At 42.2% G+C, this 136,314-nt stretch overlaps 8 protein-coding genes across 13 annotated transcripts; 5 read left to right on the forward strand and 3 right to left on the reverse strand.

Moving 5' to 3' along the window:
* Nucleotides 1-63,081: 63,081 nt before the first annotated feature.
* gdf6a (growth differentiation factor 6a) lies at nucleotides 63,082-68,831 on the reverse strand. Its single transcript, XM_076737694.1, has 2 exons — nucleotides 68,421-68,831; nucleotides 63,082-64,061 (listed from the first exon to the last, which is right to left on the reverse strand). Exons 1-2 carry the CDS (start codon nucleotides 68,779-68,781, stop codon nucleotides 63,082-63,084), a joined length of 1,341 nt encoding a protein of 446 aa, XP_076593809.1. The 5' UTR covers nucleotides 68,782-68,831.
* A 2,312-nt stretch (nucleotides 68,832-71,143) lies between these two features.
* On the forward strand, nucleotides 71,144-84,679 carry sybu (syntabulin (syntaxin-interacting)). 4 transcript variants are annotated; one of them, XM_076736510.1, is made up of 9 exons: nucleotides 71,848-71,991; nucleotides 73,480-73,647; nucleotides 76,528-76,574; nucleotides 76,853-77,039; nucleotides 78,037-78,183; nucleotides 79,948-80,047; nucleotides 80,185-80,337; nucleotides 81,726-81,881; nucleotides 82,811-84,679. In XM_076736510.1, exons 3-9 carry the CDS (start codon nucleotides 76,551-76,553, stop codon nucleotides 84,006-84,008), a joined length of 1,965 nt encoding a protein of 654 aa, XP_076592625.1. In that variant the 5' UTR covers nucleotides 71,848-71,991; nucleotides 73,480-73,647; nucleotides 76,528-76,550; the 3' UTR covers nucleotides 84,009-84,679. The 4 variants fall into 4 exon arrangements, with proteins under 4 accessions (XP_076592622.1, XP_076592625.1, XP_076592624.1 ...); XM_076736508.1 differs by having other exon boundaries at nucleotides 71,860-71,991; nucleotides 77,983-78,183; XM_076736507.1 differs by lacking the exon at nucleotides 73,480-73,647 and having other exon boundaries at nucleotides 71,144-71,991; nucleotides 77,983-78,183.
* A 1,486-nt stretch (nucleotides 84,680-86,165) lies between these two features.
* On the reverse strand, nucleotides 86,166-93,610 carry ebag9 (estrogen receptor binding site associated antigen 9). 2 transcript variants are annotated; one of them, XR_013077493.1, is made up of 8 exons: nucleotides 93,295-93,610; nucleotides 92,654-92,748; nucleotides 92,206-92,287; nucleotides 91,843-91,998; nucleotides 91,450-91,560; nucleotides 90,673-90,764; nucleotides 87,875-89,389; nucleotides 86,166-87,822 (listed from the first exon to the last, which is right to left on the reverse strand). XR_013077493.1 is itself a non-coding variant. In XM_076737717.1 (7 exons), exons 2-7 carry the CDS (start codon nucleotides 92,734-92,736, stop codon nucleotides 89,272-89,274), a joined length of 642 nt encoding a protein of 213 aa, XP_076593832.1. In that variant the 5' UTR covers nucleotides 92,737-92,748; nucleotides 93,295-93,610; the 3' UTR covers nucleotides 86,166-89,271. The 2 variants fall into 2 exon arrangements, 1 of the variants encoding a protein (XP_076593832.1); XM_076737717.1 differs by having other exon boundaries at nucleotides 86,166-89,389.
* Nucleotides 93,611-94,205: 595 nt separating this feature from the next.
* Nucleotides 94,206-102,437, forward strand: ttk (ttk protein kinase). Its single transcript, XM_076737632.1, has 25 exons — nucleotides 94,206-94,279; nucleotides 94,908-94,995; nucleotides 95,099-95,321; nucleotides 95,415-95,521; nucleotides 95,617-95,760; nucleotides 95,958-96,033; nucleotides 96,117-96,198; nucleotides 96,325-96,437; nucleotides 97,306-97,384; nucleotides 97,537-97,636; nucleotides 97,796-98,018; nucleotides 98,300-98,406; nucleotides 98,745-98,888; nucleotides 98,982-99,154; nucleotides 99,390-99,535; nucleotides 99,630-99,756; nucleotides 100,182-100,277; nucleotides 100,361-100,518; nucleotides 100,675-100,826; nucleotides 100,944-101,068; nucleotides 101,352-101,426; nucleotides 101,521-101,697; nucleotides 101,953-102,049; nucleotides 102,156-102,241; nucleotides 102,317-102,437. The coding sequence occupies exons 2-25, from the start codon at nucleotides 94,908-94,910 to the stop codon at nucleotides 102,401-102,403; spliced, it is 2,985 nt and encodes a 994-aa protein (XP_076593747.1). The 5' UTR covers nucleotides 94,206-94,279; the 3' UTR covers nucleotides 102,404-102,437.
* Nucleotides 102,438-103,759: 1,322 nt separating this feature from the next.
* Nucleotides 103,760-105,689, forward strand: mrpl32 (mitochondrial ribosomal protein L32). Its single transcript, XM_076737415.1, has 3 exons — nucleotides 103,760-103,997; nucleotides 104,116-104,312; nucleotides 105,090-105,689. The coding sequence occupies exons 1-3, from the start codon at nucleotides 103,886-103,888 to the stop codon at nucleotides 105,339-105,341; spliced, it is 561 nt and encodes a 186-aa protein (XP_076593530.1). The 5' UTR covers nucleotides 103,760-103,885; the 3' UTR covers nucleotides 105,342-105,689.
* A 1,524-nt stretch (nucleotides 105,690-107,213) lies between these two features.
* Nucleotides 107,214-108,313, forward strand: LOC143325254 (telethonin). Its single transcript, XM_076738209.1, has 2 exons — nucleotides 107,214-107,466; nucleotides 107,952-108,313. The coding sequence occupies exons 1-2, from the start codon at nucleotides 107,333-107,335 to the stop codon at nucleotides 108,310-108,312; spliced, it is 495 nt and encodes a 164-aa protein (XP_076594324.1). The 5' UTR covers nucleotides 107,214-107,332; the 3' UTR covers nucleotide 108,313.
* A 731-nt stretch (nucleotides 108,314-109,044) lies between these two features.
* On the reverse strand, nucleotides 109,045-112,592 carry ccdc127a (coiled-coil domain containing 127a). 2 transcript variants are annotated; one of them, XM_076738249.1, is made up of 4 exons: nucleotides 112,507-112,592; nucleotides 111,724-111,861; nucleotides 110,878-111,122; nucleotides 109,045-110,774 (listed from the first exon to the last, which is right to left on the reverse strand). In XM_076738249.1, exons 2-4 carry the CDS (start codon nucleotides 111,851-111,853, stop codon nucleotides 110,328-110,330), a joined length of 822 nt encoding a protein of 273 aa, XP_076594364.1. In that variant the 5' UTR covers nucleotides 111,854-111,861; nucleotides 112,507-112,592; the 3' UTR covers nucleotides 109,045-110,327. The 2 variants fall into 2 exon arrangements, with proteins under 2 accessions (XP_076594364.1, XP_076594365.1); XM_076738250.1 differs by having other exon boundaries at nucleotides 111,724-111,858; nucleotides 112,507-112,579.
* Nucleotides 112,593-112,808: 216 nt separating this feature from the next.
* On the forward strand, nucleotides 112,809-120,848 carry sdha (succinate dehydrogenase complex, subunit A, flavoprotein (Fp)). Its single transcript, XM_076736812.1, has 15 exons — nucleotides 112,809-112,918; nucleotides 113,834-113,917; nucleotides 114,217-114,378; nucleotides 114,563-114,706; nucleotides 115,331-115,495; nucleotides 115,618-115,766; nucleotides 115,910-116,034; nucleotides 117,116-117,284; nucleotides 117,386-117,581; nucleotides 117,702-117,873; nucleotides 118,144-118,262; nucleotides 118,737-118,848; nucleotides 118,952-119,082; nucleotides 119,340-119,453; nucleotides 119,545-120,848. Exons 1-15 carry the CDS (start codon nucleotides 112,856-112,858, stop codon nucleotides 119,629-119,631), a joined length of 1,992 nt encoding a protein of 663 aa, XP_076592927.1. The 5' UTR covers nucleotides 112,809-112,855; the 3' UTR covers nucleotides 119,632-120,848.
* The last annotated feature ends 15,466 nt before the right edge of the window (nucleotides 120,849-136,314 follow it).

Here is a 136,314-nt window from a genome sequence, read left to right on the forward strand (position 1 = left end):
ACCAGTAAGTGGCTCCTCAACTGGAAAAACATTGGCTTATAGTTGTAAAGACCTAATGAAGCATTAGCTCACACTGCTTCTACCCCCATTGCACCCCCCTAGCCTTTCCCTGATGGAGGGACTTTGAGTGGGAAAGAACACAGGAGTTGGACTGATAATCTGGGCGTCTAATCCGTTATCTTTCCTGCAACCTGTTGCTCCTCAGTGATTCAGCCCGGCCCCTGCAGCTTCCTCTGGGCAGAGGTTTTGCATGCGTTCCGCTGACAGCTATCTCCCAGAGCAATTGTTGGTAAACACAACTGAACGGCTTACCCCAACAACAGGTTTCCTCTAACCCATAATACTGGCTGCAGAGGAGACCCCCCTCTTACCCTTTTGACCCTTCCCTTAGCCGAAACCCCCTCCGCTCCTCCTCCTCCTCCGTGGTGGTGGCGGTCGATGAGCTGGTGAGATAAGCCTGGGTGGAATTCCCGTCTGGGTGTTCTTGGGAGTGACCTGGGTGGCAGAGGAGCGTCAATGAAAATCACTCAGCACTCCACTCAATAAGGAACCAGTCTGAGCCATGGCTGCATTTCACATCATTCTTACTTCTGTTGCTATTCTGTCTGGCTCTTTTCCTTTTTGGTTGACGCTTTTACAGTAGAAATGAGAACAGGTGAAAGAGAAAGCAATGCTGACTGAGTTGGGAGCCTGTGTGAACTTTTGTTAACCTCTAACCCAGGGTAAGACAGCCTTAAAAAGTCTTGTTGTGCATGAATCAAGGAATGAGCTTAGTGCTGGAAAAGAGCTTGAAAATGGCACCAAGAATGTGATCTAATGCAAATCGGATTTCTTGGAATTATGAAAAAGAATCATATTCAGGGCAGATTTACTGTATTGCCAAACAAAGTGCTTTTTTGTTACAAAATACGGAAAACAGCAGTGATCAGAGACCCAAATTTTATGAGTGCAGCCATTAATTCTTGTCAGTGTTTTGTAAGCATTACAGAATTCTCCAAGTCAACAAACCTCTCAGAGGAGATGTACAAGGAGTCGGCCATATTTAACCATGTGTCTAGCACTTCCTTAGAGACCATGGGTCCATGGTGGAGGGGCCAGTTGTCTGGGAAAGAATGCTAGGGGTCTAGAGTGGCCCGGGTTAGGCAACGGCCTGGCCATTGTGCCCCAGGAGAAGGTAATTAGGAAGTGAAACCTTGACCAGTTGACAGCAGGCTTTGTTCAGGGGCGAGTGGGCCAAGAGAAATGCTTTTGAAAGCTTTTTCATTTTCTTTGCTGAGGCGACCTCAGCCCTTCCTCCAGAAACACGCTGGGGGAGATCATATAAGACCCTGAAGAAAAATGTATGGGAAGGAGGTTAAGTGGTATTTATTGAAAGAGAAGAAATCTATAGGCAGTGCCTTGTTTGACAAGAGTACCAAACCAAATATACAGTGTACAGTATCTGTTTACTGAAAATGTCATTTCCAATCTACATTGAACTTCAGTTCTAGTACAAGTATTTATATCCTTATACACTGTACCACAAATATACTGTATGTATTAAGTTATACAAGTTCTGGTAATTATGCTAATAATACCCACATCCTGGGCAGAAATCAACAGTCTGTCCACTTCAGAGTCCAGTACAGCCACCACTTCTTATGTGCTGCAGCTGCAGCTGGAGCTGCCAGCCAGCCCATAATCAACTCTACCGTCTACTTTTCCTGTACTGTACGTTTACTCTGCAGTATTAAACTTGTGGATGAGCCAAAGGACCAGCATCACTGCAGTGAGGGCATCCAACACCAGGAGCCCACGCCTGTCCTGTCCCTGTCGACCCCGGCGCTCTGCTCTCAACTCCTAATGTGGCAGGAAAAGTGTGAACATGGCTTTGGCAAACTGCAGTTCAGTTCACCATCATCACCATGGGACAGTAAGGGAAACTTGTGCACTCCTTGGACAGCTGGTCCAAGCAAGCTCCTGCAAAGGATTAATTCCCTGTACTTCTGAATCCAGTCAGAGGTTTTAAAATAATAATCCCTCACATATTTTAACCTTAAAAATGTGCTTTACTGTGTTATGTATTATAGCTTCTTTGTTGACATTCAAACAGAGTATGCACTAAATAATCTAAGCTTAAAGAGTCCACTACCTTTCTTAAGAAAGTGTACTAATGTTAGATGACTCTATGTTGTTATATGCTATTTGTCATATGATCTCTGAGAAACACAATGGCAATGACTTTCATAATAAAATTCAGTTCAATTCAGTTTTATTTATATATCACCAAATCACAACAGAAGTTGTCTTAGGACACTTTCCATATAGAGCTGGTACAGACCATACTCCTAATCTACAGAGAGCCAACAATTCTCTCCTGAGCAAGCACTTGGTGAAATTGCCAAGGAAAAATTTCCTTAATAGGCAGAAACCTCAGGTGGAACCAGGCTCTGAGTGGGCTGCTATCTGCCTTGAAACAGATTACAATTACCAAATTTAACAGTAGCCTTACAAATTAAAGGGCCCCTGTGGAATTTTGTAGTAAACAAACAAAAGTTTGTGTTTACACACTGCTTGTCTTACCAGTGTGTATCCTTGAGATCTAACAAATGTGTTGAATGGATTTCCTTCTTTGTAGTCTATTTTTTGTACATTTACATTATGTTTATATCCATGTTTACTTGCTAATGTAGCAATCTTCTTCACTGCCTGTAGAGCATTGTTACCCTTTTATGCATGTTACAGCGACCAAACAGTGATCTGAGGAGTAGCATGACACTAGCGACAAAACTGTGTATGCTGTCTCATGTGCTTGTGTGAATGTGTGTTCATGAACAGCACAAGCAAAAATTGGGACACCCACAGTTATTGTTCCATAGTGCTACTAGTGATCAAAAAATCCACAGGGTACCTTTAAAGCAGGGGCAGGGAACCTCAGGCCCCCAGGCTGTATCATATGGCCCGCGAGACAATTTGACCTTTTGAATTGAGGCAATTCGTATATACGAAAAAGTAATTACTTTTTTTCAGCGATAAAGAAAATAACATAAAACAGTTGACTTCCACGTTCTTCTGAGCGGTTCCTGAAAGCAACAGGCAAGGAGCAGTTGATATGATACCAATGCATCATAGCACCTGTCAACAAAACGTAAGTAGACGCAGAGTGTCACACTTTCCAAGAGAAATGGACAAATGGTCACATCTAAGTGTGTCCAAGTTAGTTTGTGGAGACGTAGTCGCAGTGATGAAAAAGGCCAATCTCAAGCGTGATTACAGGTCAAAACATGCTAAACTGGATGAGCTGCAAAGACAAATGCATTGGGACAATCAACTTTAACAGACCACTTTATGACGGAGGCGGTGTGTGATGAACAAGCTAATAGCTTAGAAGCTGAAACCTCATTCAGAAGGAGGATTTGTGAAGGAGTGCCTTGTTGCTGCTGTGGTGCACCGGACAAAGTAAAACTGTTCCAGAGTTTCAGTTTGTCTGGAATAATTCACAGAGATTAAAGAAAACCTGACATGGATACTCAGTGATAGCAAGTGTCTGTGTGATCTGGCCCTCTCAGCTCTCTGCTTTCAAATGTAAACTCATCTGAAGCCAAATTAAAGCTGTGGCAAGTGCAACTGTAAAGAGGAAACACTATGCATGTTCCTACTCTGCAGGAACAAAAGCCTGCTTTGACATTTAAATATGCTGCTGAGTGTGTAAACTCCTTCGGGCATGTGGTGAGACGTTTCAGGAAATGAAAAATAAACAAAAAGAACTGAACATATTTGCTCTGCAGCTTAATGTGGAATGTGATGTGTCTGACAACCTAAAACATGAAATTGTGCTGCAAAGCAACGACCAGCTACTGTGAGCAGCTCTTTTCAAAACTGACTCTTGCAAAGACTCAGACCCCACCCCAAAACTCAAACTAATCTAGTGTAACCTTGAACAAGATGTCCTCATACTTAACCGACTTTGACTCCCAAAAACGATTTATATGACCGTGGGAGAGTAGCAGCAATGGCCATACCAGACTTTCGCCATCACATGATTAATGATGTTATACGTTTGCTTAGGTTGAGGCAGCAAAACTACTTGGTTAGGTTCAGGAAATTTTCGTGGTATGGGTTAAAATAAGAACATTAGTGTTAAGTATGTGATGCAACTTCAGGATTCTTATGTAAATTAAAATAAGTCAGCATTGACTTTCAGTTTCATACAAACAGCAGTCTCCTGGGTGAAAATCCTGTGTTTGTATGATCCATCCATGCCACCTTCTTGCTCAGTTTTAGCTTTATACTACATCAGCTGACTTCCTCCTTTCCTCCCCTCATAATTAACGTGGCTACTCGAGGTCACCACCTAACAATAAACAAATATGGGTCATAATAACCTGCTGCTTTAGCTAGTGGACCTTTGATGGAATTATTATTTTGACACCATTATAAGTTTTACATTTGCTCTACCATCTCTCATCAAATTAAATATCACAGTACAGTTCACAGCCCATCTGTAATGTGCCATACTGAAGCACTATGGCAATGACTTTCAAAAAGGATATCAAATGTATAACAGCCTTGCAGATTTTTCAAGAATAACAACACCAAATCTGCAAAATGCACAAAAAATAAAACAGAAGCACAATGAAAAAAAAAAAAAAAAAACATACGCAACAATGGGGAATAATCATGTGTTTAACCTGAAAAGCCCTTGACCACAACAAACAGATTCTTCTATGCTTGAGCTTGAGCATTAGCCTTGCAGCTAGTCTATAAAACACCAGAAAGAAGACGAGAGGAATCTACACGTCCTTTGTTATTCTCTTTGTTCTCTGCCTTATTATGGGAAGCAGTGACCCTTGGTAGACAGTGGTTTCATCTGACTGTCTCAAGGACTTGTTTGGTTCCTTCCACATCGGCTTAAACTGAGCAAATTACATGTGTAGATGCTTTCTGAGTGAGTAAACCAACATTAATTGACATAAAGCGATCAAATAGATCCGTAAGTTGCGTGCTATGCTGCGTTGACCCTTGTGATCCTGACAGCAAGAGTCAAAGGCAGGAATTAATACAAACAAGTAAGGAGTCTTTTGTCTGCTTATTAGCAAATAAATCACAGTCAACACAATTTACACATTAAAAAGAGCCCAAACGTTCAGGTCTGTACTTAAAAATGAATAATAAAACACAGATAAACATGACCTTTCAAATTAAAGGATCAACTGTGCTAACACTGGTGTGGATCTTCAAACACATCTCACCGTCGTGTTTTGGAAAAAAATACATCACCTACTTGAGGTGGTTATTCTTAACATCACTCAGGTTTTATGAACTTGTTAGGGAAAATCTGCGGCTTTATGGGTGGTTTTTTGCACCGCGTTTGTACATTTACAGTGCTTACGTCTCTTAGCGCAGGTGTCACAAACAGGCTTTTCCAAGTAAATGAAGTCAACTGATTGCTCTTGACTTTCTCCTGGAGACTGCGAAGCTGGGACAGGGATCAGTCCTCTGTGACTGCAGTGATTAAAGTTTTTATGTAGTTGACAGAGGAGTTAGAAAATGCCAAGGGACATTTAGATTAATGATGGTATCCTTGAGGCCAGTATTATGTCACTCTGAATGAGAACTGGAGAGACAGAGGGATGACATTTTTACAGACCTGGTACTTATAAACACATTTGTGTGTATTTGCAAGGCAGTACATGCCAAATAGAACCAGACACACACGCTGCACACATGCATACACTTCTCCAGCACTTCACCGTAACACACTCACTCTGTGGCTGCTGTTGTATCCTGTAAGTGTGTGTATATGTGTGTGGTGAGTGCCATAATTGGCTGGTGGGCCAGTGTTTGATGATGAAGTCATCAGTTTAAGTAAACTCCAGATGGCCAGGCAGAAAGTAAAACAAGTGCCATCTGCTTAGATTCAACTGCTGCTCAACTTCTCCCCTCTCCGTCTCCTTGTTTCCCCTCCTCTCTCAGTTGGCACAGCGAAGGACCAGAGTGCTCAGAACATTAATGCCATTAGTGAAATGTTTCAGAAGAGGCAGCCAAGCACAATGCATTACTCTAGCACTACATTACCACCAAGGGCTGCGCTCACTGCTGGCTTATTCAAGTGTTGACTTTGTTGATAGAAAAAGCCCCATGCTGATTGTTTGTAGTTCCAAACAGTAATGCAATAATACTCTAATTCTTATCTATGTGTGTGTGATATAGATATATGTCAAATGAAAATAAATCCTGATCCTTAGAGATCTTTAGATCATTATGCATAAAACTTCAAAGAGACTGACGATAGATCATTTATTTAATCATTTCCAACCATGACTACAGTCAGTTGAAGTCTAAATCCTCAATGGTGCAATAAGAAATAATTCAGTGGAACTACATACTGATGGTATTAAAAGAGTTAAGTCAGTTGGTTTAAAAAGGTAAAGACTGTCATGAGGATGTCAGAGGAGAAAAGGCTGTGGGGCCACACACACAATGAGTTCAGCTTCAGGGCAACATGAGTGTGCTCAGACAATTTCACGACAACCTGTCTGTTGGATTATGAGATATAGTGTCTGCAAACTTGACATTTTTGCCAGAAGGTGACAAAAAAGTGTCTTTAACTTAACAAGTTCATCCCCTAAGGAGCTTTGACTGTGCTCAGTAAATTTTAATTGCTGTCCTTTAAATTTTGATATGTTTCTGATTAAGAGTATGTGGAGCTTTTCTGCTTTTTTGCTGTTTCTTATGGTGGTAATAATGGAGGCATCAAAGGCAGCCAAAAAACACTGGGAATCAACCATTCCAAGATGCATGGCAATTTGGCAAGTGTTGAACGTATTTGAATGACGTTGGCATCCCTGTGCTGAAGACCCACTGAATGTGGCACAACACAAAGACTGGCCCTCTTCATTTTCTATAGGACATGAATGAGTGAATCGCTTCTCAGGGCATGTAGGATAGTAAACTGGCCAGTGACGGAATAAAAGGGCCGAAGGTTTAGTCTTTACCTGCTGTGAATAAATGTCTCTAAAGGAAAGTCATATAATGGGCAAAGAAAGTTGTACAGCAGGTTGCTTATTCACACAATGCTCATGCTAATGAGCAAACATGTTGACATGTTCACTGTGACAAGCTGGAGGTGGAGGATCAGTGTTGCATGATTTGTTCACTTCCAGTGAGTTTCACCATCCATAGCAGGTCACTCAAAATAAAAAAAAAATACACCTTATCTGTCCAAACTTTGCACTCAGTGTTTGGATCTGCTGCTCCTCTTCCTGCATAAATGAGACTAAAGCGGTTGTTGTGGCTGAGATATAATCTGAGATAACTGCTTGTGGGGAAATTGGTGACATTATAGATACTTGAATTACAGCAGGTATTCTTATCATTCAGTGTTCCAGCACTAATCCCATAGACTATGAAAGGAGCGCATTGCTCAACATACTCCTAAAACTACATGCAGAGAGATGCATGGCAGAAATACAGTAGAACCAATAGAGCCAATAAGCAACAAGAAAAGTAAAATGGTTAAAATACAAACATGCATGTTGCTTCCTGCTGTAATTGTTCTGATCATGTAAGAATTTAATAGACAGTTACACAAAACTGACTGGCTGTATGTTATTGCTCCATGTGATGAATAAGCTAAGGCAGGCCCTGTTTCCCTCCTCCCACTGATGCAGAACTTTCAGTGATTCCCTTCATCTGGCTTAAAAACATTGGACTCTACACATCGGTTAAGCTGTGTGTCCCAGAAGAAAAACAGGACCAATCTCCTTCAACACTGAGCGTTGTAATTAAGCCCACAGCTGGCAGTTCCCATTACGCCATCAGGGTGAGCAGGCAGACCAGGTCTGTGGCACTACAGGCCCTCCTCCTCACCTCTCCACCCTGCTGCCTTTTTCCTCTCTTCAGCACCTGTACATTGTAAAGAAGTCCAAACAGCCCTGCAGCTAACAGTCTGATGGCTGTGAGAGTGTTTGTTGTGAAACACTTTGGTGTAACACATCATCTCCTCCGCCTCAGTGTACATTTTCACATTCCGCCTCGCTGACTGTTTTAGCCGGGGCCAGGTGGGGGAAAATGTCCACACGTGGTTTAAGGTTCAGTAAAATTCACACCAGCCTTTTATATCTGACAGGAAACTACATGGAAATGTGGCATAATGGAGAACAGGCAAGTGGTGCGACAATTGCTGTGGGGGCGACAAATCTGAGGGCCACGGCACAACGAGCAAGGGTTTCATCACATCTGCCCCACCTCCCCTCCCCTCCCCTCCTCTCTCTCACCCGTTCCCCTCCCTCTCACTTCACAGGACAAAAACGTTATGTCTGAGCAGGAATTTTAATGTTGTGCCGCTCTGAGTTTGCCCACACCACACCAAAAGCAGGCCTGTCCCTGTAGGCTAGCCCTCTCCTGGCCAAGATCAGCTGTCTGACCGCAGAGCAGCCTGCTGTAAACACTGGCCAGATTACCACACAGACAACACACACACACACACACACACACACAACTCTGCAAGAATGATCACACTGACAAACTTATAAGCAACCACTGTCAACAAAATAATTTGCTTCCAGCTGCATACCATATTGATTTCGATGGAGGCAGTTAGTAAGATTACAACTGGATCAAATAAAAACAGGGCATTAACATCCAAATCCATTTCAGACTGTGGGAAGTCTTATGTAACATTTGGGAGAAAGAAAAAAAATCAAAACGCAGCTCCGGTAATGATGTGCACATGATTGGCAATAGCTGACTATTACATTTCCCTCCCCCCGCCCATTGCAGGTGCTGCAAAAGCACGATTAGAGGTAAAACTGAAAACCATAACCAAGCAAAACACACCGCACCAGGGTCACAGTTGTTATTGTTCCGAGTGGCGCTGTCAAACATAAAAATGACCATGAATTTTGTTGCTCTGTCTCCCTTTGTTGATGTGTGTTTATGTAAGAGTTTCTGTCAAAACAAGGAAAAAAAGATAAATGTGGCTAATTAAAAGAACATTTCTTTGGTAGTTGCTGTAATAGATACCTCATTGTGGGGTCCAGAGGCAAAGCTCCCCTTTAACCAATCACAACCACTGCTCGCATTGAATTTGACTGCGGTGGTTGATTTTTGAAATCCTGCATCTTGCTGCCACACACACACACACACACGCACACGCACACGCACACAAAGACACACGCACACAGCCGGCATTATAACATCTTTGGTGTGTCACATCAGATTTGTGCAAAGGTGAGACTGAGGTTCACACTCTGAACTAAAAAGCTGAACTGATGGAAAGACTGAGTCCCTGTGACTCATGGCTCTGAAATGAATTGGACCGAGACACTGCAGCATGAGCACACCTGCTGCACCTTCACAGTGCCCGCAGAATGTCCTCTGTGTGTGTGTGTGTGTGTGTGTGTGTGTGTGTGTGAGTGTGTGTGACTCCTGCTCTGCCGTGTCAAAATGCAACATGTTCCAGCTGACTGCAATTAAACGGTAAACTGGAAATACTTACCCTTGATTTAGTTGTACATAAATTGGTCGAAATATGTTCCAGGGAGGAGCCGGTTACCTCACCATTCACCACCCAGGGAGGAGACATATTTATCTAATGGGGGGTTTATCAATTAACCCCCCCCCCCACACACACACACACACACACACACACACACACCTGCGTTTTCTGTGTTTCAAGGCAGCACGAAGATCATCTGCAAAAACAGCACACAAAACGTCGCCTTCACAATCAATCAAGAAGCAGAGCTGTGAAGCGCTGCACTAAAACGAACACAGCCAAGCAAAGAGAGATTCAGAAAAAAGCACAATTTCATAAGTTTTTTTTTTTTCTCTCCTCTTTATTATTTGACTCTGTTAAACATCATAAATCCTCTGGATGGGAGATAGACTGGAGAGCCTCAGTGAGAGATTTATATCCCATGCCTTTTTCTAATCCAATATCCCCTCCTCTCCAGCCATTCCCAAAATGGTTTGGCTGTGAGGACTCTGTGGAGGCTCTGCTGAGGGGAAGCACACACACACACACACACACACACACACACACACACACACACACACACACACACACACACATGTTCACACACCCTGAGTGACCAGAGCAACAAGAGGAATGTAGCGAGTTGCGCCACATCCCAGCTGGACTGACAGTGAGTGCTAGCGGTGTCCTCCTTTCCACCGAGGAGGATGAAAGGACATCAGCTCGTCTAAGACACGGAAGGAACGTCTGGAATTAAGAAAAGGGGAAGCTCTCCAACAGGGGCTTGCCTGGGAGACGACCTCGGTTCACTGCTAAAGCAAAGAAGAAGAAGATGGGGAAAAAAAGAAGAGAACTTCAAAAACACTCCCCATGCCACACCTGTGATCAATTATGATCTGCAAAATTAGAGAGTTACTAACAAAACCACGGCCTGTAATAATTCATAATTATCAAAAGAGCAATGAGGAGGGAGCTTGCAGGGTTCACACAGGCTTTGGGACAAGCTTGGAGGAGGAGGAGGAGGAGGAGGTGTGCAAGTACTTACGATGTCCTCAGTGTGGTGTCCCACCTTAGGCTGAGGCCTCCTTCAACCAGAGGGTCAAATGAATCTAATTGTGGTTTAATCACACACTCATGTCTGTTGTCAGTGAAAATATTTGCCTTGTGATGGGAGCTGTGCTATTATAGAGCATCAATGTTAATCTCCCCCTCCAAAACCTCGCTCAGACCTCTAAATTCTAAAACAAAACTACATTGTAAAGCAAATAGCGCAGCAATAAACACCTACTCCACATGTGTTTTCCCAGCTGTTTGTGTAGCTGCTAGCGATTGCTCTCTGATACAACACATTTGTAGGTTAATGACATCCATTATCCATTGATCTGAAACAAATGAACACAAGATATTTTAATCCAAGAATTTTCCTATGCACGTCCCTGTATGAACCAAGGACATTTTTTTTCTCAGGGAACTCAAAGAAATACAAGATGAAAATCTTTTTTACAAGGCCACAAAGGACAAAACAATGATGATGACTCAATAATGTGAGAATCTCCTTATAGGAATCACTATAAAGTCTGATCTTTTATCTTTATCACCAACCTTTATGCTTGTAGAAACAACTCTTATCTTAACAGGGGATTAAGAGTGATAAATGTTCAGAAACCTACAATGATCTTCCTCGCTCTTTTTACCGCAATCATAAAGACAAAACTGTTGCAAAAGCTAAAATATAAGTGTTAACTCAATGCTGTACACAGAGCGCCAAGGCAGAGAGAGATACTATCAGTGTGAACTGGGACGCTCTAATGATAAAACTACCTCTGCTTATCACTGCTGCTGCTTAACCTGAATCACAGCAGTAATAATCAGACATGGTCTCACACCAGTGGACACTGGGAAGAGGAGGAGGAGGAGGAGGAGGAGGAGGAGGAGGGGGCAGCATGCAAAATGAAACTCCTTTCCAAACAATCCTTGTGCCAGAGAATATCCCAGAGAATACACTCTCCCTGAAAGAAAATAAATGGAATCTCCTGTTTGGGTTAGATCGCTGAGAAAAAATAAAGACAATTTGCCGAAACTGCTCAATATGCAATGTGTTAGCACCGGAGTTAATTGGAGGAAAAATGTGAAACGTGAGCCAAAGTGGACAAGGATAATTGTCCTTCACTTTGAGCTGCTCGTTCACAGCACTGCTGTAAAATAAGGTCTTCTGAATTCAACAGAGGATCGCTGTTTATATGTCAGTTCTTATCGGCGTGATCAAGATAAAGGTGTGGTGTCTGAGATCCCCATGCAGATTGTGTTGTGTTACATGACGTAAAGTCAGAAATTCTGCTCTAGAAATTAGGAACGCAAAGTAATAAAATGGCCAATGTCAAGCTTCTGGGAAACAGAGGCAAGATTCTCATATATTTCTACTCAGCAGGTTTTTTCAGCTGCAGGGGTCTGCAGTTGTCTCCCGTGTTACACTTGACATTATACACTGTAATACATCATACTTTAATGCTGAACTTTGATTTTCAGTGTTGCTTAACTCCCTGAAAACCCCTTTGTGGGCTAATAAATGGCTAAACATTTACATTGGAAATGTAAAGCTGTGCTCTTCTGCTCTTGGTCTTCTATGATGACACGATAGCTAACATTCCTCAGTTTTGACTGATGAAGTAGCTTTTACATGAGGTTATAATTACATCTAAACCAGCTTGGATTTTCCCCATTTCTGACTTCTACTGCAGGGAAGCTTTAGGTCCCCAGCGGGTGTTCGATATAATTAAGTTCCAGGACTGTATTTTGTATTGCTTAAATAGTTTGGAAAATTAAGTCTGTGATTAAAACAATCATTCTTATACCTCTGTCTCTGGCTGTCCACCAAAGCCCTCGCCTGAACAGCGATTGACCAATCATACCTTAACTAGTCATGTCAGGCCTGTAAAGCTTTGGATTTCCTCACATGTTGAAACAGTGCACATGGGGCTGACCAATACCTGGAATCTAAAGAGTTTCAAGCTGGTGTCCTTTTTTCAGCCTTATCAAAACCACAAACATGAGAGCAAAAAGTGGAGCAAACCGATTTAACAGTGTGTTTGCTCTAATGTAAGCGGCCAATGTTACCAATGCTACCACCAGCAGCAGTTACTGTTTCCTAGGCCAAGTAGAGGCCTTCAGTCATCACGTTCCTGCTCCTTTATTTCCATGATCTGTACTTCGATCATCAACTGATGAGGATGCTGTGATTTAGGACATGTAGCTAATGTTAGCTTGGTTAGCCGACAAGCTCCGGTTCAGCTGATAAAATCTGCCAGCAAAAGTTGCCATGTCAGCCAACAAACTTGATGGCTGCCAATTAAAAATGAGAAGCCTGCTTTTGTCAGATTTGTGTCAGAAATCAAGGGCCCTTTTTAAAACTTCTTTTCAAAATTTACAACAAATTTTAAGCGCCATAATTATCATTAACTGCATATATGCTGTGTGAGGACAGGAAGGCTGACAGATGTGGTAACCGAGACCTGGGCAGGCAGGGCTTAATGAACAGTCAATGCAGATTATTTTGGAGAATAAAAGTCACAGTGAAATTTCAATGTATGTCTATTCATTATTACTTCGAGCACTTGGCACAACATCAAGGAACCTTAAATATACCCTGCATTACTTTCTAATATTCTGATCAAGCTTAATCATCCTTATTATCACACATTGCTTCATTGAACCCCGTATGATAAGCCTGTGCTTTGCCGTGCACAGGATATGGCTGCTAACTGAAACAGTTGAATTATGCAAAGAGGGTCAGGTTGCTCAAACAGTTCGCCTGCAGGGCTGCCAGGGTGAGGTCCGACCGCGGTGGACTCGGTTAGCAGGAGGCCCAATCTGTCTCCCAAAAACCTTCAGTGCTAGCATGCATCTCATTAGGTTAACAGCTTGCCGTCAGCACGGAGACAGGAAATCAGACTGTTGTGTCATGATGAATGCTCTCGTAAGCACCACATGTCATGGACGGAGGTTAAACTGAGGTATTCAGAGAGGAGGGGTGGGGGAGTTGCTTTGAGTTGTTGGAATATTCAAATTATATTCACTTCCTTTTCAAACACCTTTATAGCCCAACCCAGTTACCTGTAAGTGACTTCAGGGCATTTCACATTTTAATGAACAAACAAAAAAGTTACATTGTCTTTTTCTTTTTTGTAATTTACATCTGTTCATTTTGGATCTCAAACATAATTGTTTTAATATACTTGTGGTTTTGTAATTCACTTGTGGCTTTGTACAGTATCATACCCAAAAATAAAGTTGTAAGATTTATGTGCCATTTCCAAATGATGTGCAAGCTTGTATAGCTTGTATAGCTGAGTGAGAGTATTCTTACTCATCGCTGTGGCACATTTGCACACATGCCGTGAACTGTTGTTCTGATCAGGTACATCAGGACAGTTGTGAACTGTTCTTTTTAAGATCAAGATGCTGAAGAAATCTTTAGGCAAACAGTGTGACTAACCACACAGTTCTAAACAAAGTGGCTTCATAATTTGTTTCGAGCCTATGGGCTGACTTGCCTTTGGCTTATCAAACACTAACCAGCCTGGAAGTCTTTACTCCTATAGCAGCAGTGTTTTATTGGGGGTTGAGGCAGAAACCGCTTGCCTGTCACACTGATACATTTGTTATTGCACTAATTTGCAAACAATACCCCAAGCACTTCATATATAACCATTTTCTGGGATAATTTGATTGCACAGATGCTTGTCTGGGTCCCCTGTGTCAAAGGCTTTTGCCCCAGTGTGCAATGTACACTATTTCAGCAAAGAAAATAAACCTCATAAAAACTGGGATCTGTGCCAACAAGTACCCAGATGGTTCATTTAAGAGCCATGAAAACAACATTATATGTTTCTTATTGTACATGTTTCATAAAACTGCTAAGGTTACCCCCTAATTCTCTCCATGCATGTGCACACAGACACATACACACACGAAGCCCCCACACAAGTGCATTTCACCTTCGTATATGGCTCTGTGCATTTGCACATACATCCGTAATACAGAATTTGTTCACATTAAAATTCATGCAGTTGCCTTCCATATGTTCGGATCATGTAAGAGGAAAAATTCATAGGGACCAGATGTGAATCATACAGTCGAGGACCCTTCACAATCAAAATAATGTGTTTATAGGCTATGGCCTTTGTTACCAGTATAGTCCTCCATACTAATGCTGATACATTTATTAGCACAGAGTAGGAGTAAACACACCAAGTCCAGTTTTTTGTGCATAAATGCATTTTTTTTTTGAATTTGTCATCTGACAGATCATCATGCACAGCGAGCTCATACAGTGACTCACAAGCTGAGACTGGAGCTGCTAGATCTCTCCAAGATCTACTTTCTGTGTGTGAAAAAAAATAAAGGAAAGGAAGAATTTCATTGATTTTATTTCTCACTTTGACTTGTTTATTTTCTGATTTAAAGTTGTATTTTCCTTAAAGGGAAGTTTATTGTTTCCAGGCATGAAACAAACAGCAGCAGTTTAATGTGGCTACATCAGTTTCAGCTGCCAATGCAGTCAACACTATAACACACTGAGTCGTAACACTGTCAGTAAGCTGTGCGATAAAATGAAACAGGGCAAAAACAAAGTAAAGCCAAAAAAGGGAAAACAAAAAGTACGCAAGAGCACCATCAGTCAGTGAGATTGACTTCAGTGAAATCAAATGGCAGAACGGTCACAAAGGAAAATGTGTCTTTTGAAAATGCTAACGTGTGTTTGTCCGATTGTCTCTGACAAACATGAGTTCATCCTTTTAGCAGTGTTGCTATGAAGCCAGTTGCCTGTTGCCTTCATCTCTCAGATCACAGAATACAGGTGTCACTGTCATATTGTCCTTCTGTAAGACAATTACACAGGTACAAACCGATACATCAGCGAGGTCAGCAGGCAACACATCAGTCCAAGAATTATTTTACATTTGAGTTGTGCATCATCTGACGACGCAGACGGAGAGATATGTGGGTAACACCTGTGTCATGTTTGCTGCACTGTACAACAAAGCAACTGATCAATTCAAACGCAAGCAGAGAGTCCGGCCATGTTTGTTAAAATGATCATCTGGTAGTGATAATTTACTATATCACTGTTTGCCAATTGCCATTTAACTTCTATAAGGGCAAGCAGCAACTTTAAACAGCTTGTCTGTTTTGGTAGTTCAGACCGGTCTCATTCCCAGGTCATCAAATACTGATGTTCTGTCACACCCCTCGCAATATCATACAGACACACAAAGTACCCTTTAGCTTCTATATGAGATGAACCAGGCTTTCAACTAACCCCAGTGTAAACCCAGTTGCAGCAATAGCAGATGCTTAGAGGTCAGGTAGTATGAAAAGCGGCAAAGGATGGGTGAAAGACAGGACTCACACCCAGGAAAGTAAAGGTTGGCTTATCATTTTAATCCAAACGTGATCTTTTCCTGAGCCTAACCAAGTGGTTTTGGTGCCTACACCTAACAAAAGTAAACCTAGCCATCATTTCACAATGTTAACAACGTGTTAGGAAGGCTTTCTAGCAGGCGTCAGACACTGAGGGGTGCCTTAAGTGTCTGTATGAGACGGCGAGGTTTGTGACAAAAATGTCATTTTTTGGCCATGAATGAGAACAGGTTGGGTATTTTAGTGTTTACATCAGTCATATTGGTCTTCTAGCCATCACTTTGCCACCAAGCTTTAGTTTAGATGGTTGTGGCGTGATGCCTGCACCTGGGATGTGCTTCCTGTGTGCTGCAGGTAGTTCTGTTGATCATGTTGCCTTTTGCCCACCACTGCCTGCATTTTTATGAGGAACAATATCAAAATAGCAGTTATTATTTATTTCTATAATCACTCTCTAATGGAGAAAAAAATTCCATGATGACAGGGCACTCCCAAAATGATGGCCCCTCCCTCTTTCACCATCCAAAAACAAATCAACCCCCAGCTTTGCTCCTCTGGCATCATTCCCGACCCCTGCCAGTCTATGGGAAACTCCCAGCGTGCTCTCTGCTCCACCAGGAACCGCAGGAAATGAGTCTCAGAGAGCGCTGAAGTTTAATAAAAAATAAATGAATGGGGTGTCCCAGGGACAGAGTGAATGAAGAGTGGGAAAGAGAGGGAGAGAGAAGCTGAAGTTGGTGCCCTGAAGTGGAGGACAGGGAAGAGAGGAGACGGGAAGGAAAAACAAGGTATAAAATTTGAACCCATTACTGTGTGTGTTTCTGTACAGTGATGAATCAGGGAAACCAAAACCAGCTGCAACGAGGGGTTCTCGTCAACAAGAACGGCAACGTGGATCAACTGGCGGATCATTTAAAACCATCTAACCCTCTCTTTACCCTTTCTTACAATGACCAGTGGGCACGGAGCCTACAAACACACACTCAAACACAATTTGCTCATGCGTGTGTGTGTGTGTGTGAGAGAGAGAGAGAGAGAGAGTGTGTGTGTGTGTGTGTGCACAGAGATAGCCACATAGATCCCTTTCTTCTCTCTCCTGACACAATAACTTTCATGCTTTGAATGGAGGGACAAACATTCCAGACATGCCACATGTCGGGGCTGCTGGCAAATCATTAAACTGTGCAAGAGAAACTGCAGGATACCGTCTTTTTCTCCCATGTCTTCTCTAATTACCCTTATACCTTTAATTGATGTTAAACATGAAACAGGTATTAACTTGAAGGGAAGGAGGAAAATGGAAATCTGCAGGGCATTTGGACGTTAGTGGTTGCACTTTATGCTCTTTGGATATGGATGCTTTATGGATATGTGATAACTCTATAAATTAGGGAGGGTATTATCTCCCTTCGGCAGCCGACTGCTCCCAGGATTACAGCTTACCTCTGGGCCTCCTGGCCAAAAAAGAAAAAAAAAATTGCAGGAAAAGACATGACACAGGAGCACGGTATAAAAACAGAGCTAGAATAATAAAGGTTTATCCAACAAATCCACCTCTGAGCTGGTCTCAGGGAGAAAAAGGGGTGATTCTGAAATGCTGGTTGTTGGATATCTACTCACAGCTCACATACCCTCAGGGCCCAGGCCCCCCTTTCAAAGCGTGGCCGTCTAAGTGCCTGAAGTGTAACACCAAGCAGTCTATTGAGAGGCAGGTGATGTGCAGAACAAAGGGAGGATTCAGCACCTCAGTGACACAGTGGGAAAGAGATGAGTGATTATTAGCCCCACTGAGGGCCTTGGCAGACCATTTAAAGGCAGCTTCCTTTGATTGTGACAGTGTAATTGTTTCACAGATACAATCACGTTGAGTATTTACCTGAGGCAGGGGAAACTGGACTTTCATTAAAGTGCGGGATTGTCTCCAGGCTGCTCTGTAATTGTGTCTGTTGTCTTGTTTTGTGATGTTGTCGGGCTCTGTGCCCCTTCTGCTCTGAGGTAATCCGGAGGTGTGTGTGAATGCGTTGGGATTTGACTGCAGGCTATTTAGAATCTGAAACAGCCTCAGATGCCACAAATAGTGTTTAAGTCAAAGTAAAAGTGTTTGGGACGCAATTAAACAATTCTATTTTCACATTGCAAATTCCATAGATAATAACATATTGAGGAAAACTGCAAAAACACTAAAATTCCTAATTTCAGCGGTTCACTTAGCTTCTTTGAAACAGTGACAGGACAGGAGAATAAATCAAATTCAAGGAGTGTAAACAAAGCTACATAAACGGTGCAGGAGGGTGGGAAGTCTTCTCACTTAATCCCGGTCTCCTCAAAAAAGCAAACTAACCCATGTGTTTGTTTTTGATTCAGCAGGCTGAGATGACACAGTCTGTTGGGTACTCTATTGGCCATGTGGTCTGGGTCCATTGAGTGTGGCTGTGTGTCCAAGGGCCGAGCTGATTAGATAATAAACCGCAGGATGAAGAGAGAGGACAGAGCCGACGGGAAGGCCTCTTTGCTGCACGTTGTTTTTAGCTTTGACTGCTGCATCATCCTGTCAGGATGCTAAAGAGCTCGATTCCTGACACAAACCAGCACTGCACAAACATTTTAAAAGATCTGTAAAGTGTTGACATCCAGCACTGTGTTGCCAGCTACTCATCTATAACTGAATTTGTTTTCTCAAGAATGGAATTAACTACTTTAAGGGATTTATCTGTTTCGTAAACACAGGATGTTTACCCATTTGTTTAAGGAATTACACAAGTTGAGAGCCGGCCACAGTTTGCAGATTTTGCAAGTTGATAAGTAAAACATACAAATCATCACTGCTTTGATATTTCTGTGGATGTTTGACTCAAGAAGATTAATTCTGGGGTAATAACAGAACCCCAGCATGCTGCCAGCCGTGATTTGGCAAGAAGAAATACACAAACACACAGCTGAGTGCTCAACACAAGAGCTCTCCCTCGGTTGTTTATTCCCCCATGTCGAAATGCGGTGTGAAGTATTTTTCATTAAAGAAAAATAAATTAGCATTATTATTGTTTGAATCAGTCACGCTTCCCACAGCACATGTAACATAATCCTGTTCCCCTTCCTCTCGTTTTTGTGTTCACTGCTCAATTTAAGTGATGTATTTTTGTTGTCAAATGACAAATGTACGCTAACGAGGAGCTTGTGTGTCTGTGTGTGCGCACTGTGCGACTGCCACTGACCCCTGTCCTCCATGTTCATGCTCAGAATACCCAAAGCTAATTTGAAACCTGTTGATAGGTATGGTGCAGATCAAGTGCAATTTGGGGGCAGCACAAAAAGTCAGCAAGGAGACGTGAGTGGAGGGGGAAAGACCTGGATTCGCTCTGGGTGGCACAAAGTGAAACAAAGACGCATCTGCTCAAGTTGAAAACTTCATTGTGATCAAAAAAAATGTGCAGATTTTGTGACTCACACAAAGACAGAAGCAAAAATGAACAAAGACTGGAAAACAAGACAAACAACTGGAGCTCTAAGTTGGAATCGTCCACACAGACTTACCTTCATGGAATAGGTAAGCTAACTATGAATTTATTGCTATTTCGTCTGTAAAGCTTGTCTGTAGGAAACACTGCCTTTGAGCCAGTGAACGCTTGCAGTTCAGAATATGGCCACTACCCCACAATGCCTCACAGACCCACAAGAGTAGTCATTTTCACGTTAATAAAGTCAGATGGATTCAGTGTATTTTCTACCACGTGTTTGGGTTTTCCTTTTTTTTTCTTCCAATCTGCTGTTGCTACAATAACTTTTCTACACTCTGTCCATTAGCATCTTTGCTAGCCACAACTCACCTGTCGATCCAGATGCACACACAGAGCATTTCATGTGGAAAAAAGTTCCGTATTGAAGCTCTTACGCTGGCATATGTAGAGGTTAAGTGACAGCTGACACCAATATTCATCCCTTAGGGGTTTGGCGTGTGTCCAGGAGTCCCTGTGCTAGGCATTCTGCACAAGAGAGTTGCCAAGCCAAATCTCATCCCAAAAGGCTTGGAAGAGTGGAGTTAACAGGGCCCCCAGGAGCAGAACCGTAATGGGGATCCTGATGGGCCCCGATCTCTGTGGAAAGATCAGTTCCCCTGTTTAATGAGGCTCCGGGCCCCTCCATGCCGTTGACCTACCTCTCCTCGCCATTTCTCACGTCCGCCGGATCAGATTCACTTCCTTCTCACCATAAATCTGGGAAGCAGCGGCCCTGATCGACGTTAATTACCTGTGCTCCTCTTCAAGGAAGTTCACTCACTCGTCAGATGACTGGAGGAGCCGTTAATGCGCGGCAAGCTTCTGCGCATGTGTGCCTGTGTGTGAAAGGGGAAATTGAGTTACGATAACAGGAGATGAGCAAATTGAATTCTCACACCATACATCCACGCAGTGGGACAGCCCAAACTTCCCTCCTTCCCCACCACCTCCCCCGCCTCCCCCCTCCCTCCCTCCTGCCGCTGCAGAGTCCCCTGCTCTCTGTTTATAATTGCCTGAGCCCCCAGAATTTAAAATAATAAGATCAGGTTTCCAGGCAGGTAAGTGCATCCAGACTTGTTATCTGTGATATCACCGGTGCTCTAGCCCTCTTCCTCCTGCTCTCTCGTTCTCTCCCTTATCCCCTCTCTTTCTCCCTCTCTCTCCATCTCTCTCTCTTTCTAGGGTATCTCCTGCTTTTCTAAAACTGTACAGTGAAACACAATACTTTGCATTATATACTTTGTGAAAAGCGGTTTCTGCAGCATCTTGTCATCGTTTGGGTGAACGGCTGCTGTTTGAAGTGCTCTCGGGTTCAGGGCTTGGCGTATAACAGTGACGGCTCGGCTGCACAACAGCGTATTATTTACCCAGATGGGGTTAATTGCTGAATAAAAGAATGGTTCTTTTCAGTTGACCATTGTAAAGCTTCGCCCACCCCTCTACTGAGCCTTCCTACGCACACACACACACACACACACACATGCAAGGCTACAGAGTATGCATACGGACAGCACACACACACACACACACACACACACACACACACACACACACACACACACACGGCCACAGAGCATGCATACGGACAGCACACATAGAGGGACATATACATGGACGCCCGTGGACGCCTATACTCATACTAACTTAGGTGCACAGTCACAGAAATATTACAAGAACGCAAGCAAGATGGCAAAGACATTTGTACATACATGCATTCACACAGACAGGCATGATAATGAAAAATGAAAATCTGACTTCTGTTGCAATGGTAATGCTTTAGGTAGTCTAAAGACACAACAATATATGTTTCTACCGTGTGCATGTGTGTGTGCATGTGATTGAGGTGAATGGAGGTGGTGGTGGTGATGGTGGTTGGGGGGTGGCAGGGAGGGGAGGGGTGATAATCCACTGGCTTTCCCCATCAGATCAGTGCTGAAGGAGGTGGCATCATCCCTCAAAAATGCAAGCCTCTGATCACATAGAGTACAGTTACTTATCTAAATGAAACTCACATTGCCTGCGTAATCAGATGACATATGATGGCATGCAGCAAGTATGAGAGGAAAAATTCGTAATGCGTGAGAGGGAAGACAGGGAGAAAAAAGAGTTAATGCACAGAAGGGGGTGGGAGGAGAAAATGAGAGAATGTGAGAAAGAAAGAGGAGGAGAGGTTAAATAGCTCCCACACTTCAGGGCAGGATGGCAGGTTGGACAGGGCTTGACAAGTCCCAGAACAGTAGCCTCTCCTGATCCCCATTAGCAGCAGCCTGACAGTATTTCTCCTTTGAAGAACAGAAAGTCAACACTCCATTTGTGGAGATAAGGTGCAGGTGAAGGAGTGAGCATGAGGCCTGAAAAACGGTTTGGGTTATACAGGCTAAGAAAAAAGAAAAGGTTAAATCATTTGAACTGCTGCGCTGCTTCATTGAAACAATGTGTATGTTACTGCGGCTCCTTCTTTCTTCTAGAACTCCTTATCAGAGCCTTTAAGTGTTTCACGCTTTATGTTCCACATAGGTTAGTTGCTCCTGACCCATATCTGTAAACATCTCTCGGACGGACACACAGATGCAGTGACGTCACACACCTGAACAAAGCTTGGGACTGAAGGCCATCAGAGTTCTCCCTCCCATCTCAGTCACCTGCATGTCTCCTAAAAAGACCACACTCTCCAACCCCCCATTTGGAGACCCTGGTGTCCCATCTTAGCCCTACTCTTCAAACAGGCCTGCACTGATTAACTCAGGGGGGCTTTCTCTGCCATCCACCTATTAATTATATGGCCTTCATTAACACTGGGCTGATGAATGGCCTCTGCTAGAAAGGCGAGTTAAGAGGAGGTGTTAACACAGCACCTGCCTGCACTCATGTGGCCACTTATTAACCAACAATGACCTTCCACATCATAAACCCACTGGCCGGCTATTTGCTGTCTAATAAACGGAGCCCCTCTACCTCGGCGCCCCCCTTCCCTACTTGGTCCCCTTTACTTGAGCCCCTCAGAGTTTATTGTTCTGGAAGAAAAAAAAAATAGATGCCCGTAAACTTCAGACACCTGGAATCAACTAAAATACAGATCCATGGGACCAAAAAGGAGTTAAGTGGGGTAGGTGGTGAATGGATTGATGAAGAGCCTCTCCACGAGCCCTCTGAAGAGAAGATAGAAGCAGCTATAGGCAAGTGTCAAAGCTGTTCTCTCTTGACATTGTCGCTAATGGTAGCAGCTAGGCAGCACTTCAATGCTAATCTGTCATAATAGCAGGTCAACATATATGTGAGTACGCTGGGTAAGTAGTCGATGTGAGCCCTTTGCAAGCATGGAATACAGTACATCATTCCTCATGTCAGTCAGATTAATAGGTATGTTTGTTAGGGTTTTATTCAGGCATGACAGGACCAAATATAGAAAGAGTTGCAAAACTTACCACTCCTCAGTATTGGTATTAGTGGTGACATCACTGCTAAAGTAAAGCAATGAGCGAAAAGCTCTAATATGAAGGAAAAGAGGATTTGCAGTTCTCTCACAGGCTGCATCAGTGATGGCTTATAAAAGATATTTTCCATTAAAGTCTTAATTAATCACCATTTTGACCACACTCAGCACAGTGTGCTCAGCCCATTTCTCACAGTGAATACCCCAGTATATTTTCTCATCGACTTCCATATTTAGCAGACTTCCGATCTCAATTTTAGAAAGTCAGACAGTAAACACAACAAGAATGTCTGGGGCTCTCTTTTAATTCCTATTTGCTCACATGCTGTAAATCATTTTGTTAGATACTCCTAATTCCAAAAATGCATTAATAATCCCAGTAACGCTGGGACTGATAACGTTATTCAGACACTTTGCAGGCTCGACTTTTCCCTGTCTTACCAGGACTTTGACCAGGAAAGTTAGTGTGGTCTGCCAGCGTTGAGTGAGAGTGTGTGAGGCCCACAGCTTCACTGTGAGGACGAAACTTCTGATGTGCTGAGTGCCACGGTAACATAGGTGCTGATGATAAATAGTTTGTTCTGTAAAAAAAATACAGAATGTGTGATGTGTAATTGTAGAGGAGGTGTTTAAAGGCGCCTTGGAGTGGGGGAAAAAATAGCTTTAATTTACCTGTGCACGGGAGATAATAGTTAACCAATACCATGAAGTGGTCTTAATCAGGCCAAAAACAACTGATGTAATGAAATCAGATTAATGTAGTTCTTGCATTGAATATGATAGTGAGCTGAGAAATGAATGAAGAAATTAGTTTGAATAAAATTGAGACAGTTGAGACAGAGGAGCAAAGAAAAAGAAGAGACAAGCGTGAAAAAAGAAGGAAAAAAATGAAATCACTGATGACTGGGATTGATGCAGGGATATATTTCTGTCAGAGTGAGTAGTTTCGGCCATTTGCCCAGCAGTTAGAGTGCTCCACAGCAGCAGTGTGGATGGAGACCTCTCAACAGAGGGCTATAGTTTGGTAGATCTCAGACAGACATAATGGTCTGGGGCTGAGCCACTGCTCGGTCCCTCCGCAGACCAGGGGCAGAAATGGGAGAGAGAGGCCTGGTAATGGGCCCTAATGTGAGGACGTATTTATTTCATCCACTGGCCCAAGTAATTGGCTGTCTTTCAGTGTGGCCGGGGTTAAAACGCAGAGTGATGGATGGCAGTTTTGACAGAGGTTAGCTGGCTTCCGCTTTCACTGCTATTCTTCTCTCTGAGAGATGGATCCTGTCACTGGCTTTGGTGGAGTGATCCACTTTGAACCGCTTCATCTTGGACCAAAACCTCAAGGCCAATTTTAGTAAAATTACTAAGTGAACATTAAATAAAACATGAATTAAGGAAAACAATAGAGCTATTAGCAATGAACAGAACCCACGTATTTACCCTGGACTGGAACATAATTCTCCCAGTTTGGGTAATAATGTCACATTGAAATTCCTTCATGCAGTACCAAAGTCACTATGGGAGTATGGGATGAATGGGCATGTCAAACTTTTTAGCGACTAATCTTAATGAATGTAACGATGAGAGATGAATTTAGGGGGGAAAGCACAAACTGAACCAATTATGAAAGCCACTGCTATGCTGGCATGAGAATATTTTCCTGTCTATTAGTTGAAATGTATTGTACAATAAACTCAACTAATTCCCTAGTCAATGGATCTGAGGGAAAAATGGTGGTCTCCACAGACGGTTCTGCTCAAGTTTCAGTTGTTTATAGCCACCACTGTTGAGACCTCATCTGTTGATTTAACTCAAAAGAAGAACAGTGTTGACTACAGAATGGAATAATTCTGGATTTGCTTGAGATACCATCTGACGAAATGTTTTTAATTGAACATTTCATCCGTTCTGAGCTTTGCCAAACTCTCAAAGAGCTAAATGTGTGGATTCAATTGTCAAAACTGAGCCAAAGCAGTATCATTTGAGACTGAAGCGAGTTTCCTTTGGCTTGATGTCAAAACTGTACAAGTGATTCTGAAAGCTGTAAAATACTCATTCATGAGGTTCCTGCAAAAGAAGCAAGGAATATGTAATATCAAGTGTATGAATGGGAGACAAGCAGGTATCCTTCCCGACCCCCACCTACACTACTCTCAGTTCTTGGCTCAGTGTCTGACCTGGCAGGTGGATCCAACCATTACTGTGGAAGGGGTAGGGCTGGCATGTTACATTACAACTGGGGAGACGAGCTGTTTCACAGCTGCCAGGCCCACCTAACTCTTCCAGCTAAATAAAAGCTGTTTAATGCATTCCATAAATCTAATCAAACAAGCCCCTCTCTCTCATTACTCCATCTGATTCAGCAGTGCTCCCTCATGCCACGCACGGCACGCCATGCCAGGACAGCTGAAAAATCAGCACTCGAAATCCAAAAACAATGAAGAGGACTTTTTAAAACCAGACGTGGACACGGTGCATGTTTTGCTTTCTTGCTCAGAGGAGACTTGAAGAATTATGTTCTCTGTTATCCTTCAGTTGATCCCTTGATTATAGTCATACAGGTTATGCTGAAATTCTTAAGCAAGCTGGGAAAGGGGCTTTGAGCATGCAAAACATACTGCTTTATGGGAATGAATCAACCATGTGACAGCTTTTAAATTCCTCAGAGTCTCCCAAACAAATGTTACTCCTGATGGTCGGAGAGGAAGTCTTTGCCGCATCCAAAAGTAAATCAAATGCATATTTATGTCTCTATTTTGTGTGTCTCGTACTCCTTTTCTCCCCCCCCCCCCCCGCTTCCTTCTGTGAAGCAGGGCCTACATGGAGAAGTTTCCCTGCTTCAGCGGACTAGGCCGTAGGGATATTAGTCGAGACAGGCAATAGTGTTGATTACTCATTGGCCATTAGATTGCTTTCACTGCAGTGGCTAAGCCTCCTGCATCATGAGATCGCTTGGCTGAGTGCAAGATTAGAGAGCGTGCTTTGCTCAAATCCCCCCACTCACCCCCACCCACTGACCCGCCACCCCTTCACCCCTCCAAGCCACCCTTCCCTTTCCTTTCCCCACCTCGAAAAAAAAGTTCATCTGGCTCCCCTCAGGTCAGTGAGGCAGTGCAGCGGTAAGACAGGTTGACTAGCTGTGCAGTCCTTATTACCTCATTTCCTGTGACCACAGTTTTACCCCTTTTCTTTTTCTAGTGCAGGAACATGTTTTATGATGGTAATACATAGTTAATGGTCCCTATGACTTAATTGTTTTTAGGGTCAATTTGGAGTGACAAATTCAACTGAACCCAATTGTTTTGTTGGCTCCTTGGAACATGTTTGGTCAGCGAGGAGGGAGCGGGTTCTGTTTGTGATTTTAGCGAGTCCTGTCATACACACCATCATACATATACAAAGCACAGGGAAAACTCCCCATATGCATAAAACACATGGATAAACATACTGCCACACGTATTTGTACTTATGACACCCATATGGACAGAATGAAGAATGGTAAGAACTCAGCGTTAAATAAAAGCCCTGTGACCTGTTTCAACCTGAGTTTTATGCCTCTGTTTCTAATGTTGGCTTCTTTTAGCGCTGACGGGATTCAGAAAAAACAACAAAAGATTTCCTTCTTAAAACAGAACAAGATGGGAAAAAAATCACAAGTTCTCTCAGAGTCACTTGGCGAAGTGAACTCAAAACCTACTATGAGGGTTTATACCTTTGAGGCTCCTCTCAAAATAAGCTTGGACTTGAAAGGTGGCAAAGCAAAGGCAGGGAGAGGCATAGCAGTGCAGCTTAAAGCTCATTACTCTCTCTCCCCGGCACCTTGCTGAGTTGAAAAGGCTTGGCTGCCTCTCGTAGACACATCCACCGGCTCCTAATCAGGTCAACAGCGGAATTAACCAATCTTTTAAATTTGGTCACTGATGCTTGCAGGTTGTAAAAATACTTGCTTTTGAGTGTCATTGTGGTTTACTGTGATATAGTTCTTGTCTGTCATTTAGAACAAAGAGGGATACTTTGAGAGAGTTAAAAGACAAGGCTGAACTTCAGGGAGGACAAGGGCACATGAAAGCTCAAGTTAGGAATCTCTGCAATGGTGGAAAGTAACTGAACACATTTACTCAAGTACTGTATATGAGCACATCTTAAAGGAACTGCTATTTTAATCGACTCATTTCACTTGAGGCTACATTAAGCTTCTGCTGCACTACAGCTTAGAGGCAAGCATTGTATATTTTATCCACTATTTTGATTTGATGACCAAAGTAAGTTACTTTGTAAGCTATAATTTCACATGAAGTCTATTACATTTATGGAAATACACATTAGATACAAATAAATGACTCTGTCCAAATGACTAGTTGGGAGTAGTTACCAGTATCTCAACCAGCCACAACATTAAAAGGCTGCTTGAATGGTAATGCATCACTAATAACCCTATAAATGATACATAATAATATAACATACGCAGACGCGAGCAACTCTGAATGATGAACTGTCAGATGTAACTTTTGATACCAATACTTTATTTATGTAAAGCTGTTCTAATCCATATTAACAACAGATCAAATGATTGCATGTGATGTGAAACGGGTACATCAAGCACTCATGATGCAGAATGGCTCATTTCACTGGAATGTGTATTATGTAACAGGGTGATAAATAGTGATGCATTAATGTGTTCATCACTTTAATGTTGCAGCTGGCAAAGGTGGGGCTGATATCAGTTAATTATTGGGTATCTGGCAGTATTCATTATAATACATTAGCACTTGTTTGTTACATCTTGTATTGACAATGCATCTATAAACTTGTTACTTAAGTTAGCAATTAAATGTAGTGGAGTAAGAAGTACAATATTTCCCTCTGACATCTTGTGGAGTGGACATATAAAGTAGCATAAAATGGAAATATTCAAGCGCAAGTAGTTCAAAATTGCAGATCTTCAGTAAATGTAATGTTAAATTCACAAGTGGTCACTTGTAGTTAAAACCGACCCTGAGAATTGTCATCCAGCTGTGCCGTTCTACTCAGGTCTGTGGAGCATTTTAGCATCTTTCAACTCATTGTTTTGCTTTTATTGCCCACATGTTTACTTTTTTTGGTTCATTCTCACTGCTCTCATCAACCTGTTTCCTGTTTTTAGCCCAAAAAAGAAAAAAAATTCTGATAAACCCACTGTAGGCTACCTGCACAGCACCAAATGACAGACATGAAGTAGTGGAGTCTTTAGCCACGAAAGAGTCGGGCTAACATTCATCAGGTGGCCAGAAACATGACACCAAATGAATACTAATTTGCCAGTGTGTTTTCACACAACTGTTTAAAGTGATCATATTAAAATGTTGTGTTTACAGCTTACTTCCCTGAAGTGAGTGAAAAAAATCAGTGAATGTAGCATTAAGTCTAATTTTTGATGCATTTTTGTGTAATTGAGTAAATTTACATTGTGTTATTGCTACTTTTACTCAAAGAAATGGTCTTAGTACTTCTTCCACCACTGTGGCTCTGATATTTGCAACAGCAGGTTACATGATACCGTCATCCAGCACATTGTCCTTGCTGAGAGGTACATCAATCTCTCTCATGCAGCACGGTGCTAAAGTCAGGCCATAAAACTGTTAAAACACAGAGTGGCATGTGTGTGTTTTCCCTGGAGGAATTTTTACTGAGCTTTCCTTCTGAAAAACCACATCCCTGCCTTCAGCCTCTTTTACTTGCCACCTCCTTAACGCACACTTTTTCCCCCAACACACACACCTAGAGACACACGTCACCTGTCAGATGGTAATGTCCTGACTTCCACTGGAGGTTTTATCAAGTCTTTTTGCAGTGTGACAAAATGACACCAAGCAATATTGAGGTTGAAATATGAGGTCACAGAGCTCTGACAGGTTCCACATAAAAGGTTATTGATCTCTCTTAAGGGACAGATGTAAATCTGAATGTGGCCAACCTCCGCAGGCCCCCCCCACCCCCCCACCCCCCTCGCACCCTAACCCTTGGTGCTGTTTCACCCCTGCAGTCATGCAGCCTCAGGGAGTCATAGGGAGAGATCATGGAGGAGGTTGGGAGGATGAGAGGTGAGGTGGGGAGGGTGTTGTAGCAGTGGCAGAGGCCTGGGGTGAGTGCTGCTGAACTGTGGGAATGTGGGATATGCTCTCTGACATCCCTCTGTGGATTACGGCTCATGAGCCATCACTCCCAGTTGACCTGACTCTACATCATCATCGACACAGACCTATGAAGGAGCAGGTCTGGCTTGGCCTGGCCTGGTCTGGGCCTTCAACACTGGAGTAAGGAGGGGAAGAGGTTGAAGCGAGCCAGAAGGAAGCTTCTGGAAAGAGGGAACATGGGCCTACATGTGCAAGCTCTGCCCAGAAAGATGAGGTGATAGAGAGGATGCAGGGGCAGTGAGCGAAGATCCTATAAAGGATTGGTGAGATAAAGGAAAACAGGATGATCTCTTGTAGATTTATGAACCCTTTGCTGAAGCCCAATGAGTCAAAAGTAGAAATAACATACTATACTATATATTAAGTGATTAAAAAAGTTATTAATCAACAGTGGAAATCTATGGAAGAACTTTGACAAGATTGTCTCTGTAAACAAATAAAACAGGCTAATCCTAGCTACAGCTATGGGAAACAGAAAGGTAGAGTCATGTGGAAAACAGGTTGTTGCACTGCTGCTCTTTTGCTCTCTTGTGTTGTGGCACTGAGCAGGGAGCAACAGTATCTCTATAATAAAATTTTAATTTGCATTTCTATCTGTGTCTCATCCTATATACAATAAAACAGCACCACACATTTCTCTGTGGTAATAAATCAGGTGCATCAGCTTTAAGTGTGTTTGCATCCACTGGTTTTAATGAGTTAATTTAATGAATGAGAATTAGTGCCACCAATTGTTCATCTTGATACACCTAACTCCTAATATTCACATATAGTGGATGGAAACATGCATTCATTTGCCTTTTCTTTTGCATGTTTTTTATTAATTTGTGTCACATTTGCACTGACTGGAAGGAAATTTGCATGAATTTACATTCCAACTTCCCATTTTATTCACTTCTGAACAGGAACCTTAACATACATATTGCATGAGAGCAAGCATTTTCAGTTGGCTGTGTTCCTTCAATTTTACTACGCAAAGAATTGGTGCAGTCCTTAAGTAAATAAGGACATGTGCAGTTCAACTGTTAAGTGCATAAACAAGGGCCAGAAATCCATAAGAGTCTGCAGGAATGCTAGAAGCTTTGTGAGGACGTACTTAGGCAAAGTGGTGCTTTGGGCTAAATGCTAACATCAATAAGCTAACATGCTCACATTTACAATGTCAGCAAACTGACGTATGTAGGACGTTTTCACCTGAAAACCCAAATGAAAAGACAGGATCACCAAAGTGATTACAGTTGGGGAACGATTGGGAACATGAATGTCAGTACCAAATTTCATGGCATGGAGTCAAGCTCGTAGCTCTAAGTAGGCTAAAAGGTTGAGCTACTCTGTTGGTGATTATTCTCTCAGCTGAAGAGTTTGCACACGTCCATTCTGTGAGAGGACAACCGGGACATCACAGGTGAGAATGTTTGAAGCACAGCCATTATATGACGTACGATTCATCATCCACTCACTCCAGCCCACCAGCCATTAATAAAAGACTGACTGACACCGTGACTCACTCTATCTTTGCTTGTTTTATATAGGGGACATAAGGACACCAAGACAGATGGGTAAAACAAGTCAGAAATAATGATCATGTGTGGAACACTTGTTTCTTACAAAAACAGAGAAAGAGAGATATCAAAGCTGAAAGATAAAAGGAGAATAGAGAATAGCCTTCACGCAGTGAGATCATTCCTCAAATTCCAGCGAGAAGCAGGAGAGAGTCTCACCAGTGGCTCATTTGGCATGATTGACATTATTTGCTACCATTAGCCACTAGTATGCGGTTGCCCTCTGACCTTCCAGCAACCATGTTGTTTGAAACAACTTTAAGCAGTACGGTTTAATCTGCATGGGAAAAAAAGCTTGTGGAACCCGCCTGTCCAGGGCCTCTTAGATCAATCAACAATTAGAGGTGAGATAATGGTGGCCGTATCTCCAGGGTCAATGATCGTAAACTCTCCTCCCTGCCGGGCGCAGCCGAGTCCCTCCTGCTCCATCACCGCAGCCATAATAACCACAGTGAAGGTTATAGATGCGGGCGTAGTAGACCGTGTGTTTGTTTAACCACAGCGGTTTGACGTTAAGAAAAGCAGAAACGCTCTCTTTTCCTCTGAGCGACAGACAGACATTTCAGCCAAGAAGTTCCTGCCTCTGCCTCCTCAGACTGACGTAAGTGTGAATTAAGCAGCGCAACACAGAGGCGAGGCAGAGCGGGCTTAAAATCTGAGCTATGCACAGGAACATTTTGATTGACAATTTGATCCTGGAGTTGAAAGCTTGTTTATCACGCACTGCGCACGGCCTGTGGCAGCGCTGAGACATTTATGCTCAATAAAAGAAGTTACAGTAAGGTAGTGGTATTACAGTCAAATGAAGGGTACCGCAGTGACTGATGGATTTACTGTGCCACACAGTCAGAGTTTTATTTCAGAAAATATTTCTTTTATATTACATGTAATGTATTTATATTTATTTCAGATTTCTAAATCTGTGGTATTTTATAAGAGGAATAAAATACATTATACAGCTTTTGACTAACTAGGAAACATTTCCTCCAACAGTAATTCCCTGTTTTGAGGGACCCTGTCTATGTTCTGCTTCCCTGCTGTAAGGACATAAACATGGTCACAATACAGCCAGTGTATGTACAAGTTAAAGGGGGCGAATGGTGTAAAAATGAAGAACACCTGAGGTATATTAAGTTTGCAGCAGGCTGAACTGTGAACCTTTCGTTTTGAGCATCTGGTGTGAAACAAGGGTTAACAACATCTACACTGCATCTAAAAAAGCCCCATCTTTACCCCCCCCTCCCCAAAAAAAGACTGCAGAGGTGCTGAGGAGCTGCGGCCCACATGAGGCGAGGAAAGGGGAACTAAGAGGGGGGCAAAGAGGACTAGGGGAGGTCCCTGCTTAAAAGCAAACAATAGCTGCATGTTGAGTGTTACGACGTAATCAGCGCAAATGTAATTAGAGGAGATGTCATTTCTCGCAATAAGTGTTTTTACTCAGGGAGAAACCATCCAGGTGAATGCTTCCAAGACGACTTTCTCTGACATGTGATATCGATTTGCACTTGTCTGTCAGTAAAGTGAGTCATTGTTTAACTTCCTCCCCAACACCCAAAGCCGTCTCTCCACGGGATGAGGAATGTTTGGATGTTGAAGGATGAGAGTTCTACTGTTGGTAATAATCCTGCTCGCTGTGTTGGGCTGCGCAAACACATTGGATTTATACATGTATCACACTGATGACAGCTCAAGGCCACACTGAAAGTAAACATATGATGGTACTGTTCAAGTCAAAAATTCTAACTATTTACTCGTATATTTTTAAATGTCGGGAGCAATTATAGCAGTGCTGGAATGTAACTTAGTATATTTACTCAAGTACGGAGTTGAAGTACAATCCTTCAAGTTCATTACATTAAATGGGTACAATACTTTGCACTCAGCTGCATGCAAACTGTATTTCACAGACTTGATGATGATTTATGATTGAAATAAATGATTTTTAAATAAATTCATGCATCTGTAATAATGATGTAACAATATAATATCTAAAACACTCACTGGCAGCATTTTATGCCTAATGAGTACTTTTACTTTTGATAGCCTACTTTACGTCCGGTAAGAACACTGCTAATAATACATCTGTTCTGTTTTGAATGTGGACACTGCACTGCTTGTAATGTATTACACTGTGGTAATGTTTGCTTGAGTAAAGGAGCACTTCCTCTTCACGCTGCCAGACCTTAGAACTGTCCTCTCAGTGATTCTATGCATGACAGACAGACAGACAGCACATGAAAGAAAAAATGCCAGAGCACAGTGATACATGAATCAAGATACATCAACCACGAACACATCAGTCAGGTTTTGTTCAGATTTGATCGGCAGCATGTGAGAGATCCCATGACGGACAAACAAACAAGCTAACTAAGGAGAGACAGTCATTAAAAAACAAACACCCCCTTCAATGAGTAACTATTTTCCATTCTCATAAGAAAAGCCAGAGTGAAGCCGGGGGCTGTTGTTTATGTCATGCTCAACATGTTCCCTTCTTCAGGAATCAACACATTTTCTTGGGCTGTTTTAGTGCTGCAGTTTAGGATGTGTCTTTATGCACCCTGGACTTACGGTAGCCTGATAATTGTTTAAATATGTTTTTTCTCCAGAGAGCCCTTTGCCTTCTGGTGTGTGTGTGTGTGTGTGTGTGTGTGTGTGTGTGTGTGTGTGTGTGTGTGTGTTTCTGTGTACAATAAGGAGGTTAATAAAAGAACATTTCCTTACTTCGGGGGAACATTCCCTGTCTAAGGAAGTGTTAATAAGTGCACTTAAACCCTGTAGAGTATTTCCCAAGTGATACCAGGCAGTGGCTCAGCATTCAGCAAGCTGCACAACAATATAACTCTTTGTTTGTTTGATGCTAAAGAATCATTGACGCACCAAAAAGCTGTCTGGAATTATTTTAAGAGGACACAGCTGATTGTGCTGAAGGATGTGCGTCTCAGCAAGCAAAGCATGGTCGTGACACAGAACAGTTCTAGGTAGGCCTTACAGCTAACATGAGGACTTGTACACAGTAGTGGCTAGTTGCTGCGAACACACGTGTCCCGCTTCAGACCTGTTTGTCTCCTCTCTCTGCAGGGCCAGATGCTGCACTGATGTGTTCTTCCATATGGAACCACTCGGCTAAGCAAACAGAGAGGAGGCTGGATCACCACAGTGGGAAGGGAACCGTCCCTCTGAGTAATAATAATGAAAAGTAGGCTAACCATACGTCAACTATCCCACATTTACAACAGTTTCCATCCGTCAAACCCTCCCTCCCTCCTCACCCAACCAACCTCTCTCTGCTCCTTACCTGGCATAATCCACAGCAGGCTCACAACAAGTGCACTCATCTGCTAGTTTTAGACTAGTATGGGTTTTTTAAGGCTTGTGACAGTCTTTGTTAATTATTGCTGCTGACAATATTGAGAAATTAATATTATGTAATCAAATTGTTGTTTAAGGTTAAGGGCTTTCCATACATAACCAGTATAATATTGGCCCATATGGCAGAGAATGAACATATTAAAACACTACGTGGTGAAATTGCTAGTATTAAGTCTGTGGCACAGTCATTGTCAGGTACCACAGGTGAACCATGACTGAGCGCCAATTCAGGGAGCCAGCATATGATTGAGGGCTGTACAGGAAATCATATGGATTTGTGATTGGTCTCATACTGGCGTTTAAATTCCTTGAGCAGCAAATCCACCTGTTCGCAGGTAAGGTAGATGAGTTTATCTGTCCACGGAGAGCCAACAAAGTCAGAGTTGACCCATTTTTCTTTAAACCTCCTTTTCTCTTCAATCATACAGTGTTTTCCCATGATGCCTTTTCCATCTCTCTTCCACATTAAACTGCTGAGTTGTCCGCTGAAATACAGCACTAGCACTGATGACAGAGCGTGATTCCTGCAACACTCACGAGGTGCCACCATGGAACCAGTAGCTTTCTACAAGTTGTCATTTCTAACCTGAGAGACGCTTTTTACAGGGGCACAGTGGGATGTATTAGCCGAGTAGTGTGTTGGATGTGGGCTATTGAAACTGAGAGTATTGAAATGGAATGAAATATAATACATGCATTTTGTGTCATGTTTGGGGTCCACCCAAAATGTTTCTGAGGGATCACTTTGGAACCCCTGGGTGAAACCCCTGAAGCTCCACAAGATCTTTATTTTTCTCTTTACAGTCATGATTTTTTGTTCTCAGACCTAAACGATAAAATATGGTGTTTATTAGAGCGCTCCAAAACAACTCCTATGAAGGTACATACATGATTCATGGTAGAGTTCTCTGGTCCTCTCTTTGGTTAAGGTTTGGTTACATTTACGCAAAGTTTAAGACCAGCTGTCTGATCTAAATTGGCGTTTAAACAATAACTGATATGTTGTACCAAGTTTGACACTAAACTCACCACTAGACGAAGACAGTCCTTATTCACATCCAGTGTTTTTAAAGTGCTGCATAAACCCAAAGGTCATTGACATGTAATCCTTCAACTGATGTTAAAACCTAAAACATCCCCTGAGTCAGACCTTTGATATTTTCACATGACAACAGTAACAATACAGATGTGTATGTGCGCGCGCGCACACACACACACACACACACACACACATACACACACACGCATGCACGCACATGCACACTGGTTGTATCATAATGTCTGAAATGTCCTTACAAATGATGATACAGTACAACAAAGTCAATTCCCAGTGACAGCAGCTCTTTGATCAAAGAGCTGGCTTCTTTCGGCCACTGATGACACATACTTCTGTGTGCGTGTGTGCGAGTGTGTGAGTGTGTGTCTCAGTCTACCCTTAGGTCCCCTGGGGTGAAAATGAGACGGCTTCATATCAAGATACACACACACACACCACTACACTCCTCGCCAATGGTCCCCCTATCCGCCTATATTACAAAATATGATTTATAGCCCCTAAATACAGCCATGAGGTGCTTTAATAAGACAGGGAGCTTATAAAGAGGGACATGTGATTAAGAGCAGATCCCTGATCCTCTTGGGTCAATGAGGAGCATATAATATAGTTTAGGGGCAGGGGGTGGGGTGACGGGACAGATGTACAGAGGTCCTGAAGGTAAGGCCATGAGATCTTATTGGCTGTCGGACTCAATCCAGCAGGCGCTCTGGCTTACTGAGCTCTGCAGTGATCCTCCTCTGTGGGAGAAGATATTGCAAAATAGAGAAGGAATTCTCCTTTTTTATCTCTGTTGCAGTTAGATTGGTAGTATTTATCTCCTAGTCTAATGAACAGAGACATAGAATAATGCATAGGGTCAGGGATTTCAACTAGACCACTGAGAAACAAGTAAAGCCTCTCTGTACCACCCCTCCTGATTGAGCTCATTAGAAACTGAGGTTGCTTTACTCTTGAAAAATTACAAAGGCATCATGTGATATGATCCAGGCTACACTTGCACTAATTCAAGTCAAAAGGTGGGGTTTCTTGGATCCTCTGTGATGCCAGAAACACACACACATATGCGTCTATCGATCCCTCTGCTCTGTACCTACAGGGAACAGGGTCAGGCTCTGGCTTCAGTCACAGAGCTGGACCAAGACAAGAGACAGGGTCCAAGCTGTGCTGCCAGTGGTGTATGTGGTACAAACAAAAGCACAAAGATCTGAGTGCCTGATCTGAGCCAGTCATGCCCAAGGTGAGGAACACGGTATAAAAGATCCACCACGGAGAAAAAGGACGGTGTGTAGCAGGCTGGAACAGTATCTGAAACCTCCATTCAGCTTCATGGTGAAGATCATACACAGACTGTGATGTGTAAAGTCAGTTCCCTTTGAAATGGACTACATTTTAACATTATACACCTTTATTTAAATGCACGTTCAGTCACATTCACACACTGATGGGTACAAATCTGCCATATGTGCATATTGTAGGGAGTTACCAACTCTGCAATTATAGACCTTTTTCACAGCGGACATTTTGACATGTCATAGCAGGAAAAGCACCGGTGTAATAATCACATTAATGATGGCTGCGTCAGTTCCAGAGTCCAGATATTTTGCAGATTCCCTCAATGGCATGGCTTAATGGGACACTTATATGGTGCAGGGCCATCATTAATACTATTTGCACCTTTTCTTTCCATGCTATAGCAATTCAAAATGTTGGTATAACTGGTTTTTCAAGAAGCTCAGGTAGCAATGCCTAGTTCCTCCCCAACAGCTGTCTACTTTAGCACAGCTCTCAGATGGAGGATGAACAGTAGCACATGTTTTGTAGGCAAAGAAAAAGAAGCAATGCTTCAGCTAATATGTGTGTACAAATTCATTGCTTAGTGACACAACAGATGTGAACAAAAACGTGAAAGGTGGAGGGAGGTTTATCTGGCAATGCTTCACATAATCAAGAATACAGGGCTGGTGGAAAGGTCCAAAATGACCCAATGCCAGAATTTACACCTTTTCGCCTATATGTAATAACAACACCAGAATAATTAAATATGTTCCCTATTACAGGCATTTCACCAGGTAATCTGCAGATAAGTGGGGCATTATCTCCAGCCTGATCAACACTGATGAGGACAACAGATTAAATTCCACTCATGTATCGTACCTCATCCTGCATCAGCCTTCCTGAGTCAAAATTAAAGGAATCCAGACAATTAGAAAAACAGTGTTGGGAAACGTGGAGAACAAAGACAACAAAGAAAGACAATATGTGCTTTGCATTCCTTCTTACTGCATTCAAGTGTCCAGGTTACATGAGCCGCTCATTTGTAACTCACGGTAATATTGATGCACGGACGTACTGTAGTTCTTGTGCCCTTGAGGCCCAACAGTCTGCAGGATTTCATTCCAACCCAATCACCTCAGCAGGTCAGTTTCTCCCCTACTTGAAAGAGTGCCAATCAGTAAAATTAGCTGGTGGAGTGTTTGGTTGGAAGGAAAACCAGCAGACTGTTGGCCCTCCATTGTACAGTGGGTTTTTTTTTTTTTTTTTTTTTGGTCCTTTTAGTCACTACCTGTACTTTTGTTCACTGGCTAGATAGATAGATAGATAGATAGATAGATAGATAGATAGATATACTGTATATATGTGTGTGTGTGTGTGTGTGTGTGTGCATTTAACAAAATGTTAAACACTTTAATTCAGCCCCTCTTTTGCCCTGGATGCTCTGTCCTAGTTCAGCTAAGTCTCAGACTGTCCCTGTAGCTCAGCTGTGGACCTGGGGAAGACATTAGCATCAGGGAGACTTTAACAGAAACATCCCTGCAGCTCAGAGGGCCACGGCAGTCCAGGCTCTGATTTGGAGTGGACCGGGGCGTGTGGCAAGCAGGCAAGGTCTCATCATCACCATCATTCCCTCTCTCACTCACACCTCCTCCCCCTCCCTCTCTCCCTCTCTACCTCTCTCTCTCTCTCACACAGCATCTCTCTCTCTGTGTGGTCCAAAGTGTTGACCATCTGGGAGAAATGGATGTGGAGGACAGGGTCCCAATCCAACTAACTCTGTCAGCAAGGCAATGCTTTTTCCCCACGTCTGCCTGTGCGAAGGACAGAAAAAGGAAGAGAGAGAGAGAGAGAGAGAGAGAGAGAGAGAGAGAGAGAGACTGTCCTTGCTCCGTCTAGTGTCTGCTTACTGCTAACCTCCCCAGGTCCTGCATTGCCTCATCCTATATGAGCTCAAAATGGGCTGGGACCCATGTGTCAGGGGTCGCACTGTGGGGACTAGGCTTGGCCTGAAAGCCTGGGAAACGTGTAGATATTTGGCTATATACATTGTAGCTGCCAAGAGCAAATACTGCATGGATGCATGCTTGTGCACAAACAAGGACACAGACATACACTACATTTAAAACACATGGCTAAGTAAGTGGGTGTAAAACTGTGAAAAAAGGGAGGGGAGACCTGCTGTAGGTAAACAGGTTGGGAGCATCGCGGTTGTGCAGAGGGAAAAATCCCCCTGTAAGATCCCATCCCCCTGTTGTCCTTCAACCACACACACCTCACAAATCACAGCAGCTTCTCACCAAAGTCCACATTCCTCAAGATTCAACTTCATGAGAAACATATGGCCGACGTGAATCACATTATTCCTGATTAAGTGAGTATTGGGGGAGAGCATCCATAATAAACATTTTGGGTATTAGAAATGTATTCATTCAATAACTACAGTGCATAGTGCAGTGAAAATAATGCCCACTACAGGTAATGTACTCATGTGTAGTTTTACCCTGGCATGGGATCAATACAATCTTCCAAAGATGGTGAGATAAATGCAGGCATAACTTGGTGGACAGTATGTATATGAGTATGAGAAACCTCCAGAAAGTGGAGGCTTGGTAGGTTTCACTAAACTCTACAACAAGGCAAAGGCAAGTAACTGTCAGAAGCTACATTTCAGTGCAGAACATTATACTGAAATACTGCTGTTATTCATGAAGTATATATAGAAAAACACGCAATCCTAAATTAAGAAAAAAAATGTTTGATATTTGAAACAATAAAACAATACACACTGACATATACTGACATAAACAAACGTAATCTGTTCCATCTAAATTTGATATCAATAAAACTTTAGTTTATTCCAGCTCTATTAGTCCTGACAATCTAACTTAAAGTAATCTGTCTCTGGTTTTGAAACACACGGTAAATTCAAAGGATAAAAAATCAACTTTGTGCTTCTCTGTCTGAGAGATCTGTCTGTGGTAGGTCACAATGTTACACAATATATCCAAGTACTCTCTACAAATTGGCCTTGATAACACAACCTGTGGTTGATTTAGAAATGACTTGCAAACCAGATTTCAATATGTTGCAGCTGATGGTGTTGACTTGATTTTTTTTTTTTTAACATCAATAGAGGATTTCATCAGAGTTCAATCATAGGTCCTGTCCTTTTCACAAACGAGTAACCAGGGACAGAATTGTTCATTCCACTTGTATGCAGATGACGGTGCAGTGCAGACTTAACTGAACATGACTGCAGATTTGACTCTACACAAACATATCATATCAATCTAAAACTGGTTGGCAATCAGCCAACAAAACTAAGCTGATTATTGGAAAGCGTATTTATCTGCAGTCTTGGATAGAACTTGGAAAGATAGCAATAGAGTGTGGATTATATAGCTATACAGTACATAACTACGTACCATGACACTGCATGCTTTTAATGTCAAACCCCATGGAAGGTGGCTGTAAATGTGTGGTAGTTTTGTCCTTGACAGACAGTATGAACGCTCAATGTTGAGACAGATGATAATGAGCAACTTTGAACAAAATGAATGTCAACTTTGAGAGGCCATGTATAAGCAATAATACTCTTTCGGGCATTGTCCAGCAAATTCCACCTCAGTACTTTCTTATAGTGTTTCCCTGAGTTCAAAGGTGAGTACTTGTGCTTTGACTCATCAGATATGAATCACAGAGATTAAATAGTGTCGGGAATGAAGGTACAGCCAGTCTGTTTTGCCTGTGGGGACGTGGCTAAAGGTTTGAAGAATCATTACATGGAGAAGAGAGTGGCGTGTAAGTGATGGCATGTCATTTGCTCATTGAACACACTCTACCCTCCAATTCACACCATCCCACAATCAGCTGAGAACACAGATGAAAGGGGCAAGACAGTGACAACACAGCAGTGAGGGGAAAAAATGTATAGAAACAAAACAAAGACAGGGAAAAAAAACTGCCGCAGCAAACATTGGCGAAGGATAATTAGAGGGCAGGATCTTGTCATGCCATGCGATTACTCAATTCCTGTGATATCCCTGAGAAGCTCCAGTCAGCCTGCTCTATAATCTGAGCCTCGGCCAAAAGACACTGCACAGGAAGAAGAAGGCACAGGAGCCAGACAGATGCAGCAAGAGTTCAAAATGTCATCAGTAAATCATGACCATAAGAGGTGTTTTTCCTTGTATTTTGACACGTGTTGCATCCTGCAAGTTCATGTTTATACCTCTGTTGTCACAGAAAATCCAGTAGAAGGTGTTCGGCATGTAAGAAATAAAATACTTAGTGCCGCCACCTTCAAAGACAGTACCACAGGTAAATCAAACCTACTTATAACAGAGTGATACAAACCAAAAACGTGTTCAGCACATGAGTCATATTGCCCGAGGGTGTATGGGAGTACGAAACTTTATTAAGAGCCCTGTAGACCGGGGGCATCTAAATTACAACTTTGATTATTAATTACCCAAAAAGAAGCCATCTATTATTGAAACCACGTCATCCTGCTGTTGGCGGAGCAGCCAGCCAGTGATTCAGAATGGTGAAGCACAGGAAACTACTCTAGCAAATTACACAGAGGGCAGGAAGAGTGTGAAGCATGTATAGAGGAAAACATTGAACAGCCTGCAGTCACACAGATTGGGTGACGTGGGGACAGAGAAGAATTTTCATTGCAAGAAAAACATCAAAAATAGTGTGTTTCTCCTAGAGTATTATCCCTGTTAGAGTGGACAACATCTATTACAACTACATTACAAATACTACTATTACCATCATCCTGTCACGTCAAGTGTTGCTACTTCTTCACAGCTTTACAGCTTGACTTTATTATTGAGTAATGCATACAAGCGTGGCCAAGCAGTCCACATGGAAAATACAAGACACATAAAAATTAAAGGATAATTCCCATTTATTACAGTTTGGGTCATATTTTCACAGTTCTGGACAGTATTTCAGTCACTGAAGTATTGCTGAGACCGTGGAACACAGTATGAAGTACAATATGTCAATGATGAGAGGTGATATCAGACAGGCAACAAGCCAAAAGTTCAGATTATAAAGACCGTAAGGAAACACAAAGCATCTTGTCTAGCACATCATCCTGTGCGAGTTCTTTTGCATTGCCCTGCATATTTGATTGTATAGACATATGTACATTTTCAAAATTTTGCTTTTATTTCGAAGTTTTTTTTTATTTATTTATTTATTTATTTATTTATTGCAGTAGTCTCAAAAGCAGCCACACAACATTTCACTACACATATTTTTTGTATGTATGTGACAAATAAAACTTTTGAATCCTTTAAAATGTTCTCTTTGCATAGGAAAACTGTGTCTGGCAAAATCTGGGGGTCTGCTGTCTTTCTGTTTTGATGTAAGTGACAAACTTGGTGAATTCAATGTTACTGTGATGATATTAATATATTATGATATACAACTATTAAGTAGGTATGATGTCTATAACCACACAAGATGTCTAAAACTAAACTAGATGTAGTGCATGCATTTTGAAATGATGTGAAGACTAAGTGAGTGTCTTTTTAAGCAGCATAAGCAGCAGCATCTTATATAAATCTGCTGGGTTGATCCAAAACTTTTTGCCACCAGTCAGTTAATTAGCACTTTCCCCGAGTAGCTGCATCTGCTCTGTCTGCCTGGAGATTTATGCCGGGGAGAAGGAAAGACAGTGAGGGAACGCACTCTCTGATTTCAGACTCTTTTTTTTCTTTCTTCCTTTCCTCTTCCTCCTCTCAGACCCAATCCCACCTCCTCTACTCTCCTACCGCCTCCTATAACAGCACTGATCTATGAAAACATACAAACATGACACTGAGCCTATGATAAACACCAGGTCTGTATTTGGGGAGCAGAGGAAATCAACTCCAGTTCAGGATGTAACCACTACCTCTGCCCAGATCAATCATACTCCAGCAGACCTGCATGTGGGGGGCAACCATATCAGTACAGGCAGGGGGGTTGGGAGGTGTACACACACATGCACATAAACACACACACACAAACAAAGCTCTGGTAGTCTCTGTGCAGTGCAATGCACACATGGCCACAGCACACACAAAGTTAACAAGTTTCCCAGGCAGACAGGTAAAGAATGAACCCGCTGCAACTGGATTCCAGGGCCATGGTGCTGGGTTTACACTTTCAACTCCCCCTTCCTTATCTCCCAGATTAGCTCGATAAGAGAATTATGAAGCCAGACGGACATCTAAAGCTTCCTGGGGGGTCAACGGTGTGATGAGAGACAGCCCGGGAGGGAAGACCGCCGCCTCTGAAACGCTTAACCCTCCCACAACATACATGCACACACACATGTGCACGCATAGGCACAGACCCCCACCCCAGGGCTTTACTTATTCATTGCTCCATCATCCCTTTTCCCCTTTATCAGAAAGAGAAGGAGCAGGAAACAAAGGAGGAGGGAAGTAAAGGAATGGGGTGAGTACAGATAGCCTTGCTTCTGTGACTTCCTTCCTGTGCATTCCAGGTTTTGTGACCCTCTTTCAAGGACAAAGAGCTGAAAATCACTTCCCTCCTTCTTCTCAAAATTTAGGAGAAAAAAAGGGAACTTTCTCTCCAAGTTGCAGGATGCAAAGAACGATAAATTATGGAGGTCAGGAAGTCACCTGGTCACATGAGTGACTCAGCACTATGCAGGTACCAACATCTGGGTATGGAATGTCCATGAAATGTATGAAATGACATGGGTATGTTGAAACTTTATGATTCTTTACCTTCAAACTTTATTTATCTTTATGTTTCAGTTTTATGTTGGGACAATATAGTTGAGGCTTGGTTAGGTTTAGGCACAAAAACACATGGTTATGGATCGGAAAAATGGGCTTTATTCTGGAAAATGGGCTTTTTGTATGTAACCCCCAGGTTGGGATACACTGCTCTCTCTCACAGCATAACCAAAAGCCACACGGTCCTTACATGGTCCTTCTTATGGTATTGTGGGTCACTGGAAAGAATATGCTGTTTGAAAATAAGTTTGGTTTTTTTTCTGCCACACACACTAAAAATGTGGTGGGGAACAATGTCTCCTGCAGAGTTTACCATTGGCAGAAGGGAATCTGTGCCCTCACCCATCACACATCCTCCCTTGGGTGAACACCTACATGGTGCCAGAATTTAAGAGTTTTAAAGAGCCTTTAAAGGAACAACAAGCACTACCCCACCCATACCCCAACCCTTTCCACGTTTCCCCAGCATCTCAACACCGGCAAGTCTCGGCGTCCATCCATCCCATGATTCATCCTCCAGCTCTGTCATCTGTGACTAGTGACGCACCCTACTGCCCGGGGCATAATGAAACCTCTTACAGAGATCGCAGCTGCACCGACACCTTCACCATCTGATCCCCTGCTCTGGTATCATCTTCACCCATCAACCATGCAAAAGTGTCTCTTTGGACCCCTTAACTCGAACCTTCTTCACACTTATGCCCTCACCCTTGTTTCAGGCCAGCTAACCTCTCATGCCATGCTAATTTAATCCAAAAACACTTCCTATAGCAGCCTGTTAATGTCAGACCAGATTTCCTCTACGTTCTCCGTAACCCAGAAAAGAGCACCACCCTGCCACTTTGCCAGGAACCTTCCTTGGTTTAGTGTTTCCCAACAAACGGCAAATATGCTTCAAAACCAATAAACCTACCCCTGATATTTATTAGGCTGTTATTCAAGTATTCCCTCCCTACTCGGCCAAAGGGAGACGCACAGGCATGCATACATGCAAGAGTATTCACACACTTACACACACACATGCAGGCAGTCACACACCTTTCGTCAGCCGCAGACATATTAGTAATTCTAATGAGGAGCAGAAGATTAAAGAGTTGCGTTGTCTTGGGTGTTACAGTACACGTCTAGCTTTACTGTGAGGACCAGAGGTCAAGAAGAGGAACACCGAGGGAGGAAATTGAGAGCATTTCTTGATTAAAGGCCTCTGGAACATCTAACCTTTGACTGCACGCAGACTCGTCAGTGCTCTGACTTGACTGTGTTAGGGACCTCCAATAGCTCCTGGAAAGGAAAGAGGATAAAGGAGGATATTCAGGGACTCACATCGCTTGCCCAGACATCTGGGGACAAACTGGTAAAAGCAGCAGCCAGCTTGGCAGCAGCAGTTATTGTTTGGCTTGTGTAACTGTGTAGAATGACATTGGCATGTAAAGACTGCTCTGTTTTTGGATGGAAATAACAGGCACGCACTGAACATTACTCTTTCTCCTTCACATCCCTGTTGATGGTTAGCTGTTTTATTCGGGATTTGGTTTGAAAAGCTGATAAAAAAGATTTTTTTGAAAGCTGTTAAATATTTTGAGGAGCACATTGCACTTACATCAAGAATATATTGAAACTGTAAAACACTTTATTTTCAATTATTTCCACACTGAAAACAACTTCATGTTGTGCACCTCCACATTTTCCTCTCATTCACTCGAGCCACTGGTTCCTCATGTCCCCTGGCCATACAACTCCCTCAGCCCCACACAGTTAGCTTATCAATCCTCCTTCTGCTCCATCATCAATCTTCCAGTGAAAATGTCCTTGATTCTGCCTGTTGTTTCCTCGATTGCCAGCGTGACCCTGCAAAAGCGCCCCCGTTTCTGCCGGGTTGGTCGGAGGCTAATAAAACTGTCTTGGTCAGTCACAAGACACCCTGAGAGAGAGAAAGAGGGTGGGGTTGGTGTGGGGGGGGCGGGTAGCAGGGTCATGGCTCAGAGCAGGCTCAGTCGGACCTTACTGGCTCAGCCGAGGGGAGGGTCTCGCTTTTCGGACCTCCAAACCGAGAGGATGATAAATGGCATTTAAAGGAGACAGTAAAACACAACTATTGCATAAAGTCATCAGTTAAAGTTAATTACAAAATATATGGGGGTTTGATTGAATGGGTCTCCAGGGAGTGATCAGGGAGAGAAGCTGCAGGCGAGCCGTAGACAGTTGTCGGATGAGCGGCAGTGACTCACACACATTCCTTGAACTGGGACCTGGTCTGTGTAAAGGACTTCAGTGAGTGGGGATGATTCATCCTGGCCGCTATAAAAGCAAGAGCCATGAGCAAATGTTGGTCACTACCATACTCGATGCTTGATGAGGAACCTGGAAACATCCAGGCAAATCATTTAAAGTCATGCTGGTTTATATTTAAAGCTGCACCAGGCAAGATTTTTATGTGAATTACAACAGCAATATCCTACACTTGTTTGTAGGCATCACTGAGAAAAGGACTCTACCTGCTTCATTCACATCGACCCAATCAAGAGGAAACTGAGGTCCAATAATATTACACTTTGTAGATGTAATACTCATTATCAGGGGTTTGAAATTCTCAGCATGCAGTTTGCTCATACTACCTTTTATACCTCTTTAACATATGCTGATTCAGAGTTTCTTGCCAGTGTAGGTTGTCACTCCTCAATTGTACAGCCAGACAAGAACATTGATATCTGACAGTTCTGCAAAACCCAGATTACAAGGAGGATAGGAAAGAACTTTGTTATTACAAAAAAAAACAAAAAAAAAAACCATGATTGATGAATGATTTTAGGGTCTATAGTTAGGGTTACACAACTAAAACGCTTAGTTAAGGTTAGGGAAAGTTCATGGCTACGATGAATTAAAAGGCTGATTGCAGGTCTGTAACTCAAGTCTGCTGCCTGAATGTCAGACCTGCTACATGACCAAGTACAGTTAATGCTGAAAATTAGCAGTAGGAGATTATCCAATGTGGTTGCATGTTCAGGCACATTTGCATAAAGTGGAATCTCTGTCAGCTTGCCAACATCACATCACTGGGTGGCTTTTGAGTGGGTGGGTGAGTGAACAGCACGTGTTTCATCCTGTTGCATCTCTAGTGTTTGACTTCATGTGTTCACGATAACATGGAACTGCGGAGACATACATATGAAATTGTTTAATGTTGGTTTAAAGTTTATTGAAAATCTAGACATACACAATATAAATGTAAAATGAGTTTTGGCTTATTGCGGGTGGCTAAAACCATTGTTTTATTTGCACGCATTCGAAGCTAATGTTGTTACTGTTTTTGGAAGATGATCAAAATTCAAGTGATTCTTGATGCATGTTCGTGATCACAAGCATCTTCATGCTCAGAGTGAACTGTGGAAAATGAAAGATTATCCACTGACAGTCATACAGCAGACGCATATAGAAAATATGGTAAAAATGGTGTAGAGGATAGTATGCATGCTTTGTGTAAGTACTCACGTCTGTGCGTGTAGGGGTGTTTGTGTGTGTGTGTGTGTGTGTGTGTGTTTAGGGGATCTGTTACGTTTCAGACAGAGGGCTTTGTTACTGCTTCTGAGTGTTGGGGTGCAGCCGTGCATGCAATCAGTCTGTGTTTCTTTCTAATTTTCAATAAGTCTGTTTTTGGGCCTCCTATAGTTCAGCGCCAACTCAAAAGTACAATCACACATTCTCAAGCACACACACACACACACACACAAAGAAACAGAGAAACACATACAAAAAACTTTTGTGTTCCCTTCCAAGCAAAATGATTTAAGCCAGTTCCTCATTCAACCAGCAGACGCCATGTGTTTCTCATGTTGCCCTGACGGTCCCTTTTCATGAGATCTTCATGTTTTATTTCAGAGGAAAATGGACAGAAAGTCTAATTTCTCTGCATCATGTTCTAAAGTACAAATCACATTGAGGGAAAATGCTAGAGAAGAGAAGAATGGAAGGTGGGGAGGGGGGCAGGACTGGTGGTGGTGGTGGTGTATAAATCTTCATGGGGTTTGCAGGGAAGGAAACTCTTATGCTGAGGAACAAGAAGCACATGTAGCGAGCAAGCTACCAGGAAATTGGTATAGTCTTGTATGATTTTATAGGGATCTTGGGCATGCCCTTCACATTAATTAGGATGTGGAGTGCGGAGGTATTTTTTACAGGAAACTAAGTATGGAACCCCTGCTGTCTGCCTCAGGGCTGAGGCAGCTCCTGAGTCAAAAAACCTAGAGGACTCTGTAACCAAAGTAAAGCACGATAATGCAGGTCATATGCACACAAACAGGCTGACACACACAATCAGGCACGAACGCACACATACACAGGCATATACTGTACGCACGCATGAGGGAAACATTATTTGTCGAGGACAAACGAATGAGAAAATGATGTTCTGGAGGTTTAAGTGGCCAATGCAGATTCTTTTTAAATGTGGAATTTCAATTAATCTTTTTCTTTTGTTTGTTTTGGTTTTTTTTTTACTTTGAGGTGATGTTGTTAAGGGAAGTTTGCTAATGAATCTCTGCTACTCCTCTGTGGCAAAAAAAATATCTTAATTTGGGTTATTCAGACTGTGCTTTAAAAAAGATATGTTTGCATGTGTTTGCATAGTCACGCTATAAGGACTCATCTCCTATTGGGGGACAAAAACATGATCCTCAAGAGCTGAACTCTGTAAAGCTGAAACACTTACATTCTTACCTCTGATCCGCTTTTCCACTCTAGTCCCCTTCTCCTCTTTTAGCCCAGCGTGTGTGTAAGTGTGTGCGTGTTGACTGCCCGTTTGCAAACTCCTCTCCTCTCTGCCCACCCAGGTAGTTCTTCATAAGTACACAGTAGTAACTTCATCCTCTGTCTACTTAAACATGGCACTGCTGAAATGCTTGCATTCATTTGCCAACCTAAATGGAGACCAGAAGGAACCGTTGTCAAATTGTGTTTAAAATCTCATCCGAGCATGTGCTCGTCTGCCTGTATATACATTACAATCTTTTAATCCAGTCATTTTTTCTGTAATTATGTCTTCACATTTTTTTCTGCAAAAGTCATTCAGTGTATTTACATTCTGTAACTACCTCTAATTACCAGTCTGTAAAGTAGTTTTCACTACTGCCACATATTCAGTTTTCCCACCTACTCATGAGGGATCTGCAGGAAGCAATGTAACAGAAAGTGTTACTATGTGTAGTTTAATCTCAGATTGCAATCAGTCTTGTACACATGTCTCAGAGCTGTATTAAGAGACTACTACTTATAACCCAATATTTACAACTACTGCTGCTTCACATTAAAAGCATCCAGCTGGAGAGTGCACACCTCCAAGTCTTCAGCAAGGCCACCAACTTTACTGTGCCTCGCTGTGTGGACCAAGCTACACACACTATAGCAGCATGAAATCACATCCCCAGATTTCCCCTCATGGGGATGAATAAAGTATCTATCTATCTATCTATCTATCTATCTATCTATCTATGTATCTATTATTGTTGACCAACTTCTTTATTAAAACTGCTCCTCTGTTGTATTTCTGTTGTATTAAAGCGCACAAGCTGTGACCAACAGCAAGGACGGGTCGCTTCATCAATCCAACCAGGACTGATAGCGTGAGGGCTGTAACTTTATAGTCATATGTTTTAAAACAAAGGGAAAAGTCTGCTAGTGGAGTGAGATGATTCAAACTTGTTTATAACAAAAATCAGACAGAAAGTTCTTTTTTTCGTTGTTGTTTTGTTTTTGTTTTTTTTGTTTTAGGGCAGCGACCTGCATTGTCCTTTCATGCTTCATTAAACACGCCTGACTTCTGGATGAAAAATTTAAAGTGGACACAGCTTAAAACATTCTTTTAGAGAAATAAAATAAACATTTCTTAATTAGATATAGATTCTTGCAGCATATATGCAGAACTTTATTTCAGCTGCGCAAAGTTATGTTAACTTATTTTTTCAGACTTCCTGCTAATCTTTGCTTTTTCCCTTTAAGGCTTTAAAAACTACTGAAATACAGCAAAGAAAGTCACTTTTTGGTTGAATGGCATGAAATCCTGAAATGACAAGGGGCTGCAAGGGGAAGGGGTTACAAGCCAAAAAAGGGGAATCGGTGCTTTAGGATTTGACTAAAAAGGTGCTAAGAAAACCTCACTTTTCCTCCCATAAATACTTGCCATTGCTCTTATTCCTGAATATTTGCACTCCCACGCAGACAAACCAGAGGCTAGATCTGCAGTTGCAGAGGAGGAGGAACCATCCTAGCGTGTAGCACAGTGTCAGGACAAGCTGTGTCTAAACGTCTCAATGTATGTTTACACAATCTAATGCACAAGTTCAAAGGTGAAGGGGAAAAGGCCTTTTAATGTTTCCGGGTTTATTTATTCAGCCTAGTGTCTGGCTAAGAACTAACTCCCACCCACCCTCACTTCAGGCCCTCCTACAAGGGTTCCCACCTCAAATGACATCGCAAAGCCTGCGATGTGATTGGTGAAGAGCACAATGTGGTCTGTGTGAGAGGGGGAAAAAAGAGGAGCTGTAACTTCTATCCACATGTTTTCTGAGTCAAGTTAAGCACACACAGTAGTATATAAGGGCAATAAATCAGCAACGGCCGACCACAATAGTCCCGCTCATTTCTGCACAAAGGTGGGGGGGCTCTGTTATCGATTTCAAATAGCTCATGTAATTTTCTTTACAAGCACAGATCTCGAGGTTTAATGATAAGTTGTTTCATTTTGAGAAGAGAAGTGAAATCTGAATTATGTGTGGAAATTTCTGCATGTGTATGGCATATGTATAAATAAACTAAATCTGCATAGCTCTCATTCTGAGCAGATGTTCAAAAGAGTATTAAATGTGCGCGCGCACACGCACACACACACACACACACACACACACACACACGCACACACACACACATCCACACACACTATAAAAATTGCTTTAGGTAGGCAGACGCAGTATGCCAAACTTTAACTGTTGTTCCTGTGAGCAGTCAATCATAAACAGTTGAGCCATTTTATTTGGCCAAGTCGCTGTTAGTGGAAAGTGTTGGCACGCTGACCAGAGGCTCATAAAATTGACATGTCTGTAAATTCATGCATTTATTGACACAAATTAGTAGATGCAATGCCTTCCTCCGCTATTTCATTCTGCACTTTTCTCTATATTCTCAACCAGTTGGACAGTATTTGGATGAGGTTCCCAGTCTAAGGGAAGTGCTTTTTTCTTCCTCTTTTTTTTCTTTTTTTTTTTTTCTAAAGAGGCAAGTTTCAAAATCTTTTAGTAGAATGTTGCGGCCAGACTAAACAGAAAACAGAAAAGTTTACTGTGCACAGATGCACTCAAGTTCAGTTTGAGTCCAGGAACTCAAGCCAAAGAGTCATGGCTGGCTGTATATTATGGCTGTCAGGGGGCTCTCGTCTTCAGACAAGGACAAACCATTACATTATGCAGTGGAGAGAATATTTTCTGAGGGGACAGTTTGGAACTGAGCACTGGTGCTGCTGTCTGTGCAGAGTCTGCATGTGTTGCCTGTGTTTATGTGGGTTTCCTGCAGGTGATCCAGATTGTTCCCACGGTCCAGACGAGTGCAGGTGAATTCAAAACTCCAATTTTGTGTTTCTCTGAATTTTCCTCAATGAATCCAATCTTTTGGTGACCCTGCGTAGGGAAAAGCAGATGTAGAAGATAGATGGATAAGGAAAATAGAAACATGCATTCATGTACAAGTCACACATGCCAAAAGCAACATGCTATATCTGCTGTGTAGAGTTTGTGGTGCTAGAGAACCTGAGCCCACTTCAAAAGCTCAAAAAACAAACTTAACGTTGTTTTGTCATTACCGTGATGCTTCATGACTTTTCCTTATTATATGAAATTGCTAATAGACATGATTTTGAACTGATGACATGTGGGCTACAGATCATCACGTCATTCTGTTTGGGTTCTCCAAGACCTCAGAGCTAACATGGAAAAACACAATGGATCATATTCTCTACATGTGTGATTGGTTTTCACAGTATTTCTTATGCAGCACTATCACTCCAAAACCCCAAATAAATCTATTTAGATTTATGTTATTAGACTTTTACAAGCATTCATTTGTAAAAGGCACTGTGGAGGGTGAAATGGATTTGGTTTTTGACCAATAAAAGGAATATATATATATTTGTTAACACAGATATATAACTTACAAAACAGAATATTTCCACATTTGGTGCAAAAACAATGATTTATGGTCATTTCTGGTTCTTGTCACCATCAGTTTTCATTTGTGAAAACTCACAAAATGAAAAGTACAAGATCAGCGCTTTCCTCCATATTGAGTTTTGATGAAGTCAGAGGAAAAGAAAAGAATATATATATTTGAGAGAAAAAAAATATATAAATGCAATGATTAAACAAATTAAAGTTATTATTTTAATACACTTTTTTCTGTTTTCTTTTCTCTTTGTGAACCAAACCATGAAGAGGTAAAACAGTTAAAAACAGTTATCTCAAACACAAGTGTTGCTGCCTGTCTGTTTGGTTTATTCAACTGTACAGGACTGAGACCTTGTTCAGAATCTGGTTTCTGATCCACCGGTGATCCCACCCAGCGACAGGAAGCACTGTACGTTATGGGTTAAACGTGCCATGAATTATGGGTTAAGGTTTTTACCCCAGAAGAAAGTCCTTTAATGTTCTAAATTGCTGGGCACTGAAGGAAGGAATGGCTCTCACATGGCTTTTGTTGATGAGTTATGGTTCTTTAGTAATTTTGCCATGTGAGACGTACTGAAATGATGCATTTATGCAGCTCCTCCCCTGGTTTAAACCAACGCAAGCAGGCTACAGGCTTGAGAACAAACTAACTCTGCTTTCCCAACCTCATTTTCTCAATTTCACCCTCGCTTGTCCCCTCCTCCCCACGCTAACGAGATGTGCCAGTCACAGGACACCCTGCTGGCTGGAGAGAGCATTGCCTCTGTGGGACAGGTGAGGAGCAAGCTTTAGCCGATCAGCCTGGCTGGAAATCAGGAATGCCCTCCTCCTCCTCTTCCTCCTCCACCTCCTTCCCTTCCTAATGGCTCATACCAAACTCACCAGGAGATCTGTGGACGCACCATCCTCAGACCATGAGAAGACTGCCACCAACCTCCCCAGAGGTGGAGGATTATGTGTGCAAATGCTTTGCATCTGTGTGCTTTCTGTCTGTGCATGCCAGAGTGCTATTTCTACATAAGCTAAATGTAATGAGAGACAGTCTCATGTCCCCAAAGGTTAAAGTTTCATGCAGGGAGAGCCGATGTTTTCATTTTACAAACAGAAAAAGAGGAGATACTCATAGATGGAGTTTTCATTCATAAACTATTGATCATAGCCTGTAGGGAGGCACTGGTGTAATTTAAATGCAATCATAGACAAGTGTATGGCACTCTGTCATGAAACTGTATCCATCAATGGACGCGCTTGTTAAGAGGTTTTATTAAAAAATGCTGAAAAGATGTTTCACTACCGTTCTGGTATTTTTATTATTTTATTTTTATGAGAACATAATTTTTTCCTCCCTTTCCGTTTGGTTTCTTTGCCACAGTTTACATTTTCTTTACTGCCTCTTCTCCGGAGTTCAGCTGGAAGTGCTCTGTTTTCTCCACAAGAATTTTATGACTCTCTAACAGAGTGTTGAGACACAAAACACTTAAGCAGCGCTGGAAAAGACGGCGGGACGGGACTGACAAACAGGGACACAAAGCCTTGGAGGAATGAGGAGGAGAGAGATGGAGACAGACAGGAAGAGAGTGTGTGTATGGGTGTGCGTGTGCATGTACGTGTGTGTGCAAGGCCAACATATTTCAGCGTGATGACCAAGCATTTCTACTTGTTATTTAAAGTCATTTCCAAATCTCACAGGAAGTGCGTAGTTGGCTTCCAGAGGACATATGGTGTTAAACGTACCTGCTCTGCCCAGTTGTGCTCCAATTTGACGTTGATGAGCTGCATCTCACATGCTTAATGGTTAACAGCAGCCCTGCAGCATCTGTTCAATGTCTTTCTGAGGGTGGATATGCATTTTTAAGGCCAATAAGTGCACAAGTGACAGGGTTGGATGGAATAGTCCGCCCCAGATTAATCAGATTCAGTGCAATAACCCTGCAATCCTAGAAGTCTGAAGCGAGACCCCGGATCTTAATTCAAGACTTGCATTTTGAACCCCTCTGAAGTAGACAAAGAGGTAATTTGCAGAAGCATCTGGATCCGGTGGCAAAGCAGGCCAAGCAGCGGAGTACGTTCCCATCCACAGCCACTCTCCACCCAGCCCCCTTTCCCCTCCAACCACCACCCTCGTCTGTTTATCATAGGATCTCCAACACACAATCAAACATGAAAGGATGAGTGCTCGCAAGAGCCTTTTTAGATTTTGTGGAAATGTGACATCTCTGGAAACATTTAGGCTGTCATAGCTGCTGCTGCTCTTCAAAGAGCGCCGAGAGGAATAGATTAATGTCGCTTCTGAAACGAACCTTCTTCCTGTCTGTCCTCCTTTCCTACTAAACATGCTGGCTCCCTATATCTGCTGTAACCATACATGCACACAGACTACTGACTGTATAGTAATAAGGCAGCAAATCATTTTAAGATGTGTGTGTGTGTGTGTGTGTGTGTGTGTGTGTGTGTGTCAGCCTTGTACTGGTGATGATTTCAAACTGATAAGGCATGTGTGTTTTATTTCTATATCACAAAATATTTACTTCTGTATCCCACAATCTAGATTTAGAGTAATCTATGTATGTCTTTGAGTTATGCCAACTAAATAGGAAAGGTATGTGAACACATATTGTACAGCAGCATGTCATCATACCAAGGGGAGGTGCTTTGCTTATTATACTCCATGTTTTCTGCATCAGCAGGTCAATGGGAACGGTATGGAAATGAATGTGAATGCATCAGTGTATCGCTTTCAAACTAGGACATGCAAACTGAACATAAAAACAACTGGCCACAAAAATGTTCCTTTAATCATTAACTTTTAACTCAGTCCCCTCCATGCCAGTGTACTGAAGATAGACTGGAGAGACCGTGTAAATGCTGTGACAGGGTTTTCTTTTGACTGTGTAGCCAGTAAAAGGATGTTTCAGCAGTTTAGTGTTATAATCCGATATTTGGGGGACTTGGGAAACAGATGTAAAAGACTGGTCAACATCAGTGCAGTGAATATCCTGGCCTTTATGGTGTGCTCCGACAGATCTTAAGACATGGAATAATTGCATGCACAGTCAGTGGAAAGACACTCATGGACATGAGTGGCTTGTATTGAGGCAAACACGTGTCATACAGGCATCCCCAACTCACACACACACAAATGCAGTGTGTACATTTCTAACAAGCTTGCTGTGCAGCTGTACATTGGCTGTTTGGAGACAAATGAACGCAGACAGCGTTAAAGGTCCCACTGTCAGATTCGAGCGAATGTGAGAATTTGTTCCTCTTTCTGTCTGAACTGATTTTCACCTGGAGTGACCCTTTCAGTGCCGTGACAGCGAGATGGATTTGTGGTTAAAGATGAACCAGTCAGAAAGCTCGTCACCCAGCATCCTCAACACTACCCAACACTCTGAGATGTGAAGTGCTTAAGTGTCCTTGAGCAGGGCACTGAATGAGCTCCAGATATGCTGTTCTGTAGCTATGCCTGACCTTTGACCTCTGGAGCAGGTCACATTGAAAGACTTTGCAAGATATCACATGATAACTGTGACACTTTCTTGTTTTCGATTTTGCTGTTTGGGTTGAGTACTCATCACTTTGGAATAATGTAGCCTACATGCATGGACACAGGTGACATCGTGGGCTGTATCTTGTATATGTAACTACTCTTTGATATGGTTTGAGGCAGCATGAGGTCTTCAGGTTGGCGACTACAAGTATTAGCAAGAGGGAACTAAGTGAACTTCAGCATGTGGATGCTATAATTCAACTCTAACGTGATGAGATGTTTTATACCAAAGGGAAAGAGGCAGACGTTGTTTTCCTGGTTCTAGCTTTTCCTGTGAATTTATTGTGTCACTTCCCATATTGCACACATTATGTGTATAAATGGAGAGATCACCTGTATTAATATATTATATGGCATTAAGAATGTGGTGATGTGTACGCTCTTTTTTCAGTGATCGCAAACATTTTCCTCACAAAATGTACCCAAGATGCACAGTTGTAAATGTTTTAATAAGCGAGCTGATGGTCAGCCAGAGGTCAGATAGAGAGTGGCTCTAGCAGACAGCAGATACAAACTGGGAGGTGAAGTGCTTTTGCTAATATAGACAGACTATAAGAAAGATGAGAAAGAGAGACAAAAATAGGAGGCAGAGAGGGTCAGACAGAGAGAAAGGAATGCTGTTTACGCATTGCACTCATCCATAAGAGGGCTCCATCTCAACAGTCAGTCAGCCGGACGTTGCCTTGAGTTCAGTACCACATCCAGTCAACACCCCTCCTCTCCACCCCCAAACCACCCAACCCTAAACCACCACCACTTTACCAACACAAAAAGATGCAGCACGGCACTTTCCTTTTCACCCTAGCATGCAACCCCCCCTCCCACCACCCAACACACACACACACACACCACTGGCCTCCCCCTTTCCCACCTTTGTATCAGTTGAAAGGCATATGGTTACTGCCATCCGATTCCCCTCGGCTGAAAGTGCCTTTCACTTTACCGCAGTTCACAAAGAGGTCAGACTACGGCAAACAGAAATATTGTGTGAGAGCTCACTTTTTTGTGCCTGAGCTAAGAGATGTGAGAGACACAAGAAAAGCAGGGGAGAGAGAGTCCCTGATAAAGTTACATCTGGTCAAACAAACCTCACTCCATTCCTCATGCCAGAGCGGGAGAATTTATGTTGTAGTGAATAAAGAGCGGTATTTGAGAGAATTGACAGAAACTAACCTCGGACATGGTCAGCCATACATCATTCATTCAACTCCACATCCTTGCACCGAGATTTCCACCCAGGTCGGATTTCCTGATGTAGTTCAAACAGCTGCAGCAGAAATTTGCTGTGCGCAGCCACATTAGTGGAATTTTCAGTAAAAGTCAAACGGTGACAAATTCAGGACTGAGAGGACAAGGGCGTCCTGTCTGAGGCGAGCGTCACAATGAGAAAATCAATCATCGATGGGCAGGTAAAGCTGATAGCAGCGAGGTGTCAGAAATATCACAGTGGCCAGTGTGTGTAACATGATGAGGCAGTGTTTCGGTCACAAACCCCTGGGTGCTCTGGGCTATCTAGTCTCTCCAACTCTCTTTGTTCTACTCTGGTAAATGATTAATAATGACTGTTCCTCTGCTGACCTTGTTTGTTAAAAGACTTGTACCTGACAACTCTCCACAGCTTGTGCTCCAAAGGAAAACTATTTCTCACACAGACAGAGACCTACTCCTATTTCAGAACGTCTCCTTGTGCCGTTTAAACGAGTCATAGAATAAGTTGAGCTCTTTGAAGCTTTGCGATTTTCACCCCAGCGTCCCTATTGTTAACCTTAATAATTGTAGCCATGAGTTGCAGGGTAAATTTTCAGACCACAGCCCTGTAATTAGACTGCCTATTCAGGCACCGATTTATGACCAATATTTTACTTGGCAGAAAAGCTACTGAGCTAAAGATTTGATTTCCAAGTGGGAACTCTGGGGAACCACACCAAAACAGCCTCTGGAAAGAAACCACGCAGCCAAAGACTCTTCAGCACTTCAAACACTTCACGGCAAACTAAAAGAGATTAATTCTGAAAAGCTAACTGGTGTTTACTTTGCTCTTTATGATGTTCCTTTTAGCAGGATAACATTTGGTGAGAAAGTGTCAGACTTGGTTTTACTTGAGAGCTGCTGCTTCCCTGCAGACCAGGGAGTCTTCGAGGAGATCTTCCCCCGGCAACCCACAGCAACAACAGACTGATGACCGTCCTGGAAGCGTGCCTTGTTCCAAGGGGCCATCAAACATTTATTCATCTCATAAGCTGCTGCCAACAGTCTCACTCACAGCCGTGGGTGCTGCAGTGAGCTGGGCAAAGGGAGGGCAGGGCAGGCCCACAGTTGTGGCAGTCATAAAAAAGATAGTGAATTTATATGCATTTCTGCTCTTTGTGTGTGTGAATACAAGCAAGCGTGTGTGTTTGTGTATTAGGGAATGTGGTGGTGAGGGTGTTTTTTTACCCCTGAATGGGAGACTGCCTTGCACTATAAATCTGTCCCTCATTGGGAAGACAAAATGAAAATGGCCCCGTCATAAAACATCTGTAATGGCTCCATCCACCACCAGCACATAATGGGGCAATTACCAAGAAGGGGGCTAGGACAGCATGAAGCCTTTAGCTCTCTTTGGTACACCACATAATGCTTTGGTGCATGTGTTTGTGTCCCATATGCAATATGTGTGTATATGCATATGCTAGTGCTTCATTCCAGCTTAGGACCACGACATGAAGATCTCAAAGGAGACACAATGCAAGTCATGTTGCAGAAACCTCCACTTCTACCTGTTCCTTGACCCTGGACCCTGAAACCATTCTTTCCACTCTGCATGGTGACAGACAGGCACATCTAATCTGAAATTGCATTATTGATGCCTGATCTTTTGCACGGCCCAGCCCTAGCCCTGCGTCTTCCACACCTCGTAATCAAGCATAATTGAGGTTAACTGTACGGCACGGCTGAAATGCTAGACAGGTAAGCCGCAGCCTCTCATGATTAATGTAGTGTGTTAGTGTTCTGGGCTCTGACCTTTTGAGATAGGCCAGGCACCATTTTTAAGTGAAAGCTCTGCCTCTGCCGAGTTGTGGAGTTGTCCATCAAGTCCTCCTGCACCCCCCGCCACTCTCCACCCCACCATCATCCCCCTTTCCAAAGTCAGATCCTTGTCTTGCTGCCTCATTGCCCCTGACCCATGTTTGTTTGCTTACATGTCTCGTTTTACAATGCAGAACCAAAACCTCTTTTTACCACCTAGGCCCCTCTTTAGATTTGGGTATGTTTTATGTATTGGAGAGAAAAACTTGATGGGTATTGATCGAGCATGGATCAGAGGAGCAAGAATTGACTCTGAGTGCTGTTGACTCTGAGATTCTGGGTGTTTTCCTTACTTTTGAGCCATAAGGGTTGTTCTGTGCTACTCTGGAGCTGCTTTGTTTTTTAATTCCTGTCTTTTCTATTAACATTGCAAGTCAAATCATTCATTTTAGGTCTAATTTATCCATGTGCTTATCATTCAGACCAGCGAATGCCACTGTCCAGCCCCGGCTGGTCTGCAACCATCTCTCTCCTCTCCACAAACCTCCACGGATGTGAATTGGCAGGGAGGTCATGTCCTTGCTTTGCTCCCAAACACAAGCATTGTCAGAGTTAACTGAGCAAATTTACTTTTGGCTCGAGCTCATTCAGACCCTCACACAGAGACACTCAACAAAATAAAAAGATGAACTGTGAGCATACAAAGAGACAATCTGCCTTTCTGCAGAGATTTGCAGGAGAATCAGGAGGTGTACTTGTTAATCAGGGGATGGCGAGGACCCAGGTCACCATCTGTAACATCGACCAGGGGCAGTAAATGGATGAGGAGGGGTGAAAGGGCACCCTCAGACATTCCTTTAGAAAATAAACAGAACAAAAGCGGGCTTCTCTGGACAGGTACTCCAAGCAGATCTATCAAGTTGACGTAAGTTTTTACTCTTTTCTGAGTTTATGAATGCATTTAATGCAAAGATTTTGCCCCGATACAAAAACCACAAACACACTTTAAAGCACAGTTTCTGCTGCAGCTGAAATCAGCTACATTAGCGATGGCTTCGTCCTCATATTTCAAAAGCTCAGTTGGGAGCGAGTTTAATGCAATTAGCAGGTTATCTGTGGCGAAGTGGAGGTGTCTGCTCTCTTCCTGTTGCCGTATGGTCTGGCAGGAGGGAGGGATGGCCTTCTGCAGGACCACATAGGAAGAGGCAGAGGAAGAGATGGGCAGATGCCCTGTTTGAAGAAACACCCTGGTCTTTTGTTACACTATGGCTGCTCTGCCTCTGCCTTTATGATCTGTCTCTACTTAAAGAGCAGCTGCCAAGTGCAACAAACCACCGTTCTCTGAAATGACACATTTTTTTCAGTTTTGGTTTTCAAGTGATTTCAAAATTTTCTACAAAACAAGTCTTTTAAAATAAGTTTGGATCGCAGGAGGGAAAAAAACAAGTCATGACCTCTGGCATTAAGGCACAAGCAAGTGTATTTAATGTTTGGGGCCGCCCCTGCTTTTGTGTTGAAGCCAGTGGTTCAATGAAAGGCGGCAGTAGGGGTCACCTCAGGCATCTGCTGCTCTCCTGCACTACTCATCTGTCCATCTGTGTACGCTGCCGCCCTTCTGTCCACTCACGCAGACCGACAGACACACAGACACAAATAGAAAGACGCACTCCTTAACGTTGCACGTCAAGGCACACATAAAGTTGGTCAGGGTGTTTTTATTCTACATCTGTTGAGCTCAGAGAGGCACCACCTTGCATTGGCCTGTGTCCTTGGCTGGAGAAAGGTGTCAAGCTTTATTATAGAGTTAACTACAGTATCTGCAAAGCATAATGGTGGGAACTACAAGAAACCAGAGAAGGAGGGACCCCTCTAGAGGCAAAAAAAAAAAAAAAAAGAGAAAAAAAATACTGAGGAGAGAAACAGTCTCTGCAAAATAAAGAAGTTCTTGCTGGATTTTATCAGTAGCAGTTAAAAGTCAGGCCTTGGCAGCGACAGAGCTCCTCTTTTCTCTTCCTCTCCGTCCATTTAAATTGTATCCATTCAACAAATCAAAGCACAAGATCTAAGTCCTCATAATACATTTTCTAATGCTCCTTAATGCCCGTTCAACAAATTTCTGCATGCTTAGAGGTCCTTGCTGTCTGGAAGATCAGCGTGATTGATGCCTTTCCTGCTGCTGATGGGGACATCACTGATAACAGAGAGGTTAAGTATGAGGAACATTTGTGTCTCCATATGAGCCAAGACTTTTTTCTTTTTATCTTGGAGAGGCTCCTGGCTTTCCACTCGGAGCAACACCTTGTAGATATTCAGTTATGCAGCCTTACAGATCTCTAAAGAGGAGCCTCCACGCACAGATGTGGGGTGTCAAGTCTATTTAAGTCTTTCTGATGAAAAGGACCCCTCTCTTTGCCAATTTTGGTTTGCTTAGACTAATATATTAGGACGGAGTTTCAAATAAACACAACTTTCTTTCTTTCTTTTTTTTTTTTTGCTCTCTCTGCCTCGGCGTGGAGCAGAGGAACAATAAGGCGGTTGTGATGAAGAACTTTATAGGAACATTTAACTTGAGAGTGAGGGATTGAAGCGGGTAAACAAAGCATTCCTTTCCCTTTCATCACCATTTAACTGTTCCCTTAACATTCAGTCTCTCCTCCAGGCCAGTGCCCACCAGACCGGGGAACTTGTCAAATAAATATAAATCAAAAAGTAAAGGTTTATCCTACAAGTTGCCATGAAGTTGCTTAGAAATTTATACTTGATTGTGCAACATTACAGTATTTCTACTCCACAATCAGCTGTAAAGACTTGTGGCAGTGCACAGCATCTCCCATAGTGCACTTGTGTGCGGCAGGGACTGAATGGCTTGTCTTGTCGCAGCACCCCGGCAATGCTGTTCCAGACTTATAGCCTGGGGGGCCATTTGGTTATACTCAGGGGAATGGTTGTTGTGTCAGTCATTTGCGGCGACCGCTAAAGAGTGCACTTAGCATCCTCTGTTTCCCCCTAGCAAACATGTGGGGAGTGACATGATACTGTACAAGAGCCTGGACAACATATAACATTTCAAAGCAATTTCCTAATTGTTTCCAGGCCAAGGTCGATAGCCTATATGGAAGCAATCCCTTCTTTCAAACTTTTTCATCCACAGATTGGGAAACATTAAAGTGTTAAGTAAACTTGACCCAGGCAGGCTAATTCATTGGGAAATAGCTGGGGTTCGTACATTCAGTGCCATATCAGTGACAGTCAGTCAGTGGATTTCCTTCTACGTGGATGGTCACCATATGTTTATCTGGTTTTTGTGGTGCAAGCCTGAGCCAGCCAGTCACTGAATAATGACATTTGTTGTCTATAATGAGACATTGTTTACAAAGGGGAAGACTAGATTAGCTTGCATACCTGAAGGCAAAGGTATATGTGCTCCATATGCACATCTTAGAGGGGGATTCTTACCACAATATAGTTTTTTGTTTTCTTTTTTCTTCATCTTTTGAAGGTCATTCAAAATGATCTTGAACTTTGTGTTTTTTAAAACATATATATATTGAAGGATATTTAATCATCCAGGAAGAAAAAGTATGCATGGTTGAAGACTTGAGAATCAGAACACAGTAAGTTACTCAGGTGTACAAAATTAAACAAAATACTAGTAATGTGATTACTTCTTGTTGATTTAAATATTCCACTGATTAAAAATAAATAAAAAAAAAAAATTAAAAAAAACTTTTCTTATTCCCTCATAAAGAAGTTTGTTCAGGAAGTCAGACTCTTCACAACACTTCAAATGAATGAAATGAATGCAAAAAGGGTTACATTAAGCATCAGAAGTACCAGGCTTAGTTTGGAATTTTATTTGTACAGTAATGGTGTGGAATATTATCCAGTAATATATGTATATAAATGATCTTATATGTCGTTGTAAAAGCTCTTTACACTCTAACTGAATGCACCTCAAAACTCAGATCCTATATGCAATTATGAGGTAGACATTAATAATGGTATTTTCCACCCTCTGCGAAAAAAAAATCGAATACACCTTAAATTACTCTTGTCAATGTAAGAAATATATGATTATCATGAAACTCTGTACATCACAAATAATAAAATAATTATAGAATAGAAATTATACCGATTTGAGTGCATTTTGTATATTTACAAAGAAATGCCGTTTTCTCATTTCTTCATTCGTTGCACTTTGTAAAGTTTTCAACTGTACAAATATTTACAGCTCAGAAAAAAAAATAATGAACAGCAGTGCATTCAAGCTAATGTGCATTTAAATATCGTCTCGTTTGCGAGTCTCTTTTCTTACATTTTCGTCATTAGAGAAGACAGACTCTCTCGCTGACTGCATCTCCTCGGCGCAGTCAATTGTAGAAGTGCATTTCGTAAAGATGCAGACTTTTGAGCAAAAAGTTCGTCTCAGTTATGTGTGCTTTTTTTTCTTTTTCTTTTTTTTTAACAACAGGGGCCCTAGTCAGGCACAAGTCTGGTTTTGTGTCCTTTCTGTCCACAAAGGCGCACGACGCCTCTCTCTGCGCCTCTCAACTGGTCTCCAGTAAGGCAAAAATCTCTTGAAGGCATTACCCACCATCTTATCTCCTCTTCTCAGACCAGTCTCTCTCTCTCTCTCTCTCTCTCTCTCTCTCTCTCTCTCTCTCTCTCTGTGTGTGTGTGTGTGTGTGTGTGTGTGTGTGTGTGTGTGTGTGTGTGTGTGTCTGTTTGGTACATTAGACATTCACCCCCTTTGAAAAACAGGCACTTGCTCGGGCCTGTAATGACTCCAGCTGGACAGTGGCAATTACGGCCTGGATGCACATACCCAAAAGAGTCCGGCCTGGCTGGCAGGATCACACGGCAGAGCTGCAACAAAGCGCTGACAGGCAAAGCCCGCTGTCCTCTGGCCTCGGCACGAACAGGTGCACAGCCGGACTCAATAGGCTCCCATCACGCCTTGTGCCCATTCCTTGTGCCATATGGACACGTCTGAGTCTCTGGGAAACAATAGCCTGTTTGATGAGAGGTGACTTGTTGCACGGATGGGAATGAAGGCGTAACACTTTAAGGCAGAGAGTGTGAATTCTTGTGACTGTACTGAGTTTGAATAAATAGCAGATATCGCCTGTGTGTGCATCCCTTTTGAATAAAGACAAGGCGCGTCATGCGTCGAAGCATTTCAGACCTATGAGGACTTTATATGTTCAACCTGGGACCCAGCAAGTCTTATCTTTGATATTTCTGTCCTTTTAAGTTTCTATATATATACACATGCATACATATATATGTGTATATATATGAATAAGGGCCGCTACCTGCACCCACACTGCTCCACCACCATGTCCTCGTATTGTTTGTACACCACGTTATTGCCTGAGTCTATGTACAGGATGCTGATGGGGCTGAGTTTGGTGGGGACGCAGCAGCTGGGCGGGGTGCTGTTGGGGTCCATGGAGTTCATGAGCGTCTGTATGATGGCGTGGTTGGTCGGCTCGAGGTGCGACCTCAGGGGGAAGTCACACACCCCCTCACAGTGGTATGCCTCGTAATCCAGGGGTGCGATGATCCAGTCGTCCCAGCCCAGCTCTTTGAAATTCACATGCAGCGCTTTTTTGCTGCACCTGGATTTGGACTTCTTCCCGTGCCTCTTCCCGTGCCGGTTGCTCAGCGCGGTCCTCCTCCGCCGACGGGGCCCCTCTCCTTTAACCCCCTTCAGCGACACCCCCTGGTCCGCCGCCGCCTCCTTCACCACCACCGCCTCCTCCCTCTCACCGACCGACCTCCGCGACTTGATCTTCTCCTTCATCTCGTTGAACAGGTTCTCCCTCTTCTTAGAGCGGGTGTAGGCCACCAGGATGGCTTTCTCCCGCTGGGACCGGCCGCTCCTGTCCAGCCCCAGCTGCCTCAGGTCCACCTCGGTGTCTGACTTGCTGAGAGTGACGCGGAGCTGGAAGCAGAGCTGCTGGTTCCCCTGTTGATAGTGATGGTGATGATGATGGGGGTGATGATAATGGTGTTGGTGTGCTTTAAACATTTCCCAGACGTCCAAAACCTCCCAGCCGGTCTTGGTGGAGTCCTGCGTTTCCAGCGACCTGGAGTCCAGCAGTCTGTCCGAGTCGCAGGGGTAGACCTGGATGTCGTACAGACTCGTCGTCTGCAGGGAAGTCTGCAAATCCCCGGGCGCTCTCCTAAATATCCTTAATTCCGCCCCGACCAGCTCCTCTTTGTCTGAAAGGGTTGAGACATCAAACAGATACTTTTGTCTTCGCAGAGGAGAGTGCAAAAGATCGTCTGCAAGGATAAAAGAAGAAAATAATTGCAGTCAGATTCACTTAGGGTGTACAGTGTTCAGAGGGATGGAGGGAGGGAGGGGGACTCACATTCTCCCACAGAGGCCTTCTCTCTCTCTCTCTCTCTCTCTCTCTCTCTCTCTCTCTCTCTCTCTCTCTCTCTCTCTCTCTCTCTCTTGTTTTTCAAATGTCCACCCTGAACCTGCCTGAAATAAAGTGCAGATGACAAGTCCTCAGTTTGAAAAAAAACTCACAGTTAACACCACGTTTATTATTGGTAAAAATGCAAATAAAAGGCGTCAATCCTTGACTGTTATTGTACATATAAAGCCATTTTACATCCAGTTTGTTTTGATTTGATTCAATTCAAACATAATCCTGTTGAAAATAAAATCTCGTGCAATCTCTATAAGGCTAAAAGCTAAACGTGGGTGAAGTTTACAAAGTCTGCTTTAAGGTTTCCTCCCTAAAGTTTCTGAATTTCATTTCATGCAAATTTGCTGCACTTGAACAATTTGAAATGATATTATGATACAAAGCATACAATGTTCATGCATATGGGAAGACTCCAATACTCCAATAGAAAGTGTATATAATGTGCATTTACGCATTAATCATTATATTCGTTTTTGATCCTGCAGTGGCAGTAACCCAGTCAAATCTGGCTAAAGTGTAATGCCACACTGAATCAAAGCCAGCCCGTTTTAATGAAAATAGTTTTGCTTTCATTTCACTTGATGACAGAATAATTATTCATTTCCAGTTCCCTGACAGAGCGGAAGTAAACTGCTCCTTCTTCACGGTCTCAAAAGGTCTTAAATATAAGCAGCAGCAAGAGCACCAGAAATGTGGTTAGTTTGCTGTTTTGAGAACTCTTGCAGAGTTGTAAGGCAAAGAATGAGAAATAACAAGGGGCCTAGTGATGTGAAGGCCCCTGGGTGCTGCCAGACACAACGGACCAAAGGCGACATACTGTACACTCAACGGAACAATACACAATTAATGCATTATTCCCTGCTGGAGACCCAGGAGGCCTGCAAATATTCCATCAAGGCGAACCAATGAGACTGGAATATAATGCATGAAAAGGCGTTAGCAAAACACATTAAAAGTCTGCATTTGACAAACAAGGAATTCAGCCTGTCCGAGAGTTTTTTTTTTTTTTCTTTTTCTTTTTCTTAATACATTTTGGGTCAGAATAATTTATGTTGAGCATATGTTATCATGCATATCAAGCTGCAACTTGAAGCATGTTAAATCATAGCTACGATGACATCTTTGTTGGTTTTACTCCATTAGAAAAAAATCCTTTATAGCTATTTTTCTTGTGAAGACGGAAAGAATACAGCGAAAAGGGGGGGGGAAATAATTCTCTTATCTCCTGCATTTTTCCTTTTGTTCCGACGCTTTTCCTGCAGCTACAGTCAGTGGTTTGAGGATAAATGCTGTCTCCAATACAGAAGCTAAAAGAAACTGACATGAAATTCAAGAAAATGCTTAAAAACCGTTGATATAGGTTGTAATGAATGAGCAATAACTTTGTCTTAAATGTCAAATTTTTCCACCTATTTCAAAATAAAAGGCTTTAAACCTAAAAATAAATTGAATTAAATTGTTGAGATTGCTTTGTGATAAAATAAATAAATAAATAAAAGCATGTTGCCTCGGTCTCCATTAATATCTGAGTGTGTTCCTAAAAAATAAAGGTGACATGCCTACATCTAAACACCCCTGTGATATAATTCGCAAAACTTGTTCTAAAGAGATGTTTGAATCTAGCTGTCAGTTTCCCTCCGTGAACCCTGCCGAGTCCAACAGTAAAAGCAGATTGAAACCTGGTGCTCGTTTCAGTGACTTTGCGCGTATGGTCTGCATTAGGATTCTTTTTTTTTTTTTTATAAGACCTCAAACAAATCGAATACAAGTTCACCAAATAATTAACAGTTCTGAATTCCCAGCTTCCTCATTAAAGCACTTCCCCTCTTATATTTCATCTCATCCTGCCAACGACAACATTCCGCTTAAAACGCGCCTGCACGGGCTGACGGACTGACTGTAAAGACTAGGATTTATTGAGAAATATTCGTGTTGACAGTTTAAAAAAATGTACAAAGTTTTCTTAATTTCATTATTATGTAAAAAGCCAATTTTTTCCATTACGCGTAAGATGCTTGACGGTGGATAATTGGGGGAGAGTGCGGTGGATTTTACTGCTTGGTTAAAACGGCATCCTGTGCACTTTTGTTTGACCTTGTTGCTTGTATTTGAACAAATGCAAAACATGTTTTTGTCATCTATGCCTCTGTTTGGAGAGAGAGAGAGAGAGAGAGAGAGAGAGAGAGAGAGAGAGAGAGAGAGAGAGAGAGAGGCCGGGCTGCACCATCTGCGCTTTAATGAGTTACCCCAAGTGCCAAAAGTAATTTTCAGATTCGGGTTATTCTTTTCTGATCTTGCCTTTTCTGACCTCCAGGAAACACCCCGCCTGGTTTTATAAGCAAATTTCATTTACCTACAAAAGTGTGAAAGCCAAAGAAGCCGTAGATCATAGGTGCACTCAGTAAAACCTGTCTCTGCATGGATGAATAATGCGCAAAAGACGCAAAACCTGTTACTTTACGCGTCAAAAGCTGCCCCCGTGTGCATTTCTCTCGTGATGGAGGAGATCTGAAGGACCAAAACTCCCAGCTGAGGTTCATTCTGCAGGTTAATGCAATGCAACACTTATGGGACGCTGGGACGAATCCCAAAAGAAACCAAAAGCGCTTGAGCTGAAAGAACGGGAAGAAAAATAATTTTCCGTAATTAAAGTGGCGGTCGCAAGGGGAGGATCCGCAGTAAAAATACGAACCACTTCACAGCGGAGGAAGTGCTCTTTTATTTTTTTCCCCCTCGTCGTTTTTTGGTGATGTGCCCATCGTGGCCGAGCTGGGTCATTATGGGAGAATAGACAGTGTTTGATATGTTATGACATGAACACTCAATTAGATCACCGAGTTCAAATACTCCAATCAGCCGTTCGATGCCAAGCAGCTCTCAGAGGGTCCAGCTCGGGGTCAGAGCCAGTGACACATCACATCAAAATCACAGGAGAAAGTGAGGCGTTTTTCCTATCAAATCAGTTCACACTGCAAGAAATGGCCACACGGACGAGCCGTTCAGTTTCATAGTCATTCTTAAAACGTCCTCTTTTGTCTGGAAACGAGCAATTGTGTGAGAGAGCACCACTTGCTTTCAGTTCATTTAGGTTCACTTGGAGGAAAAGCTATCAAACCTTGAAATAAGCATTTTTCCTATATTTGATCAATCTTGAGAAAAGTTGATTTGCACTGGAAACAACTGCAGCTGCACCTCAGCAAGTAGGCAGATAGGCGTATGATTGAAGCAGCCGACTCTGCACTGAAGAGCTCCTAATGATGGATATTTTTTGCAGCGCGCAGTCCGCGTCCGAGAGCTGAGACTCGCAGTGTTTCAGACAGGAGGGAACTGGAACAAAGATAGCTTTTATTTCTGCAGCAAAGATTAACTCGGCTTATGTCCCCTTGTGTGTGTTGGATGTGTTTGTGTTTATCAGATTGTGTTTGTCCTCGCAGGCTGGTCAAATCACTTGGTTACACATGTTAAGTGACCCAAACACCTGCTTCTCACACCGACCCTCTCTGCCATGGCCCCCGGCTGCTTTTGTCAGCACAAGTGGGCCAAAATGGGCAAGACAGTGCCAACAGATTGAATTTTTTAAATATGTGCCGGGTTTGGGGGGGTTTAACTCAGTTTATATTATATATATCGTATAGTTTGCGTTTGGAGATGGATGATAAAATGAATCAGCCCCTGAGTGCTCTCATATGACCGAAAAAAGTTTCCTCTGAATTCACGTGGAGGTTGGGAGCAGAATAGTTTGCAGCCTACACTGACAGTGATTTACAGCCTTCATTTAAAGGGCGCCTTAATTAGTGTTTTACTGTCGTGTAACCCAAAGGTTAATTTAAGTGTAATATAACTTAATACGCGGAAAAAGTTACATGTTTCCGCGGCTGTGAGGAAAATAAACCCGAATGCAAACTACTCACGAACAACATATAATCCTGCAGCTTTCAAGGCTTCTCTTCTCTTCCACACTTATTCTTATGATCTTTTGATATTTTGTGCGCGTAAACGTGCACATTATTTCGCCTTACCTACAGCGTGCGTAAAAGCTGCCGCTGCGAGCTTGATTTTCTGCAGCTTTACGCACTGTTGTAATTTTTAGCCACATTTTAGCAAGATCTATGCAAGAGAATATTAGACCAGTCAGTTGAGGAAAAAACTGCCACAGAATTATGCAATGCCGAGCTGATGGAGCTGGCAGCGGACTGAAACCAACCTGTTCCTCTGTCCACAAAACTTGTTATGGTGTTGGCAGATTTAGAGGAGCGGAAAAAGCTTGCGTTTAGTCCGAGCTTCTCTGCAGCAGAGTATGTCCTGTATATAGAGAGCATGTATTCATGCGGCACAATAGCGTCCTTTGGGTCTTCTTTGTGATTGTCCACGATAGGATGTGAAGACGCGAAAATGTCTTTAAGGAATTTGGATGACCTTTGTCCGTCCTGATGAGAGATCCTGGCTCCCCTGTTCCTCCGCGGCGCAAGGGGAGAGATGATAGCAGCAGACTGGAAACACGGTATATTCCCAAGGAAAACGAGCAGCAGGCCGAGATATAGCGTTACGAGTCGAGATGCGTCCATGGCTGGAGGAGTCACCAGAAGATGTCAAGGAACTCTTCTTTTCCCGCTCAGTGAAGTCGGATTCGGGGGGCCGCCGGAGTCGGAGATGGTGTGCGCGTCAGGGTCGGAGAGCTGCTACTTTTTCGCTCTCCGGTCGCACCACAAGAAGTGCGTTTTGCGCTCTGGACTCCACACAAGAGCGGAGACTGTTGGTCCGAGAGAAACACGCCCACATGGTCGCTCAGTGCAGGGCTTCCCAAACAATTTCATGTCACAGACCTCCAAACAGACGCGCACTATGGAGGCAACGGACCGCCACAAGATACAGACACGAGGGTCTGTGTGGGAAAGTTTTTGTTGGTGGTGGTTTAGCAGCCCATTGCTGAGCAGTTTACGCTGTCTATAGGTAGTAGTGGTCTGCTTAATTTTTGGATGATAATAACTTAAATGACGCTATTAATAAGATAATTAAATTACAACGAAATTAAACTATTGACATTTCTGCTCCTCCCACAATTATTTATTTTAGACACATGTTTAACGAGAAGTACATATGAGCTATGAGCTGCACAGAGCTACGACCTTTACTACTGAGTTTATAAAATTAACCAAAGATGTAGGTCCAAACAGTTTTCAGAAAATCTGAGTTTGGCCTATAATCCTCCTTATCACAAAGTCTTTGAGAGCCTGAAAACTTCCAAGGACACGTCAGATCAGATTAGATTAGATTAGATTAGATTTTACCGACAGATAGACTGAAGACACTGTGTGTATGAGGCGATCATACGGTAAAGCATGTTTTTGCAAGAAACATCATGAATTTTGCAACACAGTTTCATACCTTATATTATGGAATATCATGAAGTAATATCCTATGGAATTATTAATAAAACAAGGCAGTTGAGATTTCTGTGTTTGATTTAGTGTTGAGCGAGTGCCAAGAGGAGAGAAATCAACTCGTCATAAACCAGAAATATGGTTCAATAAGGTGAGGGCAGAGGTCCCATGCATTTAAGTGTAACCTCGAGGTGTGATCACAGAAAACCCGAAACATTCACCCTTGATGAGCAGTCGTTCAAATGCATCACACACTTTCTAAATAACATTAGCGACCTCTAGTGGTCATCACTACTTATTACAATCCGGTGTCTCCTACGTAGAAAGAAACGAGGACAAATGCTGCATTCATGTGATCCGGGAAAATCTGGCAATGATGTGCAGTGTAAACCTCACAGCATAGACCAGAGCTCTGCCGTTCAAATGGTTTCAGACTGTCATAAGTCGTTCAATAGTCCTGATCAGTTTCACTCACACCTGGACTGGTTTTTTTTGTTGTTGTTCGGTTTGTTTGTTTGTTTGTTTGTTTGTTTGTTTTGTTTTGTTTATGGTACTGCAAACATTTCAATTACGTATAATAAACAAATAGAAAACCTAACAATAAGTTCAGGGATTTGTCATCTCAAATGGTGGTGGGGGGGGGGGGGGGCATTTATTTTATTCAGTTGAAGAGAGCGTACAATTCTTGACACTCCTGCACAGCTCTTTTTATTGTGTGTGTGTGTGTGTGTGTGTGTGTGTGTGTGTGTGTGTGTGGCCAGTATCCACAGTCCAGGAGGTCAGAGACGTCAAGGCTCACTGCGGGATTCAAATGTTCAAAAGCAGAAGGCCTGGCCAATGAAAGAAAAATCAAATGGGAAAATGTTATCGCCATGTTACCTGAATGCATCATCAGGGCATAGATACACATGCCTCCAACACAACAGATCCAAAGATGAAAGTGAATAGATTAATTTGTACATTTGGACTTGGCTAATGTTCAATGACTCGGCTGTGTCATATTGTATTTTGTAATTAATTAGGATGGGTGAATGGATTGCCATAGAGAAATGCTGACTCTTTAAAGTAATCAAACCTTTCCGTGTCAAATAATACTGTACAACATACAGTCATTTATATTATAGCCCTTTGGCTTGTGTTCACATTATTTTGTCTTATCTTGCAGGGGCAACATTTCAGACAGCTTGTTTTCAGTATAAATTGAAACAAGGCAGAATAATGCTGATCACTGCACAAAGATAGGTTATTATAGTTTGTAAAATCATGCAAATATGGATTTACATCAAGATAATAATGATAGGCAATGATAGAGCCTGTTTGTTGTGAGTTATAATAAATGACAATTAAAGTCTGCATCACAGGAACTTGGATGTTAAGGTACAGAGTACTCTGGTCTCAGTGCCTCAGGTCACAGTGTACCAGGTCACAGTGATCTTGATGCCAACCCATTGAGGTTTGTTACTGTGACATCATGGTGTTGTTCCAGTAGAGGGCCTCAGTGTTAAGAAGACAAACTGCTCCCAGGTCACATGCTAACATTTGATTCAGTACCACCCAGTGTCCGGATCTTCTTCACAGCCGACTGTCACCCTGATGATGAACACCTGTGCAGAGGCAAGACACAACATGAACACATGGCCTGCAGGTTATTTCATAAATATACACGACAACAGTTGAGTCCTCTTGCTTACAGTAACTGCCTGCAATGTTTCCACTCATTGAGCCGCCGGCGCAGTGGCTCAGGAGAACCGCATGTCGTTTTTAAATGACAGAATCTGTATATAAATGGAGATAAATTGGGACAGGAGCAGGAGGCTACCTCCCTGATTTCAGCACCATGGAGAGCAAACTCGCTCTTACACTAGAGGAAGTCAGCAGACGGTATTCGGCTTCATGCACATCACTGTGCACATAGACCTCCTGCGTGTGTTCGGCATTTGCTGGGCCTGAATGTCATGTTGTGCGTCTTAACGCGAGTCAACAGAAGCATCACCGATGGAGCAAATGTGTTAGATTCTGGCGAAATATTCCAAAATATGAAATGTATTTCGGCGATGAGATACATCAGATTTTGTTAATTTATGAATAATGTATAGAGGCATATGTCATGTGTTAAAATTGGAACATAAAATACATTTGGGGTCGGCGGTTAAGTAACGTCTCACGCATTATGTAACACACTTGGGATGGTGGTCATATTGTGCGTGCACAGTCAGTGCTCTCGCTTCTGGTCCAATCGCGTGTGTCCTCAGTCTGCACGCAGTTCTCCTCCACCCGACATCCGAGCAGCAGAGCGGAGGCTGGCACCGCCGGAGCACCAGCAGCGGAACGACCCTTTGTGCTTCACCGACTGACGCGCATCCTTCTGAGAGCAACCACCATCAGACAGTCCAGGCAAGCCTGTCATTTCTTTTCCTTTCACGAGAAATTGTTCTAAAATAATCCGTTATCACCATCAGGTTAAAAACCGAAATGAAACTATTGACAGGATGGGAGCAGGTGGTGCTGAGGTAGAGCTGTTTACAAGTTCAGAAGCCAGTCTTTTGTCAAATCATCTAAATATTGATAGAAATACAGCATGTAATGGCCGGTGCTGGGTGAAATATGGGCAAGTTGGATGTTTACATCCTGTGTCTTTATTCTAGAAGCTGAGAAAAACATCTGGTGCGGCTGCCGTGGGGGCGCCACATGAAACAAAACAAAACCCCATAGCTGGAAACAACATGATGGCAAATAAATGCCACAAGACATTTGAAGGGAGAAGATTCTCTCATTGTCAGGACAAACAGGGACGCGAAAATCTCACGAGTCTTTAGAAATAATAAAAACGGCTTTGAAGTGAGATATGGAAAACAAAGGAATTTGTAAACATGTAAACACATGGGGGGGGGGGGGGGGGGTCCTTGGTTAGGGCAGTTGTTCTATTTAATGTCTGACATTTTTTAGAAATGTTACATTTGATTTAATGACAGTTTCATCTATTTTTAAAGGGTTCTAGCAAAAAATAAAATATATAGATCTATGTGGAACCATATGGTGCTACAATGAATCTATTAGGACTGACACAAGCACTCAGCTGTGCTTCCCTCTGTGGTACAAGCCTAATAAACAGCTTCTGTACTATCCGGAAAATATTTTCTGCATGTTGGTATTGGTTTCAATGTGCTTCATGCTCCCTGGAATGATTGCTGAAAGTGAAAGTGATTACTAAGTTATGACATCATGTAGTGATGATGCAGTCCGTTTAAGGGTCCATGAGCTGTGTTGTAAATGACGTGCTGCTGGGAAGAGAATTAAACATGTCCAAGTATTTTCTTCATGGCTTAACAGGGAGAAATGGAGCATTTGGACAGACTGTAGATGCTCAGTTAAGCTCACATCTTTCAGATCTGTACAGTCTGTCACTCTGAAGTTCATGAGTTCTTTATCACTGAAATGACACAACACCACATTAACAATCATGTCAACAGAACAAATGGACTGAGTGCATCATCATCATCATCATCAAATTGGAATAAACAGCTTCACATTGTCCAACATGGGAAAGCACATACGTGGACTGGCATGGATTAAAGGAATTTATTATTCACGCCTACTCCATGCTGTTTTAGACCATCTGGATAAGGCAAATAGCTTCAGTGGAGGCTTAAAGACTTGTTTACCAGTCATGTACATATTATCTCAGCATCCCACTGACAGCTGTCATCCATGTCTTCCTTTCTCAGTAGATCTGCCTCCTAAATCAGGACACTCTTATGTTTAGAGGTGTTTTTTGGAGTGATTATGTGTCTCTTACACAGTGAGTTTAGCTGTGGTCATGCTTTAGAGAGCTGAATATCCTGTGTGTGCATCTTAGATAATGCTTAGCCTGTCGCCCAGCAGGTAGCCAATCAACATTGTCTGGAGTCAAGCAGAGGATCCAGGCAGAGGACGGAGTGCATGGGGTGCTAGTGCAGGAGCTACAGGAGCAAGAGAGGAACAAGTGCAAACACAAGGGAAGCAGGCAAACTGTCCCCACAGTTTAGATAACAAAAACAAAATCAAAGTACAGTAAGTACAGGCAGCAGAGCATGCATGGGCAGGCGTCTGTGTCCAAACACTTCACAGAGTTTCAGGTTACAAGCCGATGAGCGATCATTAGCATAGGAAGATGGTGTTGCACTGGAATAAATAACATGAGATGATTCTGAAACACTGTTTTAATGGTTATGCTAACAGCAGCTGATCTCTAACTCCAGCTCACAGCCTTCACACCTCTCGCTCCTCTCAGCCACACCCTGTTTATGGAATTATTTGTGCCCTATTCATTGGTCTCATTTATTATTTATTTTCTAGCACTTCACCATTAAATATAATCATTCCAGGTTGGAAGATATTTTTAACATCTGATGGCTCTGATAGCTTTATGGCTCTTACCCTTGATGTAAAAGAATTTCATGTTTTGCACTCCCAGTAAGAGAATCTGTTTGAAAAAGGCAAAATATTCCATATAAAGTCCAAAATATACCTTAAGCGTCTGCTACAAACAGCTGAAATATAAATCAGTAGTATCTGAGTTTATACAAAAGCTGCCTAAGCTCTCACATGCTGCCTCAAGGACAGCATGTTCATTCAGTCTGAATGAACACTCTGCAGCTGAATGGCAAACACCCCCACACAACCTCAGCACACTTTAGATCTCTCAGTGAAGGACGGCGTCTCATGAGCAGCAGAAGCCTACACTCTGTGCAGATTTACACATAATTGGCCTGATCTAGCCGGAGCCGTTCGTGCAGTGTTTTCTCTCAGTTGCTAGGGCACAGCTCTGGTTGCTCTGCCCTGCTTGGTGTCTATACCCGGACTGTGCTGTGCCAGCATGCCAGGCAGGCTGTGCATTGCCATAGTACAATAATACTGCCTGAAAATGAAAGTGAAACAGTAGGCGAGGTGATGAAGGCCGTCCAGAACGCAAATCTATTTTTGAGTCTGACAAAAGGAGGTGGATTTTGATTCCCACGACTCTCTGCTCTATTTTTGCAATCCTCTTTGGGCCTCAGCGGTTTAAAGAAAGAGGATTTTGCACGAGTCTGGACTGCTCATACAGAGAACGTGGCTTATATTAGGTCATCTGGTGGTGATAGCATTCTGACATTGATGGAGGATTGGTTTGGGGGGGCAGATGATCGAGGCAAGAGTGGCATCTATGCAGGCAAAATTCAAAAAAACAGTACCATCTGGATGAAGCGAGGAAAGACAGGTTCAGATTCACTGATGCGACAGCAGCACACAGACCTTGGGGTCAATTACATCATTCCCAGTGCAAAAAAGGAAAAACATGCATGCACTTACGCAACCGACCCCCTTAGGCAACGACTCTGAGAGGAAATCAACAGGCGAGAGGAAGTGCAGGGATTGTATAAAGTTTATTCAAGCATGAGAGAAATTCTGCATTATTTAGCTTTAAAGCATCAATAAAATATGTTTTTCCTTGTTTAAATGTGCATGTGCAAAACAAAAAAGTTCAGCGTTATACAACAGTTAATTTCTATTTTGGTCCCTACTTTGTTAAAGAGGATATGATGCTGCTCCATCGTCTATGATATCTCAGTGATGGAAGCACTTTGCAGCCTCTGTCTGGCAGACAGCCCCACAGTTTTGGTGCAGATAAGGAGAGTTTAGTGAAGTTCTGCTTAGCAGAGCGATACACTGAAGTTGGACACCTTTCATCTATTACTGTGCTTCATCTGATCATCTTAATCAGGGATGAAAAACCAGAATATGAAAAGATTTATACAAATCTTTCTTCTTTGGAGATGTATCTGTGCAGACTCTGAACTCCACTCTTTTGAAACCACAAACAGATGAGTTACCTGAGTTATTTTCAATCTATTTGTTTCAAGTTTTCTTTTGTCCTGTCTCTTTCTTGTTTTTGGTTCCATGGCAATGTTTGTCTGTCACTCAGCCCACCACTTTGGTCTGAACTGAAAAATCTTGACAACTACTTGATTTCCATGAAATTTTGTGCAGACAGCCATGGTCCCCGGGGGATGAATCCTAAAGAATTTGGTAATCCTCCGACTTTTCCTCTAGTGTCACCACAAGGACGACATTTGTGATTCAGTAGTATGGATAGCCATGAAATTCCGTTTAGATATTCAAGGCTCGTTGAGGATAAATTTTAATTATTTTGTGATCCTTTCACATTTCCTGTAGCCCCATTAGCTGGTCAAAATTCTGGTCAAAGGTTGATATCTTTTACTGGAATATCACAACAACCATTGAATCCAGGCACATCTTCAGGTTGAGTAAATTCCTGCAACGCTAATGATATTCCTACCAGCCTCAGCTGTACTTGCTGATTGGCAAATGTAAGCATGCTAACATGCTCAACTGAGATGTTAGACATAAACCTGTCAAACATCAACATGCTAGCATTATCATTGTAAGCTTATAATCATGCTTACGTTAGCATTTAACTCAAAGCACTGCTGTTATTAAGCCACTAGCACTGCTATAGACTCCTAGTCTTGCTATCTCATCCTCTTAACTTGTTTTTGCTATTAAACTCATTTGCCTCCATTTGATTGTTAAACTGCTTTACAAATTTGGATTTAAAATGTAATTGCCTGTTTATTTTTAGGGTTGCTGTGTAGAATTTGTTTCATAAGGTCATAAATTCCCTGTGTAATGGTCGTGGCTGGCTCTGGGCTTGTTGTGCCATCTGTACCAGGCAAGATTGTGTGTGTGTGTGTGTGTGTGTGTGTGTGTGTGTGTGTGTGTGTGTGTGTGTGTGTGTGTGTGTGTGGTGGGTGGGATTTAGTGGCGTAACAGAGTTCAGACAGAGGGCCCTTGTTTGTTAAGGGTTTGAGTGCCACGTCAAAATGCTGCCACATACACAGCCCACAGAAAAAAATGACTCACCTGAGTCTTCTCCTCTTTTTCACTCATCAGGGGAAAACGGTACGTGAAGCACAATGGGACCATTCCAAGAATATGAGGTGAGTCCTATCATTGCTCCTGGTCACTGGTGATAGATTCATGTTGAATCAGTCTTTTCAAAGAAGAATTCCTTTTTTTGTAAGCAGTGTTGTAAAGAAAAAGATGGGTAAACTGTGACCTTCCAGTTATCATCATAAGGCAAACAACCAACAAAATGAGCAAACTTAGGTCTTTTATGAATTGAAAAAATACCGTCATCCTGAAAAAGAAGGTACAGTGACTTAAGGTGGGTGGCTACATCCCTGCCTGCAGCTCTGACAGAAGTTGCTTTGAACAGGAAAAGAAGTCACCGGAGAAAGGAAGCCCCCGCAGCCGCATCCCACGTTTGGTCCTCCATCCCTTCCGACCAAAGGACAAAGGCTCGCCTCTGTCTGATTCACCTTTTTCAGAGGAGGAGGGGAAGGAGTGTGACATCAGCTCAGACCACTCCAAAAGGACCATCAGCACCAACAGCTTTTGCTCAGGTAAGAAGTTCAGCTGCAGTCTGAGGACAGCTGGGTTCATAACTGAAAGCTCTCAGATAGTTTGAACACCATTCACAGGCTGTCAGGTGCAAGATTGTGCTGCATTGCTCTCGTTTGGTTGAGCAAACATAAAATCCTCACTGTGTGTGAAGAAAGCAGTGGTGGCAGAAGTGTAAAAATCAGTGTAAAAATAAAGATAAATTTAAAGTAAAAGCCCTGCATTTTAAAAATCCTCCAAAAAGCAGCTATAAGAAACATTCATTTATTGTTGAATCTGGCGGCCCTTTTGGACAGCAAATGAGAGAAAGATGCGACATGTTTTTTCGTACAGTTTTTCTTTTTAAACACAGCCATTTGCAGGAGACATGAGGTAATGTATCAGGTAAGGGGATATCAGCTGCTTTGCCAAATAAATGTACCAGATAAATGTAGTAGAAAAAAAACACAATATTTCCCTCTGAAATTTATTGGAGTATAAGTGTTAAGCAGCAGAAAATGGAAACACTCAAGTAAAATAAAAGTAGCTCCAAATTGTACCCCACTGGATCAAAGCAATTAAAGCCATTGATTCAGTATTTCTCCTTCTTTTTCAGCACAGCATGCTGGATTAAGCAACCTTGTGCACAGTTATGTTTATTTTATGTACTGCACACGTAAATTGTCTTCCATAACAGAGAAAATGAAAGACAAAAACTACATAGCAAAGAATATGTGTGTGTGTGTGTGTGTGTGTGTGTGTGTGTGTGTGTGTGTGTGTGTGTGTGTGTGTGTGTGCACTGTGTAAACTACTTTATGAAAGTGACAAGCTATTGTGAAAGCTGTCATGCTATCTGTCAGATAACACCCGGGCTGGACCTTGAGCTCTGGCTGACTGCTTGTGTTCGCTGCCTGCCCCACGCTGCCTGTTCTTGGCTATTACTGTCTGTGTGCCTGTTTACAATAGATGACACCGGCTGCCCCACTAGTCAGTCTGTGTCCCCCTCCAAAACCCCGTCAGGCTCAGAGCAGAGTGCCCACGGCTCGCCGATACTCCCCGAGCGCAAGACCAAAGTGAAGAGGGTGAGGGTGATGGCGGAGTGGAGCGGCGAACCACGGAGTGCCCCGAGACACAAGAGGGAGCTGAGGTCGGCTATGAAAGCCAGAGGTAAAGAAGAATACAGAGATGAAGATAAAAAGGTTAAAAAAAGACTTTGTTTTTTTTTCAGAAAAAGCAGACTGAGGATAAACAACATTGAAAATGTTTACTGTAGACCTGCAGTGTGATCATCTGATCCTATACTGTGTGAAAATAATCTGACGTGTTGATTCTTCATTAACCTTATATATAGTATGTTGCCTATACATACTGATGCATGCCTGCGGTTACTCAAAGACCAAAGTACAATAACTGCATTTGTCACATGTCAGCAGCCAACAGATTCCCTGATATGTTGACGGGAACAAACACTGACTGGGAAGCAGCTGTTTGCCTAAAAGGGGAAAAATAACTGGAGTGAACCGTCGTCCATGCATCTGTGCTCTCTTAACACATATTTTAGAAACAGCGACAGCACACTCCAGCCTGTATCCTGAAAGTAAAATTCCTCCCTTTTAATCTGGGGAAGAAGAAAAAAAAACGGCTTGATCATGAGTCAAAATGAGGGAGAAAGCTGATTGGTTGAGGAAAAGGTTTGGGAGCTTAGCCAATTAGGCTGATTAGCAGGTGGTTACTACACTGACTGAATGTGCACAGACCCTCAGTTGACTCACAAAGTGGTGCAGGATCACTTAGTTTTGAATGATTTTATTTGTCACAGTCATCACTGGACAGAGTAACATGGTTTTGTTTGATGGGAAAAGATGCTACTCAGGTATGGTTTTAAAATTGACATTTATTATTTATCATCTTAATGCAGTATTTAGTGACCATTTTGCTCTGCTTGAACATTTAAATTGGTGATGTTCCAGGCTTCAGTATTGTGCTGAGGCCTTCTGTATACAGCGTCTGTCTGTCTTGTAGCATTTGAGCAGGGCCGATTGGTGCAACACATAATGACTGGATATTATTGGCCAATTCTGGACTATTAATGTCATTTGTAATCACATGGAGTAATCTGTATGCCCAGTGCTTCAAACTTGCATTGGTCCAAGGAGTATAGATTATGGGTGGCCCACAAGCAGCCCATCCAAAAGCTGTATGAGAATATCTGTTTCAGGGTGTGATATCTGATTGGTCCCTCCATCAGGAGGATCTAAAGTAAATCCCGCTTACAGAAACTGTAACATGATAGTCCTGCTTTAGCCTGCACTTGATCCTAACAGGTCTACATATGAGAAGGTGCTTAATAAAGGAGAGGCTAGCATACAAAAACAGAACAAGAGTAAAACTGGACCCAGACGGACGATATATATGATAACAGAAAAAGAGTACGGATTTACATTTATGAGGGGCTAAATGTTGATGTTTGAGACATAAAGTGAGACTATAGCTTCTTCTGAACAGCCACTGAGAGTGAGTGGAATGGGATGGGACCACAAGCAGGAAATAACAAACCTGGTTTCCTGGTGAGGTACAATGTGTTTAGATCTGTTTTTTCCTTTTTGGTTTTAAAGCTGTGTCCTGGTTAGGTATGGTATGACACTAGCACAAAAATGCATTAAGGACAGCAAACTGGCTCAATATCTAAAGTTTGGTAATATTAACTAATGTTTGGTAACAATAGCCTTCATAAACATCCAGTCATACCAGACCAACAATGGTTTTGGCACCAAAACCCTTCATTATGTTGAACTGGGCAAGAGTGTGTTTTATTTCTTATGAATTGAACCTTTCACTGAAGGAGGGAGATTTTGTTCGTTTGCCTTTCAATAGCTAAAGTCTGGCTTTAAGTGTGATAGCATGCTAATGTGGTGATACTTCTCTCTGCAGGTAGTGAGGCAGACTTCAGCTCTTCCAGCAGCACTGGGAGCCTGAAGGCCAGGGGGAGCCTCTCTTTCAGTTCAGCTGGAAAGAAAGCCCCTTCACGCAGGTATGAGGTGCATGCATATGTAGTCTGCTGGGGACACTACTAGACTAAAACAGTTGAACTAAAATGTGTCCATCATGCATTTAAATTTTCTCCTTTTTTGGAATTGACAAGTTAATGATTTTTTTCTTTTTATCTAGTCGCGGCGCCCACATCAGACCGCTCCCAGTGTTCAAACCAGCCGGGAGCCCTACAACCAACCGCGATGCAGAGCTCTACGCTCCCTACAGGACTCCTCCCAGACCTGCCTCCTCGACCAACAGTAGCAGCTGCAACTCTAGCCCAACCTCCAGGTACCAAACCTGGCTTGTACGTTTTCAGTAATCATAGTGGTTTTAAAGTTAAGGGAGTTCTTGATCCGTTGTGTGACCTCCTGGTCACGTCTAACCTTTCCACATTTCTCCACTTGGATTCATCACATATCCATCCTTGCCTGCTTGAGGGAGAAGCAACTTGATTTTGGAGACTGCAGATATTTGGACTGTAGCTCAGGCAATGTGCAGCATCACGATGAGTGAGTGGGATGCTGGATTAAGCTCAGACAGTTTTATCATTTCCTCTCTTGCACCCGTCTGGGATTATATCGGTCATGATTTGGCTGTGGTTGGGATTAATGAAGATTTAACATAGCAAATGTCTGACTATGGGACCCAGACAGTGGCCCTACTGACTGCAACTGACTCTTAACTGGATTAGAGTGAATGCACCTTGGTTTGGAGGAGAGAACAAGGTCATAAATATTTCAGTATGGCAGAACTGATGTGTGAACTGAGTAGCCTGAAGCATAAAAATGTTTGGAACCCCCATGAATTTCCTACACGGTGCTCCAGGCTGCATATTTGGAAGGTTTATTTCTTAGGCTTAATGTCTGTTGGCAGCCCAGCCCTGCATAAGGTTTAACCCTAAAAATCTTCTCTGCAGTATAAATGACAAACATTCAACCCATGCCTTTTGAGTTTTTATGCAGTAGCAGAATTTGCCTTCTGTATCTCATTTACAGCTTCCATAAATGCATTATTACCCTCCACTCTTGTCACATTAAGGCATTTCCTCTGCCTGGCTAAGTGTCATGTGACATCTTTTCCTCTCACATGCTACCTTCTGCTGGGCTGTTGCTATTTCTGGCAGGATGCAGAGCACTCGCATGAAAGCCTCAAGTATCCCAGGTTGCTAGGATATTGTGGTAGTGGAAGAGAGGGGCTTACATGCTGCTTTGCATTTTATCCAAATCCACCCACTCATCCTCTGCAGACAAAACATGAATCCTTTTATCAGTTCTCTTTGGGCAAGATAAAACACTGGTCACAGGACATGCAAAGGGTGTTTGCATGCTAATGCAATTACCCTCAGTTGGGGGGGGGGGGGTCTTCTCTCGTAAGGTGAATTCTTTCCTTGCAGACTCTGCTTGTATTTAGATAAACCAGCATTTTAGGGGTTTTTTTGCCTCTGCTCAACATGCCAGTAATCCTGTGTCAGACAGTAATTCCAGGCTTCAGAGAGCATCTGCCCTGACAGCACTCTCTCAGACAAATTACTGTCTACAGGGAGCGATTTTACTTTTAATCGGCAAATTGGTTTGTTTTCTGCTGTGCTTCAAAGAGTTTAGCTAGGAACTGATGGGTAATGTTGGCTCTACGGGGCTAAATGTGGCCTTTAACCAACATGTTTCTGTGGCCAACAGAAGAGCAAGCTTGGGCCGCTACCACTCCTGTGGAGACAACCATGGCATCAGACCCCCAAACCCAGAGCAGTATCTCACGCCTCTGCAACAGAAGGAAGTGGCCATCAGACACCTGAAGACCAAACTGATGGAGTCTGAGAATAGAGTCCATGACAGGTTGGTTAAGATTTAGCAGCACAGTAGCTCCTGTGACTGTATCTATAGCTTTTTATGGTTTTAAGGCCGGATGATAGTGGTCATATCAGGGGAAAAAACCAAACTATGGTTGTGACGTAATACCTGCTGCACACTGCAGCTCTGCTCAACCATTAAAATCGTGTGAACACACACACTGGAAAACGACCACTACATAAGATGAAAACCAGCATGATGCTGGGAATTATATCTTGCAAGAAATATGGACTGTACATAAGACAAACAAGACAACATGTTCAAAACCGCATGCTTCCTGATTTATCTGCTCTTTATCTTTTTAAATAATTCTATAAATAGTTCTGCACTGTATTATAGTATATTAAATTATTTTCCTTCTTAACCATAGTTAGATGAGAAGATTGATACTTATCAATCACTGCTGACACTAATCTGTCTGCCAAATATGAATCTAAAGCTAGTTATCCTAGCTTAGCATAAAAATTGGATATTGTTGAGAAATAGCTAGCCTGGCCACTGCCTACAGAGCATTCACAACATGCTGCCTTTGGACTTTGTTTCTTTTGTCCAGATTTAACAGATAATGTGAGGTTTGGAGGTGCACTTGCTCCAGATTTTGTGTGGGACTGGTTGTGAGCATACACTGCAGGAGATAGCCAGCTAAGAACAACATTCCACAAATTAAACAGCTTCATATCTTAGCACGTTCTTTTCTTAACCTCTCAATATCCTTGCACTTAACTGCGGCCAAGCAGCGTCACCCCTTCCCTGCTGCTTGCATTGTGTGAATCTAATTGGCAGCTGGCCACAGCTTTATATTTAGCAGATGGATATGAGTGCTATTGATCTTATCCAACTCTGGGCAAGAAAGTATATAAGCATATTTTCCAAACTGTTAAGTAACTCTGGATATTTTCCTTCCTCCTGATTAGAGAGACAGAGATTGAGGAACTTAAGGCTCAGCTCAGCAGAATGAGGGAAGACTGGATTGAAGAGGAGTGTCATCGGGTGGAGGCTCAGCTGTCCCTCAAAGAGGCTCGCAAAGAGATCAAGCAGCTGCGTCAGGTGGTGGAAACGATGAAGAGCAGTCTGATGGAGAAGGACAAGGGAATACAGAAGTATTTCATCGACATCAACATCCAAAACAGGAAGTTGGAATCCTTGCTCCAAAGCATGGAGCTTGCCCAGAGTGGCGCCAACCTCCAAGACGAAAACACCTTGGACTTTATTTGTGACAGCCCTGATAGTGGCGGAAAGAAGACGGTGGGGGAGGAAGAGGGAGGGATGGAGCTGGGAGAACAAGGGGCAGAGGCGATGGCAGACAGCGGGTTACTGCTAAATGATGAGATGGCCAACAGAGCGGACATTTTGGAGCAGGTCTTCATGTCCACTGCGGTGGATTTCAGTCAGGACTCTAGTGGTAAGCTGAGGGCAGGGACAGATGAGCCTGGGGTGTCTGCACTGTCAGAAGAAGGACAGTTGATCAATGAATCTACTGAAACCCCACCAACTCTACCGAATATAGTTTCCACCACCGTCTCCATCTCTTCAAGCACACTTCCCCCGCAGAACGCAGAAGATAAAGGAATCCAGACGGATATAACGCCCATGTCTCCAGACCTGCAGGCTCTGCTCCTCCAGCTGCTTAAGTTCCATGGGGCAACAGTGGGGGACACAGTTCTATCAGCCTCCAGCAGTCTTCTGGGCCTCCCACACATGCCCACCTCTACTTCCACCACTGCCAATCTCCTTGATTCGACCCCTCCTCCACCCAGCACGCCCAGTCCTGCTCCCCCTGACACCCCCGACACCTCCTCCGATTCTGGCATGTGCTGCTTGGAACCTGCAGAGAGCCGACGGTTCATGGAGGAGCTGGACTTTAATGTCGGCGAGGAGGAACCGTGTCTGTCACCAGGACTGGATGTGGTTGGCAAGCGTTACTGGAGCAACAGCTTCCTGGTGGATCTGGTAGCAGTGGCAGGCCCTGTGCTACCCACTGTAGCCTGGCTGTACTCGCGACATGGTGTGGACGGAAGTGCTCCAGTGTACAACATTGCTGCTCTCATCAGGGGCTGCTGCATCATGGGATTGCACTCTCTTCGTCACGTCGCTCACAGGCCTAATGCATAAAGGCTTCCACCCCGCATGCACACGCCTAACCTTGAACTACAAGCACTTAAGCATCTTTTCAACAGTATTTGTGAGATTTGTTGCATTTCTTTGTTAAACACTTGATGACATTAATGCAGTTATTTTGGTTCCAGCACTGTTTGTTTGCACTGTGCAGTTACCATGAGCTGAAACAAAATGGTGACTTGAAAGGGATTATTTTTAACAGGGGATATTTATATATTTATTTATCATTTACATGTATAAGCTGATCATCTGGGTAGATGGTTATGTGTTATCATTGTCCGGTGGTGTCCCAAGTTGTCCTTGTGTTTGAGAAAAAAAAAGTTCCTTATGTTAGGATGAGTTAGGAGGTGAAAGATTGAATGTTAGTTTCTGTTTGATGGGTTCTGAAAATTCAACGGGTTTTGAGTTATTGTTCAAAAAGAAACCTTAAACCTTCAGCCAAAGCTTTAATGTGAGTTCACTGTTATTGTTTTGTGAAGAAGTATAAATTATTTTTTCCTCCCTGGGAGTAGAGCTTTATTTGGTACAGCCTGTGTATTGTTCCATAGAAATAAGTTGGCGCTTCAAAGCAATTGACACTTGTTACGTGCCTGAGCTATGTGCAATACTGGTGGTTTACATCAAATGTCCTTGTATCTTTATTATTAAAGCATGATAAATTCTGACCATGTGTTGTGACTCGTGGTGTTTTTGATCAAACAGGTTTGTCATGGGGGAGTGTCAAGTTTGACTTGTTATCTAAGACGCAAGTTAAAAGTGCTAGCAAAGACTGGGAGAGCTGATGTTTCTTCATTTGCACAAGATGTTCACATAAATTAATAAAGGGGAAAATATGAACCCAAGTGCAACCAAGCAGTGTTCTCATGACAGTTCATCTTACATAAAAGCTTTCCCAGCCTGTATTCTCAGACATCCCTTGGGTTGTGGGTCTGACAATGTAAAGTGCATTAGCTCCACTTTACTGGCATCTCTCAGAAGCTGTGAAATACTGTCTGTGCCCTTTATACCAGTAAGAACTGGGTCAGTGCCAGAGAAGATGCAAAAACTACAAATGCTTTTAGTCATTACACAACATCTCCTCATATTCAATGATAATTGTAGAAAAAGCTGATTAAGTCTAAATAAACAAAAGCTTGGCATCTTTGCCATGATTACTGCGTTTCCCACTCTGCCATATGGCGATGTATCTTAAATTACATAACCATGAATGTCAGTTCATGAGGCATCACTCTGAGTCATCAGATGCTGTAATCCCCTCACTACTCTGTGGATGCCAGATGAAAACGAGTGAGCAGCAGTGGTCGTGAGTCAAACCAGCTGAGAACACACCAATCTTGAAAAATCAGTATATTTGATTCTTGAGCCTTTCAGGACAATTATTCACCCAAATAGCTTGTTCTCTTTCTGAAGACTGATGACGCACATTTTCCCTTTTTGAAAGTGGGTCAGTCTCTGAGAGGGTTTGGCAGGCAGTGTCCCCAGACAGATGGGAGTGACATCATTACGATGGGGGTCAGATGAGTGATGACAGCCATCCGTCAATCCAGTTTAAAAGCCACCTTTGTGTCTGATGCTATAATTTTGGGATATTAACCAGACTAGAGTGCGTGCTAGCAGCTCTAATGGGCTACTATTTAGGCACAGCACTGCTTCAAGCCAAATGCTAATATCAGCATGCTAATATGCTCACAATGACAATGCGAACAGATGTTTAATGGATATGTTTACTACAGTCACCATTTTAATTTAGCATGTTAGCACACTAATATTTACTGATCAGCACTAAACACTATAGCTGAGACTGATCAATGTCATTCCCATTCTGCTGGCACTAGATGAAAAGTCAGGCTCACCAAAGTTATTACAATTCATTCTGAGGGGACCACGAATATGCGTACCAAATTTCATGGTGATCCATCCAATAAACATAGATTTATCAGTCAAAACCAAAAACCCAACAGTTTTTTAGTAGTTTTGGTCTGGACTCATGAGGTGGAGTGACTGATCAACCATCCCCAGAGCCACGCCACACCTAATATGCTAATATGTTATCGATCTGTAATGGTACCTCAACCACAATACTTAAGATAGAGTTTCCCAAATTACACATCAGGCAGCAGACTCATGACCGAAGTTATTCACCTCTATAAGTACAAATCAAATCATTTTATTAAAATCCTGTGTAGGACTTATACAGCAGACGTACAGTCTGCCAAACCTTCTGAAATGATTGAGCATGTGGACTCATTTGTGCTCAAACGTGACAATTCTCATAACATGAAGTCTTACACGTGGATGAGAAAGAAATTGTTGAGAAACAAAAGGTGTTGTCTGTGATTCTTTTTTTGGGAAACTTAGATGTGGAAAACTTAAACAGAACCACATGCAGCTATGAAAATCAGGGGGGTAAGAGCATTTCCAAAGAAAACACAAATCCACATATATAGTTCACTGAATTCCCTTGAAGTAAACACCTGCTTTGGATTAAACTCTTAAACCTGATCATGCATTAATCAGTCATTTTAACATTTAACAGAATCAGTATCTCTGAGTGAGTCAATAAATCACTGCAAGGTAACATTAACCCAGTGTTTCTTTAGAAGCATCAAATACAGACGGGTGACCATTAAAGGAAAAACCAGAATAAATGAGTGGAGAAACATAACAAATGCAAATGCTTCCACAAAGGTGCGCTGCATGGTACGGTGAAGCAGGTAACATCCAATCATGATCCACGGTATGTACAAAAATGGTGAGCAGGCCGAGCTGATTCTGCTTTTGTATCGAGATAGTAAGAGGGAAAGATCTGAGTGATTTGAAAGAGGGTTGATAGTTGGGGATCAGATATCAGGAGCTTCAGCCACAAAGCTCAAAACTCTTCCTCAGGTGACTGAGAATGTCAATCAGATCGATCAGACTGTCAGCAAGAACAGTCCATCAACAATGACATAAGAGAGGGTTATCATAGCAGGGTCGCACTGCAGAAGCCTGCATAACATAGATGAATGTACGTTTAAGAGTTCAGTAGAGCAAAAACCATCGGCGCTGGTCTACAGCACCAGGCTTCAAGTTATGTGCTTGTGGCCAAAGCACAGTGGATTGGACCAATCAGCATCCTATGAGGAACAACCAGTAGCTATGAGTGGGCGTGGTTTTAGGTGTGTCGACAGTGAGAGAAGCTACTGTTCATTCAAAAACAACAGTGGTAGATGCTGCTATAGCATCAGTTATATCAGAACTGGAGAGCATTTCTTCACTAAAAGGCTTTTCTCAATGGAAAAGATGTTTTCACTCTTAACCAGACTGGCTGTGATAGACAGACAGTTCATCCAATCACCTGCCAAAGTGCCTGCCCTTTTCCCAACAGTTTCCATGGACGGCTTCCCAGATGGTTCTGTGGAACAAACCATCTGCCAGTCAGGTTACAGATGAGTCATCCTTCGGCATATTCTTGACAAATGGGCGTGAGGAGTTCACCAAGTGAACTGTGCAGGCCTGAATGCTTCACCCAACCATGAGGGGATCCAGTGGCTCTGCCACACTGTGTGGTCCATTTGTCTCCTTAGAGGGCTGGGTCACCGCAAATCAAGCTGTTCAACGATCATTTATCCTTTGATGAAACATTTCAATCCTTATGGAAACAGTCTGTTCCACGATGACTGTGCCCCATCCACAAGGCATGAGGGGTCACTGAATGGTTTGATGTATGAAAATGATGTGTCAGTTACCAGACCTCAACTCAGCACTACACCAGTGGACGATTTTGGACTGACTCTCTACTCATCAAAACACTAAATAAGGGAATATCCTTTGAAAGAATGGTGTTCTGCCCCTCCAGAAGCGCTTCAGAGACTCAATGCCACGGAGCACTGAAGCTGTTCTGGTGGAACATGATGAGTGAACACGTTACTAAAACGCTTCATGTTGGTTTTTCCTTTGTCACCCGTCTGCAGCTTACAGCTTTTCCAATTTTAAGGTTCAGTATGGAAATCTGCATCTCTCACCTCCACCCAAGTCATTTATTACACATCATGGACCAGAGGCATTTTGTATCATGTCTGCACATGATACGGGCCTTTGTTCACCTGCTAATGTTTCCATGACAACAGCTTGCCTTTTGGCACTGGGACTAACGTTTCCAACACTGACCAAGAATTTCATTATGATTCATAACAGGATGCACGGTCCAAACCATTAACTTCAACTGTTAGCCTCACATTGTCCGATGAGAAAAGAAGCAAGAATTTATTTTTCATCGTCTTATCAGCCGAGGTGACTGCTCTGAAACTACTGTGGTGATGGCGAGCCGTGTTTTATAAAGACAGCGCATGTGCAGTGAGTGTATCAACTATTTACGAGCAACATATCACCACCGCCCCCGCCCGCCCCCCCCGCCCCCCCCCCGTCAATGCCGTGAACACTTTCCTTTGAAATCAAAACATGTCAAAGGAGGAGAAAGAATGGCAGATCAGTAGCCATGAGATTACCACAGGAACCCACAGCTAACGTTTATCGTTGGGCTAGAATCAAGTCTATGGCCACTTATCTATACTCTGCCTTCATTTTAATGCTGCTTTCCAGTGTAGTAAGGGCTGCACAGCACAGGGAGATGATTTGAAATATCAAGTAACATTCATTAGAAAAAGAAAATAATCAGTTTTCAGACAATGTAGGACATAAATATAAAAACACAAGAATCAAGCAAACCAAGGGATGTCACTGGTACACAGTGATGCTTTCAATTAATTACACTCCTTCGTCCTTTGAGGTTATAAATATGAGAAAGAAAAGGAATTGTACTCCTTATTTGGGTTTCAAAAAAGGTAGCACAGGTACCTTTTTACTGACAAATGTTCCTGGGAAAAACCAAGAGAGCATATCTCTACACTACCTGACAGATTTAATCAGAATCTAAATGGCGCCTTCTAACGCTGCATCTAACCTTTAACCTAAGATGAAGTGTATCGTATGAATACAGCTCTCCTTTGACCAAAATGACCGTGCCACATGAACAGCGAGTACGCCAGGTGTGTTACCTGCCCGAGAATGATGCATTTTATACTGCTGCAGCTGTAAAACAGACTAAAATGGCTGCTGGTGGAAACAGGGTGGAGAAGGAGGACAGTTTGCTAACAAATAAGTGGGGTAGGGCAATAATCCTGGTTGGTTTGATAAAGATAAAGACAAACTAATGAATGATTTAGTGTCTTTGCCCCTGGCCCATCCCTTTGGCTCAAAATTGAGCATTTCTAAAATGTTACGAGAGCTTGACGGCAATCTTCTGCTCCTTCTTCATCATCCTCTGAGCCTCTTTCTCCATCTTCTTCCTTTGCTGCTCCATGGACCGCTTTTCTCTCTCAGCCATCTTCTGTTGTCTGTTTAAAAAAAGCAAGACATGTGTTTGTAAGCCTTGTCATTACAGCGCACATCAATGGAAGCTAGGTCAGCAGGGAGTGGGGAAAACAAAATCCCGCTCCTTGCTCTTGCATGCCGATATAATGGCACACACTGTCACCTGCTGGCCATCATGTGAATCTACACTCCTTGAACGGAAACATTGACGTGACCTTCATGAGATTTTCTTTATCATCATTACGATGGTGGCCAGGAAGCCTGTTTCAAGTGTTCTTTATAACTCTGACCTTTCCATGAGGAGAAGAGCAGGTCTGCAGTCCTGGGCGCTACAATTATGTTACACTGATACTTAGACCGTATGTTTGCAGGCTGATTTATGTGAGAATCATCTGCAGTTAAAGGCACATTTATCTTAAGAGATATTCTGGATTAGTCAGCGTATTACCTACAGTAGGTGGCAGTAGGCACTCCCCCAGTTTGGAGAAGAAACAGAAAATTTTTTAAAAAAACAGTATCAGTTTAAATGTTTGCAACATTTAGAAGATTTTCACTGCTTTACCTTGCCGTCAGATAGCCCTTTCCCTGTGGAACTGAAGCTGTTAGTATCATCTGCTCCAAAGCCACGATCCAGACTCCTTTAATAAAAACAGTGCTTGTAGCTTGCAGAATACAGGAGCTCCTCACTGCCTTGATCGGTTAGATTGTTCGTGTAATTGTGTGAACTCAGTGCTTTAAAGGGTTAGTTAGGATTCACCAAAATCACACAATAACACAAACTAACCAACCAAGCAAGGCAGAGGTAGACCAGCAGCTCTCGTGTTCTGCAAGGTCTAATTAGGAGTCTGGTTTTCGGCCACTGCTTTGGAAAGAGTGACACAGTCTCTTCAGTTCAGTGTCTGATGGCGACGTAAAGCAGTGAAAATATTCTAAATATAGCACACATTTACACTTAGGTTGATATTTTTAGGAGGACCTTTTTTGGGGGCTCAAATGCGTTTTGCTGCTGCCTCCAGTCTACAGCAATACGTTGCAGAGCTTCCTACTCAGGGTATGCCATCTACTATAGGTAATACACTGAATATGTATAAGTACCTCATACAACCTCACTTCAAAAAATCAAAACCATCTATTTAATAGGTTCAATTTTCCCCTTCCTCTTCCATGCAACTCATGCTCTTGTTCTTGTAACTGTTTTAATAATGAGTGATGCATCATTGATGATGAACTGGAAAATCCAGAAAAACTGGTATTAGTGCACATATATGGACTGTGTAGAAGCACAGAAGCGTTCTTTAAATATTACCTGAGAACCTCCTCTGCCTCCCAGGCAGCATCAGACTCGTCCTCCCAAGCATTTGTGTCCCCCTGCCAGTTGTCCATTTCTCCAAGTTCAGCCTGAACAAGACGATTTAAAAAATGAGAATTTCTCTTTTTTCAATTATTCTGGCTTTAGCTTTACCAGAGTAACTGCATGGAGGACACTGTGCAATTCATATTGTTGCATCCCTGTTAGTTTCCAGTTCAGTGTTAGATTTGTTTAAAGGTTTGATTTGTCATTTACTGTGGCCTGACAAATGTCCAAAAATGACACCAGAATTGAATCTGGACAGACAGGATGAATAAAAAGTGATCTGAAGGCTGAAGGCTCATGTTGTCATTTTGACTGATCATGTGCATTCTTACATTCAAGTCTTGCTTTTTGCAGCTTTAACAAAGTTCTTTACAAGCCTAACAGGTTACACAGCAGGTTTTACTTTCCTTTTATATCCAAGCATTTCTCCTATATATGAATATTTTTAACAACACCTGATGAATCTACATTTCTAAAGTAACATACAGAGTGTAGAAATGACATAGTCTGCATACATAACACTAAAACTGGGGATAATTTGATGATTTTTCACATTTTTATATGATGTTATTGTACAAAATACAAGGCAATGTATTCGGAATGAGCCGCATTTGATTTTATACTTCTCTACAGTAGAAACTCTGTTTGGTCCTAAACTTTTCAAAAAAACAAAAATCTTATTCTGTGAGGAACAGAAAACCTTCCTGTTGGTATAAAGCTGTGACTTACTGAGGGTGGACTGAAGGTCATCATATCCTGAGAGGCTGCCAGTCTGCTGGAGAAACCTGCTGAGCCATCAGGCACAGAGTAGTTCAAAGGCTCCCTTTTCTTCAGCAATATCTGCAACATGGAAACAGGGGCTGAAACTTAAACTGAAGCACTTCGTGAATACCATTAGAGGCACAGATTTAGTTTTTTTAATATTAAAATTTGACTGCATTCAAGCTGATTGCACTGTAATTATATCTGCGTTGACAACTGACTATTCAGATGCACTATTTTGTGCATTATGTCATGCTCTATTGCATTTACATTATATATATATGCAATGTACACACATTATAACCATCTCAAGTAAACTGCAAGTTAAATGTATTGTGGTCACGGCCATATTGGGAATACCTTCTGTGTTTTCCTGATGGTGGGAGCCATGTCTTTGAAGTAGTCAGGCTCTTCATCGACCTCGTTGGGTGAAGGGGAAACGTTTCCGTTGCCACCTTCAATCTTAATACTCGTAGGAGCCTCTTCATCCCAAGAGCTCCATTCTTCAATCTCTGGCTGTGCGGGCAAGCCAAGAAAATACTACTTGAAATCAAATTTATACACATGGAATTCAAAGTGAGTGTTTGTGTAGTTTATCTGTAGAAGCAAACACATCAAAGCCCAATGATAACGTCCGAACTTTGTAGTTTAAATAGTGTTCAAATAGTAAACCCAAGGCTCTGAGCATCTCAGGCGGGTGCTGTTAACTGAGGAAATGCTGACCTGTTTTGGTACAGATGATGAAAAATCCACTGTTGTTGGGAGAGTTATTTGATCACCACTGAGCTTGCGGCCCCTTCCACTCCTGCAGAGTAATACAATAAAATAAGTCAATTATCAATTTAATGCTGTAAATAGCAGCAACTGATGGAACATTGTTATCAAACACTACTGGCAGATCTCAGATGCACACGCCTTTCGACCATGAACTGAGACTTTCTGAATCCATTTGATCCATCAAAACAATGATCTGGTTGGTCTTCCATCACCATAAATCATGGTGGGTGGTAGTGAGTATGTTGAACAAGTACTACAAACACATTTCAATAAACAGCTTATGAGTTGTGGCTCACAAAGCAAAGTAGCACTGTACTGACAAGACCTTCATCAAAGACAATAGGATGCATCAGGTGTATTGGGCATTGCTCTTCTGCAGCGTACGGTTGCTCACCTGCATATCAACCTTTTAAAGAATGTAAGTAAGCTGGCTAGACATGTGCAGATCTTGAAAAGACGGAACTGAGTGATGGCCATGATGAAACTGAGCTGGTGGGAAAGAACACACAAAATATTATAATAGCATTTCAATTTACAACGATGCACATGTGTGTATTGTTTTGCTTCAAAGTACCTGAGTGTGCGCTAAAGCAAGTGTCCAGTAGACCAATATCTATGCAGGATGATATGAAATTAAGAATATCTAGCCAGGAGAAATAAGTTGGTATATATGAACATTACGCACCAACATCAGTCATATTAGTCATACCCCGAGCTGTGACACGAGCCTCTGATGAAAATGCTACCCTGCTTGTGAGTAAACGGATACACTCTCGATAGTTTGTATGCTAATTTTAACAAAAGACGCAGTCAACATAGTAAAACACCAATAAATGTAACTCTACTTGTGATTTAACGTTAAATCTTTGATTAATTCGTTATGTTCACCATAGAACAAAAAGCTCGAGCTACGGTTAACATTAACTGTTACACACAATACAAAATCTCCCAATATTTATGTTAATCAATACAATCAAATCGTGTCTTCACGTTTGCTTTTTGCACCTTTCAGCTATCATACAAATAGATACTCACCGAGCAAGATGTGACTACACCGTATGCAGAGCAGCTGCTTTCTTCTTGTGTGGCAGAAGAGACAAGTTCATTTATTTGCTAACCGTTGCTTGCTAGCTTAGCCCACAGGAAAGATGACATTTCTGAATCCTTTAATTGTCTTCGTAAGATGACACATTGGCAGTGACAAAAGATATCGCTGTCATGTCAAAAGCATGCATATAACAGCTGTACACCACAATGCAGTTTCATGACAAAACTCTAAATTTGTGTCGTCTCTCATCTCTGTCCCATGGCTGCCATCTTTGAGCTGGGAGGAGCAGGAACAGGGAAGTACGGCGTGCTCCTGCTGCATTCACGTACTATCGGAAATTGAAAGCGCCACAAAACTCCCATAGAGTCATTCCAGACTATGAAACTTTGAATGTGTGTCTGTTGTTGAGAAATAGTTGAAATTAATTCTACACTCACTGAATTAGAGGGGAAATTATAGTATGGAGAAAAATAAATCGACAGCACCAACAGTATTGGGATAAGATTACAATGTTATCTGGCTCTAAGAAGAAATTATGAAGTGGCAGATCATCCCTCTACACAGTCAGAGATCGAACAGATCCTGGTCAAGTACAGACTCATTGACCACAAATTGGCAACCAAAAAAGGAAGATACAAAATGACAGCCGACAGAAAAGTGAAACTGTTCAACGGGTGAGGATGAGAGAGAGATCACTTCCTCCTGCACTGTAAAGTATTCAATGAAATAACACTGCTAAAAAAAAAAAAAAAAAAAAAAAAAAAAAAGAATAAAACCTGAAGGTGGCAGTAATGCGACATCGTCGATGACATTTGTCTGAAAACCCCCCAAAAAAGAGGAAGAAGAAGTAGCCACAAAATATCCAATCAACACACGCCTTGGACGGAAGTGGCATATTTGAAAACTGGCAGATGAAGTCGAGCCTTTTTCCTACCCTGCAAGTGGAAAAGGATTAATAAAAACGCCAACACGGTGAGATCATTTTGACAAGAGATATATCGTTTTTGTGCTATTGAAGATGACCGTGTACATGTTTAACTTTATGTGAGTTTGCGTAACCCACAGGGGAACCAGTTCGCTAACCTAGTTAATGTTAACAATACCGTTAACGTGTTAGCAAACTCGGCTAACTCAGATTGTAAACAAGAAAGAGTAAATTCGTAATTCTTGGATATGTCACTGAAATGCTTTGTTGCCTCGCACCAAGCAACTTATTCAAACCAGGTGTCTTCAAGAAAGTTGACGTTAAGTCCGTACTAGTCGTCAGAGTCGAAAACTAAAAAATAATCCACAAAGCTGCACGTCATTGTGGTAACGTAACCTAAGTTACCGTCGCATGTGAATGTTGAGGTTGTCCTGACACTAACGTAGCCTTGCTAACATGTTAAATGTCACTTACAGCGTCACCGTTTTGGCAGAGAGTCTTATAAGACATTTTATAAAAGGTCTGAGGTAACGTTTATGTGTCACTAATGCACGTTGTCACACCAAGTGACGTTAAAAAATGATTAAATGAACATAAACTGTAATAAACACTGTATATCTTCATTCAGGCTAATGCGAATTAACTTGATCTAATGTGTGTACCCCCCAATTTCAGATGGAGGAAGAAGAACATACAGACAGAAAGCAGCAGCTTGCTATGCTTTATCAAAAGCTCAACAAGATTAAAAAGTATCTCAATGAAGGTAATGGTACGATGAGACGTCCTGTCACCGTCAGATCCATATGCATCATGATCCATAAGTCCATACTTCATACATTCATCATGACACCTTACGCTTGTTACAGATGACACGGACGATATTAACCAGGTCATCAGCTCCAACTCACCTGAATCATGCCTCTCTTATCTGATGGACCTGGAGAAGAAAGGGGACCCTCACCTGGATTGTAACCACCTCACTCGACTTGTTGACTTTTATACCAGAGTCTTCTCCGGGATGCCACTCGGGAAACACTGTCAGAATGAGAGCTATGCCAGGATGTTGGTCAGATTTGCAGAGCTAAAAGCGTGAGTAACCAAAGTTATAACTTGTGCAAAGACCTTTGTCCTCTTTCTAGTTTAGCAACTAGTCTGTTTTTCTTCTTGTTATTTTTTTTTTAGCATTCAAGATGGCAATGAGGCAGAAGCCAACTTCAACGTGGCGCGATCTCACAGTCAGAACTTTGCATTTGTTCACGTCGCACATGCACAGTTTGAGCATTCTCAAGGTAGAGAGGAGCTTTTTGTTGCTCTTGTACACATGAACACCTTCTCATGACGTGCTGTGTGGAGTGTTTCAGTGTCTGCTATATTATCTTATCAGGAAACACAAAGAGAGGCATTTACATATTGCAGAACGCTATTGAACTGGGTGCCAAACCAAAGGAACTGCTGGAGGCGGCCTTGCAAAGCATACAGACGGGGAAAACACAACTCTTCTGTTCAGAGGATAAGGAGAATGTACCACGTGAGTGTTTATTCGTGTTTTATTCCATGACTTTACATGCTTAGATTACTTGACTGGTGTACAGCATATCAGAAAATGAATTGACTGTTACAATACAATATTATTAAATGACATATAGACTTGTCTGATTTTCACATTTTGCTGTGTTTCTGTCTGCCAGTATTGTCTAACAGTGATGTGCACGATTCTGTTCAAAGGCTTAGCAGTGCAAAAAGTAAGCAGAACATCAGACGGGACAGGTGACTTGCAGCTCTCCAGTATTTTTGGTTCAGGGTAAGAATAAAACAAACGCTTTCACAAAGGCCTCAGTTTGATTTTAGGCAATGTGACATCTTGTGTTGATCTCTCACCTGCAGGACCGAGCCCCTCAGCGGATCATCAGATGACCAGCTACCAGGCTGGAGATCTGGATCTCAACGCAAGAGAGCAGTTGGCATGGTGAGACTTACATTTCCCCTTCTTGTGTTTTACACATTATGTTGACATGCTTTTTTCAAAGAATGCGTAAAATTAATTCCCAAATTGCTCTTTTTTGAAGTTGTGTTCTGACCTTTTGTGTTCCAGCCAGGGAGAGTTCCCATAATACCTTTCTCTATCCCAGAAAAGGATGATGATGACTATATAAGTGGGAATTCCTCAAAGAGAAGTGATGTCTCAATTCAGACCGGCTTGTCAAGGTACTTTTTATTCCTCTGTGTCATTTTACAATTTGTAGCTTCTTTGCAGCAACATCCATATTTGAAGCATTGTAGTTCACCACAAGCTCATTGGTTTTGCTGATATTGAGCTTCAGGTGATCATTGTTGCACTATGTGTTGAAGCTCTCTGTCAGTCCTCTGTGCTCATTTGTAAAAACAGTCTCTAAGTGAAGACAGCTTGTTTCTCACTGGACATTATCCACTGGAATCATGCATGTCAGTACTGTGACAACTTCTGTTTTAGCCAAAATTATACTGAATACCTTTACTGAAAGTCCTTCAAAGTCTTCACGATTTATGAGTCTGGACAGACAGGAGGTTGGTGGAGGCATGCAACCGACAGGCAAGGCAGTAACTGCAACTTATTCCGACATTTATTTCCAGTTATGTTTAATTTGATTATGTCTTGAAAAAAGCTGTATGAAAACAGTTTTATTGCCACATTAAATATGATACAGTAGATAGTGTTGAAAGTAGCTTCTTATACTAATGAGGTTAACTTACACTGTCATCTTGTTTGAACACCAACGGTCCTTTGCATGGACAGCTGGAGCGCCCTCATATGCCACTAACGAAAACAGTAACAGAGAACACACAAATGCTTTGAGTTAAATCAAACAGTTTCCACACATTTTCTAACATGCAGTCCTGTTTATTGAGCTGAGGAAATAAATCTTTTTGACATATTCTAAAGCACTGCGGCTGTATTGTGGCACATACTGCTGAGAAACCACAGGGCACCCCATGGGTTTTATGTCCCTATTCACTTTGTATGCAAATGCTTGAATATTTCAAGCATATGTGTCATAATAATAATAATAATAATAATTGTTTAACTTTGTCGTAGGCAAACATCTGGCTCAAGCATGAACCCACACTTTGGGCTGTCATCCTCAAAGAAAAATGCCATTGATGGAGATCTTCAGGTGAGTATAAACGAGCTGCAGTAGTTTGAGTCTAGCAATGTCAGAATCAACACTCAATGGTTTTCTCGATCGGTGCTGTGCTAAGCGAAGGTAGTGAGCTTGAGTTAAAGAAAGAAGTGTAATAACTTTCAGTTATATTGCTGTGTTTTCAGCCCCCAGCTGTCAGCCCAGAGCATTGCCCTTGGGAGGACCAGGCAGCTGTGGACTCCACCACCAATCTCCTTCACACCAGAGACACCTCACGAATGGAAGGTAGTATATAACTCAGACAACATATACTACATAGAATGTTTGTTTGTTTGCTTTGTTCAGTTTAATTTGTACAGCACTTTAGTAAACTCTGGTTGTTTTTAAATATCCTAAACAAATAAAATAGACCTGTTGTGATGACGTTAAGTTTCTCCCTGGCAGATGTAACATACAACTTCGACCAGGTCCTGAATACAAAATCCCCCGAGTCGTGTTGGACGTATCTGATGAACCTGGAGAAAAGAGGCAACCCTCACACAGACAACATCCTCCTTAATAAGCTCAAGGACTGTTACTCTAAAATCTTCTCCAGGCTGCCAATAAGACAGTTCAGCAAAAATGCCAGCTATGCCAGAATACTGGTCAGATACGCAGAACTCAAGGGGTGAGTGTGGATGAAAATACCAAATGTGCTTCACAGTACCGGGACTTTGTGGTGTGTGCCTTAACCTTACCTTGTGGATTTAACTGCAGGTCTGGTTAGCGTTGGGCATTGCAGGAAAAACAGTTAAGATTGTGACACACTGATAGATTCTCTATTTATCGTCCAGAGAGACACTATGAACCCAATTCAACCCAATTTTGAATTTTAATCGTTGAATCTTAATTAATTCTTTGTCAGATGCTTTTTTAGTGTAACTTCATTTCTTTCTTTTCCCTCTGAAGGATTGAAGACCCAGATGAAGCCCAAGACCACTTTATAGTTGCGAGATCCAACTGTAAAGGCTTTGCCTTTGTCCACATAGCACATGCCCAGTTTGAGGTTGCTCAAGGTACAATGGCTTTGTAATGATTTCAGTTTCCAGAAGGTTGATACATGAAATCCACAGACTACACACTTATAAATACATATTTTGAGGAATACATGCAGGTTTTCATCTTTTTCTGCATTGTGTTCTGTTAATAGAAAAAAAAAAAAAGGTTTTCATATGGGTCTGTATCAGACAACATGTATGCTAAGACCGATATATCTGTGATTGGCCAGTGATGTACTGATCAGGCTCTACTTAACACCTCTCAATGTGTTTAGCCAGTGAAGTGAATACTTGTCCAGTCAGCATGTCTCCAACATAGAGTGAAAATCTGATTTTTCTTCCTTTTTTCTTTCAAGGTAATATCATCAAAGCAACTTCAATTTTGCACAAAGCCCAGGCATTAAATGCCAGGCCAGCAGAGCTCCTGGAGATGGCCATTCGTAATCTGAAGGCTGGGGAAAAACAGCTTGTGCCCACCAGGGAGGAAGAACAGCCCACAGGTAGAAGAGTCCTTTAAGGTTAAGGTTAAAGCACTGACTCGGGCATGTTTTATAACTGACTTTTTTCCCTAATTTTTGCTGTTCTCCTCGTAGATTTGCAAGCAGCTGTCCCACCAAGTGTGCCCACTTGTGGGGGAAACCAGGAACTTCAGCTTCCTGCTCGGGTCCCCGTGAGGCGGTCAGTGGAGCAGCCTAAACCTGCCGGCAGGGAGCCGATATCAGAGTGGAAGATGCCAGCTCTGGTCCACCGACATGTTTCTCCAGAGGTCTAATGATGTTCTTTGTCTACTGTATACTGTGCACACATTTAAAATGTTTCATAAAAAAGGATTTCAAGTTATTCTCTAATCTCTTAATTTGCTGATTCCATTCTGATGTGATATTGTTGCTTTTTTGTTTATGACCTCTTCGAATCACTTATTTATTGAAACAGATTCTGTTTATTACTCTCAAACCTAACCGTGGTGTTGATCAGATATTCCAAACTTATGTTCTTTCTAGGAAAAACGCACAACACCCCCTGACCCCAGACCTGTTCCTCATGTGCTGGAGTCACTCTCCACTCCGTCCCTCCATCTTCCCTCCAGACTGAACCCACAAACAATCTGTGAGACACCCAACAGCTACAAAAACCCCTCTGTCAACAGGTAGTATCTTGAACTTAGAAATTCTCTTATTTCTTTATGTGCTTTTGTTTGTGCCATCATAAAATTTGCCCAACTTTGTCCTTGTCTCCCTCAGCTTTATCACTCCTGTTGTAAAGAGAGGCCCTGAAGTGTCTTCCTCTGCAGTGGCAGCACACAGAGCCGGACCCGTTCAGCAGCCCTTCACACCACTAAACCAAGCGCCGTCTTTCCAGACTCCGCAGGTACAGCATGTTCATGCCCTCCATTTTTTCTGTTTTCTGATCCACCACATTCATTTCTTACACTAGAGGACGTATTGCATGTGTCCATAAACAAGTTTTTCCTTGACACCAAACACCTGCTCTAACTGGTTCTGCAACAATAACTTAGCAGTGTCAAGAGCAGTGCAAAGTGAATTAGGAAGTGTTTTTATGTTGTGCTTCTTACTGTATACCTACTGTGTCTGTTACTGATATGAAAGTGTCAACCACTATAGAAAGAAATCATTTTCCCCACCAACATTTATTGATGCTTCTGTTGGAGCTGCAATACCCATAACTTAAGTGTAAGCGGAGATGACATGCGTTAGATAGCTGGACATGTAGACAGCAGTGTAGAAATCATTTGAAACTAACACCATGCCACTTTTGTCTGAATCTCATTTTAGGCAGCATCCTTCACTGCATTGTCAAACGAGTCCGTCACCATTAAGGGCAAGCAGTTCTTCATACTCAAGATGATTGGACGAGGAGGATCCAGCAAGGTAAAACGTTAGCAGGCAGCATTCATATGCTTTGCTGTTGTTGATGCAGCAGTGCTTCACGGCTGCCTTTTTGTTTCTCTCAGGTCTACCAGGTCCTTGACCACAAGAAGCAGCTGTTCGCCTTGAAATACGTGAACCTCGAGGAGGCCGATGCTCAGACCATAGAAAGTTACAAAAATGAGATTGAACATCTGAACCACTTGCAGCAGTACAGCGATCAAATTATCAAGCTCTACGACTAGTGAGTACATGGCCCGTCCAAAAACAGCACATCAGTGCATTACACAGGATCTTGACTCTTTTTGTCCTCTTAAAGGTTTTTGTTTTAAAGTTAGAGGTTGACTTGTAATTATGATTTCTGTTAGAAATGGCATGACGGTTGGGTATGTGTTTGCAGTGAAATAACCAACAGCTACATCTACATGCTGATGGAGTGTGGAAACTTGGATCTGAACACGTGGTTGCGAAACCGCAAAGCTGTGAATCCGCTGGAGAGGAAGTTCTACTGGAAGAACATGCTGGAGGCCGTCCAAACCATCCACAAACATGGTTCTTTTTCTCTTTATAAGTCATGACTTTTCCCTCGCTCATTCTCAGTGTTTACTAAATGGCACGCTAAAATGAATTCACCTCTAATATTTGCACATTTGTGTTCTGTGTAAGCAGGAATTGTCCACAGTGATTTGAAGCCAGCAAACTTTGTCATAGTGAACGCTTCGCTGAAGTTGATTGACTTTGGCATCGCAAACAGGATCCAGCCAGATGTGACAAGCATTATGAAGGATTCACAAGTAAGAATTATCATAATGTTGTCAGACACTGAGAATAACAATCTGAGACTGTGAGTGGGCAAAGAACAAAACACTTGTATTGGACATACATTGGCTCTGTACAATTGCCCAAAAGACTTACAGCTGCAGCGCTCTTACTCAAAACTCCACCAGTTTCACAAATGGTGACATAAAATAGAGGAAAATACGGTTGAAAAATACCAAAGTTTCCCTTTTGGTTGTGTCAGATGTACGCTCCAGGTGGAAAAAGTTGTACCCATGTAATAGTGTTTGTCAAACACAGGTTGGAACCTTGAACTATATGCCCCCTGAAGCCATCAAAGACACTTCATCCCAGCCAGGAAAAGCACGCTCAAAGGTACTCCTGCTGAGTCAGTGAAACGTTCGTATTCTCCAATCATTTCTGATCGGAGCACAGTGGTGAAAACCATTTTCTGACATTTTCCCCAAAGATCAGCCCCAAAGGTGACGTGTGGTCCCTTGGATGTATCCTGTACTGCATGACTTATGGGAAAACTCCATTCCAAAGCATCACCAATCAGATCGCCAAGCTGCACGCCATCATTGATCCTTCCCATAAGATTGAATTTCCCGACATCTCAGAGAAGGATTTGCTGGATGTGTTGAAGGTGAGAGAGCAGTGAAAGCTTTACAGGATGATCAGCCAGTGTCCTTCACAGTCCTTTACTAATGGATGTATCTCTGTTCTGTATGAGCTTGCATATGAATTGGCCTCTTGAAATGCTACAGGAGGAAATAAATCTGTATATATGAGTTTTCCTGTTGATCATTGTTAAAAAATCCAAATTACAGTGTGTGTGTAGAAGTGTTGTTGACGTGATGTAAAATACAAATGGGCTGTTTTCATCATCCCATTGTTCCAGAGGTGCCTGGTTCGAAACCCCAGAGAGAGAATCTCTATTGCAGAGCTGCTGGAGCATCCATACCTGCAGCTGAAGTCACAAGCATCACCTGAGCCAGGTGTGCTCACACACACACACACACCCTCATCAGTGGATGTATACTTGGAAGCCGCCTTTGCTGTTCACCACGTGACACTGAACTGTCCTCAATTCACCTGTTTCAGATCAACCATGTAACAGCGATCTCAAGAAGATCCTTACAGACCTCGCCGCCCTTCAGTCTCCAAACAGCATCGTCCGAGCTGCTAATGTAAGACTTGCTTTGAATAAACATCTTTTCCCACGAGAAGTTTCTTAGATGCTAACTGCATTCTGCTTTTCACAGAATCTGGCCAAAATGTGCAGCAGTGGCAGGAAGCTGGATGTCGCCGAGTGTGCAAAGTCATCCTCTGAACTATCCTGGAAAATGTGATGGGATATGTGCTCTATTTCATCATTATTCTTCTTATTTTTTGTTTTATTTTTATTTTTTAATGTATTAATTTTTTTTTTGACCCCACATAACCACTTCAGTACATGTTCAATATTTTCTGTAGGTATAGAACTAACAAATCAATATTTGTATGTTTGTTGCCTTGAAGCAAACTTATTATATTGCCTCATTTTTACTTCTGTCTGATCATAGATGCAAGTTTACAACATTGTTAAATATACATACTGTATCCTTAGAAGCTTTTGGTCCATTTGTCTCAGCTGATATAAATATAGTATAGTATAGTATAGTTGATAATGATCATATCTGCATCTGAAAATGTCGTGTAAAACAAAATCAGTTGTTTCTGGCTGCATTCAGCTCCCACAGTTCAGCTCCCATACGGCAGAGTGCAGCGGTAGAAAGAGCATATGATGAGTGCCAAGGCTCTTCCTCTCTTTAATTTGCAGAGGAAGTAGAGCACTGGAGAGGTCCTCAGTGATGTGCACACCCAGAAATTTGGTGCCCCTCACCCTCTCCACAGCAGAACCACGTTTGACTTTCTTGGTGCCACAGGGAAGGTCGGCCCTGGCTATTCTCACACTAGCTGTGGCGTTTCAGGCCTTCAGCAGCCTGTGGACCCACAAGACCAGTGTCATGATTCATAGCTGAACACTAAGTCAAGGCATAAATGTTTTGTATTGTTATTTGAGCACACAGTCTTGTTTAATAACGCCCAAGAAGAGAGACTGACCAACTCCCATCTCTCTGCTTCAGCGAGCAGCTGCTCATGGCAGTGCTGACCTTTGAGGTACATTGTAAGTAATAAGAGGAAACAACCTTTTGTTTTCTCATGATAGCAGGTGCTGCTATAATTAATTTGGGGGAGAGCTGGCAGTAAAGAACAAAATTCTTTAAAAAATGCTGTACTTTATTAATGATACATGATTTTGAATTTATCAATTATATTCACAATGTCAATAATGTCAATCGAGTGGAACGGATCACTTTTGTACATCACCTATCAACTTTATCAATTTGAAATGAAGTCTCTACTAAAGCATATACAACAAATACTTTCACATCCTAAAAGCACATTTTAAGATGTTAACTGATATGTCAGTCGAATGTCACAGTATAATCAAGCACCCTCTGTTGGTAGCAAAGAGTTATGAAACCATAACTAAGCAGAAACAACAAGTGGAGACAAAAAACATTTAATTCAGACTATCGTGATTATGTCTGAGAGGTCATGGAGGAGTGACGTGGTTTGGAGAATCCATTTGGAGAAACATCACGTTTTGTGAAATCCTCAGACTGTGCAGTTCGGAGAGGTGGCCACTAGGTGGTAGTGATGCGCCGGTATTTGTCCCGTCTGCCGGAAATTAAATGGAAGAAGAAGTGCAGCTAGTCGTCGATGTTTGATGACGCACAGAGCCTCAGTGACCGTGAGATGTGTGACATGTTGAGAACAACGGAAGCATGCCGACAGTAAAAATGATGAGTTTAGCCTCTGTAGTGCACAGACTGCGGTGCTCTTTGCTGCACATTGAAAGCAGACTTCTGCAGGCGGCGGGACTGGACAGACAGCTGGGTGAGTCCACTGACGAGCTCAGGACGACACACACACACACACACATCTTGTTCATCCAAAGGTTAAACTTGAACTTTTTCCTGGCCACACTGGGAACCATGTCTTTTCCCGTGTGAAGCTCCGGCGCTGGCAGTGACTGGCCCCAGCCTCCTTCCTCAACTCGACAAGAGGCACGAGCTGGAGGAGCAGCAGAGCCCAGAGCAGCCCCCCGGCCTCCTAGACAGCATCCTGTGGATGGCAGCACCCAAGAAGAGACGCACTATCGAGGTGAACCGCACCAGGAGGAGGTCTGACAGCAAACTCCTCAAAGTCCAGGTACACTGATGAGGATCTACCCTGGGTAAATGTTTACTCAGATAAAAGTTGGATAGACTGCTGACCCAGCAGTTTACCAACACCAAAGAACTGATAAATTAGCTTTTAACCACAGCTAATGGAACTCTTATGTATGTGTGTGTATACCAGAATGTCGGTGGAGATCATTCGCAGTCAACAAAGGTGACAAATACTCTGAATTCATCTGAACAATAGTTATGTTCAGGATCCCCTGTTGTCATGTGACTAATGCACACTCTCATGTTATTCACTACATATTCAACCAGGGAATGACTAATTGAATAACTGAATATTAATCAGTAGTGATGGAGTACAGCATTCAGAGAGCCACTAAATGAGCACTGGGAACTCAGATCAGTTCAGACAAATGGTATCAGTACCTCTAAACACACTCTTGTTGTGTGTGTTTGAAAACTGCTTTGTTCTTCAGTTTATTCTCATCTTCTCGTCTCAGAGTACAAGGAAGTAACTGTTAATAACAAGGGGCCCAAATCTCTATCTCTGTTTCTATAAAGAAGTATATGACCGCCATCATTTTCAGAAACAGTGAGTACAGCTCACAACAGGACCAAGATGAGTTCATGCCAACATCTCCAGCAGAGGCAGGCTGCAGATCACACATCTGTGGATCCAAAAGTGTATACTTTGGCCAATAAGTAGCAGTAAATGCCAAAGATATGTCAGAAGTCATTTAAAAACAGCATTGCCATTCCACTGTTTGACCCATAGTGTCCGCTGTCTGTGTCCCTCTCTCAGACCAACATTGAGCCGTGTCCAGAGTGCGGCCACCTGAAGCAGAAACACGTCTTGTGTGGCTTCTGTTATGCTAAGGTGTGCAGGGAGACCAGCCTGATTCGTCAGCAGATGAACGCAATGGAAGGCGGCCCGCTAAGGGCCCCAGCTGTGGAGACTGTCGTCCTGTATGAGGGTGAGACGCCAAGCCAGCAGGACAAAGACAAGAGGATTGTGGAGAGGGCCAGGAAGAGGCCTGCCTGGTTCAGCTCCTGATTCTGAGATATTAAGGCTGTGTGTGTCATACATACCTTCAGGCTGACACTGATGCTTTCGTCCTGTCTGTTATTCACTAAATTCAGAAAGTTTGTCGTATCAGTTTTGTTTCCACAAACAAATTCAGTGAAAGGATTGTTTTGATCGGCACTGACACCAGTTTTCAGTGGTCTCTGTGGACATACTGTACCATATCATTAATGTGTGAGTCGAAAAAGTCTATAAAGTTGTAGGTCTGTGGAGCTTGTGGTGTCAGACATCATGGTTCTTTGTCATTGTTTCAACTGAGAGAAATTTACAGTGTAATATTTGAATGTCTGACAATAAATCAGATCATTTTGAAAAGAACATTTTACAGTCTGTATCTACTCTGCTCACCTTTGCAATGTGCAGGACAATGGCTGTATTAGATAATATCTGATTTTATATATGTAAAAAAGAAACGTGGAATCTGATTTCTTAGGATTTCACAACATTTAATGTAAAATCTGTGTAGTTGATACATAACAAATGATTCTATACTGTATGCATGAATAGTGTCTGGAGAACATCCCTGCTCAGATGAAATCACATTCATATTATCTACATACTTCTAAACTTGAAGAGATGCCAGTGTTTTGTTTATGAATGAAGGTTCATGTGGCCACAGCAACATCTTTTAGTCAGGATTCAGCATCAAACTGAAGTCATGTAATACCAGCTCTGGTGTTGCTGGAACAGACTGTTTCTGCTGGGATGAGTCCAGCATACCTTCCACTGCCTCAGTGACACCATCGGGCGCGCTCTGATTCAGTTTCACCCCCGCAGTTAGATGGAGCCGGGTGTTGCCAGTGTCCCCATGACAGCACAAGTAATCACGGTTTAAAGTGATATTCTGTCAAAGCTTCAAATGTACACAGAGAACTGCAGTAACAGATCGTTCACTCATGGGGGTGCAGCTGCTGTCTCTGGAAAGTGATAAAACGTCACTGAAATGAAGTGTGGTGGAAGTAATCCTGCTGTGTTTATCTATCCCACGAAGTATTTCGTGTAAATCCAGCAAGGTCTTTAACTTGCCTCCCAACCTCTTCTCACATCCATCCATCATAACTGAAATGGGAACTGGGAGCACATCTGTTCTATCACTGTCCATCACTCTCATTATCCCACATTCATAGAGAGCTGAAGCACTCAAAAACGCACATATTACACTCAATCACAAGCATTATATCTATGGTCCTTGACATGATTTTGGCAGAGAAACTGACGTATCTTTTGATTAATGAGTTGGAATCTGACTGTCAGTCACTGCCCTGATTGCTCTCAGCTGTTTCTTTCCTGCAACATGTGGTCGATGCGAGAGACATCTGAGGAGTGGGAGGACATTTTCTTTGACCTGATAGGATGAACCCAAGATCCACGTCATTCTAGCGGATTAGTCATTTCATATTTCTGTCAGCACAGGTTGTTATAGATGTAAACACATATGCAGGTCTCCAAAAATCTATACTCACATGCACAAAATCAAACCAGTGATCCAAAAAATCCAAATGTACACGAGGGTAATTTGCACAAAATCAAGATTTTGTCTACATGATACAATGCAAACAGGTACAATGAAATGAAATGAGTTGCAGTTCACATTAAACCTCCATCTGGATTCATCTGGTTTGCTCGTGTCATGGAAAGAGCCAAAGCTCATTTTCAAATGAAAACCAACCTTCAGGATGCCTGAAGTGAGGACATTCACGACGTTCATCACAAAGTGATGCAGAGGGGTAAAAATAGAAACAAGACTGGATATTTAAGACACTGCTCAACACACACACATCTCAGACTACTTTGTACACACAGAGACACACATCAGTGATGACAACGTGATTTGATCGCTCATCGTATGTGTTTCCTGTGAGTTTTATTCAAGCGCAGACGGACAGGAGTGAAAGAGGACGTTTGTCTTGGCACGTGCTGGCTTTCTGCATCAGAATTACTGACGTTCACACAATCACAGCATGCACTGTGTGAGCAGAGGAGGCTGCTACCTGGTGAACTCCTACTGTGATCTTGAGGAGGACAACCAGTGGAAGAAGGAGAGCTACCAAGCATGCTGGCTGAGCCTGGTCCTTGAGACAAGACCACAATACAGGTAGGTTGCTCTCACTTGAACTTTGTTACATATTTGTAGATTTATACAGTGTGGTGCTCAGTATGGTGTCGTGGCAGAGTGGGATAGAGAGTAAATGACAGCGGGGCAGTTTTGACTCGGAATCAGTGATTCACAGTGATTCACATGCATTTGGGCTGAAAACTGCTGCCGCACTGCCTTGTTTGGGTTGAAACTTTCAGGCACGTGCATGAACTCATCCTGATCAGTGATGCCACTGCAGGCATGTTGTCTGTGACCACCAAAGACAAACACCTGTGCATGTCATGTGGAATGGTCAAAAAGTAACCAGCTTCAAAGATTCAACGGGAGCAGTGAAGCAGCAGTTTAATTCACTGTGGATGAACCCTGAAGTTTTTAAGCTATTTGAAAGAATTAGAAATAGATAAGGTGATCACAGCACCACTCTGAGTGTGTCACAGAGGCTGGATTCAAATCATTCATCTGGTATGTGTAATGTGTTCCAGGCAGACACTGTCAGAGACAGACAGCATTCAGAGAGAGAGTTACAAGCAGCAACAGGTGGTCCACTTCATGGTCCAGAGGAGTCCCAGCCAGACACTGGGGCTGGGCAGCAACGGCAGAGCCATGACAAAGCACCAGCTCCCCTTCTTAAGCACCGGCAGGGACCTTCATCGTGCAACAGCCATCCTTGGGTGCACTGAACGACAGCCAGTCATACTAAAGAAGGGGAATACGGGAGTGGATAAACAGGAAGTGACTGTCAAAACTCAGGACCTCAGCAAGCCAGTCAGAGTGAACTTCAGGCCCTCGAGCCTGATGTCCTCACCGAGGGAAAGCTCTCATCGGGCGCAGAGGAGGGAGTGAAGCAAGGAGGTGGAGGCTATTTAAAACTGCAGTTCAGAAAATATAACATTGCAATTTACATATTGACAAATTTAAAACCGCTGTATAGAGTTTAACACTTGTGTGAACAATCAAAGCTGTGACTTTGAAAAAATAAAGTCTGATGATATGCGTCTCAAATAATTTTTCTTGTGTATGACAAACTCCTCCATATCTCATCTGCTAAGTAACTTGATATTTTAAGTATCATCCAGACAAAAGACTCGTATTCTTCTTTTGAGGAGCGTTAACTTATTAACTTTAGGAGAGCTTCACTGTTTTTTTCTCTCAATTAAACTACCAAGCTATTATCTTTAAAAATGTGGAATAATGCTGAACTGATCATGTGAAATGTTGTCACATAAAGTATTACAGATATGAACACATTCTGGCTGATTCTTTACCATGATAATGTACTAATGTTCCAGGAAGAAATTATACCTCTGTCAGTGATTTACATGCCAAACAAAGCTTGATGAAAAAGTGTCTGGAGCCTCATCCTGCCTCCTGTTTCACACTGAACTTAACAACATTGTCTTGCTGAAGAAAGTACAACAAAGAACTGAACACACATGTGCCATGTTCATTTTGAATTCTGAGCTTTTGTGCTTCAGCTGCAGCACTGTCTCTGAGGTAAAACACCAGTGATCTGATTTTATACTTTGGTCACTCTAGCAGTATTTTTGAGATTCTTTAGGAGAAAATAATAACAGTCTGGAAATGACCAAACATTTATTAGGAGGATTTCACAGAGTGGGTAGAGTTAGTACATGTGAATTTATGGCATTATATCCAGCACTTAATCACCAGGTTATGGTCAAAACAAAATATGACAGTGTAGAGGCTTGGTACAAGGCGACAGCTTTCATTACAGGGGTGTAGTGTGTAAGTCCCCCACAAGCCTGTGACAACGTGCAGAGAGCTAGCATGGACAAGTCTGCAGTTTAATGTGGAAGTGGGACGGAAAAGCAACCACGGAGAAAAGGTTTTGGTTGAGGAGAAAAGGAGGGTCGGACGTCGAGGGCCTCATCTACAAACAGGTGACTTCAGTGCTCAAAGAATCAGCAAACCAACAATAATGTTGTGGGTTTTCCTGTGCAATCATATGCTGGCTTCCTGAATTGGCACTGAGTCCTCAAAACTGCCTGCCTGACGGTGAAAAAGCTCCAAAATAGCTGCATCAAACGCTAGAAATGTGAAAGCAGGGATCGGAAACACAGTATTCTAGTGGCTTTAGGCCATTTATCTTACGTGACCACACACATCAGAGTATGAGGAGAGATGGCTTGTATGAAAAGAAACCCCCAACTTATGGACAGAAGTGTTTGTAAAAACAAATTCAATCACATAGATATCAGGATGAAGATCTCACACAAAGCTCCATCCACACATTAATGCACGGTATCAACACACTCCACAGAAAGTTGTGTTGTTGGAAAAAATATTCTTGACAATGTGTTCTGAATTCCTGACTTTTTGTTCAATGCAGGAGTGTTTATTGTCAGTCTGATTTTTTTTCCCAAAGATGAGTGTGTGTGTGTGTGTGTTATCATAACCAACAGGGAACAGTTATGGAAGTTCTAAATTCATAGACAAGATGGAGAAATTTGCAGACATAAGAATATACATGCAAACGGTAGTAATTCATGGCACTCAGAGAATGTGAGTTAAATTGACACAAATATTCTGAGATTGTTCTAACAACATACTGAAGTTGTATATCCAATATGGACAGCAACTGAATGAACCTAGTGCACAGTTAAGTAAAGCTATTATTGGGGCTTCTGAATTTATGGTAATATTGTATTTCAGCATAAGGGAAGAATTTTCAGAAGTTCAGCTTTATGTTGTTGAGATTGCCTCTTGTGTGTTTCCATAAAATCCCTATCAAGTAAATTACACAGAGTGAAAAATGCATGCATTTTCCATTCCTGGTCCATGTATTTTCAACACTGTTCGAAGTCACATGAAAAACACAAGCTTGTGTTTGGCTTCCGTCACTTTGTGTGAGACTGGATTTTCTCTCCTAATATGGCTTCTTCAGCTCTCTTGTGTTTCTGGACAGTGACCTGCAGCTCCCAGTACTTGAGGTACACCCACATGAGGCTTCCATTCTTCCTCTTGTCCATGTTTAGCAGGTCCGCACAGTGCTTATCTCTCTTGAAAATATCCTTAAGATCAGACTCTAGATCCAGTTCTGGTCCAATGGGTTCTTTGACGACCTTGAGCAGCATATTCTTCTCCATCTCCAGCCGCTGGTCTCGGGGCTGGATGAGGGAACAGTAGGCATTCTGGCGCTCCACAAGCTGAGCCTCTAGCTCCTTCAGAGTAGCAGTTGCTCGATAGTACCAGTTGTTCTCTCGTTCCAGGGCTTGGTGCAGCACAGCACCCGCAGCACCAGACTTTACCAACCTTTGCTTCTCTCCCTCCAAGGCCTCACGCTCCTTATAAGGAAAAGACAGTTTGACTCATGCAGGACAGGCTACAGGTTAGAAGGTTAACATGCACAATAGCAAAAATGCATAGTCAATGTGGACATGATTTTACCTGCTGTAACTGTTTCCGTTCTGCCATCAGTTGCTGGCTCTGTGAGACCAGGGCCTGCTTGTAGCCTTTGACCCTCTGTCTCTCCTTCTCCAGCTCCAGCTCTAGTGTAGCTGCTGCCCTGCGCCTCTCCGTCAGAGTCTCCCGGTATTGTGCCTCCATCTCACTTTTTATTGTGGACACATCCTTGTCATACTGGGCTTTGACCTTCTGGATCTCCCTCTGAGACTCCTTGGTCCAGATCCAACCTGAAGGCACAGTGGCAAACATAAGCGCACCCAAAATGCTCCACCAGTAACCGCATTCACTGTGTACTATCCCTCCATCCATTTTCATATTCATTCTCTCCTACCAAATGTCTCACCTGCCAGTAGCCTCTCTCAACTGAAATATAATGTGTACATATCCTACAAGTAATTCACAAATAGAGTAAGTGCTGAATTTATAAGCCTTTTTGCATTCTCATTTTTTTTTATAATGAAATGGATGTTCATAGGATTTCCCTCTGCCCATGTAACTGCAGTCACTTGATGTAGGAACAAATGTTAGTTAACTCAATCCTTGCTGCTGTGATGTTTTAAAGCGAGTACTTGCCTAGTGATGATTTTAGAATTCACTGTGTGTAGCCTTGTCTACATGTAAGGTGTATGTGGGCAGCGGGAGGGGTGGTGAGGTGGACCAGGCAGGGTACTGGAAAATTTCCCTTATTTTTAATACTGACAGGTTTGCTTGCATGTTAGATTTTATTCACTACACACTCAATAATAACAGATGTCATCCTCCTTGCTCTGTTCACCTCATCCATAAACACACTTACACAACACAGACATGTCCCCTTGTGTAACTTACGAAACGCAGCCAGTCCCAGCATGGGGACCAGCAGGGCATAGTTCCATTGGTTCCCATCACCGGCCGCCGCCCCCCTTCCTCTGGGGTCTGGTTGGATGTTCCATCTAGGAGGGTCATTCAAGTTGTTCATGGAGGCTGCTGACAGACACACAAAGCAGACCCAAACAGTGGTCATAACTGAGCCCTTCTAATGTAGCGACACACACTGAAGGGTGCTGCTGCCTTTTCATTAGCACTGACACCGCAGCCACCAGCAGGTCCTCATCACTGGCTGCCAGTAGCTACGGTAAATGTTAGTCAGCAGTTTTAAACATCTATCGTTAGACAGTGGCCATTTGTAAACATAATCCCATTATAATAAAGCTAATTAATAATGTGACACAGCGGAGGTCCAAGTGTCTTGATTTTGTTGCTTAACAGAAGAAAGTCGCTTTAACGCTGAGTTCACCGACAAGCTAAAAACATAAACATGTTTGGACACTAAGCGTGGCATTTAGAAATAGTGTAACAAATAAGCAGAAAGCCAAAGTTCGTTAGCAATTTAATTTAGGCTGTTAGCATTTAGCAAAACATTGCGACAGGCAGCAACAGCAGTATCAGTATGGCATGGCTTGGAAGTTTGACAGCCCAGCTAACCACAACATGCTAGCTAACATTTTAGCTTGCTGGGTCATGCTCGATAGAGTATTTCATACAAACATTACACGGGGCATTATAGCCTTGTAAGTCCGACTACAAGTCGTACAAGTGTACGTCTGCGAAAAATGCGCTGCCGCGTCTCACCTTGAATGTAAAGTCTAGGTCACTTATACATTCGCTCCTGCACAACACCCGGTTATACAATTTTTACGCTTTTGTAGTACATCTGTACCTACCGGGGGTTAATCACGGAAATGTACTTATATAAAAGTCCAAATTTGCCTTAAAATTAAAGCATGTGTAAACTTATTTGGGACTATTGGACGTTGAAAAGCAGTTTCTACTGTTACACACTTGTAAAATAAAATTTGTTACTGGAAAATCATTAGGTGTAACATGAGCGATACCCCCGTTTTGGGAAAGTGGTTGAGTCCAGTGCAACAGAATACGTGAACCTCCGCTGTCTCTCTGCATCGGTCCTTCAGTTGACAACATGGCGAGTGTCCGTGCTGCCTCCCGTCTCCTCTCCAAGCGGGTGCTCTCTAAAACAAAAGCAGTGAGTATTAACAACTGGATATTCAGTTTTTCACACATCTATATGTGCTCTATTAATGTGCGCCTGTTTTCTTCTTAACGCAGAGAGGAAGAATTTTGCTGCTCTGTCAGCTTTCGTAACCAGCAGATTCTTACTTGCGTAACCAGTGTTATGTAGCTGCTGTTTCAATGTGACACTGAAGAAAAGCTACTTTGCGAGCACAACAAAAATGTTTTATCTAGCCGTGCAGTCCATATTTGTTTCACATTGTAGACAGAGAGCAATGTTTTCAGTAAACTGTCATTGTTTATTGAAGTAGTCCGACGTGTTTATACGTTACTTCAGTTGCCCTTGTAGCAAACCGTGTTAGCTAACGTTGCTGTGTGTTAGCTAGCGAGCTGGTAGAGGATACAATGAATTTATCTGTAAAGGCAGTTTCAGACTAAAGTAATCTTAAATGATATCTTAAATCATGAACTAGAAAGAAATGCTCAGTGGTAAGCAATTACGGATAACAAGTATTTATTGTTATAAACATATTAAATTTAGATGGCATATATTGTTATTTTAAAAAGTTTCCATTGGCATTATTGTTTATTTATACTCCCTTTGTGTAAAATGTACACATATAGTTGACTTTTCTTTTGTATTTTTTATTCTCTTCTGTGTCTCCTTTTTTTAATTCCTGCTTTTATTGCTTGCTGGCAGGGGATTAATAAAGCTATATCTCATCATATCTGTTTAGTATTACAAATGAGTTATGAGGAATATACATTTAAAGCTGCCTTCACGATGGGAGTAAACATCGTGCTTAATCATGGTTTGTTTTCTTTAAGTAAGCATCAATCGATATGGTTAATGTTACTCCTTTGAGGGATAACTGTGATGCTCTCTTGTGATTTCTCTGTGGATGTAAATTGCTGTGTTTTCTGCCAGGTCCCTGCTGCTGCTGTTCAGGGTTCCAGGAACTTTCATTTCTCCATCTACGGCAAGAAGAAAAATGCCAAAGTATCCGATGATGTGAGTTACATTTGCTCTTTTGTGTTGAGCAGCATTTAATAGGGTTATTAGTATGGTTGCATGGAAGGATACAGTTTTGCAGATGAGTAGAAATGTGAGTCTGTACATACTAATTTTGTTGACTGTAGCTTTGGATATCAGTATCAAGTTATTACCTTTTGATCATATATAATAATGGCCTCAAACTGGCCTTGAACTACGCATGCTTACTGCACTCCCTGACTATAGTGAGAGATTCAGTTTCCACTATGCGCAGGCTGCTCTTAATTGGAGTATCTTCTGTCTGCCATTGTTTTCAGATCTCTACCCAGTACCCAGTTGTGGATCATGAGTTTGATGCTGTGGTAGTAGGAGCCGGAGGAGCAGGGCTCAGGGCAGCTTTTGGCCTGTCTGAGGCTGGCTTCAACACTGCCTGCGTCACCAAGCTCTTCCCCACCAGGTCCCACACTGTGGCTGCACAGGTATAACAACACATCTGCTGGATTTTATCAGGCGGCAAACCTTTCTGCGTCCATTCAGCAAGGATTTAAAAAGATTTGCAGTGCTGCTTTGTTATGCAAATTCAAAGCTTCATGTTAACATAGTAGAAAGTAGACTGTCTTTTTTGAATTTCATTGAATTGTTGAATCTTAACCTGATTCACAGGGTGGGATCAATGCAGCTCTGGGGAACATGGAGCAGGATGACTGGAGGTGGCATTTTTATGACACAGTGAAGGGATCTGATTGGTTGGGGGACCAGGACGCTATCCACTACATGACAGAGCAGGCTCCTGCAGCCGTAGTGGAGGTAAGGTTTCACACACATGCACAACAGTGGTTATGTTAGCTGTCAGTTATCAGCTTTTTGGCACCAAAGCAGGATATCAAGAGACTGTAAGTTGTTCAATTAGAATATCCAATAGACAATTTAGGAAAAAAGACTAAATGCTTGCCCCCTTTATTCTAGTTAGATTAGATCTCAAAACCTAAAATACTAGAAAAATTAAAATGATTATTTCACATATTTTGAGTCAAAAGCACATTTTTACAAATCCTCCACCAGCATGGTGTAATGTCATTGTCTGAAGTCATTTCACTTGATGTAATGTCAAGGTATAAAAAATGGCTGTTAAAAAAATTGAAGAAAATATTAAAATAATTATAGAAAATTATAAGTTGTGGTTATATTATTTTGGTTTGGTTAGTATTTCTGTGGGTTGCAATTAACTTCCATGTAATGTTATTTGACAATTTGTGTTCATTTCCTTCCTTTTTGTTTGGGAGATTTGGTAGGTGATTAGGTCTTGTTTTCTATATCTTTGTGGGTTTTTAATTGCAGGAATTTTCATTCTTCCATCACACAATCAAAAGCGCTCTTTCCACACACAACAACAGTAAATCTTGACCACAAGTTGCTATGCCTCTTTGCCAGTTGGAGAACTTTGGCATGCCGTTCAGCCGCACTGAAGATGGGAAGATCTACCAGAGGGCCTTTGGAGGTCAGAGTCTCAAGTATGGAAAAGGAGGCCAGGCCCACCGCTGCTGCTGTGTTGCAGACAGGACAGGACACTCGCTACTGCACACACTTTATGGAAGGGTAAGTCCTCACACCTGTTCTCTATGTTTTCTGTGACTCAATCGGTAAATAAATCAAAACTTTCTGTGGAAGACCATTTAACCTCCTTTCATGTGTTTGTCTGCCTTCTCTCTTCTGCTCAGTCGCTTCGTTATGACACCAGTTACTTTGTTGAGTACTTTGCCCTCGACCTGCTAATGGAAAATGGAGAGTGTAAAGGAGTGATTGCTCTCTGCATGGAGGACGGATCTATTCATCGCTTCAGAGCTCAGAATACTGTCATTGCTACTGGGTAGGCTACGCACTCAATCTTTACAAAAACAGATGCTTTTTCTTGTAATCTTGTAATTGTAATTGTCTTCATTTAGAGTTTAATCTTGTTAACAACAGTGTTGTTCATGAAAGTTTATACATGAGTTATGTCCGTCCTTCCAGGGGCTATGGAAGAACCTATTTCAGCTGCACATCTGCTCACACCAGCACTGGAGATGGAAATGCAATGGTGACCCGAGCTGGCCTGCCCTGCCAGGATTTGGAGTTTGTACAGTTCCATCCCACCGGTGAGGAAAAGCACCAGATAAATGTCATGAAATAGTGCTAAAGCTTTAAAGCAACATGGTAAAAGCAGTATCTTATTTTGAGAGACAGTCACTTGAAAATGCCATAGAAGCTAAATTCATACTGAAAAGACCTGTCTGGATTTCTGACAGGACTAAAGGTGTGATAAGACACTGAAAAAATAGTGAAGACTACATTGTGCTCCAATAATAGACCTCACTTACATAAAGATAGGCGGTCATCTTTATTTTTGTTTCTGTTGGACACTCGACACCAGATTCTTCAGTTATGTATGAAGTAAACCAGTGAGGCCTGTTGGGGGGGGGGGGGGTGTCACTGAAGTTCGTTGAGTGTGCACCAACTTTGCAAGTCGTTTCAGTGTCTGGCTTCATACTAAAAGCAGCGATTATTATAGACTTTCTCATTGGCTGATGAGATAGACTCTTATGTGTTGGTTCACAACACTGCCCATTGGCCCATGAGGCAACTATAATATGAAAATATTTTGTATTGTAGAATATAATAGAACAATAAAATCAGTAGCTTAATGGGGGTGATGGGACTGTCATCATGTGCAAGGGAACTTGTTTATTAATGTTTGTCTTCCTTTTTCTAATACACTGAATGAAGATGAACACTAAAACTAATTAATTGAGGGTAAAAAGCAAGACTGTTTCCTGGTGCTCGACAAGCTTTCAGGAGTAAAATTACACTTTAAATGCCATAGTAATTAAACTTCTCAGTGTTTAGTCAGTAAAGCTCATTTTTCTACTTTTCACTGATGCAGTATCGTGTCAACAATATATCTTGTCCTTCTATCAGGAATCCTATGCAGTATTATCATTGAAAGATAACTGCTATTCAGTAGTTCACCACTTAACTATTACTGTACTTGTCTTATTTATTAATCAATGTTTGGATCCAAGTTACCATAATAACACAGAGGAATAATGTATTAGAAAACCCGGACTAAAGCTCAAGGTCAGCTTTCTATGATACATCTTTTTGGTGTCAGTGTTTCTAACTGAACGGTATCTCTTACGCTTACAAATGCGAGTCCCTTTAACGTGTGAATCTTTACAGGGATCTATGGAGCTGGCTGTCTAATCACGGAGGGTTGCCGTGGTGAGGGAGGGATCCTGATCAACAGTGAGGGAGAGCGTTTCATGGAGCGCTACGCACCCAACGCCAAAGACCTTGCCTCCAGAGACGTGGTCTCCCGTTCCATGACCATAGAGATCAGAGAGGGCAGGTATGGACAAAATATGTGTGTGATGCAAGTGAGCATGCAAAAATGGAATTGATTCACACACACCTAAACCATCACTTTAATGCCTGCCTTCATTCCTCCAGGGGTGTTGGTCCAGAGAAGGACCACGTCTACCTGCAGCTTCACCACCTGCCTCCCCAGCAGCTGGCCACAAGACTGCCTGGCATCTCCGAGACAGCCATGATCTTTGCTGGAGTGGACGTCACTAAAGAGCCCATCCCTGTCCTGCCCACTGTCCATTACAATATGGGTGGAATACCCACAAACTACAAGGGACAGGTGGGTGAAGTGTGAACAGCTGTCTGCATCCACACACATTCCCTCCTCATTCTCCTTTAAGTGCTTCACTGTGAGCCTCACCCCCAGCAAAGTGATTCACCCTTTTATATTTCCCATCAGGTGATCACTCATGTCAATGGAGACGACAAGGTGGTTCCTGGACTGTATGCTTGCGGTGAGGCGGCATGTGCCAGTGTCCACGGTGCAAACCGGCTGGGCGCTAACTCTCTGCTGGACCTGGTGGTGTTTGGCAGAGCCTGCGCCCTCACCATCGCAGAGGAGCACAAACCTGGTGAGGACCTGTGTTCAGTTATGTTAGTTAGTTTCTTAAGTTCTGCTTCTTTTTATATTTGACACTTGAGCACGACATATAGTGTTGTATGGTGCATAATATACTAACGTCTGTATCTGAGAAAAAAAAAACAGGTCTCTTGGAAAATACAAATTCACCTTCTGTTTTGATATCAAACAACTTCACTGCTTGGTCAACATGCAGGATAATATCAGTGTTCCAGTGCCTGCTTGCGCCACTGCTGACTCTGGTGTTTTGCTTTCTCTTCAGGAGAGAAACTGTCCCCACTGCAGCCCAGTGCAGGAGAGGAGTCCGTGGCCAACCTGGACAAAGTGAGGTTTGCCAACGGAAGCACGAGAACCTCCGAGATCAGGCTCAATATGCAGAAGGTACACACAAACACACACCAAACACTTAATGAGACCAGTAACATTGTGCATTAGAAAAAAAATATTTGGGAATTCATTCAACCTTTATTTTAACTCAGAAATACATTGAGGTAGAGACCTCATTTACAATGTAGCCGATTAAAACAATACAAACAAAAGCACTTAGACATGGAAAAAGCCAAAGAGAAAATTACATAAAACTTACATAAAAGTGCAACAAGAAGAAAAAGCAATAAAAGCCATAAAAAAAATGTGTTGTATGAATGTGTAAATGTACATAGAGGTAATCACAAAAGCACGAATCACTGCACATGAGATGCTATGCAGTGGTAAGCCAAACTGCTATTCAAGTGTTTGTTAGGGTCCCTCATATTATCTCTTGGCCTGTGTTGATCCGTATTTTCCTCCATAAGGCCCACAGAAACATGTACAGACAAACACAGATCACCTGTCTCTTCCTACCTGTCCTCACAGACCATGCAGGCCCATGCTGCAGTGTTCCGTACCGGCCCCGTTCTGAAGGAGGGATGCGACAAGATGGACGCCATTTACCAGACCATGGATGACATCAAGACCTTTGACAGAGGTACTGCACCACTTTGTGTGTCTGCTTACAGTTCCTCCTCTATGTGCAAAGAGGTGCCATAACATCACAATAAAAGCAGACCAATAAGTGTGCTCTCCTACAGGCATTGTGTGGAACACAGACCTGGTGGAAACGTTGGAGCTGCAGAATCTGATGCTGAATGCCGTCCAGACCATCCACTCCGCTGAGCAGAGAAAGGAGAGCAGGGGAGCCCATGCCAGAGAGGACTTCAAGGTCACTTTTACCATACTTAATCTGTGAACTTGTGTTTCTTTATCCATTGTTCTTGAAGTGGTCTCTCATCTCTCTTTCCTCTCTGTCAATGCCAGTGTTCCATTGTCTGCATACCTGAGATACATTTAGTCTTAACTTGCTCTTTACTAAACTGACTTTCTGTTTCTTTTTGCATCTGTGTATAATTGCCTAAATAAGCAAGCCAAACTTCTCACTCTCTGTTGTTAAGCCAGTCTCGCCTCTTGACTATATTGCAGGACCGTGTGGACGAGTACGACTACTCCAAGCCCCTGCAGGGACAGGAGAAGAGGCCCTTCGATCAGCACTGGAGGAAACACACTCTGTCCTACGTGGACCCAAAGACTGGAAAGGTAAGCTACCCTCCCCTGTCTGCTATTAGCCATTATTAACGTTAAAGTCCAACAGATTCAGTAATATGTGATTAATCTTGTCTCATCACAGGTGACCCTGGAATACCGCCGTGTCATTGACAGCTCTCTGGATGAACAGGACTGTGCCCACGTCCCTCCTGCCATCCGCTCCTACTAAGAAGATCTCCTCCTCTTTCCTCCTGTCTCCCTCTCACATCCGATTGGCTCATTTATTTACTATGTATGGAGATGCTTTTCCTGTAATAGAGATGACATTTTGGGACAAAATATGCTCATGGTTGCACATGTGTATCCATTTTAGAATATATAATACAAAATTGTCTTGTCTTTAAACTTCCTCCCTTCCTGTCAACTTCCTGTTCCTCTCCTGTGTTTTGCCTCGATTTCATCTCGATGGTTGTGACCTTTCACTCTGTGTGAGCTGGTCTTGTATATATCATAAGGCATTCAAGACAAGTGGATGACTCCAGCCTCCAGCTTAAGAACAGAAAAATAGACAGCAGTTATTATGTGTTGCACTACTCAGGCCTGGGCTTTTGTGATGACACAATGCTTTCATTTCCTTGTCTTGCATTGCATTAAATACTTATTATAACTTCTCTCCTCTGGCTGTTTGAAGTGAAGAGATTGGAGAATTGATTGTCACTTGAAATGCACAAGTCGCCATCAAGCCACAGAGGGAAGTTTTAAGTATGTAAATATTGCATTAATGTACAATAATCATGGCAAGCTATACTGTATGTACTTAGATTCTCACTCACTATGGCCTTCAGTCTTGGATAGTGTCGTCCAAACTATAAAGTGCATCTTCATCGAGCTCATGTTCAGTAAATAATCAGCTGTTTGATGAATTTGAGCTGAAGCTATTTGTCGTTCTTCACTATAAATCTTAACCAAACAAAGCAGCTCAACACGTGTTTCTGTTTAGCCACGTTATGGTGTGTCATCTGCTTGAACTGTGGCTTCTTTATGTGTTTTGATGTCAGTGTTGCTTTCTCTGAAAACTGAACACCGAGGATAAATTTCAGTGAGAGTCGGCAAAGTGCACAGAGCTGTGTGAGTTATTTGGCTGATTAGTGTTCTTCCAGAAGTTAGAAATTATTCTGAGCACCAACGTCAGTGGTGGCTCTAGTCTAAGTGGTTCAAGAGCAGCTGTGATCAGAGTTTTTCTGCCACTACACAAATGACTTTGAAGGTGTGCTCAGTGTTGTCACTCAAAGTATGGAACAAGTTCACATGCCATGTTTCTTGTACTGAAACATTGAAAGGGTGACTTAATTTATTTGCCTGTTTTAAAGAAAGTTTAATTTTCTGGATTTGCCATTTGTACTTGTTTTCATATGTTAAATAAAGTGTAGACTATGCACATAGAAACAGCTCTTTGTCTTCCTCCAATGGGCAGGGAATGGATGCTATGCAGTCAAAGAGCTCTATACTAAATCATGCATAGTTTTGTTCAGGCTTTTTCAGAGATTTCTCTGGTCCATTTTTAGTTGCCATGACTTGCAATGTTTATTGTGTCGTGTGCTGTTTATGGCCACTAGGTGGCAGCAGAAGCACATTGCTGAACCAGAGGTTCTGCAGCAGGCTTCCAATGTTGTTTATGAACAGTATGATATTCTCTCTGCTCTCTGTGGCTGCTCCCTAATGACTGTAATGTCATGTGTGGTGCAGCTCTTCTATAAAAGCCCTGCTGTTAAACAATCTCTTACTTTACCGGAAATTCTGCAGAGAATGTCAATAGTCACTAAACAAACACTGGAGAAACCTGAGCCCCTGTCATGTTCTGACCAGCTGTAAAAGCCAAACCCAGAAAGGCAAGGCACAACACTGGTAACACTCCCTGTGTCAGATCAGCTGTTTCCTATCGCCTGTGTCTGTATGGAACACTTTCACAATCATGATCACCATGTGATTTTACAAAACTATGATCCTATTTTCCCATTTTGGAAAAATATGTAGTGCAACCCAATGTGACCTTTAATACTGCAAGACTTTTCTTTAAAAAGGTGTTTTTCGCAACAATAATTCTCATATTGAATTTACTTTCAGACCAGATTTTTCTACTTGAACTATATAAACAACACTTTATCATGTGGAGGTTCTTCTCATTTAACCAAACTTCTCTGGGAAGCATTGTGAGAGGCCTTGCAGATTTGTTCTTCTTTCAAAACACGTAGTAAAACACCCACTGAAAAGAGCAGTAAGAAGCTATAAGAAGGCTACAAGCTTCCTGTCAAATGTAGATGTGAGGCATATGGACTGTGGTAAATTTGAACAGCCCTGGGATATATGTGTCAAACTTATGCAACCACAATGCCTTGCTCTTCTTTGTAAAGCAGTTCTCATCAAGAGAAGCAGAGCCTCGTGTATGTTCAATCAGCCTGTGCTGAAAACCACGTCCATTTATTGTTTAAGCTAATTTGGAAATGCTTGTCATTCTATGAGCTGTAGAATATATACATAAAACACAGACAGTGTAACACACAGGCAGCTATACAAACAGAACTTAAATAGAAAACACTGATATAATGAATCCATTTAACTATAGAATCAGATTACAAAATAACAAGACAAGGAAGAATAAAAGACATTGTTGGGCAGAGGGAGAAGAAGATGTAAGAGAGAAAGAATGGGGAAGTACAAAGAAACAGATGTGACAGGGGAAATTAGGACCCAATTGAAGTACCACTAGAACATGGAAGTCACTCAGAGTCTTAGACACGGTAATCTCATCAGAGCTGAACCCATCCTCTCCAAAGAAAGCTCCTCTTCGTCCAAGGAGTCAGGCGGGGGTGTGGTGATGGTTCTCTGGCGTTGAAGGTGCAGAGGTTCTGGTGGAATCTGACATTGAACTTCGAGTTGAGGGTGTGGTGATCAGGGACCCAGGACCTCTCCTCCGATCCACAACCCTCCCAGCCAACCAGATACTGAAGATGCAGTGTAGGCGGGGCCTCCTTCAATGAATCAAGGCAGCAGAGCGGGTGGATCTGCAGGCACAAGTGGAGTCTCTCAGGCTGGTTTCACCCGGGAGACGTGGAATGTGGGATGGACTCGGAGAAGCCTCAAGTTCACAGGTGTGGGACTGATGACCCTCTGGATGGTGATGGGGCCAGTGAACCTGGGCGCCGTCTTTCTGGATTGGTGGTGCTATAATTGCATCTGTAGAAGTTTGTGAACCCAGGAACCACTGTAGCTGCTTGCGGGTGTCAGGCATGGGTCAAGGCATGACGCAGAAACTATGGTGGGGTCCACTGACAGATAGAAGGGGGTGTGGAGTTGTGAATTCTCTAGATGGCGCTGCAGGACCGTTTGGATGTAATGGATGTGTTCTTCTCAGGATCGGGAGAAGATGAGGATGTCATCCAAATACACAAACACAAAGGAGGGCAGTGTGGAGGTGTGGGTCTGGTGAGCCCTGCCTTTTGTTGGGTGTACCAAATTGACAAACTAAAGAGAAATTTGTTTTTAATGTGGTAGCTGGTTCAAAGTTGGCGTGTTGACTTCAAACAAAAAATGACAAATTTTATTAAACAAAAATGAAGACAGAGAAAGAAAAATTGAAACTTCTTTTACTTGTACTTTTTTGTATGTTGTCAATATGTATGTGGATCATAAGTTGTAAGGAATTCATTTCTGTTCCAGTTCATTTATTGGAATGAATTACAGGTGTGTGATCAGGTGAGTGGGCAGGTAGGCGTGGCTGACAAGTGGAGTGAGAGTGGACAAGTACTGTCTGAGCAGGTGAGCAGATGGCAAGGAAATGGCAGCAGATAACACTACATTTACACGTAGCCGCCTATTTTCATAAACGGACATTTCACCCTCTCCATTTTCAAAACAGCGTGCACACGTGTCTGTTTTCAGAAAACTTTTCGTTTACACTAACCCGTGTATGTATGCCATCGACACTGGCGTTGACGCAGACTGGCTCTTCGTGTTGGAGAGGGGACAATTTGTTGCAGAATTGCTGATCTCCAAGCACTCATTCATCTCTGCTCCTCGATATAATAGAACAGCTGCATTTGCAAATGCAAACATAGAAAAAGTGTTTGCACCAACATAAATGCGACTGCTACTCTGAATGCATCTATGATCACCATAGCCAAATGAAAATGTAAACATAGGTTGCACTTCTGGTGCAGGTGCAAGTTCTGGCGCATAATGTGACGTCGGCTACCTAAAACTTTGTTTTTCTCCATTTTTCTTAGTTTACATGCAAACGTGCAACCGAAGTTTTGCAAAATCTCCACTCTGGCCAGAGTTTTTAGAATGCATCGTTTTCAGAGGTGGATTCTCTGTTTGCGTGTAAACAAAGGGCACAAATAACCGTGTACGTGTAAACGGCGCCTATGAGGCTGAATGAACTGTGACAATAGGAGTGAGATCAATAGATGTGTGGGGGAGCGGTGGGCATAGTAGTGGGGATGGAAGAGGAGAAAAGTGTGATCAAAGTGGGAGAGCAAGTGAAAAGCAGCGAGGCCGGGGCTGAGAGCAGGAAAGCAAGACAAAACATCTATCATGACAGCCTTGGGATGCTTACAGTAACTCCTAATGACTCCCAAATGCTTGACAGTGCTGATGTTTTTCCACACGCGTTCTCTTTTTTAAATGTGCCACTGGCTTACTGAAGACATGTCAGTTCTGTCTCGGACAAATCTGACACAATGTGGGAAAACAAGTCTGTGTTAGCACTAAGATCACTGAAGCAGTTAAAATGTCTGCACTTTAAATGGGCTTTAACATGAAACAAATGGGTAACTTCAGCCTGTCATGTTGACTCCTTACATAGCAGCATTTCTGCATGGTGAGACATTTTAATGCCTCAGTTAATACCTTCTCTAACAGTCATATCAGCCAAAGTATCAAAGTATGATGGAAAACCAGTAAGGACAGTAAGCCCAGGGTTTTTCATTACTACATCACATTTTTTCAATACTTACCCAACAGCACATGGCAATAAGTCCTAATGATACAATTAATTAATTGATCACAACCTGGGCCCAGATAAGCATGACAAAACGCTAAATGCAGAAAACTCAACAGTAACAAACAGGTGGTTTTGCTCAGAACTCTGTACATTATCCAATTTTCACATCAAATGTAGCTTTCTGTGAAACCAGCTCCGGATGATGGACAAATGACAGGTGAAGTAAAGGCAGGGGAAGTGGTGGGACTGCAGATGCACTTTCAGCATTTAGTATATATACAGAGGCATTTTTACACGTGAATGTGCACTTGGGGCACCAATATATGAAAGCACATGAGGAAATATTTGCTTGAATAGACATTTATTGTCTGGTGCACTGCTTGCGACCAACCTTTGGTGGCCATCGCATATTTGACAGATTCAATGAAGTTGGAGTCTGGTCCACACTGCAGGTCCACTCAGCTTTTTAGCAGCAAGATAAATGTTCTGATGCACTGTGACAAACCTTGTCAGGCTCTGACACTGGCCAGATAAAAATCATCTTAATAGACCAGACAGCACAAGTGTTTTTTTCTCTCAATATTCTTTGACTTTATTTATAAAGAAATTTGGTATACAGTACAATCTCACTTTTTCAGGTTTGGTTTTGAAAAGAACACACAGATGTGGTGGAAATTCTTGTGAGCTGAAGGAGGGAGTTCACCAGGAGACTTCAGATGTCTTACGCAGAAGTATTTCTTGCAGGCTTGATGCATCAAGGAGAAGCTGATGAGCAACACAATGTCCACAAGTGAACCATGGTAGTGCCACACCAAATTCTGAGGATGTCCCTTCTAATGGGGTGTATTAATACCCATACCTACATATGCCCTGACACCCAGCCTTCTAACTGAGGACACTTTTGACCTAATTCCTTTACAATGAGACCTCGAGCATTCTTCCTCAAATTGGTCCGGTATCTGTCTATATAATTTATCTATAAGACCTCGGCTACCTCTGTAGTAAGATCAGGGTTAGAGAGTTCCTATCTGATGTCTGTTAGAATGGCCTCTAAATATTATGTTAATGTGTCTCTGTCTGACATCTCTGTGTTATCCAACCTTAAGACCTTTGGGCGCCTAACTGTACAGAAGGCCTGTGATAGAAAATCCCTCACAACAGACATTGCATGACAACCTGAACGATTTGGTGTAATTTTGTGTTTCTACGGCAAATATTGTGGACACAGTCGCGAGTTGAAAACAGGGCTCCTTTCTGCTTCTCTCAGAAAATCTTTGTATTGCAGTCAATGGGGAGCAGAGACAGACGTGGTCGCGCTTAGAGGCTGCTAATTTGAATTCTGTAAGTCTCACAGATTTTTCGAGCACATTGTGAGAGAGAGGACAAGTTTGTCTACAACTGTGGAAAAAATCATGCATCTAGAGAGTAAATTGTGGCTGGGAGGAGCGTGGAAAGACAACAAATCTGGAGTTAAAAAAAGGCTCTCTGCCACTCTTGAGTACTGAGGCTGAGGCTCAGAGGTTGTCATGGCAACTTGAGCTAGTTGCCATTGACGACAGGGGCAGACAGAAACACGGAGAAAAGGAGCCATTTTCTGCCTCTGCACTCCTCTCACATTTGGGCTTCTCCTGAGAGAACGGTAGCTCCTATCAGAAAAACAAACACACCGTGAGCGCCTTGAGGACTTCCTGAACGATTTGGTGTAATTTTGTGTTTCTACGGCAAATATTGTGGACACAGTCGCGAGTTGAAAACAGGGCTCCTTTCTGCTTCTCTCCGAAAATCTTTGTATTGGAGTGAATGGGGAGCAGAGACAGACGTGGTCGCGCTTAGAGGCTGCTAATTCAAATTCTGTAAGTCTCACAGATTTTTCGAGCACATTGTGAGAGAGAGGACAAGTTTGTCTACAACTGTGGAAAAAGTCATGCCTGTAGAGTTTGAACTGTGGCCGGGAAGAGCGTGGAAAGAGCAAAAATCTAGACATTTTTTTCGGCTCTCTCCCACTCTAGCGATGATGTCACCCCCTCTAACCTCTAACAGTCCACGCAATACACACCCATTGAAATCTGAGAATTTCTCCAAAAACGCTCGTGGTCATTGATGAGGGCTTACTCAACAACTACACGAGCTATCAAAATGTGGCTTAATACAGCAATAGACAAGACTTGTGTCTACAATTTAAAGTTGAAATGGACTCTCTAGGTGAAAGTATGCCGGAGCAGTAGCCAGTAGAAAAAGTGGAATCACTTTTTCGTTTTTCGACCTCCTCCCATTCATTTCTTATGGGAAATTTATCGCAGCTGCGATAAATTCAAGAAAAGTAATAGCACGCTGATCCCGATCGAGACGCACGTTTTGATATATCATTTGCGTGGGTGCTCCCAAAACTGTAGGAGGAGTAGCGAATCGAAATTTGACACAGAAGAGGAAAAATAAGAAAAAACATGCAGGATAACATTAGTGCTCGAGGCTTGCCCCGTGGCCCCAATTATTAATTACAGCTGCTTTACAGCCACTTTAGATTCAGACTGATGTTTCATTGTCCGAACAGTAAAAAAGGGGAAGCCTGCAGTATTGGCAGAATAAACAACCAGGTTGCGTAATTGTTACAGTAAAACTTTATCCATCAGTGATAGGATGCAATGTGTGTTGGCACATGAAAGAGAAATACTTTAACTGATATGATAAGAAGAATCCCAGCCTGGCTTGGTGGAATAGCATGACTCAGAGCAGGTGTGCGAAACATCTGGGGCCATATATGGCTGTAAATGCAAAAACTCAACTCAACTCAACTCAACTTTATTTATATAGCACTTTAAAAACAGCCACAGCTGAAACAAAGTGCTGTACATAAATAGACAAAACAATATAAAAACAATAAAATAAGTCAAATAAAACAGGAATAAACACTAAAATTAATGTTTTATTGTTTTTAAAAACAGTCAAACAATAAAACAAAAAGTAAAAGCAAGCCATAAAACACTAAAACAAGAGCAGAGTCTCATGCGGGGTTGAAAGCCAAGGAATAAAAGTGGCAATTACTGTTTTTCAGTGATAAAGGTGAACATAAAATAATCAACTAACTCCTTCAGGTGCCTGGTGAGAGGTTTCAGGACATGAAAGTCTAAGTGATAAGAGAGATTATTAGTTTATTATGTTTACTGCAGTCAGTCCAACCTTCAGCACCTTGATTAAGCATAAATACACGCTTCCGACTAACAACTCCTCAAAGTGGATTGATTATATAAAATGTCCCCTATTATCATTTTATTTTTATATTGTTTCAATATCACAACAGTCAGTGATGATGAAGTACAGTAATGGTATTACAGCTGTTAACAATGCCATCACTGCTACTTGAAATATAAAATTGAAGCCCACTAAATGTGTTAGTTTGATTGGATTATTGGCAGTATTCGAGTATGGATCATGACATCTAATGCAGTTTCATGCATGAGAACATCTATGGAGAAAGTCCCAGAGAGAAATGCATCAGTATGTCCCTCCCTCCCCCGACCGTACAGAGGTCTCAGAGGTCAGCTGCTGGGCAGCAGTAGAGCTGGTATTCAGAGTATTGTTAAAGGTCTTTTCAACCAGGCTTCTTATAAACAGGGCCAATCAGACCATCATGTGTTGTGTTCCACTGCAATGTGCAGTATGTGTATATACAGTGAGGTTGTGGAAATTCCACAAATTGCCCTGACACAAGTCCATTAGCTTCACATTCCTTTATATATTGTTAGGGAAGGATGTGAATTTCATCAGAGTATATTGTAATATCTAGCAGGAACAAGGTGCAAACATTTCAGTGAGCAAGGTTTTACTGGCACTTAACTATCTTGCAACTTGAAATAAAAAAGTCTTACACAACAGTCTGTAGTGAGTGACCTTTGGACACATCCCACACCTGTAATTGTTTGCAGTTGAAGTGCAGAAACAAAGTGCAAGTGCAGACACATCAGACAGATCTGCAATGTTCAACTTAAAAAAACCTAGAGTGCATTTCTACGGCAGATAGAAAAGACTATCAATTAATAGTGCTTTGCATGCAGGGCCCTTTGAACCACTAAAGAAACCACTGAAAACTTACAGAATCTGTTTTTGGAAGTTATTCATGAAAAATTAGAATTCATGCTGCAAATGTGAAAGGCATTTCTTGTGATTTATTATATCAAAAATCACAATAGGTGTTTCAAACTACAAATATACTGGAGAATAAAACTAAACATTTAAGAAACCAATGGAACAGATCCTGTCAGAATCGGGCAGATGACCACACCTTTTGCTTCCTAAGCTCAGCCTTACTCAAAGTCTGATTGAAGAAAGTTAAAGTGAATTTACCACTGTCAGTTAACCCGGCTGTGCAGCTCCACTGAGTGAATTCTCCATCCTGCATCCATTACCTCAACTGAGTGAGTATGAGAGGAAGTAGAGTCAAAGTATCTGATATCTGATATTAGTCAGGAATGCTCTGCTCAAAGATGAAACTGGAATTACCTCCTCAAGTTTCATTTACATCCATGTCTATCCAGACTCATATATGTATTGAAAACTTTAAAGGAATTTATGAAAAGGCATTCTGTGTATTTTTTGGTGCAATGGAAGTCATCATTATATTGACATGCATGATTCCAGTGAATCATTTCCAGTGAGAAACAAGCTGTCTTCACAATAAAAACTGGACTGAACTCACAACACCAATTCTTCTGAGTAAACTCAGGATACCAAATTCTTATTCTGCTGTATGTCTCTTAGTGTCAAAGTTCACCGAGAGACACAAAAAACAGTAAAATTCCTTGTGTGTGTTCACAGTATGATGGAAAACCAGTAAGGACAGTAAGCCTAGGGTTTTTCATTAGTGCATCACATTTTTTCAAAACTTACCCAACAGCATATGGCAATAAGTCCTAATGATACAATTAATTAATTGATCACAACCTGGGCCCAGATAAGCATGAGAAAATGCTAAATGCAGAAAACTCAACAGTAACACACAGATGGTTTTGCTCAGAACTCTGTACATTATTCAATTTTCATGTCATATGTAGCTTTCTGTGAAACCAGCTCCAGGTGACGGACAAATGACAGGTGAAGTAAAGGCAGGGGACGTGGTGGGACTGCAGATGTACTTTCAGCATTTAGCATATATACAGAGGCATTTTTACATGTGAATGTGCACTTGGGGCACCAATATATGAAAGCACATGAGGAAATATCCACAAGTCCACGCTGCAGGTCCACTCAGCTTTTTAGCAGCAAGATAAATGTTCTGATGAACAATGATAAACCTTGTCAGGCTCTGACACTGGTCAGATAAAAATCATCTTAATAGACAGCACAAGTGTTTTTTTCTCTTAATATACTTTGACTTTATTTATAAAGAAATTTGGTATACAGTACAATCTCACTTTTTCAGCTTTGGTTTTGAAAAGAACACACAGACATTGTATGACAAACAACATACAGGCCAGCGACACATGAAGCACTGCAGCTTTCAAAATAAGTGAGTCATATTGAGTTATCCATGTTGGCTACACTGTCACTAAGTTTCTGCTGATTTTGTGTGAAGCTACAGATTCCTGTTCAACTGGAATAAAGAAGATGATTTTGGTGTGATTCAAAAATCATTTGAAAACAAGGACTGGGTCCCCTTGAAATGTGCAGTCTCACATGATACACTTTGATGAGAAACAGGCTCACCCAACACTGTAGTGAGCAAAACTCTTCAGGCATCACATTGACTAAACACGTTTCATTCAAAAACAAACAAACAAAAAAATGCTGATTTTTAATCTGTGATAAAAAATTATTCTTCGGAAAGCTGTGGTGGTTGCTCTCTACTGAGTTGGAGAGTACTGGATTACATTAATAAACTAGTGTAATTTGTTTACAATTAATGGTTATCTACTCTTTATAATAATGTCAATAATGTTTCAAAGGTCTTTTAGGCAATTATGTGACTCCGGGGTTACAGATTTTCAATCAAAAAACTCTTCCCAATCAGCAGCAATGATCCTGCTCTGGTCTGATTACCTGATATTGAACGAGAATGGGGACTAGATTTATTATGTTTACGTAGTAAACACAACCACCATGCAGATAATTGCGCCAGTGATGATCGTGATGCCGAATCCCACGGCCACGTGGTTCATTATCCTGGCTTTCTTGCTGAAGTGCTCTGCCAATTCCCGATTACCAATGTTGTTGGCTTCACGAGTCTGAGGGTGAGAAAAAATATTTAAAATTAGAAATGAGTGATGTTAAAATAAATAAAAAATGCCAGAAATATGACTGAACTAATGCTCCCTGTGAAGTAGCAAGCATTCAGTGCATTTTACAGTACTATACTGAGGTTAAAGAAGGCCCATGCAAAAAGTGAATCAAAGTGGATTGATTGTATGCAATGTGCCCTATTATCTTCCACCTGCATTTTATTTTTTACATTGTTTCAATATCACAACAGTCAGTGATGATGAATTACAGTAATGGTGTTACAACTATAAACAATGCCATCACTGCTACTTGAGATGTTAAATCGAAACACACTAAATGTGTTGGTTTGACTGGATTATTGGCAGTGTTCGAGTATGGAGAAGAAGAAGAAGAATCAGGGGGAGACATTCCCCTTTATTGTCACACATCATGCACATGCAGGATACTGCACACGAAGGTGAAATTCCGCATTTCGTCCTTCCTCCACGGCAGACCGGGAGCGGTGAGCTGCCATCCAAGCGGCGCCCGGGGACCCAGTTACTTTTTGTCACCATTGGTCAGGTGCTGATCTTCTTGCATGTTTTTAGTGGGGGTATATTTTACGGAGGATACCCCAGGTGAACACGGGGAGAACATGCAAACTCCATGGATCATAACATCTAATACTGTACTGACTGTACAGAGGTCTCAGAGGTCAGCTGCTGGGCAGCAGTAGAGCTGGTATTCAGAGTATTGTTAGAGGTCTTTTCAACTGGGCTTCTTATAAACAGGGGCCATCAGATCATCATGTGTTGTGTTTCACTGCAATGTGCAGTATGTGTATATACAGTGAGGTTGTGGAAATTCCCCAAATTGCCCTGACACAAGTCCATTAGCTTCAAGTTTCATATACATCCACATCTGTCCAGACTCATATATGTAGTGAAATCTTTAAAGGAATTTATTAAAAAGTATTCAGTGTATTTTTTTGGTGAAATGGAAGTCATCACTATATTAACATGTATGATTCCAGTGAATAGGCTGTTTGCATCGGGATTGTTTCTTAAGGAGAATGAAGTTTCAAGAGCAACAGTTTACAATAAGGTCTTTTATTTTTGCAAACCATCCCTTTAAACATTTCATTATAATAAATTTCATTTTTACCACCGAATTTAATTGTAATTAAGATGATTATGAGACACTTCCCTAAATGACTTCCTGACTTTGTTCAAACTGGCTCACACTATTATTTTCATATAATTCCTAATTATTGTGAAATAAATAATTTATTGTAATTAGTTAAAAAAAAAAAAACTATAAAAATCACTGTAGTTTTTAGAAATTGTATTTGTTATCATAGACATATTATTATATGGTTGTCTGATATCAGATATGTACTATGCACTAAATACAGACACATATTTCAGTGTATTCATCCAGTTGTACATTCGGCCCTTTTCACACGGAGGCCACACCAATCAGACAGGGTTTACAGGTAAATGCGTGGAAATACTTGTGTCTTATTGGCTGACAGGTCTGTCAGTTCTTCAGGTGAAGGGTTTACCACCAAACATTAGCTCAGTCCACCAGTCAAAACGAGAAGGGGAAGGTTAAGTTTGAATTCATGGTGGCTCAGACTAAAAACACAAGTATATTGAAATGTTAGCAATACAACTGGCAGAAGGCTCCGACAGAGAATGTAGGGTCAAAGTTGTCATTGTGACTTGAAAATGTGAAAATGTCTGGTGTGAATATAATACGAAACAATGTTGACGTTTGTGTGCAAGCCAGCTCCAAGACTACCAGCTACTGTAATGTTTGTTATCTGACTGTTGAGTCGGTGCTCCCAATTATTAAATGTTCATTTATTATTTTGTGTTTATGATGGGCAAACTTAATGGGAATGTGAGAAGATGAGGATGTCGTCTAGGTGGACAAACATGTAATGGTTAAGCATGTCTCTGAGCACGTCATTAACCAACGCCTGAAAGACTGATGGAGCATTGGGCAGCCCAAAAGGTATCACTAAGTATTCATAGTGGCCTGTGGGGGTACTGAATGCAGTCTTTCACTCATCCCCCTCCCAGATGCGGACCAGATGACAGGTGTTCGGTAGATCACTGTAAAAACGAACTCATTAACTTTTTCAGTTACCTCACAGAATAAAAACGCACGACTACCTACAATCAACCCTGAAGTGAAGTGATTCTGTGTAAGGTTTTATAATAACAGGCTTCATCAAATATTAAAACTAGATTCAACGTTAAACGAGTGCACATTTCATAGTGTGCTTGAACCTGGATACGCGTTTCACAATACAAAGCAGCAATTTTTTTGTATTACGTAACTCCAGCTTCCTCCCACAGACCAAAAACATGCTCATTAGGTTAATTGGTGACTCTAATCATTGATCCAGCCCCCCCGCAACCTTGAAAGAGATAGTCAGTATAGAAGATGAACGCTAATTAATTTTCCCCACTGTAATTACTGTAGGTGTGGACTGAACTTTATACTGTGGTGCCTGACAAATGAAATTAGACCTTTAGACCAGCTGTATTAATATTACTTTTCAAAAAAAAAAAAAAAAAACGTTTCCTGTCTGTTATCTCACAGACCTCCACCTCTTCCAGTAACTCTCATTCACTTCCTTGGAAACCACTGCTGGCTCTATTTATATTTTACAAGTGCTGGAAATTGAAAGGAACACCAATTTATGGAGCTTGTTTTATGAGGCCAAAATAACAATGCACATATTTACCTTTGACTAGATCGTGTCTCTTTAATAAATGTTCACAACAGAACATTTTTCCCCCCATCATCTGGCCTGCAGCCTTAATGCATAGTGTGGCAGTCATTACCACAAGGCACTGCGTACTGTTATTGCAGTATCAGTGCAACTGGAATTATTACACATCTTTCCATGTCTGCAATACTTCATTACGTGTAGGTTTTATTTTGAAAAATGACCTACAGTCCCTCCAGTATTCTGACATTTTGGTCAGTGTTTGTAGATGCTATTAGTGTTATTCTAGGCCATATTTTGATTTTAAAAATGTGAAACATTACAGACATTTGTATTTAGTATTAGTATTTCTTACTTAAAAGTACTATGTGTAACTTTCAGACAACCCTTTTTGTTAATGACACCTGTGGCCACTCACTGCAAAGTGCAGGGAGCATCCTCTTGCTCCGTAGGGGCGAGTGAGTATCATCCTGTGGCCATTGGTTAAAACAGTGAAGTGACATCAGCCAATGCCATGAACCAAAGCCAAACCACAGCCAGCTGGCCAACCCCAATTTAACTAAGGTTAGAGTTAGTTAGCTAGCCGCCGTGCATGAGTAGCTAGTAGCTGGGAATCGTTAGCTAAACACTTTTGTTTTGTACCGTTACACCATTTCTTGTTGGCTAAAATCAACACTGTTTATCTTAACACACAAGCTAGCATTGTGGATCATGGTAGCTGGTGAAGTAATTTGAGGAACTACCCAACTAACATATCCACTCAGATTGTATACTGCTAGCGATAATGTTAGCACGCTAAGGTTAGCCAGCTAACTGTAACTTGGCTATGCTAAATGGATCCATTGGTTGCTTTGAGAGGCTTGCTGATAGAGTAATTTTCAAGTTAACCACTTTATAAGCTGGATCAGCACAGGGAGTGTGGATGAATTGACGAAAACATTAGTCACTCAGGAGAGTATTTTGCTATGCTAGCTAGCGAGCAGTTGGAGTCTGTTGGACCCTGTGTTGTGGTGAGTTGATGTTAGCGGACATTAGCTAGCACACTGCCGCTGTAGGGAAGCAAGGAAGAGAGGCAAGCCAGGTAGGAAGATACAAGCTTCATGCCACATTCAGGGTGGACGATATGGACCTGAAAAAATATCATGATGTTTAGGGTATTTCTGTGATGATGATATTTTTTATGATGTTGAAAAATTTAGAAAAAACTTGCCAAAGATTTGGTGATGCTATGCTAAGCCAATGTAGTTTGTCTGACAATAGCTGTTGAGCTCCCCCTGCAGGATTTTTGGCTCCCCTCTCGTGAATAAGATTACTGTATTGCCCTCTATTGTTATTCCAGGCTTCTGGCACTTCTTACAAATTACCGTGGTTTGTTGTATTAATCTTATGTAACCCAACCACTTCCACACCAAAATTCTAATTCTACATATTGCATGTTTAAGTGGATTGGTTTTTTTTCGCTAGTTTTGATGTATTTTGAAATATGCATCAGTCTTCTATGGGACAGACTCGATACTGTGCTCAGAAATGATGTGCAGAATAAAATGACTTGGATGGGTTGGGGCAAATGTTGCTTGATGGCTGTGCATCAGTCCGTAAAGAACATAAATACTCAGACTCACTGCGATGGAGAACATGAAGGCAACAAATCCAAGAGGCAGGCAGCATATCAAGGTGAAGGTGGAGTAGGAAAAGTAGTCATTGACAGGGTCAGCTGGTGGGGCTTCAGTCACGTACATTGAGGGCTGGGAAGTGACGACTTTGGCCGGCTGCTGACCCCTGGGGTCCGGCTGTTGTCCTGCACCCCAATACTGTGGCTGGTTTCCATTGCCCTGCAGGCCACACACATGAAATACATTTTGAAATTCGGCTCAAAAGAAACAGGTATGACACAAAACCAAGTGGATGCCACAAGACGCAGAGGTAGCAAAGCATATGGGGAGGCTTCAGACCAAAGCTACAATTTTATGGTAATTCAACTTCGACATTAAGATCTTCAATAATGTATGTGCGTTTATTATTAATAATTAATAATTAAAGAACATTATGAGTCCACTCAGGGACAATAGCCTAGAAATAAATTTCATATGTCCTTCCAAGTCTTACATGAATAAATAATAACAATTTAACATCAGACAGAAAAGTAAAATATTTCTTAAATAGACCCCGTAATGACGGACTGTTATGGCAATAATTCCACAGATCAATGAATCTGATGCAGTTTAATTTTTTTTCGATGTTACACTGTTAAATGCTTACCCGTTGTTGTTGTTGTTGTTGTTGTTGTTGTTGTTGTTGTTGTTGTTGTGTGTACCACGGGTGCAGGTTGTTGCTGTAGGGCGAAGAGCCCGACTGGACCCTGGTCTTCTCATCCGTCCTTCCCGTTGAAAAATTGTTGGGTTGCATAACAGCTGGGTCTCTGGGCTTTCAGAATACAATTAAACAAACAAACAACCCTTCACGTCGTGTTGTTCCTTCTGAACTGACTAACGACAAGCTGTCACCGTTGTTGGCATTTCTTTGTTCCTCCCCTGCATCTATAAACTTAATTGCTCAAGTGACGTTTGATAAACTTTTTTCCAAGTGTCAAACGACGCAGATAGTACTGACTCTGCAATAATGAGATGAGCTAAGATGAGATAACCCTTCTGTGAACAATGGTTCACTGATTCAGCATTGCAAAAGAAATAGAATACAAGCAACGCTAATAGATTCAGAAATCAAATTAATTATTATTGTCTTAGGTACAAAGTCAATAGATTTTCCTGTGGGATGGGAAATTGTTTTTATGTCTTAGCTTTTACAGGACTCTGGACAATGGAGTTTGCATGTTCTCCCCGTGTTCACCTGGGGTATCCTCCGTAAAAATATACCCCCACTAAAAACATGCAAGAAGATCACCACCTGACCAATGGTGACGAAGAAGATGGGTCCCCGGGCGTCGGTCTGGCTGCCCACCGCTCCTGGTCTGCCGC

Source organism: Chaetodon auriga, chromosome 8 (assembly GCF_051107435.1).
Source record: "Chaetodon auriga isolate fChaAug3 chromosome 8, fChaAug3.hap1, whole genome shotgun sequence".
NCBI classification, from domain to species: Eukaryota; Metazoa; Chordata; class Actinopteri; order Chaetodontiformes; family Chaetodontidae; genus Chaetodon; species Chaetodon auriga.

Bases quoted from the DNA above. Each gene is read 5' to 3' on its own strand.
- gdf6a (XM_076737694.1), bottom strand. From the start codon at position 68,781: ATGGACGCATCTCGACTCGTAACGCTATATCTCGGCCTGCTGCTCGTT. The intron at 64,062-68,420 runs GTTGGTTTCAGT...TTATCCTTGCAG, and splicing joins TTTTGTGGACAGAGGAACAG to ACGATCTTTTGCACTCTCCT.
- mrpl32 (XM_076737415.1), top strand. From the start codon at position 103,886: ATGCCGACAGTAAAAATGATGAGTTTAGCCTCTGTAGTGCACAGACTG. The intron at 103,998-104,115 runs GTGAGTCCACTG...TCCCGTGTGAAG, and splicing joins GGGACTGGACAGACAGCTGG to CTCCGGCGCTGGCAGTGACT. The intron at 104,313-105,089 runs GTACACTGATGA...TCCCTCTCTCAG, and splicing joins GCAAACTCCTCAAAGTCCAG to ACCAACATTGAGCCGTGTCC.
- ebag9 (XM_076737717.1), bottom strand. From the start codon at position 92,736: ATGGCCATCACTCAGTTCCGTCTTTTCAAGATCTGCACATGTCTAGCC. The intron at 91,561-91,842 runs GTATTCCCAATA...TCCATGTTGCAG, and splicing joins CCATCAGGAAAACACAGAAG to ATATTGCTGAAGAAAAGGGA. The intron at 89,390-90,672 runs GTAATATTTAAA...TTTTTTAAACAG, and splicing joins GAGGCAGAGGAGGTTCTCAG to ACAACAGAAGATGGCTGAGA.
- ttk (XM_076737632.1), top strand. From the start codon at position 94,908: ATGGAGGAAGAAGAACATACAGACAGAAAGCAGCAGCTTGCTATGCTT. The intron at 94,996-95,098 runs GTAATGGTACGA...CGCTTGTTACAG, and splicing joins TAAAAAGTATCTCAATGAAG to ATGACACGGACGATATTAAC. The intron at 95,522-95,616 runs GTAGAGAGGAGC...TTATCTTATCAG, and splicing joins ACAGTTTGAGCATTCTCAAG to GAAACACAAAGAGAGGCATT.
- LOC143325254 (XM_076738209.1), top strand. From the start codon at position 107,333: ATGCACTGTGTGAGCAGAGGAGGCTGCTACCTGGTGAACTCCTACTGT. The intron at 107,467-107,951 runs GTAGGTTGCTCT...AATGTGTTCCAG, and splicing joins GAGACAAGACCACAATACAG to GCAGACACTGTCAGAGACAG.
- sybu (XM_076736507.1), top strand. From the start codon at position 76,551: ATGGGACCATTCCAAGAATATGAG. The intron at 76,575-76,852 runs GTGAGTCCTATC...TGCTTTGAACAG, and splicing joins GACCATTCCAAGAATATGAG to GAAAAGAAGTCACCGGAGAA. The intron at 80,048-80,184 runs GTATGAGGTGCA...CTTTTTATCTAG, and splicing joins AAGAAAGCCCCTTCACGCAG to TCGCGGCGCCCACATCAGAC.
- sdha (XM_076736812.1), top strand. From the start codon at position 112,856: ATGGCGAGTGTCCGTGCTGCCTCCCGTCTCCTCTCCAAGCGGGTGCTC. The intron at 115,767-115,909 runs GTAGGCTACGCA...CCGTCCTTCCAG, and splicing joins AATACTGTCATTGCTACTGG to GGGCTATGGAAGAACCTATT. The intron at 118,263-118,736 runs GTACACACAAAC...CTGTCCTCACAG, and splicing joins TCAGGCTCAATATGCAGAAG to ACCATGCAGGCCCATGCTGC.
- ccdc127a (XM_076738249.1), bottom strand. From the start codon at position 111,853: ATGAACAACTTGAATGACCCTCCTAGATGGAACATCCAACCAGACCCC. The intron at 111,123-111,723 runs GTAAGTTACACA...CTGTGCCTTCAG, and splicing joins GCTGGGACTGGCTGCGTTTC to GTTGGATCTGGACCAAGGAG. The intron at 110,775-110,877 runs GTAAAATCATGT...TTTCCTTATAAG, and splicing joins AACGGAAACAGTTACAGCAG to GAGCGTGAGGCCTTGGAGGG.